At 38.1% G+C, this 127,664-nt stretch overlaps 2 protein-coding genes across 8 annotated transcripts; one reads left to right on the forward strand and one right to left on the reverse strand.

Moving 5' to 3' along the window:
- Positions 1 to 2,520: 2,520 nt before the first annotated feature.
- Positions 2,521 to 78,528, reverse strand: PPP4R4 (protein phosphatase 4 regulatory subunit 4). 4 transcript variants are annotated; one of them, XM_070752952.1, is made up of 26 exons: positions 76,982 to 78,528; positions 76,154 to 76,269; positions 75,943 to 76,016; positions 48,760 to 48,862; positions 45,345 to 45,492; positions 42,383 to 42,456; positions 40,497 to 40,603; positions 37,912 to 38,019; positions 35,997 to 36,118; positions 35,759 to 35,881; positions 32,923 to 33,092; positions 31,449 to 31,568; positions 29,643 to 29,720; positions 27,975 to 28,058; positions 26,142 to 26,324; positions 21,439 to 21,544; positions 20,762 to 20,909; positions 18,690 to 18,834; positions 18,124 to 18,165; positions 17,964 to 18,038; positions 16,804 to 16,879; positions 15,378 to 15,458; positions 13,222 to 13,315; positions 11,866 to 11,933; positions 11,426 to 11,576; positions 2,521 to 3,614 (listed from the first exon to the last, which is right to left on the reverse strand). In XM_070752952.1, exons 2-26 carry the CDS (start codon positions 76,205 to 76,207, stop codon positions 3,590 to 3,592), a joined length of 2,559 nt encoding a protein of 852 aa, XP_070609053.1. In that variant the 5' UTR covers positions 76,208 to 76,269; positions 76,982 to 78,528; the 3' UTR covers positions 2,521 to 3,589. The 4 variants fall into 4 exon arrangements, with proteins under 4 accessions (XP_070609053.1, XP_070609033.1, XP_070609043.1 ...); XM_070752932.1 differs by having other exon boundaries at positions 11,434 to 11,576; positions 76,982 to 77,491; XM_070752942.1 differs by lacking the exon at positions 76,154 to 76,269 and having other exon boundaries at positions 76,982 to 77,541.
- Positions 78,529 to 90,203: 11,675 nt separating this feature from the next.
- Positions 90,204 to 117,662, forward strand: DDX24 (DEAD-box helicase 24). Of its 4 annotated transcripts, XM_070753398.1 has the most exons (10): positions 90,788 to 90,859; positions 91,135 to 91,191; positions 94,351 to 95,060; positions 97,417 to 97,782; positions 100,782 to 100,935; positions 105,497 to 106,012; positions 108,759 to 108,834; positions 109,626 to 109,814; positions 113,773 to 113,902; positions 117,328 to 117,662. In XM_070753398.1, the coding sequence occupies exons 3-10, from the start codon at positions 94,358 to 94,360 to the stop codon at positions 117,558 to 117,560; spliced, it is 2,367 nt and encodes a 788-aa protein (XP_070609499.1). In that variant the 5' UTR covers positions 90,788 to 90,859; positions 91,135 to 91,191; positions 94,351 to 94,357; the 3' UTR covers positions 117,561 to 117,662. The 4 variants fall into 4 exon arrangements, with proteins under 4 accessions (XP_070609507.1, XP_070609478.1, XP_070609488.1 ...); XM_070753406.1 differs by lacking the exons at positions 90,788 to 90,859; positions 91,135 to 91,191 and adding an exon at positions 90,204 to 90,306; XM_070753377.1 differs by lacking the exon at positions 91,135 to 91,191 and having other exon boundaries at positions 90,697 to 90,859.
- Positions 117,663 to 127,664: the final 10,002 nt, after the last annotated feature.

A 127,664-nucleotide genomic window follows, 5' to 3' on the forward strand; every position in this document is an offset into this window, starting at 1 on the left:
CTCTGGATTTTCCTGAAACGTTATGGATCTCCAAGGAAATTTGTGAAGTTGATTCAGCTACATTTGTCATTTCCAATGGAGTTAAACAGGATTGTGTGCTAAACCCAATTCTATTCAATCTGTTCTTTACTTTCATGTCTAGGAGGGACTGTATATGGGTTTCCAATTGGATGGCCCTCTCTTTGACCTTCACCGCTTGAATGCACAAAATGCTTCTATATCAGTGTTTTCAACCTTTCTAATGCCGCGATCCCATAATTCCTCATGTTGTGGTGACCCCCAACCATAAGTCTAGTGCCAATTCTCCCAACAAAGCTTTTGACAGAATTGGCAGGAAGGTCAGAGGGACACCCCCACTGTAAACGCCTGGTTGGTTGGATTGTAGAAATATGTTCCAAGGCGCCAGAATAGAAGCTTTAATTTCTAACACCATGGGAAATTTGTATTTTCCAATGGTCTTAGGCTGTGAAATGGTTGTTCAACCCCAATGAGGTACCGACCCCAAGTTGAGAACTACTGTTCTATAGTCATTCAAGAAATCCACTTTGCCAATGACTGTGCATTCCTGATAGTTAGTGATTTCCAATTGATGCTGAACAATTTCTCACATACTGCTCTGCTGATTATCAGCTGATTAGATTATTAGATAATCAGCTTGATTATCAGTCTGAAAAAGACTGAGCTACTTTAGTAGGCCATGCTAAATTATCTGTACCTATAGAAGCAAAAGTCACTACAGGTAATCCCTGGGTTACAAGCGTTCCCAAATGCTAGGAGATGCGATATGCATCTCCTAGCATTTGCAACCAAGGCCCCAAACTTTGAATCTTGCAACACCATGGCAGTTGTTTGCCCTTACAAACAACTGCAGAGCAGAGGTGGGTTCTACTTATCTTCCCTACCAGCTCGCATCGCAACGGACCCTGTCACAACATGTAAAACACTCGGAAATGACCCTTTGTGAATGCACAGCAGCCTTTGAACATGCGCAGAGGTGTTTTTTCAAAGACACAACTACCAGAGGACCGATTTGGGAGTGTGGACTGCCGGTTATCGCTGCCAATTCGGTGAGCAGTAGTAAATTTCTGCTACCTATTTTAAAGAACCAGTCTGAACTGGCAGCAACGCACCACTGCCGCAGAGGCTCTGCAACATTTGTCCTGCATGTTTTTGGATGAAATGGAGCTTCTGAGGGGTGGATCCAGCCCTCAGAAGCCCCTTCAGGCATCCAGAGGCCTCCTCAGGCATCCAGAGGCCTCCTCAGGCCCATTGCAGGCCAAAATGAAGCCTCTAAGGGTCGAATCTAGCCCTTTGAGACTCTGTTTGGCCCTTGTGGGCCTCCCCCAGCCCATTGCAGGCCAAAATGGAGCCTCCACGGGCTGCACACATCCCCTGGAGGCTCCATTTCAGCCAGCAACCTGTTAGGAGACTGCTTGCTAGATCTTCACCAGGTAAGTGATCCGGCGTGGCAGGTTGGGGTTAGCAATTGTGGATAGCATGAAGTATTTCAGGGGGTCAGGGAAGACTTGGATGGTCTTAGGCAGGTGGCCTGTTCCATCACTAGGCCCCCATGGCCTACAACAATGGGTTTGCAGTGCCCTATTGTGTTAGATTCTACATCTTCAGATTGGGACTACAGAGCCATTTCTGTGTCCACAGATAATTGCACCAATGCTTCTTCTTTGAACCCAAAGGACCACTACACAGACAATCACAAAATTTATAATTATGGGGGACTCAGCAAAGGGCAATACCCACAAAATACTGGAAAGTTTCACTTTGGGGAAACAGTGTAGAAATTGTATCATAAGAGAAGGCTGTATTGGATGTTAGTTCAGAAGGACTGATACTAGGAGAAATCTGGGACAGTGTCTATAGATGAGATGATAAAGAAATATCATGAGGAATTTAGTTGCTACATTTGGATTGCTGAATGCTCTCTGAATGATACTGTGAATGTAATGTGTGTGTGTGTGTATCACATGTTTTTGCTGAAGTTTGCTGAATTTTTAAAATTAAGGGAGACTAGGATAGCGCTATTTCAGCCTTGTTCTGGCCTCATCAGCTAGCACAGAGTACACACACACACACACTATGTATAAAACACTTATTCCAAGGCAAGCCACTGGTTCATGAAACTCAATATCATTTAAATATCATTAAAAGACCAAGTGTTGATACTAAGATCTTGAACACAGAAAACATGCTCTACTCACTAAGCCTTTCCAGCTACTGGTGTTGCTACTTTAGGGTTTAAGTGAATAGCTTTTTTCAAGGGGTTGGTTCACTACTATAAGAGCAGAGAATTTTTGCTTTGCTGCATGTATATTAGACTTATATATTAATCGCTAGTGTAGTAGATACAGAATATTCCTGTCTTTGTTTATTTATTTATTTTTAATTTAAATTAAAAGCTGCAAATTAAATCTCTCCCACCCAAAACATTCCAGTATTTTAATGGCCTAAGTTTTATTGTGCATAAAGCATTCATTATTTCACATTGTAAAAAGTAACCACACATTTATTCATTCACAAATTAGATTATCTTTATCATACACCAACATATTTTTTAAAAAACAGATAGTCTGATATCAATATAGTTTTGCTGATTGCATTTGTGAAGTAGAGAAGCTGACAATAGCTTCATACAGTCTCTCTCAAGTATTGGCATAAACTGAATGTTTTAAATAGAACTGCATTTTGCAGGCAAATTTTGATAGGAATGTTAGCATGAATACAAACAGAATGATGTTGATATAGCTAAAAGCATGATGGCTTGAATTAACTATTAATTAAAAACTAGATTAATCATCTCTAAAATATTGGATAAAGAGAAACTACAACAGGATATACTGGTAAATTAAAACAAAGTATTTGTACAATAAAATTGCAATGTGAAATTTAAGAAATCATTCATATGCTATTTGGAGGTATCGGTTTCTTATTAAAAAGTGAAAAGAAATCCTCTTGACATTTTATACATCAGATAAGCAATATTATCTAAAATTATAGCAGAAGTTTATTTTAAAGGACTACACTTCTCCACGTTTCTCTGTTCATGCTTCCAGATTCCACACTGAAGCTTCTTCAATATTTAAAAGCTTTTTCGTAAGAGAAAGTGTCACTTGTTCTGTTCTTATACGCAGAGCAATTTCACACATATGGCCCTATTTCCATAGCAAAGGCAAATTAGGAGTCCATAAGCTTGTAAATAGCTATATTTTAAAGTAGAGGGCACTTTCATTCCAAACTGAATAACCTGAACTAGTAGAAGGCATAATTGAGAGGGGGGAAGTAGGGAAACCCTGTCTCTTTAGCTGCAGCAGATTTAAAGCACATTGCTAAAGTAACGTTGAATTAAGCACTTCACTTACAACATTGGCATTCTGCACATATTACATTATTTCTATGAAGATATTTTACAACATAGGAATTTATTTAACTGACAGAAGATGTTAACATTATGGTATCAAATCAATCCCTCCTTCCTGGTCCTTAAATTCAAGGTTGTACTCTAGCTTTGTCCAGTCCTGACTTCAGCCACATTGTCTCCGGTGGTCTTTGGTGTGCATGCTTTCTTTCACCAGCTTTAGGAGTTTGATTTTCTGTTTTTCCTTAAGGGGAAACAAAAACACTCTTATCACACAGAGCAGATTAAATTAACAGTGTTCAGAACTGCTAACTTCTTGCAGTCATCATTTACAGCTCCAAAACTGTTGTGTTCTTAATAAACACATTCTATAAAAAAGAATCAACATTATTTCTTCTAACTCCATTTTTAAAAAAGAATCCAAGATGCTTTTTTAAAAGAACAGTCTTCATTCAAAGCACACTCACTTTCCTATCTATTGTGCCACCCAACTCCATTGGCTTCCTTCTCACCCATCTCCCCCCGCCCTTCCATCCATAATTATGCAATTTAAAAAATCTGCATACAGACCTCAGAATATACGTATCTTAACTGTTGGTTTGGAAAACATACATACGTACATATTAAAAAAAATTCTTATAGAATATTTTATTAAAATCAGACTCATTTATTTTATTTGTGATCAACACAGAAAAAAGCCTCGGTGGTGCAGTGGTTAGAGTGCAGTACTGCAAGCTACTTTTGCTGATCACTGGCTGCCAGCAGTTTGGGAGATTGAATCTCAGTAGGTTCAAAGTTGACTCAGCCTTCCATCCTTCCAAGGTTGATAAAATGAGGACCCAGATTGTTGGGTATGCTGACTCTCTATAAACTGCTTAAGAGAAGGCTGTAAAGCACTATGAAGCAGTATATAAGTCTAAATGCTATTGCTAAATGCTAAAAGTCATCTGTAAACATGTGGGTATCACTACGCTGACAATATGTGGTTTTACAACTGCCCTGGGCCTTCCATGACATGCTATTTTTTCATTCCTCAGTGCTCGGATACTTGTGAGTTTGGAAGGGAAGAATCACGTTCAAGCTTAAAAAGACTGAATGGCTGTGGATTTGGCACTTGGCCTCTCCCCATTGTTAAATTTGGATAGGGTATCATTCACCTATGCAATGTTGGTCTGCAATCTGAGGAACCTCTTAGACTTGTGGTTCTTATCTGAAAACCAGATGACAGCCATGGCCAAGGCATCTTCATACAGATATACTTTGTACTAATTTCTGGATTAGAAACCATTTCATGGCCAACTACTGATCGAACTACCACAGCATGCTTGACACAGGTTGTCCTTTAAAAGCATTCAGAAGTTTCAGCTGGTTGAGAAAGCAATAGCATATTATGCAATACTGGTCTTACTACAGAATCCTCATGCAATATTGCTGCCACATGAGTTACAGTGGCTTCTATAGACAATTCAAGGTGCTAATTGTTACCTTTAAAATTCTACATGGCATGGAACCAAGTTACTTGCACGATTGCATCTCTCTTGATAGTTTCTGTCCATCCTACCAAATCCAACTGTATAGGTAGGTATTAAATCCCACTGAAGCAACGTGTTTCAGTGGGTCCTAGGAATCATGCCTTCTCTCTCCTGCTGCCTGTCTTGTGGAATAGTCTGCCCCTGGCCTGAGATATGATTGGCACTAAACCTCGTGGCCTTTCAGAAGGCTGTGGAGATCAGCATTTTGGTAAGGACTGAGACTGGAAGATCTATGGTCTTTTGGCATGAGTTGAGTTTTATATATTAATGATATATTTAGGGCCCTGTACTTACTCTTTATTTAATGGATTTCTAAATCTTGGGTGATCATTTTATGTTTGTGCACCGCTCTGAGTTCCTTTCATAGATGGAAAGCCTTATACATTTGTTAAATATAGAAATAAATGTGAACAACAAAGTAATCTGCTTCCAATAGAAGAGAATAAATATAAGTGTGTGTGAGAGAGAGAGAGAGAGAGTGTGTGTGTGTGTGTGTGTGTGTGTGTGTGTGTGTCTGCGTCACAGTTCCTTTTTGCCTCTAGGCCCAACCCATGGATCCTGGAGCTAGATAAGCAGTTGGTCAAGGGACATGAGCAGCAATTGTGGTATGTGGTGATGCCTCATTAGTCAAAAGAATTTGCTGAGCCTGGCCAGGGAAGTAGTAGTTGGACAGAGCTGGTAGAGGAAACGAGGTGGCAGTATGGGAAGGCGAAAATAGAGGGATGGACCAGTTGCCTCAACCAGATATGCCCTTCCTCTTTCTGGATTGGTTCCAGAGCCTGGAGGGCTGCCTGTAGCCGATTTTCCAGGAGCATCTCCAATGCGAGCTACAAAGCATGCACTGCATCTCTGGGATGCCCTGGTTTCTCTGCTTCTTCCAGTTCTGCTTTGCCCTACCCTGGATGACGCCTTCCATTTGGTCACCATCTAAGGAGCCACCTGTCTCCCCTGCCTTGCCTGGGGATGAAGCATGCCACCATGCCATCCTCCTGTACTATCCACAGTATGTAGGCTATCAATCTTCACACCGGTGGCAGATGATGATGATGATGATGATGCTCCACAGGCACTGCAGGTCTGCCTTCTCCATTGGCCAAGCTCAGAGACCTCCCTTCAGAAGACAAGGCTCTAACAACTAGCTACACTTATCGCACACATCCCAGGACTTGGATGCTAAGCTAATATTGTGAGAAAGATAGAAAAATCAGTTGGAGAAAATAGAAGTGGCGGCAGGGATAGGCAAGACGGCAAAAAGGGGTGGAGATGTGGAAAGAGATAGGTAGAGGGAGTTGAAGCGAAGGCAGTTCATGCAGGGTAAGACTTTTATTCGTTTATTTAAAGAATTTATATGGCTACCCACTCACTTTCAGTGGCTTACAAAAATTAACTGTGTCTGTCTGTCTGTCTGTCTGTCTGTCTGTCTGTCTGTCTGTCTATCACATGGCGACAACAAACCACCAAATGAGCCACTTGATGGGCTCCATCTCACTCTTGGTTTCCCAGACCCATTGACAAAACCAGGTCTTCTCAGCCTTGTGAAAGAATGTCAAAGTGGGACCCAGTGTAATCTCCATGGGGATAATGTTTCAAAGGGAGGGAGTCACTACGGAGAAGGCCCTTCTTTTGGGTCCTACCAGATTTATGTCCTTAGGATAATATGACTGTGGGGTGCTGCAACCATTGTAAAGGCAGGCCAGTTGTCAAGCACTCAAATTTTAATCACATGACAAGCAGGGCACTGCAACAGACAAAGAATGGTCAGAACTACCATTACTGTTGTAATTTTGAACAGACACTGAATGAATCATCATTAAGTGAGGACTACCTACAATTAATTCACATGCTTGAGGTGTCTATTCGAATCCTTCAAACTATGTGTTACATTACTTTTGAAAATGGAGAGGCTTTAAAAATATGACATGAATGATGGCATGACATTTATTTAAAAAAAAAAATCTATGCCTAACCAGGTTTTTTTTTGGGGGGGGGTGGAAATGTTGTCTAATTTAGTTTGTTAGATCCTAGCATTATGAATAAATTATATACAGTTCTTTTTTTTTTAATTCATGTTGTATGAATCTGTTCTTCATGTTGCTTTCATTGCTTTTTTTCTTTCTTCCTGGCATTTTTACATCAACTGAGTCTTGATTCATTGGTTGCAATAGAATTGACCAATTGGTTTCTCATCTGAGCCTGATATCATGGACTGAGAGTGACTGGCCCCAAATCATCCAGCTGGCTTCCATGTGCAACATGGGATTAGAACCCATAATCTTCTGGTTTCTAGCCTGGTGCCTTAACCCCTAGATTAAACTGGCTCTTTTTTCTGTTCCTGCTACTTAATGATTAGAAAGATCACGTTAAAAGACAACTATCTTAAACATAAATAATATTGCCAGAGCAATCATACCTGTTTGTCCTTGTAACATGCGTACTTTAATTTGATGAGTAATTATATGAATGAGTTTCCTGTGTTCTTGTTAAAGATATTTATTTCTGAGTACTAATGTTAAATTAAAGGAGTTATTTAGAACATAGTAGATGTTTTAGTAGTATATGCCCACATGGTAAAGCATTACTTATCCCAACCCACATTAAAATTATTCATCTTAAGCATACTAATGCCTGACTAGCTATATATTTTTATGTTTTGTGAAGGAGTGTAAGAATTTAAGTCATTATGTTGAAATAAAATGTCTAAAGCTCTTCACAATGAGCAGACATACAAAAGATAATAAAACAAAATGCAGTACCACAGTAGCACAACATACTTCTTTTGTAATTCCCCATGTTTGTGATTCATGTTTGCTGTCTATTTGAGTATGACTCATTGAACACAGTCTACTTGCTAGCAATGGGAATGAATACATTCTGTTTCAAAAACTCACTAATGCAGGTCTCCTGTGGGTAAAACCACTTTCTGGATGAACTCCTATGAATAGCAATGCACTACCAATGAAAGTTACAGGCCTACAGTAAACTGAAAATTGATTCAGGTATCTCGGAATTCCCATAGCTTCCAGATGAACACTACTGAAATACGAACTGGGATGCAATCACTTATCTTTCTAGTTTTCAAAACAATGGTATAGGTAGTCCTCGACTTACAACAGTTCATTTAATGATCATTCAAAGTTATAATGGCACTGGAAAAGGTGACTTATGATGGTTTTTCATAGTTACCACCTTTGCAGCATCCCCATGATCATGTGATCAAAAGCCAGATGCTTGGCAACGGCTTCATATTTACCATATTTTTCGGAGTATAAGACGCACCCTTTTCTTCCCTAAAAGAGGCTGATAATTTGGGTGTGTCTTATTCTTTGAATGTAGCTTCTCCCAGCCCTAACTAGCTGCTAACAATCTTCCCAGATCTTACCTTACCTTCATTATTTCTCTCTGTGAAGAATGTTTTACAAGCCCTAAGTCTTTGCAGGGTTTTTTTCATTGCTCTAAATTGCTCCGAATGTTTCTTTCCAGCTCTAAGCAGGTACTAACAATGTTCCCAGCTCTTACCAGCTTGCAAGCTCTTTTATTGTTACTCTCTGCTAAGAATGTTTTCCAAGCCCTAAGACTTTGCAGGGTTTTTCCCATTGCTCTACTTGCTCCGAATGTTTCTTTCTAGATGCTAATAATGTTCCCAGCTCATACTGACTTGCAAGCTCTTTTACTGTTATTCTCATTGAATAGGTTTTTTTTAAAGCCCTAACCAGGGGATAAAATAATGTGTTGAAGCTGACCAGACTAAGGATCAGACTAAGGATGCTAGCCAGATGAATATATGATAAGCAGATTCTTTTCCATATTTTCCTCCCCCAAAACTAAGGTGCGTCTTATACTCCGGTGTGTCTTATACTCTGTAAAATATGGTATGACCTTTTCTGTGTCCCAAGGTCCCGTGATCACCTTTTGCGATCTTCTGACAAGCAAAGTAAATGGGGAAGCCAGATTCACTTTAACAACCAACCAGCTTACCAACTTATCAACTGCAGTGATGCACTTAACAAGAAGTGCTGAGAAAAGTTGGTTAAAAAAGTTGTGCAATGGGGCAAAACTCACTTAACATGTCTCACTTAATAACAGGAATTTTGGGCTCAACTGTGGATGAAAGTCAAGGACCTATATTCACAGTGCTCTTCCATGTGCAAACACCTCTGCCTCCACCAGGCTGCAGAAACAGGGTTCAGATGTTTGCAATTGAAGCCCTATTTCTGCAGCCCAACAGAGGGCCTGAGGTCCACTCAGCAGGCAGCAATTTCAGCCAGATGGTAGCAGTTTGCATGCTTCTCTCTGGCTTCCTCACTGACTTTTTGAGAAAGTTGGCAGAGGTGATTACAAATGGTCACATGTTTGATGATGATAAGAAAATAAGCACTAATAAAATTGAGAATAGATGTGACCTGATACCTTGGAATGGGCAAAATGAGAAAGAAATTGGAATGGAAAGTGGAAAATCTGGAAAGATTGGGGGGAGGGTTGGCAGAAAGAGAGAAAGGAAGAAAGTATTTGACTATAAAAAGGCAATAAAGATACAAAACAATTGGGGATTGGCAAGAGGAATGGAAATTTGAGGATGGATGACTGATTACCAAATATGAATTGATATAAGGATGCAATTAGATAGATTTAGCATTGTTTTAAGAAATGATATATGAATTTATAAAATTGTATTAGAAGTATAGAATTATATGGATAATTTATATTTATAATAGTAAAAGACTGATGTGAGTTAATGATAGTGAAATATTAGGTTTTTTAAATATTATCAAAGTTTGGAAATATTTAAATATATACAGAAATACAAAGGTGGAAAAGTACTATGAATGCACTGAAGTATTGATAGAATTTCACAACGTTATACGTCATATGATTATAATATTATCATAAATGTTCAACTAAAATAATGGATTGATTAATAATTAGGATTTTGTTTTTTGGTTTTTTTAAATTACCGTATTTTTAAATTTTTTAATAGTAATAGTGCTCGGTTCTTTTTTCTTTTCTTTTTTTATTATTATACTTCCTTTTTTTTAGCTTATAAACTTTCTTTTAATTCTAGTTAGGAAGAGGTGGTAAGGATCTTTAGTTATTTTAAAGGAGAATGTATGAGAAGAGGGAGTGGATATAACGACTTATTTGAGTTTGCAAGAGTAAGATGAAATTATTTAATAAGGTTAAAGGAAATCAATGTGGAATTCAATTAGAAGAAAATTTGGATTTATAGATGACAAAATTAGAGGTCAAGATTGGGAGGTACTATGAATACCAAAAATAATTAATTTGGAACTATTAAGTTTTGGGGGGACAATTATACATGCTTTACTAATCAGATACGGTTTTTATTGTAATTCGAAGGTATTTTGAAATGTATTGAAAAAAGTTTGTATGGAGGAAAAAAATAAATATATATATATCCATATATCCCTGCAAAAAATAGCAATCCATATGATCACAGGGCACTGGGAAATTGGTGATTAAGTGTGAACAGGTTGCCAATGCCACAAATGCCATCATGTGATCACAGGAGCGCAGCACAATGTTTTATAGCAATAGCACTTAGATTTATATATTGCTTCACAGTGTTTTATAGCCCTCTATAAGTGATTTACAGTGTCAGCATATTACCCCCAACAATCTGAGTCCTTGGAAGGATGGAAGGCTAAATCAACCTTGAGCCAATGAGGATTAAACTCTTGGCAATCAGTAGAATTGGCCTACAATACAGCATTCTAGCCACTAATCACATCTTATGATGGTCCCTAAATAACTCTTTCTAAGGCAACTGTAATTTCAAAAGTTGTTAAATAACCAGTTGTAAATTGACGATTACCTGTAATATCAAAAAATACAGGGTGCTGATGAATCATATTGCAAAATAACAGTGCCTGTAGTAAACAATGTTTCTGTATTTATCAATACATTCATACATATGAATTTGTACTTCTGTAGACTATCATTTGAAACCATGGCTCAGTTTAAGATTATTCCAGAATGATGATCAGTACAAGTACAAAGTCATATGTGTGATTCACAGAAATAATGAATACTAATTTCACACTTCTCTTACCCACATCTAACAGCATTGACATACAGTGATAACTTGATTGCAGCTATTCCTGATAATAATGATTATTTAATCATCTTACTAATCAGAACTACCATAAGAATTCTACTTCTTTGTACAGTATATTTGGGCTAGTAACATTGTTTTTGAGATTAAATAGCTTACCAAAGCACGCATGGCCTCCCAAATATTAAATTAGAAGTGTTAAACTATAACTTAACTCCTGGGTTGTCTAGTCTTAATTGATAAATTAGAATGAATCTGCAGCCACAACTTCTGTTTTTGGTAAAATAGGGGTTAAAATAATCATAAATAATTATGTCACCATAGCTATGGAACTGATGCCATAAACAGCATTCATTTTTATCCTGAGTAGGAGAAACAACTTAAATGTGCCAACACGAAAAATTTTATTTATTGTAATCTTTAATTCTGCACTAATTTTAATTGATCACTTACAAGCTAACCTTCCGTGAATGGCTCTCTTTATTCCCATTGCTTTTTTGATCAACTGTGTTATTTGTGTTACGAGAAGAAGATGGTAAAGTGGAAGTAGAGTTAAAAGAAGAAGTGCTACTGACATTGGTGGGACGAGTTCGGAAGGAATCATCTGAAAGAAAATATATAACATTTCAGAAAGTCAAGTTATAATGAAGCTAATTTTTTTCAGAGCTACAAATTTTGTTAGTTGTGTGAACTGATTATCAAGCAAGCATGGTGGCTTATATAATTTCTTTCATTTGGGGCAAAACTAAGAGCATTAGACAAAAACAAAAAACAAAATGAAGCCACTAAAAGAATTGTAAAAAAAAATATTTTATTTGAGGGAGATGAGCAGTTAAGAAGTATGAAATATAAACAAAGAAATGCATCAATGAAAAGTAATACAGCTTTCTTACCAGTAAATGAGAACAAAGAATTCTTTGCTATTCCTGACACAGAAGTATAGCCTATTGAAGAACTTTTGCTGAAGGAATAAAAATATATAATAGGAATGTTATGTTTAGTTATTGTTAGTATAGTTTTAAAAATAATTTTCCGTTTTAGAAATTTTAAGACAATTCACAATACTACACAACATGGTAAAATGATAAAGTTAAAGAGGGAACAAACTTCAAGTTCACAATATAAATTAGAAATATAAGCAACTGGTGAGAAAGAAAATTTGCAACCTTCCACAAATAAGTCCCTGCCTTGTGTTATAATTATTAAGGCATTTACTGACAAGGGTAGATATTGTAATGATTAGCACAGTAGGACAATTGAATGCTTTACATAATAGCCAACATGTTAAAGTGTGCCTTAACTTACAGAGGACTTTTCTAAAAGACATAGATGTGTACACTCCTTCAGCTCAGTCACAATCTAATTATATAGTAATAGTCAACTTATTATCACAATTACACCTGGAATTTTGGTTAGAAGTTGTGATCATAACCTTTTTGCTTAACAATTGCAATCCTGACTCTCTCAGTTGTAATCATAAATGACTGCATGGGTTGTTGGAGTGAAATAGCTGCCTGCCAAAAATGAGCAGAGAGCTCCCTGCTGTGCATGAAAAAGAATGCCTGGCCTGTGTTTCTCCAGTTCAGTGCAGGAGTTCCCCACCCTCAATCCAAGCTTCATTTCTGCAGTATTCTGCAGCCCAGCAAATGAATGAATGGAGGGAGGGGGAAATCTGTTAGCAGGCAACAATAGCTTACAATCTTTCCTGCCAATTTCCCCATTTTTTCTGGAAAAGCCAGTAGAGAAAATTGTAAATAGTGATCACATGACAACCTATTGCAGGAGTTCCTCTCCTCTTCCTGCATGAAAGGCAACCACTGAGCTGGGCTGGAGAAAGGAAGCTTAGATCTTCAGGATCCACGCATCTTTTTCTGATCCAGCACGATGGTTCTCCTTCTTTTCGTCTGTGTGCAGGAAGGAACTGCTGCAATGGGCTGGAGTAAGGAAAACTGAAACTTTTTGGCCTCCTCTCCCCTCCACCTGCTAGCTTTCTGCCTTCAGATACAACATGCTTGCTAGCTTTTTAAAAATATAGATGCATTTAGCCCATTCTGTTTTTTATCCACTTAATTTTTAAAGTATGGTACATCACTCAAAGAATTAATTTTCTTTTCAGCCCTTTCTTCTCTAAAGGAACTATAGATTTGAACTGGCCAAGAAAATGTTATACTTCCATAATGGGCAGGTACAATGTAGATTATACACTACAGTCATGAACCTAATATTAGAGCAAGCAAAATATTATATACCTGGGGCATTTGTCAATGTTGGCATATTTTGACTGCAGTGCTTGACTACTGAAAGACTGGCTTCGAACCAATTTAGACTTTTTTACTTCTTTGCCTAAAAGAAAAATATATAATTAACATAGCTCTTTCTTAGCAAATATGTAACTGCAAGTGAAATCCATAATCTGCCAATGAGTAACGCTAATAGGCATAAATAGTTTTTTTAAAAACCACGGTTATGTTCCAAAATCCATTATCCTCACTGAACATAAAAGTCGAGTTATTAATTTTATGGAATTCTGTCAAGATATGTGATTTAATTTCACTGAATGAAAGTTAATCTTACAGGAAATGATTATCAAAATTTGAAGTCCCATTAAAATTGTAAACAAAAAAAATTAAACATAGAAAACAAGGAGAAAAGTATATACAAAACATGGACTAAAAATGAGATCAAAACTACCTGGGGAGAGACCCCCCCCCAAAAAAAGTAGCTTGAAATCAATAATTTCTAAATAGTACCTTCAGACACACATACACACACATTATTTACACTTTTTAGAGGCAAGCAGTAATATATTGAGTGTAGAAAAAGAGTTCAAATCAGAAGGGGAAAAATGGAAGTATGAAACAAGAAAAAACGGTACCTAGTTCACAGCAATATCCATAACTTTCAATAACTTCCTATTTTTGCAAACTATCCTTATTTCCATCATTTTCTCATGCTGCCTTTTGTTCTCTAAACTTCTCAATTCTTTCTTTTTGAGGATCTCATCAGCTCTTGCTTAACAAGATATTCAATTCAATTCCATTTATTCAATTTTTATGCCGCCCTTCTTCTCAGACTCAGGGCGGCTTACAAATGTTAGCAATAGCACTTTTTAACAGAGCCAGCATATTGCCCCCACAATTCGGGTCCTCATTTTACCCACCTCGGAAGGATGGAAGGCTGAGTCAACCTTGAGCTGGTGATGAGATTTGAACCGCTGACCTACAGATCTACAGTCAGCTTCAGTGGCCTGCAGTATAGCACTCTACCTGCTGTGCCACCCCGGCTCATTTCTTAGTTGTCTCCTTTGTCTTGGCTCAATCATTGTTTCTACCACAGATTTGTTTACAATTCATCCCCATTTGTTCTCCCTGTGTTATCAAAACAGCTCAATCGTGTTTTTCATACTGGTCACTCACTTCAGTTAACAGCCCACATTTGTTCATCCCCAGTAATTTGGGGCCATATCTCTTCTTTTACTATAACATGCTTATGCAATATATTCTCATTCCATTCCCCACCTTTTAAAATTTATTTTGCAATAACTACCATATAATTAGGTAGATAAATGCATACTCTTATAGATAACTATTTTGAGGATTTTTAAATATTCAATTCCTCAATGATTTCTAGAAATTCAATATTATCTTATCAGGTGGGGAGTTAAGGCTCAAATGGGCAAATTTATAAAATGCATCCATGTTAAGATATTCATGAACTGGGAGAGCCAATGGTAACAAGGTCAGCCAATGAATAAGCATAGCAACTAAGTCAGCCAATGGGAGCTAACCACTTCTGAGTCTGTGCATAGAAGCGAAAATGGAACTTAAGTTTAAGGTTGGACGTGGCTCCAGGTCCTCTTGACTCTCTTATCCATTCTGTGCTTGTCTGCTCTGCTGAAATGAAACTAACTGCTCTCTGCTACTTGTAACTGCTTGAAGAACAACCTATATTGGTATTGTAAAATTTATTTCATCTATATTCTTATATATAAAGAAGTTAATGAATCCAGCTGAATCAGTCATCTGTGTGTGCTTTTGGTTTTGATTTTTGCAACAAATTTTAATAGTGCAAAATTCAGGATCCATGATTCACATGAAATTGAAGTTTGATAAATTTTATAAAACATTTTATAACAAAAAAAAATTGGCATCAAGTATTTTATGACATAATACAGCATTCGGTATGGTCATCTTCTGATGTTTGGCTGTGCATTTGTTCAATGTGGGTTACTTTCAAGGCAGATACATTTCTGAAAATTTTCCTGAATATTTCCAGTGCAAGTATATCTTCAATGCCTTCCACAGATCACCTGAGACAATATACTGTGATGCTTTTCTGCTTATTCCCTTATGTTCCTTGCAATATGGATTGGATTTTTAAAAATTGTGTAGAAGAAATTTCTTACTTGCTGAAGCGCCTGAAGGGTTTCCAGGAACAGACATTGGGATGGTTTTGGCCAAAGTTGATGACGGTTTACTGTCTCTACCTAAAACAAAAGTTATTATACGCACTGTATAGAGATGAACTACAAGAACAAAACTAACATTCCTACAATTTTAAATTAAACACAATTCATTGAATATTACAAGCATTAATTATCACTTGTATCATCAAGTGCCATATTTTGAGCCTCACCGAAATGTAACATGCTTTTTTTACAGATATTGCAGAAAAATAGGCCATCATTTAATACAGTTAAATTCTTTATCAGAACAATCAGCAATCAAGTCTTTCAACTGAAGAGTTAATCCATAGAGGTGATACATGAAATAAGTTCAATTTTGTTTGTTTCTACACTTAAGAGTGGCATGGTCACCTTGCTGGTAGAGCAAAACTGGAAACAAGTATTTTTTTAATGCTGGCTTTAGGATAATCATAATGCAAAACAGAATGAATGAGCCTCCTTTTTCTCTTTCTTTTAATTCTTGGAGTGATTTTTTTTCAACTTTCTCCCATCATTAATAATGGCTTCAAGGTGCCAGTGGGCAAAAGTAAAATATACTTAATATAATTCCAAGGAAGGGGACAGGATCCTAGGGAGCATGCACACAAGCACCTGTGTTTTAGACCCATGTCCCTCCTGGCTTGTGAAAGATTCCCAGGAATGACAGGCGGGTGGACTCTGGAGGTGATTAATGCTTCTCTAGCACTTTAAGGAGCCTCAGCAAAGGAGGCTGTGGTCTGTCCTCTTCTTAAGAAGCCATCGCTGGACTCCACTCAGTTGGTTTTTATTATTTTAAATGTGGTTTTATATTCTGTAAGCCCCCTTGAGTCGCCAAGGGTGAATAGGTGGCAATATAAATTCAATCAATCAATCAATAAAGTAATGTTATACTTTATTTATTTTCTGTTGTAACTTTTTACTCATTAAGAGAACTGTTATTTTTATAATGTACTTTTATGTTTTGTTCCTTTTTTCTTTTTTCCTGCTATTATTTAAAAAGCAATATAAATTATTAAATTATTATTAAAAAAAAGGTTTTTCCATGATAGATTTTGCTAACTGTGTCATTCCATTTCAAATAATAGCCCTCAATAGTCAATATTTTGGCAACTGATGATATTGTGTTGAAACTTTTCCAAGAAAATAAGAACTTGGTCTTTTCCATATTTTTTGCACTTCCTACTTCAAATATGCTAAGGAGGTCAATCTATAAAAGTGTACACTGCTATCACATGCTCTCATAGTAAGTTAGCAGTAACTATCCCTAGAAGGTTTAAATTAATACAATATCTACCACCTCTAGCTGACCATTTTTTGTTACCTATAAAAATAAACAAACAAGTCTTTGGAAAAAGGAAACAAGCCAACAAAAATCACAGCCACTTACGCTTCTTTTCATAAATGTTATCACTCTTATTTGTAGACCTGCTTTCATTTTGCTGTTTCTCTTTTTCTAATTGTTCCTAGTAGGGAAACAGTATAATAAAAGTGTTAATGGAAAGATGAAATCTGGATTAATAGGTTGCAGCTTTTATACTAGCATATTTTTATGATCTGCCTAGTTTCAAGAAACAGCATGAAATGCTTTATGTTATCAATGATAAAATAATTGTTTATTCAAAGTATATTTTGTTGCAGAAGCTGCCAAACTCCCCTAAAAATAAAGCCATAAATATATAAATAAGCTCTCCTTTGATGCTATCACACTGTTTAGTTGCTTTCTCTCTGAAAAAGAAGACACAGCTGTAAAATTTTAGGAGAGAAGCCAGATTGGGAATTGTTTCTCTGAGTATATGTTCTACTTGTGAGACCAGTAATTTCTCCAAATTAACCTTGATTTAGACCTAAAAGGTTTCTATTTGATACATGGCATAATATCTAAAGTTGTTAAAATAGAATCAACTTAGGAGTGTAATTATACTTTGCAATTGCCTGGTTATTAAAATCATGCCTATTATGAAAAAAGCAAGTCCTCCTATATAGCAAAATAAACTAAGTTCACCAAAGGATGAAGTGAAGAAATATATGAAGGCAGAATGAATGAATCATCTGAATATTGAGGCAAAATATCATGGGATGAGATATTTTTTGGGCTCCACAGTAAACAGTGAAATGTTCTATTACAGAGATGACTATGAATTAATGTTGCTTTTAGGCAAACCACTATGATTTGATTCATTATTTGAAAATAATGTTGACTACATTTAAGGATTACTGAGATGATGTAATGTTAAGTGTTATTAACCTCATACCAGTTATTATTAGTATCATACATCTGGTGATGTACTTCCTAATGCATTTTCTCCTCACAGCAATCTGAAATCTATCTGTTCAAGTTAAGCTACATCCAAGATTCAATGTCTTTTTGTACCAACATTTCCACACATCTTACATGGATACATTTTCCCTCAAGAATCAGATAAATGTATAAGATTTTTTAGAGCATTTTTAATGTAAGTTCATAAAAAATCATTTTAAACCTTAATGAGATTACACTGGTGATTTGTATGATAGTCAAGTGGCATCTTTTTCATGCAATAAACATACCATTTCCAAAAGAAGTTGTTCTTCTCTTTCTTTCTGCTGATCCAATAGGTCATTTTCATAAAACCTCTTCTGAAACTGTTCAAAAGTGAAACCAGAAGATCAGCACTCATACTGTAGGTTTCAGCATAATATTAGTGTTATAATTTCAGTTTATACTTACGGCATCTAAAGAGGTATCCATTCTGTCAAGTTCTAGTACCATCTGTTTAAAAAAAAATATTATTATAGGGCTTTCATAACTGTTTTTAATAGAATCTCAACTTATTTGGATTTCCTACTAGCAATTTTAGAAAGGACATGAGCTCATCCAGAGGATACCAGGCTAGCTTGGGAACTGGGATGCCAACCTATTAGAAGCCTATAACATTCTATCAGCAGAAGTTTACTTATCATAATAGAAGAGTCTTCTAGTAAGTGCACAGGTTTGAACTATATATGATCCAAAAGAAACCCCTTTACCATCTCAGCTACAGCACAAGTTCATTATAACTCTATGTTTCTATAAATTTATAATAAGATCATTTTATTTGATTTATCTCAGCATGAATAGAATTCAAAAACTTTGCAACTCGTACATTGGGTCCACATGTCACACTAAACCAAGATGTTACTTGGATTTAATTGTTGCATTAAGCACACCATGATTTTGTACAATGAAGTCTGTTATCTTAAGAATTATTATAAAAATATAAGAAAAATACTTATGAATAAAAGAACCTCACATACTTTTTTAACAATGTTCAAGACGTCTTTATCTTTTTCTTCACATAGAAGTTTTCTTACACTCATTTCTAGCTGCTGCAGTAAATGTTTGTCTGTGGGAACCTTGAGGGTTGACTTCACTTTTGGTAATAAATAACAAAGCTTCATTCTACATAGGGAAATAATGTTTATATTTAAAAAAAATTGAACATATATATAAAAACAAACAGAAACGTGCAAACTGTGAAGTGATAAATAATATTGAAATAAATAAAGTGTATGCTCTAAAGGCTTAAAAGAAGAGTTAAAGCACCAGTAAAAAATGATAGTTGCTAAAATAAATAGGATTGTTAACCAGGAATTATCTTTATTATCTGAAAGAGATCATTTGTTCATGTTGGCTTGATATTATCTATAGAACTGTGAAGAAAACTGACCCAATTCTGTTATATATAGAAATCTTCATACTGTTGCTACTTTCCTGCATGGACCTTTAGGCAAGGTTATGCAAATCATATTTTCATTTTTCTGCCATTTATTGTACAGTATTTATATTTCTAAACATTTTAGATATTTTTAAATATATATATTTTTATTTTATAGTTTTTAAATTCTATCTTTATTATTTTTATAAATAAGGGGGCAAACATATCTACTTCTTCCTTCTCCTATTTTCCTCAAAACAACTCTGTGACATGAGTTGGACTGAGAGAGTATGGTTGCTTCAAAGTCACCCACCTAGATGAACCAGATGAACTAGGGATGGACAGATTCCTTTAGGATCAAGACATTTTTCCTATTATAGAAGACAAACATACTCTTATGTCAAGTATGATTTTAACTTCCTAATGGCCGCCCCGAGTCTGCGGAGAGGGGCGGCATACAAATCTAATAACTTATTAAATTATTATTATTATAATCTTTCCACCCCAGTTATCAATCATTTTCAACACGTGCTCCAAATATTTGAGTTTCTGCTTGCAGACCTCTGCCTCAATAGAACAACCTATTTTATCTGATTCAGGATTGATCAACTTTTCTTGCTGCCCATGATACTCTCCAAATCTGTAATTCAAATCTGTTTCATGTTTTAATTTGCTCTCCATCAATTGTCTACCTTTCATAGACAAATATTACCATTAGAAAAAACTCTGCTTTTACCATTTTAATTTTTGTTAATATTCTCACTCTGAATTTGTCTCCATTACCATCCTGTAGTTCTCCAGCACACACTTCATCATTACCTTTTCTTGAGCTCAACAAAACAATTCTGTCTACCATCTTTGTTTCATTATCATGAATTTTCTAGCTATGGCATTTAATATTGCTTTGACTTTTTCGTGTTTTGTGCTCTACCTTACAAAGCCTGCTGGACCTAATTTCTTGACCACTGGATTATTGATCAGTTTCTAGATACTTCAGTTTCCTCTTTGACTTTCATAATGAGTTCTTCTAAATCAGTTTTATTTTAGTATACCAAAGTGATATCATTTACATATTTAGTTTCAGCATTATGTTTCCATAGCAGACTTCCTAGGCTACTAACTATATGTGATTCTAAATGAAGCCTTTTCCTCTTTCAAATCACAGGCATTCTTGTCAACTGGAGAAATTTAAGATTTGTACTAAAAAAAACTAAGGCTACTGTGGAGAAACAAGTTTTGCTCTTTTCACAATACTTTTGTTAATTACAATATTTTTATTTTTTTTCTAGAGAATGTCATGGAAACTGTTAAGAAAGATTTCCAGTTGTATAATTGCTCTGCCACAAACCAAGCATTTTATGGGTAATTTAGATATCATTGTCTTTACCTTTGAATTCTCATATTTTCTAAAAGCTTCTTCTGTTTTTTTAACATTAAAAAAATTAAGGAAGGACAGTTGGGATAGCTTTACAGTGCTTTGCAATTAACATTACTAAAAATAAATGTGTGTGTGTGTGTGTACACATACACACACACTGTATATACATACACACACACACAAATCTTCAGAGTTTTAATATATCAATTCTATTCTAGAAACAAGAGCAACCTGAATTAAATGACATTACAAAGCAATCTGGATAAATCAATTTAGTATAACTTGTACAGTACCTCACATTTGCTACTGGATCATGTGTAAGTTCAAGCACAGGAAGAAAGAAGTATTCACAGAAAAATGATTTTGAAAAGAGTTCTATGATGAATTCACAGGTATCTAAAAAACGTAATCTGTTCCAATAGCTTTTTCCTTGGCCCAGTTCTGCAAGGAAATAAATTATCACTGATAGATTATTATTTTGATAGAAGAAATGAACAGAAATCCAGTGCTTATTTATCCCAAAAATACTTGTTATACAGCTAAGAAACAGAAAAATCTACCAGAAGTCATATAGGATGGCTATCTCTTGGTAGGGCACTACTACTGGAGCAGTTCCCCACATTATCATTCCAATTGCTTTCTGCCTATGCTTTCTACCCTACAGAACAGCTCTTAAACATTTATATTTAAAAGTGACATTCTTATTGGCATACTGGAAATGGTGCTGCATCATATAAACTTTTTAAAGATTATTGTGAAGCATCTGAATATGAATTGTCATGCTAAACTTGCATACAAATATTTGAAGCTAATGTAGCTGAAACTATTATCATGGAAGTCATCTATTCTATGGTAAAAATGAGGGCCTTCTCTCTCATCCACAACAGCCTTCCCCTCTTACATACAATAGCCTTGGTTTTCACTAAAATTCCATTAACTTCCTCATGATAAAGAAGACATCAAGACTTACGTTCAATCAATTTCTGGATGACCTCATATCTCTGTTCTTGCTTACGATTATATCGTAAGTATATACACAGTGTTCGAGCAGCTGCTCTTTGTACAGGTAGGACATTCTTCAAGAGAGAAAAAATCTATTTCATTCTACAATATATATATGTGTGCATGTATGTAATAAAGCATACAATTTGTTCATCGATGAGGAAATAATTATTGAAGGTAAAAAGACAAAATAATAAAGCATCAATAAAATGTTGCAGAAATGAGGCTGAGATAAATTCAATTTAAGACTGGTCGTCTTCAAAATTTGAAGTATGAACTTGTATTCTTTCAAAAGTGGTATGAAACCAAGCTAACTGCTCAACAATATTGAGGTCCGGTGATTGTGGTGGCCAGATGAGATGCTGAACTTCATTAGAATGTTCCTCGTGCCATTCTTTAACACTTCTTGCTCTATGGATTGGTGCATTATCATCTTGAAAGATAGCATCCCCCTCTGGAAACAGTTCTTGAACCATAGGATGAATTCGGTCGGCCCAAATTCCTAAATACTGATGGCTACTGATTCTTCCATGAAGGAAATGATTGGCTTGTTGGATTTCCAAGAAATAGCATCCCAGATCATCACTGAACCCCCGCCATATTTTATGGTTGTGAGAAGGCAGTCTGGGTGAAATGATTTTTTGGCTGTCTCCACTGCTCGAGGGACCATTCCTGATGGTTTCTACACTATTCTAAATGCTTTGAAACATTTGTCTTTGAGAGCAGAGGTTTTCTAATTGCAGCTCTTCCATGGAATCCAGATTTGTGAAGCTCCCTTCAAACAGTTTTTGTGGAAACTGGGTTCTGTACGTGTCTATTGAGCTCTGCAGTGATTTTAGGAGCTGTGGTCTTGCGATCCACTCTAACAATTCTCTTTAGAGTCCGACAGTCTCTCTCAGACAACTTCGACTTTTGACTAGACCTGTGCTTGGCTGAGGACGTTTTCCCTTCTCTTTCAAAAGCAGTCATTACTTTTGAGACATTACCTCTTGAAATGCCAAACATTCAGGCATTTTCTGTTACATTAGCGCCTGCCATTCGAGCACCAACAATTTGGCCTCTTTGAAAGTCTGAGAGGTCTGCCATTTCTAGAAAGTTATAACCAATTTCCTTAAATTTCTGTTTTTAAAAAAGGTAGTTTAAAAAACATATCAAATAACAGAATCAAAAAACAAACAAACATTAAAATATGTCAAGTTTTGATTGATTTGAACATGTTCAAACATTATGATGTCAAAAAGTCAAGTATTTCCATTTTTTTGTCCACCACCGGACATGAACAAACTGTGTTTGTGAATCTGAAATATGCAGCAAGCAGTAAAAGGACATGTAGCAGTGGTGAAATCCTCCGCGGGTCACCATTGGTTCACTGCTCGTGCATGCGCAGTGCATGCCAGACACACACTGCATGCACAGGCACAGGCACAGTCTATACCAAATGCACCCTTTTGGGTTTTCTGATTTTTTTTTCATTTTTAAAAGCATTTTAACTATTAGTTCTGGAGATCAGTACTAAAAAATGCTTTAAAAAGTTTTTTTTTAAAAAGTTCCAAAGATAAGCTGTGCGACATGTGATTATCAGAACTTAAAAACTTACTATCAGTTTAAGCAAACCATTTTGAATCAGCATTTTACCCCTGAGATGTACGTATTTTATGCTTGATGTAGCTTCTTTTTAAATCAACATATTTAGATGCAAATTTGAAAGAGGGGGGGTTGACTTTGTTTTGCCACACCGGGCAATTATTAGAGTTTAGATTATAAACAATTAACATTTTTATATTTAATTTTGTAAAATCAATTGGATTTTTCAGTTAGTCAGGGCTAAGCTGGGGGTTGCTTTAGTCCGATCTCACCCTGGGAAAGAGAGACTGAAGTCCAGATCGCTTTAATACTAGAGAGGTTAGTGAAAAAAATAGTGTTGAATTCAGGTTTCTTTCAGTGTGATAACTGGAAAGGTAGGTGAAGTTTCTGTGCACACGCATTGTGTCTCTCTTTTCATTCTGCTTTGAACAGCCAGAGAGTGGGCGGGGCTAGGCTAGCCAGTGATAGAAATGAAGGAAATTTGCACTAGCTACCTTAGAAGGAGGCTGCTCAGAAGGAGGTTTTGCATAATGATACAAACCCTTCTCCCTTCTGTCCTCTTTCTTTCTCTTCTCTCTCTCTCTCTCTCTCACACACACACACACACACACACACTCACGGCAGAGTCTGGCACTCGGATCATGCAGGAAGAGCAGCTTCTCTTGTCCTTCTCAGAAAGCATTTCTACTGATCGGCTGATGGGGGGGGGAGCACTCCCCAACAGCCTTTCATTGCAGCTGAGTGTTTGCCCTTTGAGGCTGCCTGCTTTCCTTCTCCACCTCGGGGGTACTCCCCCCCCCCCAATTGCTTCTCCATGTTGGTGTCATCAGAGGCACACTAACCTCCACCCCGGGCACTGGAAATTAAGCCTTGTGTTTTCTCCGGTGAAACTGCCATTTCCATCATTAACTTTGCTATCTCCACCTTTGTTCTTTTCTGATTGGCAGTTGGATCAATCTCATGGAATACCGCCAATGTCTGTTGCCACCAATTGCGGCTATTACAGCTGTCCCGCCAACTCCCTTCCCCCTCCCCAGGTGCAGCATTCGGTGTACAGGACGCACCCAGTTTTTGACCCTCATTTGGGAGGTAAAAAGGTGTGTCTTATACTCTGAAAAATACAGTATTTCTCCTCCTAATTTGGGAGTGAAGCTAAAATACAGATCATACAGATCCATTGAGGACCTTATACTGCATAAGTCAAAAAGAGAGCTGTGAATATATTTATGAACCCCTCTCATCCTGGACATAAATTGTTTCATAGAAACATAGAAGATTGACGGCAGAAAAGATCTCATGGTCCACCTAGCCTGCCCTTATACTACTTCCTGTATTTTATCTTAGGATGGATATATGTTTATCCCAGGCATATGGATTTACCAACAACGTCTGCTGGAAGTTTGTTCCAAGCATCTACTACTCTTTCAGTAAAATAATATTTTCTCACGTTACTTCTGATCTTTCCCCCCAACTAACCTCAGATTGTGCCCCCTTGTTCTTGTGTTCACTTTCCTATTAAAAACACTTCCCTCCTGAACCTTATTTACCCCTTTAACATATTTAAATGTTTTGATCATGTCCCCCCTTTCCCTTCTGTCCTCCAGACTATACAGATTGAGTTCAATAAGTCTTTCCTGATAAGTTTTATGTTTAAGACCTTCCACCGTTTTTGTAGCCCGTCTTTGGACCCGTTCAATTTTGTCAATATCTTTTTGTAGGTGAGATCTCCAGAACTGAACACAGTATTCCAAATGTGGTCTCAATGTGATTTCAATTCCTACCCTCAAAATGTCACCATAGAGCACTGCACCTCAAGACAACTAGACACAAGAACAGTTATTCCCCCGAACACCCTTACTCTGCTAAACAAATAATTCTCTCACCATTGACAAACTATTCACTATAGCTGCATTAATATTACTATTAGTTTTTCTCATTGTTCCTATCTCCCATTTCCTCCCACTTATTAATTGTATGACTGTAATGTCGCCTGTATCTTTATGATTTATATTAATATTGTTTCCTGATTGCTTATTTGACCCCTATGACAATCATTATATATTGTACCTTATGATTATTGATGAATGTATCTTTTCTTTTATGTACACTGAGAGCATCTGCACCAAAGACAAATTCCTTGCATGTCCAATCACACTTGGCCAATAAAGAATTCTATTCTATTCTATCCTATCCTATCCATATAAAATATACTCACTAAAATTGAATATACATAATCATGAGAGTAAAATGCAATTGATTAGAGTTATTTCCACTGCTAGAGAAACAAATAAATCTTTCAGACCAGGGGGCCTACTTGAACAGCTGCCTTAATAAACCATCTGAATATTAAAAAGGAAGGGACCATAAAGGAGTTGTGCAAAATGCCAAATGAAAGGGGGGGCATTAAAGCAATGTGCTTCTGCAGAACCCACAATTGACAGTCCCTGAAACAGGTAACACAAAGAAACCCTACTCTACTCAATATTACCAGGTAGACAGTTTTATTAGAAGAAGGTGGACTGATAGATATCCAGGTCCTGAACTATAAAGCTCTTTAAAGGTGGCAGTGATCATCTTGAATTGCAATCAGAAGTCAACTGATACAGACACCACATAAATATTTTTTCAACTGAAGTATCAATTTTTTTCATGATTTTCTAAGTTTCTAAATTTGGAAATGGGGATTCCTATAGTCCAGGAAAAAACAGGACAACCTCCGAAAATTAGAAAGAAAGAAAGTAAAGAAATCCAATTCTACATACAAATATGCTTAGAATGTATAAGGGTACATTTTGTTTTTCATAATTAAGTTTCAGTTTTGGAATTTACAATCCTGAGTTATTTGGAAGAATCAGATAGAAACAAGCAAAGCAAAACAGGCAACAGGTATTCAATTTAAATAACACTGGCTTTTCATTAAAAATACAAATTAAACTAAAGAGTTCTGTTTTGTTTGTTGCTGATATATTTGTTACAACTTAGATTTATTTCAGTAGCAATGTATATATTTTAATCTCTTGGAAAATGTTTTACGCTAATGTCATATTCTTAAAAATGAAACAGAGGGAAGTATCATTGAAAACTCACATTTGTCATAATGATTGTCAGCATTCTGTGCAAAAAGCGGTAATAAATCTGATCACTTGAGATGATATGAGGCAAGCAGGCATACTTTTGTAGTAGTTTCTCATGTGTCCTCCATTTTAAAGAGGTTGCTGCCCGCTGTTCAGCTCTTGTTAGTGCTGGAATTAACTCTGGAAAATTTAGAAGCTGAAAGGGGGAAAACATTTTTTAGGTATAAAAAATCTTAGCCTAAGATATATTACACATATTAAATCAGACCCACCAAAATGCAACATAGTTGTGATACAAGTTCCCAACCATTCCAATAGCCACATCACTGAATTCTGTATCCAGGTTTTCAAATTATATTTGAAACTTACATAAAATGCATAAAGTCAAACTCTGATTTAACTAATGTGACTTACTGATCCTAAACTGTAAACTGGGGTTTCCAGTCACTATTATTATCCGTAATATTAGTTTGTTTGTTTGTATTTATATACATCTCTCTCCAAAGACTCAGGGCAGCTTACAACACATAAAAAGAAGAACAATACAATATAATTGTCTAAATCCAATTAATTTAAAAAACTAAATGTACTCATCTATAAAACCCAGTAATATTAAACAATACCAATCATATTCACTCAAACAACAACCATACATAACATTCATCATCCAGGGAGCTAGAGTCTAATCGCCCCAAGCCTGGCAGCATAAATGAGTCTTAAGACTTTTGCGGACGGCAAGGAGGTTGGGGGCAGTACGAATCTATGGGGGGAGCTGATTTCAGAGGGCCAGAGCCCCCCAGAGAAAGCTCTTCCTCTAAGCCCCGCCAAGCGACATTGTCTAGTTGACAGGACCTGGAGAAGGTCGACTCAGTGGGATCTAACCAGTTGCTGGGATTCATGCGGCAGAAGGCGGTCCTGCAGGCAATCTGGCCTGTTGCCATGTAGGGTTTTATAGGACATTACCAATACTTTGAATTGCATCCAGAAACCAATTGGCAACCAATGCAGTCCTCAGAGTGTTGAAGAAACATGGGCATGTCTAGGAAGGGCCATGACCGCTCGCACGGCTACATTTTGCACTATTCGTAGTTTCCGAATGCTCTTGCAGATTCTCTCTGAGGGGTTCAAAAGTCCGCCCCCCCCCCCCCCGAGTGATGGATGGACTGATGGATGTGTCCTTGGGAGGCAGAACCCACAGCCACTCTGTCTTGTCAGGATTAAGTCTGAGTCTGTTAACACCCATCCAAACACTAACAGCCTCCAGACTTTACTCCAGCATATTACTTCCACTGCTTCACGGAGTGGACATAACGCCAGAGCCTCAAAACCTCAGGAACTAGTCGATTCAGATTTTGCTGTATAGCCTTTTCTAGTTCATCATACATTTATTTATAATTATCAAGGGAGTACCATACCAGAACTTGAGATTATTTATTCTGACTCTTGTTACTTCTGTCCCTTCCCACGTTCATTGTTCTAAATCATATTTTGTTTTCTCTAATCCCCACAAAGAGATTAAGGAAACATTAACCTGATCACAGCCTCACAAATTAAAGAAGAATAACAACTTTCCGGTGCTTTCAAGATAAGAAAATAGGCTTAAATAAGACTAAGATTATAAGATTATATAAGACCCCCACCTCTACCCTGAGCATGTCTTTGCTTGCTTCCTCGCCATTTTGGTCAATTTTAATTTAATGTCTCTAAACATTTGTTTTGATATTTTATTTTGGTATTTTTTCTGATTGATTGCAAGTTATCTAAAGGTGGGTGGCATAAAATTTTAATAAATAAATAGTGGATGTTGATTAAAATATGAATTTGCTGGCAAAGTCATCTGCTTTACCTTGTTCTCTGATCCACTGTTTTCTCCTCCAGTAGATAGAAGTTCGAGAATTTCAGGAAGGTTATTTATTAGTGCATCTATCACCTAATTAAAAGACAATATATTACTTACATTTCCAAAACCTATCTACCTAGCTAGCTGATTTGAGTGCAGAACTGCAGACCGAAGAAAGTATCATGAGCCCGCAGAAAGCAAAGTTAATGTCGTATGAAGAAGCAGGGTGCAGACAACAAAGAGTATGAATTTCATGGACAGAGAGATCAGATCAGTTAACAAAGCAATAAAAAGGAAACTATTTGCTTGAGTCCAAATGATAGAAGAGGACCATGAAAACAACTCAGACAGACTCTCTCCTAGATTACATGAATATAGGTAGGAGGGGAAACACAAACATCGTAGTATAGCCAATTGAAACAACATTATTTCTTAGTCTTCCATGGAGCCTATTTCTTGGCCTAGTCTGCTTCCACATAGGGCTGACAAAGGGTATTTTGAACCATCCATTGCTGCAGAAATACTCATTCTTATATGTAAAATACCAGGAAGGAGTGGAGATGTTTCATGTACTATCATAAGAATTTAGGTGTCAGTTCATATCTAAAATGCCTAGCAGCAGTGGCATACAGTTCCAAGTATTAGACCAGATTACCAATCATGACCAGTGTCCTTATTTATCATAGATTCCCACTTAAAACTGGGGGAGAATCTTCTATCCATGAAACATAGGTGCATAAACAAACAATGACCTATCTATTCAGCCCTTCATCTAATCTAGTGGCTCTCAACCTGGGGGGTGGGACTGCTTTGGGGTCGAATGACCATTTCATAGGGGTCACCTAAGACCATGGGAAAAGACAAATTTCCCATGGTGTTAGGAACTAAAGCTTCTATTCTGGTGCCTTGGAACATATTTTTACAATCCAACCAATCAGACGTTTACATAGGGGGGTACCTTTGACCTTCCTGCCAATCAGCTTAAAGCTCTGTTAGAAGAATTGGAGCTAGACTTATGGTTGGAGGTCACCACAACATGAGGAACTGTATTAAGGGGTTGCGGCATTAGAAAGGTGAATCCCTTTCTGATTTAAGCCACACTTCTGCAATATTCATCAGAGTAGATAGATTTAAGAGGAAATACTATAGTACTCCAATATAGTTGTTCTGCTTTCCAGCATTTTAAAAATATTAGAAATTATTTCCTTTTTGTTTTCCTAGTCAGAATATTCCTAGTCCATTTCCTAGTCTGAATATTGCATGCCTTCCTTGCATAATGTTGTCTTCTATTGTTTCACCCCATACATTCTGATTTAACAATATAATTTCTGCGGCAAAATTGAATCTATCATACTAAAGTGAATCTTACTTAGCTCAGACAAATTGAATCTAAGATATAGCAAACTGGAGTGAGATCGAACTGTTATATATGCCTTTGAAGAGTGATTTCTTTTGCAAAATCAACTTTAGACATTTTCTATTTCCCCTAGGAAAGTGTTATAAGAGATACCCCTTATCACTTTCAGATGACTTTACAGTGACATCATTCTCTGTTTTTAATGTCTAGGATCATAAGACAAATAGCTATGATTCATTCTATGTTTTGAGATATCAAGATTTTCTTTCTTGGAATAATTGTGAATTATCAAATATAAACAACAAATAGGTCATTACCTCTACTGATTCATCCTGCAATAAGGCTATCAGTTCTTTATGTATAATATACACATCAGTATTTAAAAGCTTGGCAACCTGGAAAATTACAAAACAATATACAGGTGTTAGTCCTTTTAACCAATATTTTGTGTTTTAAAACAAAGCTTGAATAAGAAACTAAGGTATAGACTAAACTTAAAATGTCAACACCCATACTTTAAGAATATTGAGGTTATGTTCTTTCCTTACTATTTGCAATATAATATTATGTTGACAAAAACAGAAAAAAGAATGTATTAGCGTGTGCTTTGACAATAATCTCTTAGAAATAGTTTGCTAATTTATATAATCCAAATATATTTTGAAAAGAAATTTTGCATACATTTTGCCATGTACTTCCTACTAATGTAAAACACAGTTGATCAGATTCTAATTTTCAGATATATTAAGTATTATTCTGTCTTCTGATATTGACAAAATAGAAGAAAAAAATGAATATTATCCATGGTTTCTAAGAGTCCGAAAGTTCATTAAGAGGAGGAACAGTCTTATCCTTCTTGAAGCTAGTAGTTTGTGGAAAAATTATTATAATAATAATAAGAGTTAGAAGGGAAGCATTCTGTATTATGTTATTAAAGAAGGCATTCTGTATTATTCTATTGTGTAATAAAAAAATCTTTGTTCTCTGGGTAAAGTACTGTATTTAAGTAAGCAGCAAACTACTCAAGACAGACATAGATTACTCTCTCCCATTTTAGATCAATTACAACACTAAATCTGAAACTAAAACCTTCCTTATCAAAATGCTTAACATTAATGTCCATATCATCATGTTGGATTGGTTTATATGGTTTTATTTTTTCCCAATAGATACTTTTCAATAGTAAAGCTGAGGTTCTGCAACATTTTGAGTCCAATATGACTTCTTCATTTTGGAAGGATATTGTTGTGAACCGCCCCGAGTCTTCAGAGAGGGGCGGCATACAAATCTAATAAATTATTATTATTATTATTATTATTATTATTATTATGAGTCAACCTTGAGACTGGTGAGATTCAAACTGCCAAATTGCAGGAAGCCAGCAGTCAGTAGAAATTTATTTATTTATTTATTTTGTCAAGTACGTATTGGTACCATACAAAGATATAACAATGTTTATATACATGATACTAGTAAGAGAGAAACATTAGGGCGGGGGACGGTAAGCAATGCTGGTGCACTTATGCATGCCCCTTACTGACCTCTTAGGAATCGGGAGAGGTCAACAGTGGATAATCTAAGGGTAAAGTTTGGGTGGTTAGGTGATGATACTATAGAGTTAGGTAGTGAGTTCCATGCATCAATTACTTGGTCACTAAAGTCTTATTTCCTGCAGTTAAGTTTGGAGCAGTTTACTTTAAGTTTGTATCTGTTGTGTGTTCGTGTATTATTGTGATTGAAGCTGAAATAGTCGTTGACAGGAAGGACATTGTAGCAGATGATTTTATGGGCTAAGCTTAGGTTGTGTTTAAGGTGACGTAGTTCTAAACTTTCTAAACATAGGATTGTAAGTTTAGTTGTGTAGGGTATTCTGTTGCAAGTGGAGGAGTGGAGGGCTCTTCTAGTAAAGTATCTCTGGAAATAACCTGTAGTACTGCACTCTAATTACTGCGCCACAGTGGTTCATGGTTCTAAAGGGAGGCAATCTTTTAAGAAGTACTTTTAATAGGTTAAAATGTGGTATTCTAGGTAAGTATAAACATGTCATAATAAGATTCAATATTTAAAATATTTATTAATGTTAAGTCAAACAGTGTTTCCATAACATATATTTCCTGACTTACTTCATAGAAGCTACTAGCCATAGTATGCCTAACTGGTACTTCAGGATCATGACAGAAACAGAAGAATGTAGAATACAGTTCCAAATTGAAATTTTTGGGATCCACAAAAATCATCATGGCCTAGAAATATAAAGGATGTAATAGATAATAAATGTTGGCACATATATACCTGCCCCTTCCTCCACTTTCCTATTTCCTCTCCAAAAATAACCAGAGGAAATAGAAATTATAATTTGTCCATTTAGTTGAAGTAAGTGACAATGGCCATCAAATAAGGCAACTCTTCTTTCTTTTAATCTACCCTTTGTTAAACATTATGTTCAGCCCCACTAACCTTACTGTTCTCTGATTTAGCAGAAAAAAATTTTTTTTCAGAGGAAATAATCTCTCTTTAAAATCAGAAATACAGTGGTACCTCGTCTTACGAACTTAATTTGTTCCGTGACAAGGTTCGTAAGGTGAAAAGTTCATAAGATGAAACAATGTTTCCCATAGGAATCAATGTAAAAATTAATAATGCATGCAAGCCCAAAACTCACCCCTTTTGCCTTACGGCCCTGGAAATCCCTGCTCCGGACTTATGTTGTCAGCTGAAGCGCCCGTTCTTGTGCTGCTGGGATTCCCCTCAGGCTCCCCTCCCTGGGAAACCCCAGCTCCGGACTTCCGTTGCCAGCGAAACTCCCATTTTTGCGCTGCCGGCATTCCCCTGAGGTTCCCCTCGCTGGAAAACCTCACCTCCAGACTTCCGTGTTTTTGCAATGCTGCGATTTCCCTGAGGCTTCCCTCGCTGGGATTCAAAGCAGCACCGGCAAAAATGAAGGGAATCCCAGCAGTGCAAAAACAGGCACTTCGCTAGTAACAGAAGTACGGAGCTGGGGTTTCCCAGCGAGGGGAGCCTGTCACGCTGTGTATTGGCAGCCCCCAGAGACATCCAGAGACATTCAGTAGTTAAATAGTTAACTCATGTATGTTAATTTAGCTCCCCCCATTTATGATGTAAATCCTGGCTAGTCACTTCCTCTCTGTTCTGGAAGAGAAGGAAGAACTCCATCTTTGAAGAAAACTTTCTAACTATGTAGACGTGTTTTCTGAGCCTGTGATCAGGCATATTTGATTTTACACTTTTATACAAATAAAGTAACTTCGTTTTGAAGCTTTTCTCTCATCTTATCCATCGACCTCTGCAGTTAGTTTCATTTCAGCTCACGCGAGCTGTGATTTATGATTCTAATCACGTCAGGGCCTTCAGCTGGCAACGGAAGTCCAGAGGCGGGGCATCCCAGTGGCGGTGGCTTGGTTTCAAAAAGTGCAAATAGTTCGGAAGAAGAGGCAAAAAAATCTTAAACACCAGGTTCGTATCGCGAAAAGTTCGTTAGATGAGGCGTTCGTAAGACAAAGTACCACTGTAGTTTCACAAGTCTATCATTCACACGGATTACAGATAGATAGATAAACAAACGAGCATTTCACTCACAGGTACATTGTAAGCACAGTTCTTCCTCACTGATATGTATTTCTTTTCCTGTTCTAGGGTTTGCAGCTGAATCTGGTTGTCATTGTGCCCATTTTCCTGTTCTAATCCCAGTGTACAAAGCTTCTTATAGAACTCCAAAAATCGCAAATGCTGCTCTGGTGTAAAAATTCCTTTAAACAAATAAAATGCTTGTTCAATATTTTATTTGCATAAATTAGTTAAATGACAGCCTAGCAAATCATTGTGCTTACAGTAGCAGACATAATGAATTCAACACTTTAAATCTCTGCCATACCAGGCAGTTCGTTGACAATACAGTACTGGCAAATCTCATTTCCTCGTTCCCTAGTTGCCTCGTGCAACTGTAAACTTAACAGATTCCAAATATAACTTCTGAAAACACTTTCTATGTTAATGTGAAGAAACACAGATTTGATTAAACTAAATATTTTATTTTCTATCTTTGATTTGCAGATCAAAGAACCATAACAAAATAATCACCATGAACTTCTTGAGGCTCCCCTCTCTACACTGATGAAACCCACAATCTGTAGTGCTAACAGCAACCTAATACTTCTCCAAAATATCAAGATAAGAGTGACTGTATTCTATGTGATTTCACTTGCATTTTTCCAAACATACGGGGCTTACATCCTAAAAATATATATGAACTCCTGCTTTAGGGCTTTTCTATAATATACTAGAAATATGTAATTACCAATGTATTATTGATCTCTGAGGGGAAAAACCCTTACAGAGCACATTCTAATTTGCTTTTAGATAAAACCTTAAAGCTAACTATTTCCCCATGTCATGGATTGTTACTTTGATATGCTGAAGAGGTTTACACATGCCAATGATACAATTTACTGTATAGTGTTGGGAGTCCAAGCTTGCTTGTTTGCTTATCAGATTGGGTGTATCTTCATAAAATTTTATCTGGTTTGATAATGAAACATCTGAAAGCAAACAATCAAATTCAGAGAACACCAAAGATTCTATATTCAACTAGCTATGCACATCCTCTTCTGTGGGAGTTATACATTTCCAAAAGATTAACCCATGATCGGCAGGTCATACATGAAAGGAAATAGTAATCCCCTTCAGTGTTTATGAAGAAATCTGATTAAACATATCATCTCATTATTAGTTCTAAAGGTTGCAAAGTATATCGCAAGCTTTTGGGGACAAAGCAGACACCAAGTAGTTGAGTTGTACTGGCTTTTGTGATGTGGCTGGATTCAGGTTTTTTTCTAAATTAACAGGCAACCTGACACATGATCATTCCCAGAGAGACAACATGAAACTATTATGTATTTTGCAGGCAAGTATGGACAAACTGTTCTGTCAGTCAAAACTAGACATCGCTCTGACTGAGGCTCAGATCTGTTTTTTAACATTATTTTCAGTGCTATGGTAACTTTGAACAGTTAAACAAATGGCAGTTAAGTTTTATTTACCAAATTTTATTTGGTATTTAATTATTTGAATGAATTTAAGAGAATGTTGATAAATCATATATTTTCTAAATTATACTAAGTATTTATACTATACAGTGATCCCTCTGTGATCCCTCTATTATCGCGAGGGTTCCGTTCCAAGACCCCTCGCGATAATCGATTTTTCGCGATGTAGGGTTGCGGAAGTAAAAACACCATCTGCGCATGCGCGCCCTTTTTTCTATGGCCACGCATGCGTAGATGGTAGAGTTTGCGTTCCCCGCCGCCCACGCAAAGGGGAAACCCCGATTCGGTTCCTCGCTGCTGCTGCGCTACCGAGCAGATCAGCTGCTGGGCGGCCGAAGGAACCTTCCCTGGGTCTTCCCCCTCTTGCTGGCGGGCGGGCGAGCGGCGGGCATCAGCGAGGAGCCAGGGTTTCCCCTTTGCGTGGGCGGCCGGGAAGACCCAGGGAAGGTTCCTTCGGCCGCCCAGCAGCTGATCTGCTCGATAGCGCAGCAACAGCGAGGAGCCGAATCGGGGTTTCCCCTTTGCGTGCGGGGAAACCCCGATTTGGCTCCTCGCTGCTGCTGCGCTACCAAGCAGATCAGCTGCTGGGCGGCCGAAGGAACCTTCCCTGGGTCTTCCCGGCCGCCCACGCAAAGGGGAAACTCCGGCTCCTCGCTGATGCCCCCGCTCGCCCGCCCGCCAGCAAGAGGGGGAGAGATAGAGAAAGAGAGAGAAGGAAAGAAAGAGATGAGAGAGGGAGGAAGAGAGTGTGAGAGAGGAAGAAGCAAGATAGAGAAAGAGAGAGAGAAAGAAAGATGAGAAAGGAAGGAAGAGAGTGACGTCATCGGGTGGAAAATCGCGATATAGCGTTTCGCGAAGATCAAGATCACGAAACTCGAGGGATCACTGTATACTAAAAACTAGACTAGACTAGAATAGAATAGAATAGAATAACAGAGTTAGAAGGGACTTTGCAAGCCTTCTATCCAACCCCCTGCTAAGGCAGGAAATGTCAGACAAATGGGTATTCAATCTCTTCTTAAAAACTTCTAGTGTTGGAGCATTCACAACTACTGGAGACAAGTTGTTCCACTGATTAATTGCTCTAATTATCAGGTAATTTCTCCTTAGTTCTAGGTTGCTTCTCTCCTTAATTTAAGCAAATGTTGATTAAAAACTCATACCAATACTATCATGTCAAATATTATCTAGAGGAAAAGTGGCAGATTTTGTCACTTAATTTTGTATTTCCTTATTATATTTAATTGAATATCAAGTGATCTTTATTACAGAAGTAAGCATAATCAGGACTGCAGCATTAAATGTTTCCAACCAACCAAATAAACAAATGCAGCACACTTTAAATTGTATTGAGAACTTTTTAGTCATACCATATAGTCCATTACAAAGCTTCCCTAAATGAAAAGATAATGAAACCAGAATAGATTCATCTGCTTTAAAGGACTTTTCACAGAATGATTTCACTAATGGGAGAACAGTTTGACTTCTATCATCTGAAAGACAGAAAAGATATGATTAGAAAGGGATGAATAATCCACATATGATTATTAGCATATTAGAAACAGATCATAACAGGTAAAAAATAGCTGCAGAGCTAATGGATCTTACCTGCATCAAACATATCTAAAAGATTTACCAATGTTTCAAAAGCTGCAAGGCGAACACTGCTGCCTTCATCCCTTGCTAATTCTACTAGTTCTGGAAGCACTACATTTTTTGTTAGTTCCGTTCTACAAAAAAAAAAAAGCAAACATTTAGGAGTTAACTCATAATTGTCAACTACTATAGTATCCATACATTGGAAATGAGAGATGGCTTTCAATATATATATTTCCTTAATCTAATTCTACAGAAAAATATATTTAAACATGACTAGAATTAACGTCAATAATTGGTTTATTAAAATCAATGAGACTAACTACTAAGTAGAGTGGTTATTGCATTTAATTTCTCAGTAGTATACGCAGTAAAAATTTTAGAACAGTGTAATGTAGAGCAAAATTTGTTAGAATTTGAATGCTGAAATGCTTTCAGTAGACATTTGTTCTAATTTGTCATCAGTTGAGTCAAAGAATTGTTGGCATTCCAGTGGGAGCAGTAAACTGCTACACACAAGAGCACAAAAAACCTGCTTATCTACATCTGGTGTCTCCTTTGAAATAACTCCATCCATCCTTTTATGAGAGAATCGTGTGTGTGTGTGTGTGTGTGTGTGTGTTCCAATGTTCACTGAAAACCATGACTTTTGGCATCATCTGGAAAGTCAAGACAATGAACAGGAGGATAGAAAAATGAAATTCTAATTTTGAAAGCTCAAAACATATTATTTTTTATTTACCTGTCTCAAGATGTCAGTGTCACCATTAATTTAGTGAATTCTAGTTTAGGAAAAACGTAAACCAAAGAAGAAATTTTAGCTCTTAACTGCGATGGCATGAAAACTATGAATCTGCTGCCAACCACTCAGATTTCAATCAATGACTGCTGCCTAGGACTCTGAGGATTGATTGGAACCAAACTTCATTTAGTATTGACATAACTTAAAATGGTCACTGGATGATCATAGGTCAAAGGTTATCTGTATTCCATTATATTTGTGCAACATTCCAAGTTTAAAATCATGTTTCCTAAACACATCCAAATTGTTTACAAATATGTTAAAAACATAGAAACTAGAACAGAAGAGTACAGTATGTCACTCAATGCACTCAAGCACTAAACATAATGCAGAACCACTGATATACTGAAATAACTGTTTAACTAACTCTGGATTCACCTAATGCCAGTATAGTCACACTTATTACTTGACCAAGATTAGCTTAGTGATAATTTGAATTTGGATTTTTTTTTCAGGTATTCTAATCTTTATGACACGTTGGGTATGAGAGAAATAGCCCAGGATTCAAAGATGAGTTTGTTAACAATTGCAATTTAAGAAAAGCATACTTGACAGCAATAAGAAAAAAATTCCTTAACATATCTAATATAGCTTGGTTGTTTATAAAAGAAAAGCACTTGTAATTGGAGTACGTACCGTATTTTTCAGAGTATAAGATGCACCGGAATATAAGACACAACTTATTTTTTGGGGGAGGAAAAGAGGGGAGGGAAGTTCTGCCTACCAGGTATTAATCTGGCTAATATCCTTCAGCACATTAGTTTGCTGGTTTTGAGAAGGATAAAAAAAGCTTCTAAACAGCTGATAGAGAGAAGCAATGAAAAAAGCAGGCAAAGCATGGATTTTCACTTCACTCTAGTACCTCGTTAGGGCTGAAAAAAAGGTTAGAAAAAGTACATTCGGAGTATTAGACACATCCAAATTTTTAGCCTCTTATAAATGGGGAAAAGTGCATCGTACACTCTGAAAAATACGGTAATTTGGAAACATATATTGTATGAATTCAACCTAACATACTAAATCTATCCCATTTAAAAACCGTGTAGTCTCTTGCAAATTAATACAAATATTATCTGGAATTATTTTCACTGATTTATAAATTATGAATTATCAAGCTTTTCTCACCCTATTCCTTGAGCAATTAGTTCTAGCTGCCGGCACATGTAGGAACGAACTTCATATTCTACATCCTGGCAAAGAGATTTTACCAGGGGAAGAATTTCTCTTTTAATGCTGAAAAGGAAACAGTTAAATTGTAACAGAAAAAAATGATCTCATAATTTTGTCACGTATATTTCAAAACTGTAATAAAAGAGTAAAAAACTGGTAATTATAATTTATATAATTGTTACAATTTATTTATTTACTTATTTATTGGACTTATATGCCACCCTTCTCTGAGGATTCAGGGCAGCTTACAATACAATGGTATGTATTTACTGTATTTATATTTATTCAATGTCCGAACAACACCATAATACATATAAAAGATAATTTACACTTCTCAAATGTCAAGAACATATAAGCCACTATAACATTGTAACAATATATAATAGTGAAATATTAGAAGCGCAAATGTTAGCAAATAAATAGAACTGCAAACTCTAACTACTTTATTAATATTAAAGATATGTAAGTAGATATATAATTGGGAAATGTATTAAAAATTCTGAATCTCTGAACAGGCAATATAAATGATACAGCGCAGTACTGCATTCTAAAATTCTTTATTTTCAGTTTGTGCATGCGCCACTGGCGCTACTGGTTCTTAGAACAGGGCCGAACCAGGAGCAACCCACCACTGATACAGCGTGAATTTCATCTCTGTTCAGATCAAACAGATCTGAAAAAATCTTCTAGAAAATCAAGGTATTATTAGAGTTAAACTAAATGCTTTAAAGCTCACAATTTACTTTGGAAGCAACAGGAGATTCTTGGGAAGACAAAACATATTTTGAAAACCTGTTTTTATGGGTCATTTTGTTCTCCCTCTTTTGCTTATTTCTTTCTCTCATTTATTCATGGAAGTCTTTTGACTGGCATCAGGATGAAGGCAAGCATTCTTTGGACTTTGCTTTCATAGAATCATCACAGAACAAAATCTGACTAGCTACTTGGCATCATTCTGAAGCCAAATCATATTTTAAACAATGCTTTCTTCTTTTCCTTAGCCACACAGGGGGAAAAGACAGAAGTCAAGAAATCTAGTCGTCTAGTTATATAGGTTATCATTGTTAAAATATTGTGGATGCCTTTATTTCCTGGCTATTCACTAGAGAGTTCTCAAATGGGGCATGGGGTTGTCTCTATAACAAGATAAAAAATAAAATGAATTCATATGCAGCTAAAAAGAAGACAATGGATTCAAGAACCATTCACTGATGTTATTTTTAATATATTCCACACACACATACAGTATCCAATATGCTGTAAGCCTATCAACGTGACAACGCAAGGTCTGAAGAAAATTAAGCAAATCACAATACGCCTATCTTGAACATTCATAAATCTCAATTCTTATATAAACTCTATTCTGAGTTACACTATCATATCCTTTGAAACTAAAAGACAAGTAGACAAATCCAATACCTTTATAAGAGCAAACAAGGTGGTACTTCTGAACAAAAATGAGATTGACTGTTTCTGAAATTGCTTTCATGCTGGAGGGCATGCAATTATTGTATATCCTTCAATATGGTATACCAGTCTTGACAACAAATTTAAAAACAATTCCAAACAAAAGAACATAAAATCTAAAATGGCAACTAGTAGGGCAAAATAAAGAAAGAAATAAGAATAAAATTTGTTGAAATGACACTGTGCAGGACAAAGATGATAATTGAAGTTGTAGGAAATATTTATCCTTTTATAGAGGATACTATTCAGGACCTACAATTGCTATGTAGACTCAATTATTCCCATTTAGATTAAAAAGATGCTGCTCACCAGCGCTTTGAGAATTATGTCTTAGGATCACAGTGTAATATAAAGTTTGTCAATATCCGAAGTACACTGGTACCTCTACATAAGAACGCCTCTACTTAAGAACTTTTCTAGATAAGAACCGGGTGTTCAAGATTTTTTTGCCTCTTCTTAAGAACCATTTTCTACTTAAGAACCCGAGCCCAGAAAAATTTCCTAGGAAATTTGAGAGCGGCACGAAGGCCCGGCCAGTTTCCTGTCATTCCCCCTTTCATCCCAGCGATCTCAGGCTTTTCTGAGCTGCCAGAAGAGCCTTTCAGTGGCACTCCCTCTCTCGCCTGCCTGGGTTTCTCTCTCTGGTGCAGTGTATGGAAGGCAGCCTCACGCCGGATGTATGAGAGGCGCATGCTCCTCCTCGCCGCCTCAGAGTCCCTCTTTTTCTTTTTTTAAGCCTTAAAGTTTTGGATTTTTTTATTCCTTTCACCTCACCTTCTTCCTTCAGCAGAGACTGTTCCCCTCCTCTTCCTTCTCCTCCCAAATTCCAAGCTTTTATTTCTTTCCTAATGGGTTTGCATGCATTATTTGCTTTTATATTGATTCCTATGGGAAAAATTGCTTCTACTTACAAACTTTTCTACTTAAGAACCTGGTCACAGAACAAATTAAGTTCTTAAGTAGAGGTACCACTGTAGTATTATTTCCTATTGTAACATAACGAAGTCACCTTGTTTCCTTTGTAGAAGACCATTTATTCATTAGGACATCTAAAACATACACAAGCTACTCACATATGAGCTTCAAACTTGTTAGCTAATTTCCCCAAGATTTTACAACTAACCAGGCGAGACTGAAGCGTTTGGGAAAGCTGTGCCTTGGAAACAAGAGGATTCAGGATCTATAGGATAGAAAACAGAAGAAGAAATTCAGGTAACAAATGTGGAATTAGATAAATAAAAGTCAAGCAACAAAAATATGCATTAAGATCTACCTCAAATGCTAAAACCTTTATTAATATCATCTTTCAAAATTATCCTTGCAACAAAAGTCAACATATTTGAAATTATAGACTATATTTAATAAACTTTATTTAAAAATTATGTATCAGAAAAATATAACCTATGGCATAATGGCCAAGTTAATAAAACCACTAAGATAAACTCAAACTTTATACTCTCAGATCTAGAACAATGTAAATGTCTTTTAAGCTTTAAATACTTTACATTTAAATTTTAAATACTGTATAACTCAGTTTTCCCCATTCCATATATTCACTAATTCACTAATAACATTCACTAATCTTTGCTGTTAATATATGTTGTCGAACCAAGTTTTTAATACTCCAGGTTTCATTTGGATTAATGTCTCTAGCCAAAAAAAATTCCATTCTGAATTATCAAAGGTTTTTTCCTATGTCTAAAAATATTACAGCTGCCCTCTTTTTATTAATCTTGACAAATGTTTGTTTGTTTGTTTGTTTGTTTGTTTGTAATTTTTTATGCTACCAAACTCCCAAAGGACGCTGGGAGGCTTCCAAGGAATAAAAATAATACATTAGAACAATATAACAACAGAATAAAAACAATATAAAAGCAGTATAAAAACATTATAAACATTAATAAACCCAATCAACACACAATAAATGTGTATAATAAATGTTACTGTACCTTTTATTTTCCTTTTTTTGAATATAATTGTCTGATTTACATATACAGTTTTGGAAATGCACTTCATACATTTGGCTAAGATGTATTTGTAAAAAAAATGGCCTGTATACTTACGATTTTTTGGGGTTATTGTGTATTAATCTTATATACATCTTATTCTCAAGCTTTTGGTATTATTTTTCTTGTTTGACTTTCATTCATCATTTTCGATAAGAGTTCTACTAATACTTCTTCTATCTTTTTGTTACACAAAGTCAACAGAATTTCTGTGCCTGGAGCTTTATATATTTTAATTTTCTTTACTGCTTATTTAATCTCTTGCATTCATATTAATTTGCTTAATATTTGTCTACATTCTTTAGTAAATTCTTTAAGCTGAATTTTCAATAAATGTTTTTGAATGTCTCTTATAATTTTATGCCTGGAATATAATTCCAACAAAATATTCTTTTGTTATCACAAATGTTATATATAATAATTTTTTTCATCATATCTATATCAGCTCTCTTTCTTTCTTTTTTCTGATTTCAGATGCCAGACGTTTCCTTGTTTTATTTGCATTTTCAAAATGATTTTGTTTGCTTTTTTATCTTTTGAAATTCTATCACTTCCAATAAATCTAATTGTTAATTTATTGAACTCTTTCAGTGCTTGTCGATTGAGACTAATTTTATGAATCTATCCTGTCTTTTATTCTCTCTTCTGATTATAATTTCTATAATGTTCTTTTTTCCTGATACGTTGCAAGCCCTATTAAAATTCCTCTCATATAGGTTTTACTTATCTCCCATACAGTTGTCTCTTGTGACATATTTTTACAAACAATAATTCTTATTTCTATAATTCTTTAAGCAACACTATATGATTGGCATTTCTTTAAGTAACACCTATCATTCGTCTCCATTTGAAGATAATTTCTGAAACTAGGATATTACAATTAGAGCATGGTCTGCATACATCACTGAACCAATATTATTTTTCCCACTAATATCGTGGGAAAACAATATTACCTCATGTCTAATAGTTTCTTTTGGAAGAGCTTCTATTGCAGCAAGAAGTGTGTCCAGCCAAGCATTACTGACACCTGTGAAGTACAAATAAACTACAGATATAATTATAATAATAATAATAATAATAATAATAATAATAATAATTAATAATAATTAATAATAATAATAATTTATTAGATTTGTATGCCGCCCCTCTCCGGAGACTTGGAGTAGCTCACAACAACAATAAACAGTGTACAAATCCAATATTAAAAACAATTTAAAAACCCTTATAATTAAAATAATCATACAACTCAATCAAACCATACATAAATCATAATAGCTGGGGGGCATATCAACTTCCCCATGCCTGGCAACATAGGGGGGGTTTCAACAGCTTGCGAAAGGCGGGGAGGGGGGGCAGTTCTAATCTCTGGGGGGTGTTGATTCCAGAGGGCCAGGGCCACCACAGAGAAGGCTCTTCCCTGGGTTCCGCCAGACGGCATTGCTTAGTTGATGGGACCCAGAGAAGGCCAACTTTGTGAGACCTGATCGGCCGCTAGGATTCATGCAGCAGAAGACGGTCCCGAAGGTGTTCTGGTCCAATGCCATGTAAGGCTTTATAGGTCATGACCAACACTTTGAATTGTGACTGGAAGCTGATCAGCAGCCAGTGCAGGCCGCGGAGTGTTGATGAGACATGAGCATATCTAAGAAAGCCCATGATTGCTCTCGTAGCCGCATTCTGCACAATCTGAAGTTTCCGAACACTCTTCAAAGGTAGCCCCATGTAGAGAGCATTGCATAACCTCGAGGTGATGAGGGCATGAGTGACTGAGAGCATAGACTCCCTGTCCAAATAGGGCCGCAACTGGTGCACCAGGCGGACCTGGACAAACGCCCCCCTCGCCACAGCTTAAAGATGGTTCTCTAATGTTAGCTATGGATTGAGGAGTACGCCCAAGTTGTGGACCCTCTCTGAGGGGGTCAATAATTCCCCCAAGGGTAATGGATGGACAGATGGAATTGTCCTTGGGAGGCAAAACCCACAGCCACTCCATCTTGTCAGGGTTCAGTTTGAGCCTGTTGACACCCATCCAGACCCTAACAGCCTCCAGGCACCGGCACATCACTTCCACTGCTTCGCTGACTGGACATGGGGTGGAGAAGTACAACAGGGTATCAGCAGCATACTGATGATACCTCACCCCATGCCCTTGGATTATCTCACCCAGCGGTTTCATGTAGATATTGAATAGCAGGGGGGAGAGGACTGACCCCTAAGGCACCCCTCAAGGGAGAGACCTAGAGGTCGACCTATGACCCTCCACTAACACCGACTGTGACCGACCATAGAGGTAGGAGGAGAACCACTGTAGAACAGTGCCCCCCAGTCCCAGCCCCTCAAGCCGATGCAGAAGGATACCGTGGTTGATGGTATCAAAAGCCACTGAGAGATCAAGAAGCACCAGGACAGAGGATAAACCCCTGTCCCAGGCCCGCCAGAGATCATCCATCAGTGCGACCAAAGCAGTTTCCTTGCTGTAGCCGGGCGTGAATCCTGACTGCTGAGGGTTGGAGACTGGACGATAGTTATTAAGTACGGCTGGGTCCAGAGAAAGCTTCTTGAGGGGCCGCATGAGTGCCTCCTTGTAGGGAGCTGGGAAGGACCCCCCCTCAGAGAAGCATTGATAATCTTTTGGACCCAGCTCCGTGTCACCTCTCTGCTGGCCGAAACCAACCAAAAGGGACATGGATCCAGTAAACAGGTGGCGGAACTCACAACTCCAATGGCCTTGTCCACTTCATCAGGTGTCACCAGGTCAAACTCCTCCCAGACAGATGGACAAGGACAGGCCCCAGTCAACTCGACTGACTCGTTGTCAGCCGACACGGCTATCCAATCGGAGTCATAGTCCATCCGAATCTGAGCAACTTTATCAGTGAAAAATGAGTTAAAGTCCTCGGCACTGCTCCGCAAGGGCTCCCCAACCCCCCTCTGGTTAAGAAGGGAGTGGGTCACCCTGAACAGAGTGGCCTGCCGGGATTCCGCTTATGCAATCAAGGCGGCATGATACACGCATCTTGCCGCCTTGAGCGCCACTTTGTAAGTCTTAATATGAGCTCTTACAAGTGTTCGATCAGACTCAGATTTACTTTTCCTCCAACGCTTCTCCAGACGTCGCTTCTGGCGTTTCAACACCTGCAGTTCCTCGGTAAACCAAGGAACTCTCCGGGGTCTAGAACCACAGAGGTATATAAACACTACAAACCAGTTCTGTAAAATTCTTTTAGACAATGACTTCAATTAATCTTGTGATAACAGTAACACTAACATAAATATATAATGTATATATTATAGAAATTAGTATGTTAAAATATAATAAAAGCCTAGACTGAACTTACCTAAGAGTTTACTGATCGCATTGTTCAGTGACCATATGAAGTTTTGACAGTGCTAAAAAATTAACTTTAAGCCTATGTCCACATTAACAACTTTTGTAGTGTCCTCAGCCTTGTGATTACTATTACAGTCAGTACATATTGTCTTGTGCCTGATCTGTTTTTCTTTTTGTTTCCCCCTTGCAAAGATGAGAGATTGAAGAAGGGATCACAAGTGAGTATGTAGGCACAAAGCCTACTGAATACATTGGGTTGTATGTATAGCACTCTCAAGGTTTTAATCCCTGAGCATTGTTGGGATTGCTAGTACCACCTCATTCCTTTTGATGTGTCTTCCTCATTATGTGACTGATTACTGTCTTGTAATCTCCCCTTTTTAATAATTTTATTAAAAGGGTTTTATTTTTTATTTTAATAAAAAGGGTGAAATAAAGCAAAAGCTAATCAACTACATTATATAGAACTAGCAAACCTATTCTGTAATTACTTATTTTATTCCCACATGTATTGCTTTAAATAGTAAATTATCAGGAAAAAAAGCAGAGCAAACTAAGCAATCAGCAATATGGCATTCTCTGACCTGCATCTCTGTGTTCCAGATTCTGTAGAATAAGTTGTAAGAATGAGTGAGAATAAGTATGGATTGATATTGACTCTTCTTGAAGAATTGTCAAAAGAGAAACAGCTGCTGTTAATTGCATTTCCACACCTGCAACAGGTAGAACTTCCTATATAATCAGAAAAAATAATAACTAAGCAAAAGATATACACACATTAAAAACAAATATAACAAGTAAAGCTTACTATTTGTAAAATGTACCACACCTTAATCATATCTAATTTATAATTATTGTGTTTTATTGTAGTTTTGCTTTCTCACACTTTTAGGACAATTGAACACAGCTGCCTTAACATGCCCATTTCTTCTCAGGCATTCCACCATGACTGACCCAACAAAGGCATTCTTACTTGGCTGGGTCTCCACCGTTGCTCCTCTACCGCTATTGGTCCACCAGCTTTCTTCCTCTGCCTTTCCTCCTCTGCCTCTTCATCCTGGAGGGATACCTTTCCACAGGCTGTGTGGGAGATTTAAATATGCATCTTGGCAGCCAACCACATGCCAATGGGTGGGCAGCCTCAGGCACAGGGAGATGGGGAATATTGTTTTGATGTGCAGGCAAGGAGAAGGAAAAAAGCAGCCTATACAGGAGTGCTTGGGGGGGGGGAGGCAATTTTTTGGTATGTGAAACCCTCCTTGTTTTCACCCCTTCCTGCTCTTTCCTCCAGTGGCACCTGAACAGATTTGAAGGAGGTTATTAAAAAAGGCAAGGGAGAAAAGGGGGAGTTCCCTTGTATTCTTTTAGTTTTGGAATGAACTCATCCCTTCCTTTCACCCAACCTGTGGCAGGACAAGATTCAAATTTCTCACTTCTTGACCACGAAGCAAAAATACTCACTTTTCCTCACCTATTGTATCTCCCCCACTCTGATGTTTTTGGGGCGTGAAGGCCTTAGAGTCTTCACGTTTGTTTCCGTCTGTTTGTATATTGTGCATATGTAAAAGTGAGCCACTTTGGAGTGGAAGGAGGGTAGGATTAGGCTGTAACCCTTCATTCAAAACTAGCCAAACTTTTTTTGCCTGCTCTTTTGTCTTCCTGTGATTGCAAGGTTCTCTCTTTAAGAATAGAATAGAATGGAATGGAATGGAATAGAATAGAATAGAAGAATAGAATTTTATTGGCCACGTTTTATTGGACACACAAGGAATTTGTCTTGGTGCATATGCTCTCAGCATACATAAAGAAAAGTCTGCCACTTGAAGAAATTGTTTCAGCATTGCTGTTTCTCATTAATATTTGGAAGGAAATATTGGCTTTGCAGTATTTTGCAGCTAAGCGGTGAAGCCAGATCAGCTTTATTAACCTTGTTATTATGCCAGGTGTGTGTGTGTGTGTGTGTGTGTGTGCAGCCTCCTGAAAGGCTGAGAAGGGAAAGGCCCTGCCCCCAACTATCCCCCCCCATAAGGGCCACTTTTCCCCCCCTTCCCCTTGAATACACATAAAAGCACCGTTCCCCACCTCCCATCCCCATGCCTTAGGCCGCCCACTTCTCGACATGAGGATTGGCTGCCTGGATGCATATTTAAATGTCCCACACAGCCAAATGGTTGTGGAAAGGTATCCCTCCATGAAATGCCCAGGATGAAGAGGCAGGAGAAGAACACTGGCGGACCAATGGCAGGAGAGAAGTACCAGTGAAGAGCCAGCCAAGAAAGAATGCACTTGTTGGGTCAGCCATTGTGGAATGCCTGATAGGAAGGGCTTGTTAAGGCAGCTGTATTCAGTTGTCCCATTCCAACATTATTTTGATTGTTTGAAGAATATTTTAGCAATGAATAAATCTTTGGATTAGCATAAATTGTTTCAATTCTTTTTCCTGGATCATATTGAGGTGGTGCATTGGTTAGAGTGCAGCACTGCAGGCCAATTCAGGTGACTACTAGCTGAAGTTCAGCAGTTCATACCTCACTGGTTCAAGGTTGACTCAGCCTTCCATCTGTGCGAGGTCAGTAGAATGAGGTTCCAGATTGCTGGGGGCAATATGTTGACTCTGTAAACCACTTAGAGAGGGCTGTAAAAGCACTATGAAGTGGTATATAAGTCTAAGTGCTATTGTTATTGTTATACAATCTGATTATATATTCCAGCTATTTTTTTCTATAATCTAGGAAACAAATATAGTATGGATCTAAAGCTACTTTTATTAATACAGCTACAGTAACCAAATCTCAGGAGAGAATATTTTATCAGCTGGAAACTTGACCAGAGGCTTATTTAGGGATTTGGAACACATAGAATATACATAGAATAAAATATATATTCTATTTATAAATATCTAATTTCCCAGCTTTTTCTTGTTGTTCAAGAATCGAATCAAGTACCCCTCTCTGTGTGAACTCTGAGCAACTACATTGATAGATAAACTGATTTAAATGTAAGTAAATTATTTTTACAATATGTTATGGAATATTACTAGTTTTGGTCAACACAAGAGAGGGATTAAATTTAATAGAAAACTGAATATTATATTTACAGAGTATCTTATCCAAGAGTATTTAGGGGCAAGGGAAGATTGAATTTGATCTGAATAAAGTACAGGTAGTCCTTGACTTACGACTACAACTGAGCCTGAAACTTCTGTTACTAAGTGAGACATTTGTGAAGTGAGTTTTGCCCCATTTTGCAACCTTAGTTACTTTAGTAATTTGTGAATGTGAATCTGGCTTCCCATTGACTTTGATTGTCAGAAGCTTACAAAAAGTGATCACATGACCCAGGGACATATGACACTGGGATACTGCAACGATCATACATATGAGTCAGTTGCCAAGTGTCTGAATTTTGATCACATGATCATGGGGATTGCAATGGTCTCAAGTCACTTTTTTCAGTGCCACTGTAAGTTTGAAGGGTTATTAAACAAACTGTTGTAAATTGAGGACTATACAGGTAGTCTTTGACTTATTATCACAATTAAGCCCAACATTTCTGCAATTAAGCAAGATAGTTGTTAAGAAAATTTTGCCTTACTTTATAACTTTTCTTGCCACAGTTAACCATTATAATTGTTAAATTGTAACACAGCTGTTAAGTGAATCTGGCTTTCCCATTGACAGAAGGTTCCAAAAGATGATGATGTGACCTTGGGAGACTGCAAGAGTCAAAAATATGAGGCAATGAGCAAGAGTCCAGATTTTGATAATGTGACCATGGGAATGCTGTAATAGACATAACTGGGAAAAAAGTCGTAAGTCACTTTTTTCAGGGCTGTTGTAATTTCTAACTATCACTAAATGAATCATTGTAAGTCAACGTCTACCTGTACATAATGTTGCTTTAATAAAATATTCACAGCTATTAAAATCAGTGAGAGTTTTGTTCTTAGTCTAACTGTAATGCATACAATACTTTAATAGGAAATCATGCTGTACCTACTCGAACTTTTGGCAAGACTCTCCTCAGTGTCTCTGTAGGATTCTGTCGCATCAGGACTGGAAGATTTGCAACCACACTTGTCCCCTGGATGTCTTGACCAGAACTTATTTTTCAAAAAAGAACAAAAAAAATTTAAACATTTTCTATTAGATCAAGTTTAATAAAAAGAAAAGAAAAATTGCTAGGAAATGAAAGCTCATATCATAAAAATATATAAACCAGATAAATCATTTTTAAAAATAAAAACACGTGTAAAAATAATTTACACATATTATTAGGAGAACACAATAAAAGGAACTCAGTAAAACATAACCCAGTGATTATGATTTGCTTTAAATGAATTCAAAATATTTCAACTTTTGCTATCAGACCTTCCTCCGCATATCATTTAACTGATTTACATAACATGTTCCTCAGACAACTGAGCTAAATTTTCAGCTTATAACAATGTAGATTTAGTAATCCAAGATCACATGTTTTGGAATATTTATCATTTCAAAATTATTATTGGAATAAGAACCATATTTTGACATCATTATATTTTAGAACATAATAATCTAATGTGAATAGAGTAATAAGAAAATAAGAAGAGCCATGCTGAATCAGACCAAAGCCCATCAAGTCCAGCATTCTGTGTCACACAGTGACCCACCAATTGTACATGGGGATCTTGAGCAGAAAGAGAAGGCAAAACCTTCCCTTTCCCTTGACCCCCAACAAATGGTACTCAAGGGAATCATGCCTGCCTCAACCAACATAGAGGCGGCACATGGACATCCATTCCAATAACCACCACTACACTTGGCATCCATGAATCTGACTAATCCTGCCTTAAAGTGATCCCTTTCTTGGATTGTCTCAGAAAGCTTGGTTTCCATCGGTTGGTAGCTATAATTGGGTTTCTTTGCCCCGATATGCCTAACAACTTGAGAAAAATGATTTTGTATATTTTGTAGCAGTTCTTTGAGTGGTTCCCTGAATTCACACCCATGGGTAATGTGCTTACACAAAGTCGTATTCAAACCTGACACAACTTAAAAGATTTGCCCTCCCATGTATATAATTGATTAGCTGAACCTTTCCAGATTTTAAAAATTAACACAGCATATCTTAAGGAAAAATAAGATCACCCGAGACACAGCAAAGTAGAGGAGTGGGCCGTGAGGATTTATAATTGACCACTCAAAGGACACAGTTAGAAGTAAATATCCAGTTCTTTTTCATCATGATCTCTTCATATACAAGTTTCAGCAGCAAATTATTTATCTGGAGGGGGATCTGGAGAAGGAGAATGAAAGAGATGACAGCCTTTCTAATGGTTGTGTCTTTATGGGAGTGGAGGTCCAGCTTATAGTACAGGTTTAAATTGGGAAATTAATTTTGGTTGGGAGAATATTGGAACGACTACAGTACAAATTGAAATGGAGTAGGGCAGTGTTTCCCAAAGTGTGGTACGCATACTCCCAGGGGTATGGGAAGAGTTTGGTCCTGGTACGCGTTCAGAAAAATTTCTGAAATACATCTTGCCTTTTCCAAATTCATATTTATGTGAAGTTGCTTTTTCAGCATTTGTAGACATTAAGTTGAAAAAAAGGAACAGACTATTGGACATGGAACCACATCTCAGATTAAAATTAACAACCAGGGAACCAAATAATGACGATCTGCCATCTCAGCACAAACAATTTTATCCTTCTCATTGATCCAAATAAATATTATTTATAACATAACTTCTATTTATATTTTATTATGAATAATTTTATTTTTCTTTTATTATTTTGTGTATGTACCAAAAAAAGAAAAAAGAAAAATATTTTGATTGTTATTAAAATGCATCCATTTTTTTTTTTTGATGAGGGGTACTTAGTGTTACCGATATTATAGAAGAGGTACACATATGTCAAAAGTTTGGGGAGTAGAGTGTTTGCTCAGTAATTACAAATATAATGATGGGTGCTATTATAGGTGTCATTCAACAGATGAAATTTCTTGCCTTTAGTTTCTTTAGCATATTACCACTGTTTTCAAACAGCAACAGCATGATGAGTTCCGTATGTATGAGCAAAACCAAAGAAAGATCTGAATTACAAAGAAGTAGGATTACTTATGTGATTAGTATTTCTCTGACATATTGTGTTATGCTGTTATTTTTGTTTAACTGTTCTGATCTTAATATGTATTTAGGTATGTAAGCTGCTTCCAAATCATTTCAACTGGGACATATGAACCAAGCAGAAAAGGAAGGGAAGGAAGATAGGAAGATGATACCAGGCTGATGTTACACTATGGACAGTGAAAATGCCATTTTGGTATACGGCTAAACAGAACTATATATGGTAATTATGTGAAACTAATAGAACCTAAATTTGCCTACTTGCTTGATAAAATGTTGCTTCTGCTTAAAAATGCTGGCAAATGAGATTTCTTCTTCTACAAAAAATGAGCATATGCAGTGGGGGGGAAAGTATTTAGCCAGACACCAGTTGTGCACGTTCTCCCACTGAAAAAGATGAGAGAGGACTTTAATTGACCTCATAAGTAGATCTCAACCATGAGAGACAACATGAGAAAACACATCCGGAAAATCACGTTGTCTGATTTTTAACCAATTTATTTGCAAATTGTAGTGGAAAATAAGTATTTGGTCACCTACAAAGAAGCAAGATTTCTGGCTCTGACAGACCTATAATTTCTTCTTTAAGAGGCTCCTCTGTCCTCCACTCATTACCTGTAGTAATGGCACCTGTTTGAACTTGTTATCAGTATAAAAGTCACCTGTCCCCAACCTCAAACAGTCACACTCCAAACTCCACTATGGTGAAGACCAAAGAGCTGTGGAAGGACACCAGAAACAAAATTGTAGCCCTGCACCAGACTGGGAAGACTGAATCTGCAATAGGCAAGCAGCTTGGTGTGAAGAAATCAACTCTGGAAGCAATAATTAGAAAATAAAAGACATACAAGACTACTGATAATCTCCCTCAATCTGGAGCTCCACGCAAAATCTCATGGGGGGGGGAGGTCAAAATGATCACAAGAACAGTGAGGAGAAATCTCAGAACCACACTGGGGAACCTAGTGAATGACCTGCAGAGAGCTGGGACCAACATAACAAAGGCTACCATCAGTAACACACTATGCCGCCAGGGACTCAGATCCTGCTTAAGCCAGTATATGTCCGGACCCATCTGAAGTTTGCTAGAGAGCATTTGGATGATCCAGAAGAGTATTGGGAGAATATCATATGGTCAGATGAAACCAAAGTAGAATTGTTTGGTAGAAACACAACTCGTTCTGTTTGGAGGAGAAAGAATGCTGAGTTATATCCAAAGAACATCATACCTACCGTGAAGCATGGGGGTGGCAACATCATGCTTTGGGGCTGTTTCTCTGCAAAAAGACCAGGATGACTGATCTGTGTACATGAATGAATGAATGAATGAATGAATGAATGAATGAATGAATGGGGCCATATATTGTGAGATTTTGAGTGCAAACCTCCTTCCATCAGCAAAGGCATTGAAGATGAAACGTGACTGGGTCTTTCAGCATGACAATGATCCCAAGCACACCGCCAGGGCAACGAAGGAGTGGCTTTGTAAGAAGCATGTCAAGGTCCTGGAGTGGCCTAGCCAGTCTCCAGATCTCAACCCTATAGAAAACCTTTGAAGGGAGTTGGAAGTCCGTGTTGCCCAGCGACAGCCCCAAAACATCACTGCTCTAGAGGAATAAGCCAACATACCAGCAATAGTGTGTGACAACCTTGTGAAGACTTACAGAAAACGTTTGACCTCTGTCATTGCCAACAAAGAATATATAACAAAGTACTGAGATGAACTTTAGTTATTGACCAAATACTTATTTTCCACCATAATTTGCAAATAAATTTGTTTAAAATCAGACAATGTGATTTTCTGGATGTGTTTTCTCATGTTGTCTCTCATGGTTGAGGTCCATCTATGATGTCAATTACAGGTATCTCTCATCTTTTTAAGTGGGAGAAATTGCACAATTGGTGTCTGACTAAATACTTTTTTCCCCACTGTATCAAAGAACATAACATGGGTCCAAAACTAATATTCTGCCCTTCTTATCCTAAATTCTGAAAGCAGAAATTGTTTCTGAAAATCCAATTATGATGCCTCACTACTTATTTCATACTTAAAATACTACCAAACAAATATAGACTAATAGTGGTTTACAAAGTTGTCAACAAAACATATGAGATTTATTTGTATGGTACTCAATCCCCAAAAGCTCTAAGTAGCTAAAGCCAACCTCATCATAAAATAAGACACTAATTACAAACAAAACAAAAACCTAGAAGCCAAAACTGTTCAAATTTTTTTTAAAAAAACGCAGAAAATTATAGCAATCATCTACTTGCAGTTTCTTTTCTAATCAAAGCATTCCCTCCTCCTGTTATGCCAGATGGAATTGGCAGTTCTTAGCAGCTTTCCTAAAGCTTAGAAGAAACATAGACAACCAAAACTTTGCAGGAAGGGAATTTCAAAGTATGGGGGTGTCTGTGCTGGTCATTAATCAGATTATCACTTAACTTTTTGTGGTTGTTGTTAAACAAATCCATAGTTTTGAACTGCCATGGTGAATGCCACGGTCATTGAATAAACCCATTGTCCACAATGAGCATTTTATCTAGAAATCGGAAGTAGTGTGGTACAATAGGGGCTGCTTGTCAAACACCCATTTGACCATAGGGAGCATCAAAATGTCAAAACTGGGTCATATGTTCCTGGTTTTGGGTCCTTTGTAACGTCAAACAATTTTAAGCGACAGTTGACGACCACCTGTACTTACAACTATAATTCTGGGCTCCAGTACTGCCATAACTCAATCTGTAGGCGCAATGGAGTCATTTACGAATTATAACTTGTACTTTGAATCACACCTAGAAGCCAAATGGCGGCCAGTGTAACTATAACCAGTTAGGTAACTCACATATACTAGAATATACCTAACAGTGCTCAGGCACCTCCATTCTGTATCAACTATAAATTCCAAATGTTCTTCAAGGTTTATAGCCCATGGTGATGGGGAATGCCTCATAATTGGTACACAAGAGGAAATGTGTAAAAACCCTTCTGCCTACAGCTGCCATTTATTCAGTGAGCAGGAATTGTCAATCAAGAAACCTCCAAATTACAAACTATCAGTAACTAATGAAAGTTACAATAAATTACAGCAGTAGTGATAATGAAAAACAAATCAATTACATAAAGTATAAATCATTCAATATAAAATAAACTAAAGACTATGATAATGAACTATTCAACTATTCAACCAAGCATTCCTTAGAAGTTCCATTTTTAATAGCTTCCACAAAATTAAAAGGAATTAAGCAATAATTAATTCTAAGGTGAGACATTTTCACAAGCATGGAGCAGCTATTAAGAAACAATATCTCTTGGTATGCATTCTTCACATTTACTATACTGTACTTACTATATTTACTATATAAAAATTCTCAATATGAGGTCCCTTCAACCCTGTGATTTTTAAAAGATGTCTATTTTCCTTATATCTTACTTAAACAATATACAAATGTATAAACACGCATGACCTCTTGCAGTTGTGCAACAATTCTAGGCTAATTCACCACTTGAGTCCTCTTCCTTGCCTGTCTGGATCCCAACATTCCCAAAAGTTTTTTAGAGTCCATAGAGTACAAGCAGCACACGTGTTAACATCTCTTTAAACCAAATATGGTGGGAAAATTGAAATAAATTACTGAAACAAGCACATCTGCATTTTTATCCTATATGACTTTTTTAGGTGTTTCCAAAAATTGCAGTCTGGTAGGTATGCTACCTACAAAAAAGAAGTTGATTCTGATTAATTTCATGAATAACGTTAATTAACATTACAAAAGCAAAACAAAAGAAATCAACACCTCCCACTCCCACTAACAGGCACTGCCAACAATATCAGCATTCACAGCTGAACATTGAAACACAGAATCAATACTTCAAGCACAACTACTGTGCCAAACACAACCAAAACAAACACAGGTGGATATTTCAGGTTTTTAAATGTATGCAAAACTCAAACATCTACAAGATAGATGAGAAATAAATAAAATCTATACCCAGTTCATGGAAAGAAACTACCTTCACTAATTAAATTTCCATTTTAAATGCACTCTGAAAGCACTACAGCAAGCACAACTGAATCAAAGGTCCACGGTCCACAGGTCAATTAAGATTCATCCAAAATCAGCATAACAAAGTATAATTGAAAATATAATCATATTGCCTTGCTAAGCTAGTTTTTGAGGGTTCACTCTCTACCTGTGTATTCTACTGATACAACAATTTCACAAAGAGTTTGAAAATGATTTGGTTCAATTTTAAGGACAACCTGAAGCACAAACAAAATTATATCCACAATGAAGAGCTAATTTGGACCATTGAATTGGTCCAACTGCTCAGTAGAGGAATGCAATTTATTTATTTATTTATTTCTTAGATTTGTATGCCACCCCTTTCCGAAGACTCGGAGCGGCTCACAACAAGAATACAAAATACAAATCCAGTGATTAAAACAGGAAAACAGTTTAAAACCTTTGATTTAAAAACACTCATGCAGCCCAAACAAACCATACATAAAATGGAGCAGCCGAGGGGAATCAATTTCCCCATGCCTGGTGGCAAAGGTGGATTTTTAGGAGTTTACAAAAGGCAAGGAGGGTGGGGGCAGTCCTAATCTCTGGGGGGGAGTTGATTTCAGAGAGTCGGGGCCACCACAGAGAAGGCTCTTCTGGGTCCCGCCAGACGGCGTTGTTTTGTCAATGGGACCCGGAGAAGGCCAACTCTGTGGGACCTAATTGGTCGCTGGGATTTGTGCGGCAGAAAGCGGTCCCAAAGGTTTAATGTAATGCATCAAAAGAATTAGTTGTCTGATATTGCAGAAGTGGGTAGATGGGGAACTCATCAAATCTGCAGATGACACCAAACTGACAGGAATAGTCTACTCTCCAGAAGATAGGCTCAAGATACAGAAGAATCTTAACAGACTTGAACATTGAGCACTATCTAACAAAATGAAATTCACTGGTGAAAAAAGTAAGGTTCAACCACCGGATGGATGCAAGACAGTTTGAAAGATTTTATACAAGATATCTGGAAATGAAAAAGGGTTCAGAGAAGCCTAATTTTCTTTCTCCTAGCAACTATAGAAGATCTTTATCTTGATCCACCAGGACATTTCCAATGTTGGTACATTGATTATTTAAAATCAAATTTCAAACTCATCAAAAGTTGCAGATGACACCAAACTGTCAGGAATAGGCAACACTCCAGAAGATAGGTGGAAAATACAGAAGGATCTTGACAAACTTGAACACTAGGAGCTATCTAACAAAATGAAATTTAATGGTGAAAAAAGAAAAGTTCTACATTTAGGCAAGAAAAACAAAATGCATAGGTGCATTATATGTGGTACATTGCTCAAAAGAAGTAACTGTGAGAGGAATCTTGGAGTCCTAGTGGATAACCATTTAAATATGAGCCAGCAGTGTGCAGCAGCTGCCAAAAAAGCCAACACAGTTCTAGGCTGCATTAACAGAGGGATAGAATCAAGATAATGTGAAGTGTTAATAAGGCCTTGGTAAGGCTACACTTGGAATACTGAATTCAGTTTTGGTCACCACAATGTAAAAAGGATGTTGAGACTCTAGAAAGAGTGCAGAGAAGAGCAACAAAAATGATTAGGGAACTGAGGGCCTCCTAAGGTTCCATGACCTGAGCCACAGAAGGATGGTCTAAGGACCAATCCTTCTCAGTTGCAGTTCCTATAGGCTCAGGTGGATTTGCAAGCTGCAGTGGAAGAGCCACCTGAGATGGTGCAGGGCAGCAATGTGGAGATAGCGGTGCCTGAAGTGGCAGCTGAGGCAAAAGTTGAGGCACTTGAGACAAGGCGGCCTGTTCTGGGACCTTCTCAAATTGTTTCTCCAAGGCCCTCAGCTTCCTCTCAGCATCTTTAAGAGCTGCTGTCAATGATGACAAGCCAGAAGCCTTAGCTTCTCTTTAGAAGAATGGCTTTTAGATGTGGCCTTCTTGGGGGCAGCTAAGGTGGATGCCTCTTCCCCTGTGGGGTTGTCATATTTGCCAGCCATAAGTGTTGATTATAGGATGGCAAAGCACTGGAGCCCTGCTCTGGCAACAGAAAGGCCTCGATGAGAGGAAAGGACTCAGAAGACCAGGGAGGAGTATAGCCCTAGAGCAGTGACTTCAAAGGTAATTGCATTGGGTGGTGATAGGGCCGAAGGCAGCACTCACCCATACCACTTTAACAGAGTAGCGAACAGAGGCTCGAGATGAGAAGCAAGATGAAATAAGCCAACCGACTGAGAGTGAACAGCTCACAAAATGGCGATCAGAAGCCTCAGTGTCTTAACTTAACTGACCCAAACAAAGTACTGAGTATATATGCAATCTTATACTTTTCAGAGGTCCAATATTGTTCTATGTACAGTCCTTTTTTATTGATTGAATGTAATATTCTAATTTCCTGAGATGTGGAATTTGGGATTTTCATGAGCTGTACCCCATAATCATCAGAATTATGACAAATCATGGCTTGAACTATCTTGCATGTTATGAGCATCCCTCATATATTAAATTTCACCTTTTAAGTTACATTACTGAAATAAATGAATGTTTGCATGATATTCTAATTTTTTGAGTTTCACGTGTAATATAGGCAACAGAAGAGGATTTGATGTGAGAAATCATTAACTACAGTGGTACCTCTACTTAGGAATGCTTCTACTTAAGAACATTTCTAGATAAGAACTGGGTGTTCAAGATTTTTTTGCCTCTACTTAAGAACCATTTTCTACTTAAGAACCCGAGCCCGGAAAAAATTCCCAGGAAATTTGGGAGTGGCACAAAGACCCAGCCAGTTTCCTGCCATTCCCCCTTTAATCCCAGCCATCTGGGCTGCCCAAGGAGCCTTTTGGTGATGCTTAAGGAGGCTTTGGCAGTCCAGAGTGAACAAAGCATTTTCCTTTCCCTGGGTGCTTGGACAGGGAATAAACCTCTGCCAGCGCCCAGAGAAAATAAATGCTCCCTTTGCTCTGGGCAACCAAGGAGTCACCACAGCGAAGGAAAGGCACCGGCTACAAAGCGAGCAAGAGGAAAGGGGAGCCCTCCAGCATGGGAAGGAAGAGGTAGCAGGTAGCAGCAGCAGCAGGAGCCAGTGTATGGGAGGTAGCCTCACGCCGGGTGTATTGGAGGCGCATGCTCCTCCTCGCCGCCTCACCCTCTCTTTTTTTTTAAGCCTTAAAATTTTGGATTTTTTAAAATTCTCCTAACCTCACCTTTGTCCTTTGGCAGCGACTCTCCTCCTCTGCTTCTTCCTCCTCCTCCTCCCACCCAAATTCCGAGCTTTTATTTCTTTCCTAATGGGTTTGCATGCATTATTTGCTTTTACATTGATTCCTATGGGAGAAATTGCTTCTTCTTAAGAACGTTTCAACTTAAGAACCTGGTCAAGGAACGGATTAAGTTCTTAAGTAGAGGTACCACTGTATATAATACATCAGTTAAATTCAGGAACACAGAAAAACCTCTACTGTCAAAGCACAGAAAATTCAAATTACATTTAACTGAATAAAAATTGAGTTTATGACTTCATTGTTTTAGAAAATTGTGTAGCTATAGATTATGAAGTATTCATTTATTTCAAAAGGAAAGAGGGTAAATAATATCAAACTATCTTCTAAAGCACAAATGGACAATAAGTTTTACTTATCAAAAAAGTGAAATGTTTCTATTTACTCAGAACTACAAACATATGACAGATCTGGGCACCCATTAAATCCCCACTGTAGTACTATAAAGATATCAGTTGAATTCAGATATAACAATAAGGCAAAATGGTAATACAAAACTCTCTTGAGCAAGGCCTGTTAGCCAATTAGCTTTTCTTGCTGGTTGGCACAGCTAAATAAGGAAGCACCTAATACTGGTTTATTGATACACTCAAAGGAACATTTGTGGCTTTTACATTTCTTAATAAACTGAATAAAACTAAGATTAAAACTGAGTTTATCAGAGCATTAAGAAAAAGCAGTAATGTAAAAAAAAGAATTAAATATTGCATTTTCATGTTGATCCAAAAGAATAAATACACAAATTAAAAACATAAAACATTAAATGAAATGAAAATTAAGTAAATCTGGCTTCTATAATTATATACATCTATGAACCAAAAAAAATCTAAATATTGACTGATCATTCATGGTGTTTGGATTAAATCTCTGTCCATTGTACAAAGCTTAAACTAGTGATTTAATAATACTGTGATAAAAAACATTAAAAGTGGCTATTTGACCAGTACAGTCATATAAATCCATGAATACATTTTAAAAACAATTATAATTTACAATAATAAAATGTTTATTAAAAAATTAAGATTTCACAAAGGAATTTGGATATCACCAAAAATACTTAAGGTACTATGTTTAAAACTGGGAATAACAACAATGAAAATGTTAATTTAATGTATAATACATGTAAGAAATTTTTATTCATATTTCTTATTTTTCCATACTCAATATTTCCTCCTTTTGATATAAATAATATGTAACCTCTAATAATGAATTATTCCTAATTGTTGGAAGAGTATAATTTTCAGGTAACACCAACAGATTTGAAAGAGTTCAATGATTTACAAAATTACAAAGGAATGGAAGTCACAAAATAACATCCCCAAAAGATACATATTTTTGTTGGGCGAATGAAACAAAGCAAAGCAAAAACAAGAATAGAAAACCCAAGAAAAGAAGGATATTCGACTAGAGTATCCTTGAAAACACTTTATTCAGAGTAGCCATAAATACAATGTTCCATCTTGAAACAGCGTGCTGCTGATTTCCTTTGGGTACATCCACACATATTTTAACACACAATTCAACTAGAATAAATATACTGTACTGTAGTTCTTCTTAATTATGCACCCAAACCTTTTAATCAATTTAACATATTAAAATTATTTGTAATATAAAAATATTATGTTCATCTATAGATTGATATTAATGCAAAGATCCTCGATTCAAAAGCTTACCACCATCAGCAGCATTTCCCTTCCCCTTTCCCCCCTAAAGCCAATTATATTGTCTTCATGCCAGTATGACAGTTTAAGTAATACTTTCAATGCATATACATCCCAGAAATGAGCACTTTAGTTCTCCTTTTTCTTTCCTGGTTCTAGTATATTTGTTCAGAAGCAATAATTAATCTTCAGTGTGAACACTAAAAATTAAAGTGAACAAAATCACTTTCCTTATACTACTGCTACACTGTATTTTTCCCCTAATGATCAAATACAATTAGTTAAGAATATAAGGCTATTCTGGATTTATTACATCTTTGGAGTAGGAGTGAAAGAAACTTATATACTGACATTGACAAACTGCTACAGAATTGTTTGCTTTTATAAGTTTTGCTTTTAGGATTCCAGATAATGTCAAATATTAATAAACTGTTTCATGATCATGATATTTAGTTTAGGAGTTGAAATGATTTACTTTTTAAGAGAAAATGTCTATACGTTATATCTGTCCATATATTATTTTTTTCCATATGACAATTATTCTCATTCTGAAACATTTCTATTTTATTTTTCTTTGCTTATTGCAGCCAATGTAATTGATCTACAAATCTTAATAGCATATTGTATTTACAACCATTTACAACAGTTGGGCTTCCCTCACCATCTCCTCATTTCCTCAGAATTTCTCATTATTGAATGTGACTTCCAGAAGAAGAACCCGCAAACTGAAAATTAGCTCTGCAAAAAGCAGAACTGATGATCATGGTGAAGAATGAAATGCCAGCAACTAGACTAACTGTTCGAACCCCTCCAGGCAAAGTAGAGGACTATAGATCACCCATTACTGTAGTGTTCCAGGCAGTTGCTCCCCACAAGGAAAAGGGGACATACAAACAATAAACTAAGAGAGTAGGGTATAATTTTTTTATATTGTATTTACAAAAGAGAATCATTGAAGCTCATTTATAAGGGACAAAGAAGACATTTTAAAAATCAAGTTCTTTAACATTATTTGAATGGACTAAATATTATGATTGTTAGAAGGAAAAGAAGAAATATAAAGTTGGTTTATGCGATCAAGGTTATAATAGTGTTAGGGTTATTCCTGTAGCCCTTAATGGAGTTTTGCTGACACTAGGACTATAATGCAAATATATTATTTGTCATTTTTATTTAGAATAGAATAGAATAGAATAGAATAGAATAGAATAGAATTTTATTGGCCAAGTTTTATATGCTCTGGTTAGTAGAGCAATATTACTGGAGAAGAAGCTACATAAGATTAGGTTAACAAATCCTGAAGCCTTTTTGACAATGTTGTTGTAGTGGGCTTTGGCACTTAGGTCATTTATTTATTTATTTATTCAATTTTTATGCCGCCCTTCTCCTTAGACTCAGGGCGGCTTACAACATGTTAGCAATAGCACTTTTGTAACAGAGTTAGGCTATTGCCCCCACAATCCGGGTCCTCATTTTACCCACCTCGGAAGGATGGAAGGCTGAGTCAACCTTGAGCCGGTGATGAGATTTGAACCGCTGACCTTCAGATCTATAAGTCAGCTTCAGTGGCCTGCAGTACAGCACTCTACCTGCTGCGCCACCCCGGCTCATATTTGATATAGGAATTCCAAGATCTTTGACAGAGTGAGGGTAATCTGCAAGATCTTGTTTTTTCAGCTTGTATTTGATGTATTAGATAAGATATTTGTAATTTAAGAAGAGGTGAAAAGTTGCTATATAATTTTTTTATATTTGTGATTATTATTATTATTATTATTATTATTATTATTATTATTATTATTATTTATTAGATTTGTATGCCGCCCCTCTCCGAAGACTCGGGGCGGCTCGCAACACAAAACATTACAAATCCAATGATTAAAACAATTTAAAACCCTTAATATAAAAAACAATCATACATCTCATACAAACCATACATAAAACGGAAACGGCCCAGGGGAATCAATTTCCCCAAGCCTGACGACAGAGGTGGGTTTTAAGGAGTTTATCAAAGGTGAGGAGGGTGGGGGCAATCCTGATCTCCGGGAGGAGTTGATTCCAGTGGGTCAGGGCCGCCACAGAGAAGGCTCTTCCCCTGGGTCCTGCCAGATGACATGGTTTCGTCGACGGGATCTGGAGAAGGCCAACTCTGTTGGACCTAACCGGTCACTGGGATTCATGCGGCAGAAGGCGGTCCCGGAGATATTCTGGTCCAATGCCATGAAGGGCTTTATAGGTCATAACCAACACTTTGAACTGTGACCGGAAGCTGATCATCAACCAATGCAGAGTGTTGGTGTGACATGGGCATACCTGGGGAAGCCCATGATAGCTCTCGCAGCTGCATTCTGCACAATCTGAAATTTATGAACACTTTTCAGAGGTAGCCCCATGTAGAGAGCATTACAGTAGTCGAACCTCGAGGTGATGAGGGCATGTGTGACTGTGAGCAGTGACTCCTGGTTCAGATAGGGCCGCAACTGCTGCACCAGGCAAACCTGGGCAAACGCCCCCCTCGCCACAGCTGAAAGATGGTTCTCTAATGTGAGCTGTGGATCGAGGAGGACGTCCAAGTTGCGGACCCTCTCTGAGGGGGCAATAATTCTCCCCCCCTCCAGGGTTATGGACGGACAGATGGAATTGTCCTTGGGAGGCAAAACCTACAGCCACTCCATCTTATCAGGGTTGAGTTTGAGTCTGTTGACACCCATCTAGACCCTAACAGCCTCCAGGCACCGGCACATCACTTCCATTGCTTCTCTGACTGGACATGGGGTGGAGATGTACAACTGGGTATCATCAGCGTACTGATGATACCTCACACCATGCCCCTGGATGATCTCACCCAGGGGCATGATCTCACCCAAGGTGATGGTTGGGACTCTCTCTCTCTCATATATACATATATATTCTTTACTATATTCTTTTTCTTTTTTCTATTTTTTGTCATTTCTACTTTTACTTCTTTTTCTATTTTTCCTTTTTGTTTGGATTGGTTTTTACTTTTGAAATTGTAATATTTAATAATTACTTTTTAAAAAACAATACTCCATTACTATTACATTACTAAGCATATGGTCTTTGCAGCAAAGAGGGTTTGTTCCACCAATAACATTTATTTAACTTTAAAAAGGGCACAATTACATTGAACCCCAGTAATATATTTTTAATAGCACTTTCTTAGCCATATATCACAAAAATTTATGCATCATACCTGACATAATCTTATCCCACATTTCCTCCTGAAGAATTTTTTTACAAAGCAGATATATAGCTGGTGTCAAGGATATGCATCACAAATAATCCATCTCCTGTTTATATGAAATATGAACGTCCCCAATTTTCATGTTATATTGTATGCACTGCTCACGATAAAGTATTTTTCACTAACCTTACTCAGTGTTTGTCAGCTGAAATATTATGTGTTGTTTTCTCTACCTACTGAAATTTTATAAACTTGTCACAACTCCTCCTTCCCCCTCTCAACCCTTTTCCTTCAAAGTAAATGTGAAATGACTATAAGAGACATGATATATTACAGTTAAATAGCAAAAGATAAAAAGTCATATCGCTTAGATTCCTCTGATTACTAAACCTACAATTTATGGCAAAATACTGAAAAAGAAGTATGAATAGATAAATATTTACTTTGGATTCCCTTTAGTTATTTTGTGTGATATATCAAACAGTTATTCCCTAGAACAAATGAACAATAGTTTCTTTCTCCAATATATTTAATAAAAATGTATAATAGCCAAAGAAGAATATAAACAAAGTCTATATTATTTTTTAAAGAGATTAAGGTCTTTGCTCATCAGATGGTCACCTTCTGAAAAGAAGAAATGAACTTAATCAAATTTGGTATAAGGGAGCTAGGGCAAAAGATTTGAGTTTGAAAATTGCCCAGATCTGAGAATTCTAAAGAACATTCCCACTGAAGAATCCCTACGGGACAGACACCTATACTCAAATTCACAAATGGAACATGAGATAACCAAATAACACATCTATTTATTCTATTATTTTTAGTGCTTACCATATAGGACTGCCCAACACAAACACATGCCTATAGATCAGGGGTGTCAAACTCAAGGCTGGCGGGCCGGATGTGGCCCTCAGAGTGTTTTAATCTGGCCCACAGAGCTGATCTATAAATAGCAAAGGACTAACCCATGGTGCCTTTGCAGCAAAAGTGGGGCGTAGGAAGGCCATGTGTGGCCCCCGCACGAACTGTTTTTTTCCTGGATGGCCTCCTGTAGCACTTCTGCAACTAGGCAAAACAGACCATGCTACATGTGCCTCCCCCCGCACCTTCCATTTTAGCCAGCAAAGTGCTGCAGGAGGCTGTCCAGGCTAAAAAGCGGCTATGCGGGGCAAAGTTCTGCGGAAGATCATCCAGGCTGAAAATGGGCCATGCAGGTGCCACACATGGCCCCCTGCACCCTCTTTTGTCTGCCAGAGGCACTGTGCTTTGGTCCATCCACACCCCATTTTGGCCACCAGGGTGCTGCAAGAGGCATCTGTTTCATCCCCACCATAGCCAGCCTACAATGCTGATCCGGGCCTCAAAGAAGTCCAGTTTGACACCCTTGCTATGGACAGTGTAAAACAATAAATAAAAACGTCAAAATTAAGCAAACAACATTAACTAAAACCAGACATAAACAATCTGCTATTAAGAACTCAAAAGTATTGCATTCTTTAGGACAGGATTCTTATATCCAGATGGGGGTGTATGCACAATTTCTTATTAGTTTCTGGGAGAAAGCTTGATTTTGACAATGGGCCAAATCTGGCTGGGAGACTGCAGAGAAAAAAAATCATCCTGACAAATTTCTCTAATGCATCCCTATGAAAAGAGGCAGTTCAGCATGGTGACTATTCCAGCTTAAGGCCTCTTCCCTACTTTTTGCTGGGTCATGTGACCCAGAGCAACAGATTCAACTTACATATTTCTCAGTGCACACATAACTTATAGCTACAGCAGGTAAAATGGCTCACTGATTATTTTGATTAAATTGTTTAATACTTGGTACTTTGCTAGTCCAATCAAACAATATTCACAAAAAACATCAGGCCTTACTCATACTTCCTTACAGTTTTTTTTAAAAAAACCCTTGAAATTACAGTGATAAAAATGTTTTTAAAAAAACATTGCCTTCCTACATCTTCACCTGTTTATAACCTTACCAGAGATAGTCTTCAACTTAACACCATAATTGACCCCTGGAATTGTGCTTGTAATTCATGCTGATTGTTAAGCAATCATGCCCAATTTTATGGCTTTTTTGTAGTATCATTAAGCAAACACCACTGTCAAACTGCCATCATTTGATGCAGGATACTGCAAGCAGCCATAAATGCTGTCCAATTGATGACCATCCAAAATGCAAACATGCAATGACTGTGGGGGAGGTGGCCATCAGAACATCAAATCCGGGTCATATCTTTTGGGGGGAGGGAGGTATCGATCGTAATGATCACTAAATGACTCGTTGTAAATCAAGGACCAACTGTAATCTTAGTCTGGATAGATCAGCGTTAAGCTACATATCCAACTGTTCACCATAAGTACCCAGATTGTGGGGGCAATATGCTGGCTCTGTTAAAAAGTGCTATTGCTAACATGTTGTAGGCCGCCTTGAGTCTAAGGAGAAGGGCGGCATAAGAAAATCAATCAATCAATCAATCAATCAATCAATCACATACATACATACATACATACATACATACATACATACATACATAGGGATTTGCGCATGCGTCGCTCTAGATAGATGCACCGAGAGAAAGCTCCCTTATGTGAAGAAGGAAAAGTAAAAGTTAACCCTCGATAACCCTCTCTAGCTTGGTGAAAAGTGCATTGAGAGGAAGCGAATTGAACAAAGCTGTTGAAAACTTTATGTGAAGGAGTTAAAAGTTGAAGCAAGTAATAGGTTTTAACGTGTGTAAGTGGAGAAGCGAGAACAAAGGAAAGATGGCGTCTACTTCGGAGTTGGAAGGAAAGATGGATTCGTTGCTTAAAGCATTTGCTGACATGGGACAGCTGCTCCAAGATATGAAAAAGGAATTATCGGTCGTTGGTGCTGGAATGGCAGACTTGAAAGAACAATCCAAAACACAAGATCAAAGAATTGGGAAACTGGAGGTGGGGAAGTCTCGCCAGGAACTCCGCATCATTAACTTGGAGAACAGACAGCGGAGGGCTAATCTTCATCTGAGGGGTTTTCCTAAAGACTTTGCGGAGAGTAAACATATTATTCAAGCAATTCTCCAGTGGTTCAATGAAAACAAGGTTAAATGTGACCTGCAAGAATTTGAAAGAGCGCACTGGGCTTTTGGATCTCGGAACCGAGGGGATTCAAAAGACATTATTGTAAGGTTTGCCTCAGAAAGGAGAGCGGCAGAAATATTCAAAGAGTTGAAGCAGATTTTAAACTTACGCTACAAAGCTATTCCAATACGCGTTTTAAAAGATTTGTCTGCTGAGACCCTCAAGATGAGAAATCAGATGAGAGAAGTGACCTCCCAACTTTATGAAAATGGAATCAGATTTTCATGGCGTTATCCAGCTACAATATTTGTTTTTAAAGATTCCAAGGCTTTCCAGGCGAGATCGTTGGAGGAGGGGAGAAATTTGCTTCACCAGTTGGGGTTAAATCCGGATGGAGCGTCCCAGGCACAGACATCGAAAAACCGGCCAGAAGCAGGAGAGGATGAGTTGTTTATGCTCCAACCAATCCGTGTAGCAGAACAAAGCAAGGCAGAGAAGATCGCAGCACTCCAGAAGGAACTGGATTCTCTCCAGGAGAAAGAGAAGAGGGATGAGCCAAGGGTTACCCGCCAGAAGAAAAAATAAAAAACTGAACTGAGCTGACTTGCTAATATGGTACTATGAGTTTCAACTAACTAATCTCTTTCTTGTGTACTTTTTTGGGGGGGGGTTTCGCTAACTAATAAGGGGAGAGGAGGGAAGGAGGGGGGAATCTTTTGATATGCTGTAAAATGGGGAGGAAGGGGGGAGCTTTCTGGTGGAACGCAAATCCAGGGGTGCCTCTCGATAACGAAAGTTTTTTTCATTGCCTCCCCCTGGGGGGGGGGTCAGGGAAGAGGCACTAGGGTGGGGATTCATGGTAACTAAAAACATTTTTCCGGTAGGCTCTGTTTTGCAGGAGGGGGAAATGTATTTAAAATTATGTAAATGGGTGATATAGGGTTATTATCGTTGAATGTAAATGGTCTTTCATCACAGAAAAAACGTTTTAGAATCATGAAGCTGGCTAGGGACAGTAAAGTTGATGTTTTACTTTTATCAGAAACTCATAAAGGAAGGGAAAAAACAGATAGATTAGTTACAAATAGTGAGTGCCAACAAGTTTATGAGTCGAGAGGGACAACCAAATCAAGAGGAGTAGCCATCTTGTTTAACCGAAGAGTGTACTTTCAATTAATTAATATTAAAAGGGACAAAGATGGCAGAATGTTATTTATTAAGGGGAAAATAAAAAATAAGTTAGTAACCTTAGTGGTAATTTATGCTCCTAATGTAAATGCAAAACAATTTATAATAAATGTAAAACGGAAACTAGATAATTTTGCGGAAGATATAGTGATTTTAGCAGGCGATTTCAACTTGGAATTAACAGCAGGGAGGGGGGGGGAAGAAAAAGTTACACTTAAATAAAATCAATATGACGGATTTACATGAAAACATAGTAAACAGAGACACCTTCTACTCTGCAAGACATAATAAATTTAGTTGTATTGATTATATGTTAATTAATAAGACAGATGAGGCAAAGCTTAAGAAAGTGGAAGTGAAAAGTATCTGGTTATCAGACCACGCCCCTCTCTTAGCAGTGATTGAGATAGAGGTCCGCAGGAAACAAAGAATTTGGAGATATAACCCTCTGGTTTCAGCTAATGAGGAGAATAGAATTAAATTACAAAGGGAACTGAATGGATTCTTTTGTATTAATGCAACAGGTGAGATTAAACAAACAATAGTCTGGGATACACATAAGGCTGTTATGAGGGGTAATTGTATTAGTACTGAAGCTTTTATTAGGAAATCCTGGGAAGCTAAAAGGAACAACTTATTAAGAGAAATAGATTTAATCCAAGAAACCTTAAAAATTACAAGAAATAGAGAATGGAATTCACTATTATTACTTAAGAAAAAGAAATTACAATTACTTGATGAAGAAAGATGGAATAAAATGAAGATGATTATAAAACATAGAATTAGGGGATGGGGTAATAAATCAATGAAGCAAATGGTACATTATCTGAAAAAAAGAAAAGAGAAATCCCACATCTCTGCTTTAAAAGATAAGGATGGTGTAATTAAACATAGTAATGTAGAAATGGAAAAAATAATGAGAGATTTTTATGGGAACTTATACAAAAAAGAGTATGTTATTTCGCAAACCACAGAGGTTAAAAAGAAATTAAAGGAAGAGGATAGACAAATGCTAAATGCAAAAATTACAAATGATGAGATATCTAGAGTTATTAAAGGGTTGAAACCTGCTAAAGCCCCAGGTCCAGATGGTTTTACTGCTGAATATTATAAAATGTATATGAATGAATTATTACCGCATATGGAAAAATTGTTTAACAATGTAATGGAGACTTTTGAAACTCCACAGACGTGGAAAATGTCAGAAATTATAGCTGTCCCAAAACCAGATCGTGATTTAACTGACCCAAGTTCTTATCGCCCTATCAGCTTATTAAATCAGGATTATAAAATATTTATGAAAATATTGGCAAACAGGGTGGAGAATATTTTACCAAAAGTAATTGGAGAAGATCAATATGGATTTGTTAAAGGAAGGAAGATTTATGAACCAATAAGGAATGTGGTCAATGTTTTACACCATGCTACCAATACCAAAAGAAAACTAAGTATTCTAAAATTAGATGTCTACAAAGCTTTTGATAAAGTTAACCATGATTACCTATTTCAACTATGTAAAGATTTAAATATGGGAGATTCATTTTGCAGAATTATAGAAACAATATATAAGGATAATATAGCTCAAATCAGAGTAAATGGTAACAGAACAGAAACGATTAAAATTCAGAATGGAACTAAGCAGGGTTGCCCACTATCCCCAATGTTATTTGCATTAGCAATTGAGACCTTAGCAAACAAAATTAGAAACGATAAGGAATGGAGAGGTTATCAAATAGGGAAATTTGAATTGAAATTAAATTTGTTTGCAGATGACGCTATAGTGATGTCTGAAACCCCAATTGAAATGATGAAAAGAATAATGATATTGCTCCAGGAATTTAAAGATCAATCTGGACTTAAGGTTAATATAGAGAAATCAGAGATAATATGTTTAAATACTGGCCCTAAAGAGCAAATCGAGATTCAAAAAATATCAGGATTGAAATTAGGTTGTAAAAAAATGAAATATTTGGGAATTTGGTTGTTCAAGAATCCAATAAAAATAGTGACGGCCAATTATAACCTAATATGGAAAAAAATCCAGAAGCAGATAAAAAATTGGAAGGGTAAAAAGTTAGGAAGAATTGCCAAGATCAGGGCCCTTAAGATGATGATAATACCAAAAATGATGTATTTGTTTCAGGTTCTACCGGGTAGTTTTCCTGAGGCAAAACTAAGAGAATGGGACAACAGATTAAATTTTTGGATTGAAGGAGACAAAAAACCTAGAATAAGGAAGCATTGGTAGTTTGCACAAGAGAAAGAGGGGGGTTGGGGCAGCCCGTGCCTAGTATTATATAGAAATACATTTCAAATGGAAAGGTTAATGGAGCTACAGTTATGGGGGGGGGGGGAAATGGGTAGAGTTAGAAAAGGAAATCAATAACATAAATAATAAAGAATTATTATTTAAAAATTGGAGTAGAACAGAAATTAGTAACTTAAGTGATCCTCTTAAAGCATGTTTAGAAATATGGTTTAAATGGCAGAGGAAAAGTGGAATAAGGGTATCCAGGCTATCAACGCTATATGTATTGAATATAGGGGATGATGTAGAATTATCAAAGTATTAAATAGTAAAGGGATAACGAGAATTGAACAATTATATGAGAAAGATGGAAGAGTCAGTAGAACTCGATTGGAATGGTGGATTGGTAAACAGAAATGATTGCAGATTAATGCAATAAGCATTTAAATAAAAGTGAGAATAAAAGTGAGAATAAAGAAGCTTTCTTACGAGAAGAAAATTGCTTAGAAAAAATAATAAGAGAAAAGATAAATGAGAGTAAAGCACAAGCCGGTAATATATACAGAATGCTATTGCAGATGGAAGAGGAAGTAACAAAAAGTTTGACAAGATGCTGGCAAGATGATTTACAAATAGATGAAAGGGAAATGAAAGAAATAATAGAAAATATATATAAGATTAAAAATACAAGAGTTAGAGAGATGAGAAGGAAAATTTTACATAAATGGTACTATACACCAGTACAAATTGCACACTTCCAGGGGAAAGAGGAGGGTAAATGTTGGCATGGGTGCCAGGAAAAGGGAATTTTTATGCATATGCTCTGGGAGTGTGCAGAAATTCAGAAATTCTGGAATGTAGTGCAGAACGAAATTAATAAAATGTTAAACATTAACTGGATAATTACAAAAGAAATAGCAATTTTAATTAAATACAGGGAACTAGGAGAATTCAAGGAAATTAAAGCCGCAGCATTGGAAAGTGCCCAAGCGGTGATGGTATTAGGTTGGAAAGACTCTACAAAATGGACATTACAAAATTGGTACTGGTACATGGTGGACCACATACATTTTGAAATCATGGAAATAAGATTAAACAATTTCGATGAGAACAAATTGGAGAAGTTGATGGTGCGATGGAATAAGGTAAAAGATTATATGTTAAGTAGAATCTGTGATGTAAATATGAAAAATAAATTGCAATCACTCTTTTAGTAATACTTGATGCAAGATAGAGCCAAGGAATAATAGATAAACAATTAAATTTTATCTGAATCCTCTTGTATGGGTGGTGGGAGTGATGGGGGGGGGGTGTTGTTGTTAGGTGATGGGCACATGCACTGTGCACTGTTATATGTTTGTTTTATGTTAACTTTTAAAAATCAATAAAAACTTTATTTAAAAAACATACATACATACATACATACATACATACATACATACATAATCCTACCCTAATTCTAATCGTGTCCCCAAACCAATGCTTTATATTACCTTTCAATCACATAAGCCATTTTGTTGTATCTCTTGGTCTCTTCACCAAATCTATGTGCAATTATTCAACATCCTTTCATCCTTTGTCTTGCTTCTCCCAATAAAAAAACAAAAAGTCTTATAGTATATATTGTATCTTATGTACTGAATGATTTTCTTCATCTACTCATTTTGCACGTGGATTTGATTCTTTAGACCATTGCATATAATACAAAATATTAAAAAAGTATTTGAATAGGCAACAGAGATAAGGCCTACAGTTTATAACAAACAACTCAAAAAAGAGAATTGTGCAGGGAAGCTATGCCTGCAACATGTTAGCTTAAAAATACAAGTGGTTGGGGATGATAAAGTTCATGATATTCAAAAACAAGTTTCATATTTCAGGGGGGGGAAATCATTTTTAGTAGGAGTAGGTCACTTTAAGCATTGGTTCACCATAATTTAAAGCTCTATGTTACATAGTTTAGAGACATAGTACTGTACTATGCTTTCTTTTCTTCTTTTATGGTGTCTTTGCCTTGAATGATTTGCAGAGAGGGGGAAATCTTCCAAAAATCAATCACAATGGAACATGTGAGGTTATCTGGATTAAGATTTTCAGGGTAATACCCATTAAGAAGTCTTTCATTTCATTTCATTCTGCCAAAAAATGGAGCTGCATAATGTATTCCCATTATAGCTTACAATCAAATAGTTTTTAAAAAATCTCAGCTCAGTTATCTGTGTCTTAAATCAGCTCAAATCAAATATTACTCCTTTCAAATCTCAAATTCAAATTGACTACAGATCTTAAGATTTGGATCTTAAGTATTGGATCTGAACTAATTCAATTAAGCCTAGCATATAATTAGATGGGGGGGGGGAACCATACAATTTCAGGTTCATATGGTATCCCTTCTTTTTAGCAGAGAAATGTAAGTTCCACTTTTGCAGATTTTTTGACTCCCTAAATTACATATTGCACCTTAAAAGAAAGTTTTCAATTATTAAAAGCAAAACTTCCTTTGCTGGCTTGCTTAGAAAGGTAGACTTTGATAACATATGAATGAAGTAAAAGGAAACTACATTTGGATTTACAGTATTTTTTTTTATCCTGGCCATGTAGAAGCAGCAGCACACACTCCTGGTTCTAATACTATGTTGTAACACTTCCAAAATCTTTGCGCACTAACAGCTAATATACTCAGCAGAAGCTTTTGTAGACTGAAGTCCTCTCTGTAAGGAAATCTGACCTAATTGGAATAATTGTTCTGAAATATCTTAATATCTTCATATTCTTCTTACAATACTTTTAGTCACTCTTATAAAGAAATCCATAACATTACATAGTCACAAATTCAAGATCCTATCATTGCATAGGAGCATTTATGTCCAATCTGTCACTAAGTATCATTTAACAAGAGCAAAGGTATTTTTTTACAGGGATCCAGAATTTATGGAACACTCTCTAAGAAATGTATTTGATTTATTTCTAATCTCTTCTCAGAAGCTGATTTACTATATTTATATTTCAACAAGTGACAATATTTGGGCAGTCTTGCCTGATCACAAAAGATAAATAAGGTTTGCTATAATTAGTAATGGGATGGAAACTCCAGGAATGCTGGCCTGACTGAAAAGTAAAAACAAACTAAACCAAAAGAGCAAGCACACAAAAATCCCCCAGTATGAGTGCAATAACATGGGGGGAACCCCCAAAGCATCTTTGCATTCTTTTTGTTTAATTATACTGTCTTTTTATCCTTTCTATCACTACTTTCTACTTGTGTTATGTTAATACAGACTATAATCTATACTTGTTTACACACACACACACACACACACACACACACATATATATATATCACCATTGCTCTGAAAATGCGATTGTTCCTTATTAGTATGATTAATAATTGTGACATTTTAATTGGAATTCTTTGTAACTTTAAAGATTGAAAATTTATCTACAACTAATAACAGAATACATTTTGTGCAGTTTCTCTAATTTCTGACTCCATCAAGGATAATTCTAGTTAAAGTGATATTTTATTTTTTTAAACAGGATATTTTAATCTAATAACGATATTATTTATTTAGTGGTCTGAGTATGAATAAAAATTGTTTCCAATATATACAAAAACAGGTTATTTACATTGGATCACTTCACATTCCTTTCAGGAGTACACTTAAACTGGAAACATAGTAGCAAGCCTTGAATTTACATACCTTAGATTTATATACATAATCAAGTAGGCCTCATTGCTGTAATATCTATAATAAAGCATGATTTGTTTGTGCACACAATCACGAGATCAGAGGTTAAGATGCAAAAACTCTATGGCATGAACAAGGCACACTATAAAATGTACATTGGAGGGGCAAGGCACACTACATACAATATACTGTATTTTAGACCAAACCAACCCACAATTTAGAGGAGATGATATTACAGCACAGAATAGGCTCCAGACAAATCAGTAACTTCCTGGTTACTGGTAATATAGGGCCACAAATGCGATAACAGAATAACAAAAATATGGATATTACTTGCTCTTCATTTTGTGACTCTGTACTAAAGTTTAAACTCCAACAGGTGGTTATTTAGAGTTTAACATGGAAATGACATCATATAAGGAAACTTAAGCTGATGTCATGCTATTATGTTAATAGGCTGTAAAAATAAACAAACAGCTGTACAGTGATACCTCTACCTACAAATGCCTCTACTTACGAACTTTTCTAGATAAGAACCGGGTGTTCAAACATTTTTTGCCTCTCCTCAAGAATTATTTTCCACTTACAAACTCGAGCCTCTGAAATTAGTAACCGGAAAAGGCAGGGAGCAGCCTCCATGGGGCCTCTCAAGGAATCTCCTGGGAGGAAACAGGGCCGGAAAAGGTGGGGAGAAGCCTCTGTGGGGCTTCTCTAGGAATCTCCTGAGAGGAAACAGGGCCTCCACCCTCCCTGTGGTTTCCCCAATCGCACACATTATTTGCTTTTACATTTTCCTATGAGTAAAAATGGTTCTTCTTACAAACTTTTCTGCTTAAGAACCTGGTCACGTAACGAATTAAGTTTGTAAGTAAAGGTACCACTGTATTTCATTCAAATAATTATCTTTGAAGTTAATGTTTTTAATATTTTTAATATTTATGATTTTAATTGTAAGCTGCCCAGTGTCGCTCTTCAGAGTGAATGGGTAGCATATAAATTAAATAAATAATTTCTACTTTGCATCAGAACTTATAACAAGTCTGCAAGAAGTACTCTCTAAGCCCAGGAATGTATAAAAAACACCTAAAGAGACTCTGAGACCAGGATCACTTCCAAGAAATAGGCAATGCACAGTAGACTTATTTTCTAAACTGTAAAAAAGAAAAGCTTGTACCTACCAACATATTGGTAACACAAGAGTTTTTAGATGACATTTTACAGAGCATTGTATTGTATTATCTGTTTTTAACAAGGCCTGAATGAACTTGCTTTTCATTCATACTCAAGAATGCAATTTGTTCAAAGAGTAACTACTATAATTATATATTTTTAAACAAATCAATCAATAAAAAACCATAAAGATCAATCCTAGTGATCCTTATTCACATCAGTTATCATTACCTCATATAATTAAATTCTTCAATTTTATTAAAAGCATCTAAGGTTTACATGCATCCAGTGAATGTAAACCCTTGCAAGCTAACAAATTTATTCTTATGAGAAATAAAGTAGCACGAACCTGCCTTGCATCTTTATAGCAACCACATACTAAGAAAAAGGTGGGTGTTATCAAATGAGTCACCAATGACTATGAGTATGGCCTCTCTGTTACTTTGCCGAGCAAGCAGACATTGTTCCAACCTATGCCTACTTAATGAAAATATTGGAAATAGATTTTGTAGGATCAGAAAAAACATAACTTTTTAAAAAATAAAATATTGGTTTGCTGCTAGAATAGGTTGCTAGATTGTTTGTCTATGTTTAGAATAGATGATAATAAAGGGCTAAAATTCTATTCTAACCACCTCAATAAATTCCTTGTAATTATTCAACATCTGAACAAATATATTAAAACTGAAAAAGGACATGATGAATCCAAACAAGTATTCTGCAATAACATTTTGCTTACAATAAGATATTATTTAAAAGAACCAATGAAAGATGAAGGTATTTAATAGATAGGACAGTTATAAAATATATAAAAGGTTGGAAAAAGTGGTAGCTTAAGATGTATTAGCAAATACTTATTTCCAAATAAACAGGGCTCACTAAAAGCACTAAATATAACTGATCAAGTTTAAAGAAACCTTACAGCTGGCATTAGTTTCAGTTAATACTGTGTAGTCTATATCAAAATCATTCAGCATTGCACCTTCTCCAGAAAGGCAAAAAACTGACTTTTAGGCAAATAGTGCTGAAGGCAATTAAATGGTGCTAAAGTATGCATTTTAAAGGGCAAAAGCAACTATGCATTTTATAAGGAAATACAGATAAAAAAATTAAATTATGATTAAAACCTGATACAGATTTAAATATTTCTCATCCTAAAAAACATACCCTTTAAAAGTTTCCATAACTATATAGTTTTTGAAGGAGACAAAACCTGAGTTACTGCATAATTATAGTAAAAACTGTTCTATAAATATAAAGTAAATCAGTATCAGTCTTATGGATGTCATCATTCAGTTTTGTAACTTTCAAGCAAGAGCAAGGTTACAGTATAAGGCCCAAAAATAGCCTAGCAACCATTCTTGTTTTAAGACTATATTGCCATGTAGATTTAATGGAGTCTTATAGTCACGCATTATTTTAATCTTTCTTTTACAGTATCATTACAACTCAGAAATTTAAAAAAATGAAATCACCAAGAACGTGGAGAAGGAAACATTTTAATAAAAGATACTAAAATGATAGTATCTAAACTATACCTGAGTAGATACACAGCCCTCTCAATATCATTGAGTTCTTCATCAACTGTCAGTCTCTCTATTTCTTCTGGTGTCTGTCAGATATGATACAGAAATTAACATTATTGACATCTCAGCTCCACACTTCAATTTGTTAACAACTATCTCCACTTTCAAATGTGAACATTCAATGCCACAAATATATTTATACTACAATCCCACACACACTTACCTGCAAGTAAGTCCCGATGAATTCAAAGGGGCTTACTTCTGAGTAGGCATGCATAGGATTGTACTATTCATCACCAGGACCACTTTTATTTATTCCAGAGTAAGTATGAATTCTGCCTGAAACACAAGAAATTAAATAAAAATAATTGTAATTAAAAGAAATACTAGTGGAAGATAATGTGCTAGCTTCAAATTAGTCATGTACTTGACTTCTATGAGTCAGATTGCTGACTATTTTCTCCAATGTTATCTATTTTAATAGGCAACTGCTCTCCAGGGCCTCAAGGAAGGGTCTTTGCTCTGCTATTTGATAAACTACAAATGGCAAGAAAAGAACCAGAGACAAATGTGAGCTACCACTTGTCCTCCTCCTAAATTTTTGAACCAGAATGACAGCCAGTAATTTGTAAGCCACTTTCTCTGGAACAATCTCCTGGAAGACTATGACAGGTTTCAGATATAGTTTTAAGGCCTTTAATTTTAATTCTCATAAACTGATAGCATCCAAAAAATGAGGTAATTAACATTTTAAATCAGTCACAGTAACAAAAGATAAAAATCATATAACCATAAAAGTTGCTGAAATCAAGGCAGTTGCTATCTAGGATTTCTCTCCCCCCACATCTCAAATGCCATTTCTGAAAGCATTACCACTGCTGAGATTCATTACCTTATCTATGCAAAGGATCATTCAAATTTAAAATATGCTAAGCCTGCAGAAAAATATGTCATCACATTGCTTAAGAGGTTCGAGTCTGAAATAACTGCGATTTATCTATTTTTTCTTTTTTTAAAAAACACCGATAGATTCATACAGCATATACAATACCTTTAAGCTCCTGCGCACCGGCCTTTCAATGATAGTAAGTTCCTGCAGATCTTCTATATAACCAAACAGATTGTTTTGGCTAAAATCCATTTTGTATGAGAAGATGATTATCGGATGCATGTACTAGGTTGACGCTCCAATCCTTGGCAAAATCAGGGTTTTTTTCAAGTGGGCACACTTCACATTGCACTGAGGCCCGAAAAAGAGCAAAAAAAAAAATCCCTAAAAATAAAAGCAAAAATCCCGGAGGACCTCTTTCGTCTAAAAAAGATGTACTAGCGAAGGTGGGCGATAGAAGAAGCTGCTTCGCTCCAGCTGCTCCCTCCTCCTCGTAGGAAGCTGAGCCCCCACCAGGCGGGAAGATCCTCAGCAAACACAATGCGGCAGCACCACAGCTCTCCGCCGATGCTCGTTCGGCTCCGAAAGCATCCCTCGCTCCTCGGGTCCAGGTTTTCGGCAAGGAAACTTTCTCACCCGCTGCTTCTTCACTTTCGCCTCAGTTCCTCCGCCGTTTCCAGGGAGAAGGAGACACCAACATTTCTCCACCTCCGCACACGCGCGCGCGCATACACACGCCCTCTTTTTTCCCCCCTTTTGCTCTCGTCGGACGGCGGGGGTGGGGTGAGAAGAATAAAGAGGAGGGGAAGGCTCTGGTCCGAGGTGGGAAGTTTTCTTTTCTCCTGGTTATGATGTCCGAGGCAGCTTTAGGCGTTCAAGTCCAATTCAAAAACGGTGGTGGTGGTGGTGGTGGTGGAGGAGGAGGCGGCGGCGGCCGGCAAGATCCTACTGGAAGCCAAAAATAGAGATGGAGAGGACATGCGAGGCAAAGAGCAATAGCGTATCCTTTGGGGGGGAAAACCTTTAAATCTTAAGAAAACGGGGGGTTCTTTTGAAAAGGGAAGTGCGTACGGCTAGCCAGTCATGTTACGGTGTGGTGGATCGAAAAGGAGGGGGGTGAATGAAAGAAGCTTTTGGTTATGAGGAGAGAAGCTATTGGTAGATGCCCAGGAGTGGGGGGAAAGAGGATGTCTGAGGGGGGGAAAAACAAGGGACGAATCTTCTAAGGGGAGAATTTGATTGAGGACAGACGTCTTATCGGGTGTGTGGCGCGAAGATAAGCTTTCCAGAGGCTTCTCTGCGATAGTTTGTGCTAAAAGTAGCTCCTCTGTGTGTGTGTAATGTGTCTGTGTGTACTAGGTTCTACTCCTCTTCGCCCCCAAGACGGCCCGCTGTCCTCCCCGGGAAGGCGAGGGGACAACGGGCGGGACGGGCTTGCGAGCCAAGCTGTTCACCGACAGGCTGAGCCCCAGCTGAGGCAAAGAGGAAGAGTGAGAGAGAGCTTTAGCAATGGGGCCACTTAGGGCCCGCTGTAGTGGTCCCGCTTCATGGGCCCTGGAAGCTTGTTCTCGCTCCGCGGCCAAAACGAGCGGGCCCTCTGGGCAGACTCCTTGCTCCCCCCCTCCCCGCCCCCCGCACGACTCGTGAGGCCCAAAGCCGCCGTGCGGAGATCGGAAAGAGTAGGAGCCGCCTTCGCCTCTGCTGGTAGTGGCTGCGCAGAGCCCGTCGCCAGGGTAACCAGCAGCTACCGGGGCCGCGGCGGGGCAAAAAGGCTTCTCCGAATGTGAACGCCTTTATAGTGGTCGCTGTCCCCCCACCTCCCGCGCGCTTATTCCAACCCTGGGGTCATTTTTGCACTCCTGTTCTTCAGTAACAGCACATTCTAAATGTGTAAGCAACATACAGACACTGAAATTGTAGCTCTTTCAAATCTGCCTCGTTGGTGGACAGCACATTTTCTGAGACTTCTCCTTGCATGTGGTTCAAATTATAGCTTTCCCACCCATCATACAGTTCCACTGGAGATGTAGATTTCAGTATTGTTAAAGAGGTAAAAAAATCTGGACCCTTTAAGTCAGGAAAAATGTTTCTCTTTTATGTGGATTGATAATAGCATATGGCATATCATGCATGAACTTGCAATTATATATTAACATTTCATCTTGATTAGAAACACAGTAAAATATGAATGTTAAAAAGATCTATATTGGAGTACAGTGTCTAGGTTATCTAACCATTGAAACAGTATTGTTTTTGTAAGAAAAAAAATCAGGATTAGTATATGCCCTCATCTTGCAGCTGGTCACAATGTGATATACAGTTTGATTAAGACCCTTAATGATGACCTTGGTTAACAAACTCTATTCAGTTAAACTTACCAGATAAATCAGTCATTTTTTTTTTTTAGACTAATCTGTTTTGTGTTTGGCTGCTGTGAGAATAACCTGGAGAATGTAATATTGTACATAAAGCTGTTTGGAGTTAAAATATGGTTTGATAATATATATGTTATCTAATCTCAGTTAAGCCCACCCTCTCCAATGCTGATGGTATCTTTCATAAAGATTGTCTGTCATTACTGTATTTTAGAAGTTCGGTTATTTTCGGGATAAGAACACTGTATTTCTTTTCCTCTTGCATGTTGTTCTAGAAGCCAAGATTGAGGTATAAATTAAATAAAGTGGTTTGTTATTTGATTTCATCTTTGTTCATATTACCCTTTCATAATGAGAAGTCACTAAGATACAAGGAAGCAAAAACATTTCTGCAAATGGTAATAATGAAACTATGAAGCAACAGTTTCTTAGTAACAAACTGAAAGCTATATTAAGTAGTATTCATATTTTTAATCAAATATTGTGAAATTGACCGTTCAGCATCAGTATTCTTGTTATTTACTTAAAGGAGATGTTCTTATGGATCAAAACTCAAAATTGCTTTTAGTTGTGTTGCTTTTCAAGATAAATAATCTACTCTTTTCAAGAAAAACTGGCACCCTTATGCAACATATTCACAGTAGGAATTTCAGTTAAGCTAATGGGGGATCCTTTTAATCCTCAAAATTTCTTTTTTTCAAGAGCACAAATTGTTTTGTTGTTTCACCAAATTATTTGGCCAAAACTTCTGTATGGATTTAAATATTATCACCCCCATGTTCCAAAAGGAATATAGCAATTTGAAGGAATATATTATATTTAGAAGATACAGGAGCTCTTTAATCATCCTTCTTTACCACCTGTTTACAAATCCCTCAACTATGGAAATTTTCATCTCAAATTCAATAACCAGAGACTATGCACCAACCAGAAAGAGGGCAGATAAGGGGTGATGAGTGTCAAAAACACTGACCTGGATGAAACCCAGAATATCGAAGAATATATCCGTGAGATGGCACCCAAAGAAGAACTGCTGAGAGAAAGCCTGAGCAGGAGCAAACATAAAGAGAAGATTAAGCAGACAAAATTCCATGACTAAACCAGAGCCTGCCTAGGATGTGCCATCAAAAGATAGCTGAAGTGGCATATATTGGAAAGGGCTGGACTAAAAGATATTATGGAGACACTCATCATAGCAGCAAAATTATAGCACTAGGTGCCTGTTTCATAGGAGCAGAGGTCTACCACACTAGATAGGACTTGAGGTACAGAGTATGTAGAGCCTCACTGTCTGGCACATAGTGGGAGGCTGTATGATATAGGCAAGAAAAGCATACATTAATGGCACAATCAAGTAGCTGGCATTATGTACAGTAACGTCCTCACAATATTGTATATTGACTAGAGCCAGGTCATATCCAGATGGGAGATTACATAGAAGGTAATGGGAAACAGGAGAGGCTAAGATCCTGTGAGACAGGCAGGTACTAACTAGGCAATCATCCAGACCAGAGGTCTTCAAACTTGGCAACTTTAAGACTTTTGGACTTCAACTCCAAGAATTCATAGCTGGCTGGAGAATTATGGGAGTTAAAGTCCACAAATCTTAAAGTTACCAAGTTTGAAGACCTTTGATCCAGACCTTGTGGTAGTAGATAAGGACCAGAAGACAGCAGTGGAGGTAGATTTAGCAGTGCCAAGTGACAGCAACATTAGGAAGCAGGATTATGAGAAGCTGGAGAAGAACTAAAATCTGAAGAAGGAACTAAAAATGTTGTGAAAAATAAAGGTCAATAAAGGTGGCTTGGGGCTGTGCCTTCTCAATTGAAAGAGTGACTCCAACACAGCCACATTAGAACTCTTTGAGCAGTAGAGAGCAATGATAGGAACAGCCAAGATACTGAATACGCCTCTGATAGATGCCCAGAGATTGAGAAGACACATGCTAGAATAATAAAGGAATTTTTATAAGTATATCCTTTATAAAGGGCAGCACTACAGAAAAAGCAGATTTGTGTCTTGGCAACTCTTCTAGACTCACAGTTCTTGCTAGAACAGCAGGTAGAGCCTATGGCAAAAAGCTTTGGCTAATGCACCAGTTGCACCCCTACATGGAGCAGGATGATCTTGCTGTGATGATTCATGCTCTCATCAACACCTGCTGTAGACAGTAAGGAAGATGACCTTGATGGAAATATGCAAGAATTGTAATCTAGGAAAAAGAGGCTGAACCATTTTTGAGACCACAACAAAGAGTTAACATTTGGAAGCAGCTCAGGGAGACGCTTCTCTAATTCACTGAATTATAAGGAAGAAGAGGAGGAGGTTTATGTAGCAAGATTTATATCTGCTTGACTAATGTAACACTATATGGGGTTGCTTTAAGTCCACTCAGGTACATTAGGTTCATAGTGCAATGGCCCATATGCTGACTTTCACCAATAAGAGCACATTACTCCAATGCTGCAGAGTTTATATTAATAATCAATAAGGCTTTGAGTGCCCTTTAAAGTGCTGATTCTAATCTACAATCTCAAGCGGGTCTTACATAGTTTGCTGCTTATCTGCAGCAATGCATTCTCTAGATAAAATCAGTCCCATCTGTCCAGAAAAAAATTAGGATGGACCCAATTGATGGAGGAAGGAGAGGGGAGGGGGGATCAATGATGCTGCTTTTCAGTGTTGGATTGGAGTAGCTTCATAATGGACAATGCTTAGGTTCGATCCTGATCCTCTTCCAGAAGCTGTTCAAAACTTAGCTTTTCCAGAGTGCACTTATACATTGACCCCATTGATACTTGGTTTGGTTAATTTAACATTTCTTACTGTTAAGTTTTTGTTTTTTTCTTAATGTATAATTATTTGTATTTATATACCCATGAGAGTCTTTGGGGAATCAGTGATCTATAAATGTAATTTGTCATTATCATAATGTACTTTAAAGAGAAGTTGAAATCAAGCATATTCTCCCCAATTGATTATTCACAATTGGCATCAGTATAATAATCAAACTCCATATAATCACCAGTTAGCACAACCACTGCACCGTAAACATGCCTGAAAAGTTCTTTCACTACCTCCAGGCCATCCTACTTTGAGGTAAGCTGCTGCAAATGGAAAAGGGCAGAGCAAGGGTTCACTCTCCGTTTACCCTAACATGGGTATTTGCAGCATGCTCCCTCTGCTTGCTTGCATTGGTGGGCAGATTTTACTCAGAGTAGGTAGTTTCAGAGAAACCTAGGCTCAAAGTCTGTAATGCATCACCTGCAATAGATATCACAATTTCCAGGTGGACTTCTAGAGTAGCTTCACATAGAATCAATTTTAGTTATCTAAGCATGATGAGACTAGGTAAATCTAATCAATGCATTTCATTGGACTCAGCAAGCAGGTGCACCATTTTGCAATTTTTAACTATTTACAATAGAAATGACTAAATATTGATGTTATTCTGTCACAGAAGAAATTAACTTGATGGTGCAAAAGCAAAACCCAAGAACAACTTGAATTTATTTCTAGATACTACAGGTAAATTTTAATGTCACTTGTCACAACCTGGTAACTTCAGAGGTTTGGAATTACTGTAATACATTTCTTACACAGCCAGGAATTTGTCCAGCACATCTGGATGATTCCATTCTTGGAAAACTATCACAACTCTCTAATTGGGCAGGTAAATGTCAATAATCTCTAAAATAGAATAGAATAGAATTCTTTATTGGCCAAGTGTGATTAGACACACAAGGAATTTGTCTTGATGCATATGCTCTCAGTGGCAGGTATGTCAAACTAGCAACCCACAGTCCAGATGCATCACACGCAGGCCACATCCACCCAAACTCCATGAAGGGAAAAAGCATCACAAAATGTCACATGACAGCAACATGACACCCATGCTCTATGGGTATGTACATATCTGCAATGAATTGTGTCATTATGATGTAGCATTATGTGATTCAAATTTTTTGAAGAAACATCCTAGTTGGTGTATATCAAATTTATGGCCCTTAAAACCCACCAGTTATTACATGTATTAAGTCCTAGCATAAAACCAGAAACATTCTAAATACATTCAATGAAATACAAATGACTCCAGAGTGAAGACAATCGTGGTCAAGTCCAGTGAGAGTTGATAACCTGATGACAGGCATTACAATGAGCAGCCAGAAATAAAGACCATTTTATATTATAGATAATATTACAACTTTGCAACCATGATTAAAACCAGAATTATGCACTTGATTCATGGCAGGTATAAAGAGGTTCATCATGTTACCTGACCAATTTTATGACCGCATTCTGGTTTTGCCCCATGTGGTGGTTAAATAGCAGAAAGAGCCATAAAGAAGGCAGGACTCTGTTAAAGGGGAGCAGGCAGATTCTCTCCATTTGTACAAGGAAACTGAGGAAGCTCAAATCTTTATATTAAATATAAACATTACTATTGGACATTCCCAAGACAAAAATGATTAATTTCTCTGAACATTCTGATATACAAGAAGCAACATTGTTACGTTAATTTCCTCTTAATCATAGAGACATAGAACAGGCAATGTAGGGGAACTTTATTTGAGATACTGTACAGGCAAATAAGGCGTAATGGAAACAAACATAAGTGGTAATTGCTATACATTCTTCTATTCTATAGGAAAATTAGGAGGTTGCCTCTTCAAAGTGCAAACTTGTAATATTGGAAAGAGCCATTTTTCAACTTATTGGCAAAAGAATACAAGAGTTTTTCAAATCTCTCAAGGCATTCTATTGAATTGGTATGACAAAAGGAAAGGTCTGCCTTTAAGAGGTGCCAATGCCTTTACTCTGTGTTTCTGTTAATCTAGTCCTAAGAAAGTTAATTAATAGAGAGATGAAATCCAAATATCAAACAAACAAGAAATGTAGGGAAGCTTTCTCTCCTCGCCTTCATCTATTTTGTATCTATCTACAGCAAACCATGGATAGCACAATCCAAAATTTGTAAGAGAAGATGTATTAGAGAACGAAGGAAGAAAATATATAACAAAACCCAACCATAGTAATGCATATATGTATACCTAGCAAATCGTGAACCATATTAAAGGAATAACACACACACATACACACACTATAATCAAACATGAGGCAGAGGCAAGTAAAACATACGTACTGATAACTCCCTTGCACCTACATCTGGTTTCTATCATGACATTACTTATTCCGTCATTATTCTAGCAGGGTTAGCTGCAGAACCTATATCTCCCCCCCCCACCTGAGAAATAAAACATGTGCCAATGTAGGAAAAAGTGGCATTTGAGCCATTACACTACAGTGATGAAATGCTTTGTCAAAAGCAATTCATCTCTTTATGGATTTAAGTGGGCTGTAAAGACTACTTCAGCTTCAACCGCAACAATACAAGAACACGCAACAGATTCAAACTTAATATTAACCGCTACAAACTTGACTGTAAAAAATATGACTTTAACAATCGAGTTATCGAAGTGTGAAACTCATTACCAGACTCAATAGTATCAACCCCTAACCCCCAAAATTTCTCCCTTAGACTATCCATGATTGACCTCTCCAGGTGCCTAAGAGGTCAGTAAGGGGCGTACATAAGTGCAACTAATGTGCCTTTTGTCCCCTGTCCAATTGTCTTTCCTTTATCTCATATATCATATATATTTTCTTCCTTTCATATATCTTTTCCTCTATTTTTATATTTTTCTTTATATATATTACCTCATGTCTATTCTCTACTATATGTATTGTATATTGGACAAAATAAACAAACAAACAAACAAACAAATAAATAAATAAATAAATTTCTTTCATGCAGTTGACAGTAATTGATAGCTTGTTTTAGCCAGAAGAAAATTGTTCTCTTGAGTAGACATTTATGGCTGCTGGTTTTTTTTAATTCATCTTTAGGATATTGATTTTATTTTTTAAATTATTTTTATCTGAGTCATTATCAGTCAGTGGCTTGACTACATTCAAACCAAAGAAATAATAAACCAGAATCATGGATAGTTCATCATTTTTATTTTGCCATCACAAATTTCAAATTTTCCCATTTGCACATACTGTATGCTATTTATATACTGCACACACTGCAACCATGTCTGTAACAACTTAATCTGTAGCATATGATAATACATTTTGGGAATGGCCATGGTCCAGTGATAGAACACATGGCTTACAGTTCCTTATTCAAATGATTCCTAGGTTTAATTCTGGCATCTTTGGATTGGCCAGCAACAGGTTTATGTATTAAAAATTCTTACGCTGCACACATAAGGCTTCTTGTGGCTCACAGAGTTTCATTTACTGCAGTTGTCAAAAATTATCAGCATTCTCCAACTTTCTAAGAAAAAACATGAAAATTGTGCAATTTCTAAAATAGGTTTATCACAATTTAGAAAACAAATTTAAAAAAGAATAAAACTTATAATTCCCTCAAAAAAAAAACCCCAAACAGGGAAAACAACAAAATCTGGATGTGGGTAAATCTCCCTTTGCCTCATCATCACCAAGGGTGGGTTCCAAATTTTTTTATTACCACTCTGCGGATGTGGCTTATTTGGTGGGCGTGGCTTGATGGTCATGTAACTTGGTTGCAGTGGTTTGGCAGTCATGTGACTGGGTGGGAGAGGCTTTGAGGTCGTAACAGAGTGGGGTTGCTGGTGATCATGTGACTAGGTGGGCGTGGCCAAGTTGACATCACTCACATTAAGGGTTAGGGTGCCTGACTTTTCCTAACCTACAAGGCCTTAAAGAGATGCAATTTCTCTATTTACTACTACTGAACATCCAAAATGCTGCTGCTTTTCAATGTTTCTGGTACAGAATGCAACAGCTACAACAGTTGTGTATTTCCAAAAGAATATGTTACACCTCTGCTCCAAGGTTGCATTGTTTACCAGTCTGTTTTAGATCTAATTTGAGGTGCTGATTTTGACCTTTAAAGCCCTGCGTGGCAAAGGACCTGGTTATTTAAGGGACTGTCTCCCCTCCCGCTTACATCTGCCAGAGCTAGCTGAGAGGGCATATTGTGAGTCCTGTCAGTTAGAGAGCTTCACTTTGCAGGTCCAAGGCAATAGGGTAGGGCCTTTTCAGCTGTTGCCCCAGCTTTATGGAACATTCTTTGCTCTGAAGTGAGGATGGCCTCGTTACGTTTAATTTTCTATTAGCCCCGTAAGACTTGGTTGTGTCATTAAGCCTGAAGATCCTAGGGAATTGGTGAAATGATGAGATGGCGCCAATGTCATTAACATGTGCTCTTTACTCAATATGTTTTTGTTTTATGCCTTTTCTAATTCTTCATTTTTAATAAAAAATACTGTGTTTGTACATACTGCATTGTTTTTAGCTTTGTTATATACTGTCCAGAGTCACTTGTCTGGGAGATGGGCAGCCATTTAGCATGACAAAAGAAATAATCAATTTTATTATTGCAGTAATTCTGGCCGCACCTTCCTTTTGCCAAAAATCTCGTTTGCAGTCTCTGCCTGTGTATCACATTGTAAGAGAAGCTGTTTCAGCCATCTGTCTGTCTTCATACATAACTCATAAACTACCGTCATCTTTTCTTTGCCAAGATCCATTCTCAAAAGCCTTCAATCACAGAAGAGAAAATGACATGCTTTGTCTCTTTACAGTGCCTTGCCTCCAATAGCCATTTTGAACATTCTCTCTCCTGCCTGCTACTCCAAGCAAAGTACTTCTCGCAATTTTAAAAAAAAATGAAGGAGAAAGCAAATAAATAAGCATCAGGGGTGGGTTCTGAACCCTTTTGCTGCCAGTTCACTCAGGGTCATGCTATGCACGCGTGCCTGCAATAAAAAAATAGCTTCTGTGCATGTGCAAAGCTAATGTTTGCTTCTGCGCATGTGTAGAAGCAAAATCCCAAGATGGTGGCGCCCACAGAAACACCGACAGAACCAGCTCTGTGACATCATCGCCGAACTACTAACAGTTCTAAAGAACGAGTTAGAACCAGTAGGAACTCTCTGCTAAGCATAAGGAAAGGAAATCACTTGAGGTAGCATTTAAATTCATATTGATAACTGACTTGCTGGGCCAGAATAGCAAAAATGTAAAGGAGAAATGTTATGTGCTGCAGTGTGCAGTATGCAACCTTTCAATAATTCAAACTACCCTGTTTCCCCGAAAATAAGTCACCCCCGAAAGTAAGACATAGGAGAGGTTTCATAGAATTGCCTAATATAAGGCATCCCTCGAAAGTAAGACGTAGGAGACCTTTTGTTTCACAGCATTCCTGAACAGAATATATATAACACTGCTGTCCATAAATTGCATCCCCAAACGCTGCATCAATTAGTTTTAAAACACATCCAATACTCATCCAACATGCGGCTGCGTGTTTGGATGCATTTTTGCTGCAGCAGGATACAGGATACAATTAATTGGAAAAAAAAAATAAGACATCCCCTGAAAGTAAGACGTAGCACATCTTTGGGAGCAAAAATTAATATAAGATGCTGTCTTATTTTCGGGGGGAAATGGTAGGTGTTGTTAGCAACAGTTTTATCTCAGGATGATTGAGCACAAATGGAAGGCAGGCATTTACTTTCTCCCGAGTATAGCTGGGCCAAAAAGGGCATTTTAGTAACTGCTTTGAACTATAGCATAGATTGCACAAACGGGGTTGAAATCCTAAAGATGGAAGAATTGGTAGTAAGATAAGGAAAGTGGGGTGCCTCGGGCAAGTTAGGGAAGCCTGGTGCAGATTGCACACAATTTTCTCTTCGCTCAGGGCTTGAAAAACTTACTTGAACTTTGTGGCAAGGAGGATTTTCAACTCCTGAGCAGAGGCAATGCAGTAAAAAACATGAGATACTTCAGGCGGATGAAGGACCTGGTGCAGCCACATTTGAGCATCTCTTTGTGTTCAGACTGAAAACTTGCAAAGATTTCAGCAGAGAGGATTTTCAGCTTCTGAGTGCAGCCTCCCAGAGTCTCCCTCACCCTTCTATGGCACTCCATGCTCCTTACCTAGAGCCCTATCTAGTAGTGGGTTTTAAAACCCTTTGCTACCAGTTTGCACACATACTCACGCAGAAGCTAGCACTACGGATTGTTAGAACTGGGCCAAACCGGGAGCAACCCACCGCTGGCCCCATCTACTTAACAACCCACATACCGGTAATTGCTTAAAGAACCCACAAAGGAATGTCAGGATTGTGGTTGTTGAACAACGCAATCATGTGGGTACTCAACTTGATATCTCACTTAACAACCACTATGCTTGGTGACAGATTCCAGTCCCAATAGTGCATATAAGTTGATGACTATCTGTACGAGCCGTCTCCAATAAAAGTGATAAGAAAGTGGACAAATCCACAAGTGTGCCTTTGAAAGCTCCAAACTGCAGCTTTAGCAAGGCTGATTCTCCTAGCTCCCAGAGCTCTGAAACCTGGTAGAGACTACTAAATATATGGTCATAATCTATACAGGTAGTCCTTGACTTACAACAGTTCATTTAGTGACTGTTCACGATTACAACAGCACTGAAAAAGTCACTTATGACCATTTTTCATGACCTTTGCAGTACCGTCCATGCTGATGTGATCAAAATTCATATTCTTGGCAACTGGTTCATATTTATGACCACTGCAGCATCCCAGGGTCATGTGATTACATTTTCAACTTTCTGTCAAGCAAAGTCAAAAAGTAAGCCAGATTTATTTAACAGCCAGGTTACCAACTTATCAACTGCAGTGATTCACGTAACACCTGTGGCAAGAAGTGTCAAAATGGGGCAACTCATTTAATATCTCACTTAACAACAAAAATTTTGGCCTCAATTGTGGTTGTAAATTGAGGATTATCTTCATGGAGCCTTCAGCCGTCCCAAGTGCTTCTTTATTCCAAGAGGAGTCCAAGCAGCTGATTCCTTTACTAGTTTCCTTTCCACCATGGTTGTTAACTCCACTTCTTACAGAGCTCTTTAGTTTGCCTTTGATTCCCCAGGGATCCTTTCTTCAGCTATTATCAACATGTGAACAGAAAGTATTTTACCTTCTTTTGCTTTTTATGTTTCAGGATGTTTTGTATCCTATGATAAACATATACCGGTATTTGAGGCATCAGCTCAATTTAATATTTAATCCATTAAATCCATACTTTCACTACAAAATCAAATAGAATACTTCTGAGTCAACTGTATTGTAATTTAAGTAACATTTTTCCAGGAGTTTGCGATCTAAATTGCAATGGGAACTAATTCTGGTTTTGCTAGTTGAAAAAGGCTTTTCCATTTTTCTGGCAATGTCTGTTGTAAAATTGGCTTTTAAACTACTGGAAGACAGTTGTGGTTTCTTTTTAAATAAATCTTACTTAAATTGTTTTATTAGATACACTTAAGCCAAATGTTCTTCTTGCAGATGCTATTTCATTTCCAATCATAGAATTAGGGAAGTATTGTGTTTACATTTAAATAACGATGCCCTCAAATTCACTCTCAATTTTGGTCACAGATTCCTGGCATTATAAGCAAATAGGTTGCCACTGCATTCTTCCATGATTTTTTAAAAAATTCTATTTTTGATTAAGGATTTCCAGATGCTCCTTCATAATCCTTTAGAGTTTAGCCTACGTTAGCTAAACACCAAGCATCAGATAGCATAAATTATTCTTAATTATGAACATGCAAAGATCCAGATGGACAAAAGATGCTAGCATAAACCTTCCTTACATCTACTAATTGTTTTAGCTTAGATATAGGCTATAGGCCTAGTCACATGAACACAGTCGATATAGTTACAATTAGTAGCCATCACCCGATAATGTCAAATTTTCCTCCTTCATGTTGTAGTAGTACAATAAAGGGATGTGTAGCAAACACATCTCATTTACTTGCCAAACATCTTGTCCCTTCCAGTCCCAAATACAAATTAACCTCAACGAAAAACCCATTTTACTCAGGGAAATTTAAAGAGAGAAAGCAGAAAGGCAGGAAGAGATAGAAAGTGGAGAGGGTGGAGATGGAAGGGGGAGAGAAAGTTAAAGAAAGTAGATGGGTGAGGAGAAGAGGAAGGGGAAGGAAGGTTGAGTGAAAATGGAAGTTCAGACTGGCAGACTTTTAAAGACTTAGATTGAAGCCGAAGCAAGGTATTTTTGGTGATTCTTTATTATGCTTGGTTTATGGTGATGGTAACTATTTGATGTATGGAGGAGAAAAATAAAAATAAACCTGAAAAAGAAATCCCATTTCTGCTTTGGTCGTAATATCCATCGCGTTAACAGCAGTTATAAGGGTTGTAAATTTTTAAAAAGACACAAACTCATCCAACTCGGATTTTTCCTTCCTTCTCATTTCGCGTTTTAAAAATCAACGAATGTCTCATTGATTGCTCATATTACCAATGCAGGGACTGGCGATGATAAGTGGGGAAAATAATAGTTAACAGTAATAATGATGACGATAACGATAATAATTAAAAAACCAAGATGCTGCAGCCTTTATTGCAAAGGAAAATAATCACCTTTTAATCAGGCCGTGGAACCTGTGGGCGCCGGATAATGACGTCAGTGTGTCATGGACGCTCCCGAGAAGCCTCCACGTGGTACATTTTCCGGGTAGCGTCGGAGTAGACTTCGGCAGAGGCTGCGATAGAGAGTTTTTTTTTCCTGATGGTATAAATTCGTTTTGAGCGGCTTTTAGGTCTGTAAACAATCTGAAGTACCTTCTGAACGGGTAAAAGAACACGGGAGAGTGGGTTGTTTAACCGATCTGAGGGATAAGGGAAAAAAGCAGCTACAAATGTGACGGGTGGCGGCGGATTAGAGTACTGTACTGTAATAGAATTGTCCTAAGTTTTTCCTTTTCCTGATCATGTTACTAAAGCTGTTTTCCCCGTGTCAAGAAGCCTCGTTGTAAAGGCTTCATCCCTAAACATATTTATTTATTTGTTTATTTATTTATTATTTATTTATTAGATTTGTATGCAGCTCCTCTCCGTAGACTACTTAAATACCGATCTTTCAGAAGCCTCGGTATGAAATTCACGCTTTGCCTTATGAATGCCAATCTCGTATACTATACTATCAGTAGGCATTTTCGGAAGTTGTTTATTATTATTATTATTATTATTATTATTATTATTATTATTATTATTTAATTAATTAGATTTGTACGCCGCCCCTCTCCGAAGACTTGGAGCGGCTCACAACAGCGATAAACAATGTGACAAATCCAATACTTAAAAACAATCACCCAGGGCCGGGGTGTGCAAAGTTGGCACTTGTGGACTTCAACTCCCAGAATTCCTGAGCCAATCATGCCAACTCAGAAATTCTGGGAGTTGAAGTCCACATGTCATAGAAGAGGCAACTTTGCCTACCCCTGACCCAGGGAGATTTACAGGTGATCAAAATGATAACGGGTTTTTTGGGGGGTGGGAGATTCTAAATTTGATTGAGGCAACTTAACTTGAAATTTATAAAGATCTGCATGATGTGAAGAAAATGGACCTGGAGAAATTTCTTTACACAATATGTGCAGCACCATGCAATCAGTAACATCCACTAATATGGAAAGTATTAAAAGAAGATTGAATAAGTCTAATGGGGGAAAGTTAAAGGCTATAATTTAATTTTTATCAGTTTCAAGTAAGCAACAGGAGAGGGGGGAGGTGTCTCCATCTTCTGCTCCAGAGGACTCCAGAGGCATTTTTTAAATTATTATTGTGACAAACAAATCCTGGAGTAAAGTAGATTAATTTTTTACATTAGAACTTTGAAGTTGTAAAATATCTAAAGAATATAGTTCTGATTGGTATGACAGTTAAGGAAGGATATTGATGTACAGTATTCCCAAAAAGTATAACCTTAAAACAAATCAGAATAAATTCCATTGTTTGGAGTGGCAAGAATTAGACCTATCGCCTTTATTTTTCAGGTGTCAGAGTTTGTTTTATTCATAACATGTTGGAAATGCAGGCAATTATGAATGCAGCAATTTCATATGTTAAAAGCCACTTCCTGATGAGGACATTATCAGTGTGGGAGACCTAAATTCAATTCTTCACTCAGCCATGATGTTTAATAAATGTTGGTGTACATACATACACCATCTTAGAACGCTGTTGTGAAAATAAAGTTGGAATGGCAATGCATGATACTGGGTGTTCTGGGGAGAATAGGCAGAATAAAAATAAAAATGAATAATATATTAAACATTAAGAAGTTAATGAGCCCTCGGAGAGAGATGGCCTATAATTCCAATCAACCAACCAATCAATACTGAATGCACATATACTAAGTATGATGAGGTTTGGTAAATTATATAACTGCACTCATTTTCGCTTATGGCAGTGGTTCTCAACCTGGGGATCAGGACCCCTTTGGGGGTCAAACGTTTCACAGGGGTTGCCTAAGACCATGGGAAAAGACAAATTTTTCATGGTGTTAGGAACTAAAACTTCTATTCTGGCACCTTGGAATATATGTTTTCAATCTGACCAATCAGGTGTTTATATTGGAGGTATCCCTCTGACCTTCCTGCCAATCAGCTTAAAGATCTGTGGGGAGAATTGACGCTAGTCTTATGGTTGGGGGTCACCACAACATGAGGAACAGTATTATGGGGTCATGGCATTAGAAAGGTTGAGAACCACTGGCTTATGGCTTAGTTTTGTGAAGTCAGTCAGTTATGCATCAGTAAACCATAGTTAGGCAAATCATTGTTTTGCATGCTAGAAAAAGTTTTACAGTTTCAACAATCTAAATAATTATTTTATCTAGCTATAAAATTAATATTGTTATAGTTGATATAAATCCCTTTTTAATTTTCACTAATATTTGATTGGTATTTTGTATACTGGTATATTTAAACCTGTCTCTGAATCCTTATAAGGAAATATATTCCAAACATATTTCTTCCCACTTCTATCTGTGTAATTGATATGCATTCTTTAAAATTGATATGCATTCTTTTCTTTTTTCTGTTTTTTCAATCTCAGTTCATTGCTTATCACCAACTTTTAAATCCTTAAACCTGGGTACAATTTCCTGTAATTATATAAGTTGTATGTGAATAATGCCTGCAATTAAAAATCTACAAACCAAGACTGAATTTGAGGAGATTGCTGTACAGAACAAAATATGCAGAACCAAATGTTCAAAAACAAAGAAGAGAACATAGGCATATGAAGGCCATATTGAGGCCTGTTGAAGTAGGAGTATTCATAGGACAGATTTTTTTCTTCTTCCTAAGAGAATTATTAACAATAAAGCTCCAGTAGTTATGTTTTTAAAAAACTGGACTTTCAGCATTGTTAAAGATAAACTATTAATTTCTGCTCATAATATGTACAGGTCCTCCTTGAATTACAACTATTCATTTAGTGACTGTTACCATTACAGCAGCACTGAAAAAAATAACTTATGACTAGTTTTCACACCTACAATTGTTACAACATCCCCATGGTCATGTGATCGAAATTCAGACAGGTGACAACTGCCAGTGTATGACAGATGAGGATCCTGGGATCATGTGATTCATTCAATAACTGGCATAACATGGGGCAAAATTCACTTAAGAATGCCTGGCTTAGAAACAGAAATTTTGGGCTCAATTGTGATCAAAGGTGAAGATGGCTTGTGTATATTCTTGGAAAAGGAAAGACCCATTAGATTCTTGCTTCTCTAAGTCTGAGGTCTTCAAACTTGGCAACTTGTGGACTTCAACTCCCAGAATTCTCCAGCTTAGCTGGCTGGAGAATTCTGGGAGTTGAAGTCCCCACAAGTCTTAAAGTTGCCAAGTTTGAAGACCTCTGCTTTAGGTTGTTTTGCAGCTCTCATCAGTTTACAAGTTTGACATTTAATATTAGCATTCTGAAATCATTTGATTTAGAGAAGTGATTTGCAAAGTTTTACTGACAAGGATTATTGTCCAAGAGCAATGATACAAAATAAAATCTAGATTTTTTTTTAAATTTATCCTGTCCCAGGGGATGGGTTGTCTTTATTGCGGGGGGACGGGGACATCCTGTGTTAAGTCTGTTTTAGAATTGATACTATGGTTTCTGATTTACCATTTCAAATATGAACATTCCATATTGATGGTGCAGTAATTCAATCATCTTTAGCTGTCTGGCTCGGTTATAAACTCTTATCCTTACTTTCAGTGTTTCTCTTTTCCTTTGTTTAAAGATCCATTATGAAGCCTAAAAGAAACAAGTTTAAAGCATCATCTAAACCAAAACAAAAAGGCATCAAAGTTACAGGACAATGGAAACCCATTGAGATTGACCCAAATCTCTTTGCAGATGAAGAGCTTGGAGGCATAATATGCTTTGAAGAACTTACCAATTACAAACTGGTGTCTTCCTTGAAAGGGGGAGAAGAAAAAGCTGCAAAAAGAAAATGTAATGATGAAGAACTTGAAAAAGTATGTCCAGCTACTCCCTCCAAAAAGAGGAAAAAAGGGAAAAATTTAGATTGTGGAGAAAGGAAACAAGGGGAACTTGAAGTAGAGGAAAAAGCAATTGAACAGGATGCCGGTTGCGAAAAAGCCCTTGTTAAGTATGAGCAAGATGATTGTGAACCAACAGAGGTGACAAGCCTGGAAAGAAAACCCGCAAAGAAAAAGAAGAGAGGGAAAAAGAAAAAAACATCTTCTCCCCAAAATGTTCTTGAACCAACTGGAGCTTCCAAAAAAGCTATTAACTGGGCAGCCAAAGTTTTATCCACAAAACCAGATCACAAAACGGATGTTTCTGCATGGAAGAGCCTCTTTGTTCCTAAACCTGTCCTTTCAGCATTGAGTGAATTGGGGTTCAGTACACCAACTCCCATCCAAGCACTAACTCTACCATCTGCAATTCGAGACAGCATGGATATCCTTGGTGCTGCTGAAACAGGTATGCCTCCAGACCATAAACCATTGGAATAGGAATAGTAAAAATACTGTATCTGTATGTACTCGATTCTACCGTTCTAGATTTTGTATTTGGTGAATTGACACAAATGCTCAGCAAAAGTGTGAAGACTCCTTCCTTTTTTGTTTGGGAATGTAGAGTTAACTTTGAAAATATTCTAACAGGGCTCGCAGAAATTGAAGAGGGTGAAATCCATGGTAAGGACTACAGTGATCTACTTTATCCATTTCCATCACTGACAAAATAGGTGCAGCGTGTAACCTTATTCAAATACAGTGGTCCCTCGATCATCGCGAGGGTTCTGTTCCAGGACCCCAAGCGATGATCGATTTTTCGCGAAGTAGCGGTGCGGAAGTAAAAACACCATCTGCGCATGCGCAGATGGTGTTTTTACTTCCACCGCTGCCCGCCCGCCGCCCGCCCACCCCGTTGCTCGCGCCTGGGGTTTCCCCGCGCACGTGCCGCCCGCCCGCCCACGCTGTTGCTGGGGCTGCTTCCCAGCTGGGGAGCGGAGCTGGGGTGTCCCCAAGCGCGCGCGCGTTGCTGGGGCCGCTTCCCAGCTGGGGAGCGGAGCTGGGGTTTCCCCAAGCGCGCGCGCACCGCCCGCCCACGCTGTTGCTGGGGCCGCTTCCCAGCTGGGGAGCGGAGCTGGGGTTTCCCCAAGCGCGCACGCACCGCCCGCCCGCCCACGCTGTTGCTGGGGCCGCTTCCCAGCTGGGGAGCAGAGCTGGGGTTTCCCCAAGTGCGCGCGCGTTGCTGGGGCCGCTCCCCAGCTGGGGAGCGGAGCTGGGGTTTCCCCAAGCAAGCGCGCACCGCCCGCCCGCCCACGCTGTTGCTGGGGCCGCTTCCCAGCTGGGGAACAGAGCTGGGGTGTCCCCGCGCGTGCCGCCTGCCCGCCCACGCCGTTGCTCGCGCTGCCGCTGGGGTCTTACCGGGGCAAGAGGGGGAAGACCCAGGGAAGCCGCCCAGCTTCCCAGCTGGGGAACTCCACCATCTACGCATGCGTGGCCATAGAAAAAAAGGCACGCATGCGCAGATGGTGGAGTTTACTTCCGGGTTGAAAACTCGCGAAATAGCCCTTTCGCGATGCTCGAGGACGCGAAACTCGAGGGATCACTGTAACACAATTTAGCCATCAGAACAAAACCTGGGCTGCTTGGGAACAAAAACTGTTTTAGTTTTGTTTTTGTGCATAATTCTATCTGTTGTTAGCATGTTTATACAGCACAATTGTTTGTGCTGCATTGGCACATACTGGTCCCATAACATAAAACCATTTTTTTTCTGGCTTAACCTGGAAAGGCTGTTACATCCTTAGGATGCAAGGTAGTTTCTCTGATGTGCTTCATTGTTGATCCAAAGGAAGTTTCTAAAATTCTGAAATAATAATTACTAATCAATACAAATTGATCAAAATGACATTATTCTATTTCCTGCTATGACTGATAAGTTGTCTAAGGACTTAAGTAAAATTAATAGTCTCCTTTCATTCATGCTGCCTTTCACAGCCTAGGGATCTACAGCGTGAAATTGTTCATTCAATGAAACATTGTTCATTCAAATCTTTTTAACCTTGAGAGAAATAATTAAATGGCCATTATTCAAGAAATGCCATGTACAGTGATACTTTGTCTTACGAACTTAATTGGTTCCAGGACGAGGTTCGTAAGGTGAAAAGTTCATAAGACAAAACAATGTTTCCCATAGGAATCAATGGAAAAGCAATTAATGCATGAAAGCCCAAAATTCACCCCTTTTGCCAGCCGAAGCGCCCGTTTTCGTGCTGGTGGGATTCCCCTAAGGCTCCTCTCCGTGGGAAACCCCACTTCTGGACTTCCGCGTTTTTGCGATGCTGCAGGGGAATCCCACCAGCGCGAAAATGGGCGCTTCGGCTGGCAACGGAAATCCGGAAGCCGGGCATCCCAGCGGCGGCGGTGGGTTCGTAAGGTGAAAATAGTTTGGAAGAAGAGGCAAAAAAAAATCTTAAATCCCAGGTTCGTATCTCGAAAAGTTCGTATGGCGAGGGGTTCGTAAGACGAGGTATCACTGTACTTTATTAATGTATTTAATTAATTGAATATTACTTTACATCCTGTTCTTTTCCTGACTTCATCTACTTTTTGAGCACAGCCCCCAAAACATGGCATCTCACAGACTGGCCACTGGTCACTCAAAAGTAGACCCTTCCTTTTATAATGTCTTCAATAACTAAAAAGATCAGTAAGATCCCTTGAGTGAACAGTCTAGTAGCAAGTGTGGTTCAGAGGGAGAATTTGTCTGTAAAGGCATAACATTGACTTCCCGTATGTCCTAACATTGGTGTTTGTGTGCGTTTTAGGGAGTGGAAAGACTCTTGCTTTTGCCATTCCGATGATCCATTCCATTCTACAGTGGTACAGCTCAAAAACCATGACGAGCAGCACATTTGAAGAAACAGCAGACAGTGAAGATGAAACAGCAAAGCAGCACACAAGTGAAGAAACAATACTAAATGCAGATACGGATGAAACGAATGCTTCTGCAATTGGCAATGAGTTTGGGGCAGTAAACTCCATGGAATTATTGCAAGATCCAGGATTTGTTGTAGGTTGCCCAAAACAGAATTCTGTTAAAAATAATCCTATTCTGGGATTGGTCTTGACTCCTACAAGGGAACTGGCTGTTCAAGTAAAGCATCATATTGATGCAGTGGCTAAGTTCACAGGTACATTTCTTCCTAGTGTTGCATTGTATATAATGTAAGAGTATTGCTTCTGGTTTCCTATCCTAATATTTAATTTTCCTGCAGAATGGTTTTTCCCTTCCCTCCAGGAAAAGTATAGAATATAATACGGAATGCAGGATCCAGGCTGCTTGGTGGTGGTTGTTGTTATTGTTATTGGTGGTGGTGGTGTTATTGCTATGAACATATGCTGGACATTTGCTCAGTTTGCTCAGTTTAGACTCTAGAAATATAGCACATTAAAGTTTTCAATATTAGCTGAGATATTGATATCTTGCTGGCTTCTTTTCCTTACTCTGACTAGCAAAAAACAAAGCCTCTTCAGAATACAGAAGATTGTTATTAATGTTTTCATGAAATTATTGACATAGGGATGCAGTCTACATTCTGTATAAAGCCCATTTGCAAGTAATGAAACAGATTAGTTTTTATTGTTGCTGCTGCTCTTAAAGACGGAATGTAAAAGAATGGATTTAAATTACAAGAAAGTTAACTTAAATGTCAGGAGGACCTTTCTGCAAGCTATATTTGCTCCTCTTTGTGAGGAATTTTAAACGGAAGTTGGCTGAGCAGTTATTGGACATAGTTGAGTATATTTTCTGCATTAACAGGAGTTGAGTTTATGTGGCTTTTTAGTTTATTTCTATCTCTGATTACCTAAGATTTGTTTAAAAAGTCTTTGCTCTTGTTCCTATGACAGAGTATAGTAGCTTGATCCTTGTTAAATCAGAGAGAAGCATAGTTAACTGTCATGCCCGGTCAACATATTTTTCCAATTAGTCCATAATTGCCTACAGGTCGGCATGCAAAGCACCCTGGCCTACAATTGAGCTATTATGTCCTTGATTTATTTATGAGTAGTATAATTAGAAGTATTTCCAAGGGAATGCTAGTGGCAATCCCTATAGTTCTGCCTGTTAATGCAGTATCTAAAACATCTTGTCTTGCTCCATGAAATATTGTATGTTTTTAATCACATATTCAGAAACATGTAGCAATATATTGACAGTGCCATATTTTTCAACTCTGATCGACGATGGTCTAAATCAGTGTTTTTCAACCAGTGTGCCGTGGCACACTAGTGTGCCGCGAGACATGGTCAGGTGTGCCGCGAAGCTCAGAGAGAAAGAAAGCAAGAGAGAGAGAAAGAAAGACAGAAAGAAAGCAAGAGAGAGAGAAAGCAAGAGAGAGAGAAAGAGAGAGAAAGAAAACAAGAGAGAAAGAAAGCAAGAGAGAAAGAGAAGAAGAGAAAGAAAGAGAGGGAGAACGAGAGAGAGAAAGAAAACAAGAGAGAAAGAAAGCAAGAGAGAAAGAGAAGAAGAGAAAGAAAGAGAGGGAGAAAGAGAGAGAAAGAAAGCAAGAGAGAGAGAGAGGGAAGGAGAGAGAGAGAAAGACATAGAGGGACGTAGGGAGGGAGAGAGAAAGAGAGCAAAAAAGAGAGGAAGGAAGAGAAAGAAAGAGGGAGAGAGGGAGAGAGAGAGAAAGAGGAAGGAAGGGAGAAAAAGAGGGAGGGAGAAAGGAATAGAGCGAAAGGGAGGAAGAGAGAGAGAGAATTTTTTTGTCCAAACTTTTTTTAGGGCCCCCCCCCCCCCGGTTCAATGTGCCCCAGGGTTTTGTAAATGTAAAAAATGTGCCGCGGCTCAAAAAAGGTTGAAAATCACTGGTCTAAATGACTTGAGAACAATCACACTTTCTGACAAATAATCTTTTAAACATGCACATTATATTGCAGCTTTTTACTGAATGTTTGGATAAATTCACAGAATTTAATTCATACAAAGATTAACAATTAGCATAGAGTCTGCAAAAGTAAATTCATTTTTACTGTAGATATCAACTTGAATACGAGCCGTAACAATGTTTATTTATTTTTTATCACACTGCATAGGCCTATCAATCTCACAGAAGTGACTCATGTTGTTTATATAGATTTTTTTAAAAAAAACTATTGACAACATTCTTCATCAAAGGCTCTTGAATAACTTTAATGACCATGGGATTAGATGAATTTCTTTGAATTGCTAAATGGTTAAAAATAAGGAAGCAAAGAGTAGGGGTAAATAATCAGCTTTATCAATGGAGGAAGTTAAAAGCTGACTTTCTACAGCCCTGTGTGGAGATTTCCATTTTTTAACTTTTTCTTAAACAGTCTTGATTTAGAAGCAAAAAGTGAATTTACAAAGTTTGCAGGTAAGACCAAAACATTTTCTAGAAAGATCTGTTTAGAAGAGATACGTCGCTACAGAGCACTGCACACCAAGACAACTAGACACAAGAACAGTTTTTTTCTGAACGCCATCACTCTACTAAACAAATAATTCCCTCAACACTGTCAGACTTTCTACTAAATCTGCACTTCTATTCTACTAGTTTTTCTCATCATTCCTATCACTCATTTCCTCCCATGTTGACTGTATGACTGTAACTTGTTGCTTATATCCTAAGATTTTTATTAATACTGCTTCTTCATTGCTTATTTGACCCCTGTGACAATCATTAAGTGTTGTACCACATGATTCTTGACAAATGTATATTTTATTTTATGTACGCTGAGAGCATATGCACCAAGACAAATTCCTTGTGTGTCCAATCACACTTGGCCAATAAAATTCTATTCTATTCTGTTCTATTCTATTCTATACTGCAGATCGTCAAACTATGACAAAGGCAACTCAGTTTAACTGGAAAGTAATATATATTGGCACAGAATCCCCTAATTTCAATTGTAGGGCGAGGAGACCTTGATTTTTTCCATCATGGGGAAGTTAAGGATACCTAATGCTTTTGCAAAAGACAAGGTGACATCCCCAGTTTATGTGCTCCATACCCTTAAGACACTGGACTGGCTGCAAGAAAGTTACTTTTCCATCACCCAGTGCCTTCTCACAAGGTCACTGTCTTTGTTAGAAAAACCCTGGGGTCGAATGTAACATAGCAAGAGCAGTGATTCATACATTTAAATATTTATTTCTTTCCTTCAGATATTAAAACAGCCATTCTTGTTGGAGGAATGGCTCCTCAAAAGCAGCAGAGGATGTTAAGGAGGAAGCCAGAGATTGTCATTGCAACCCCAGGGCGCTTGTGGGAGCTAATCCAGGAGAAGCAGCCCCATCTCTCCAACCTGCGGCAGCTCAGGTATTACAGGGGTCTCTTCAAGGCTGAAACTCTTGGCGTACTTGCAGACTCAAACTCAACCCAGATAAGACGGAGTGGCTGTGGGTTCTGCCTCCCAAGGACAATTCCATCTGTCCGTCCATAACCCTGGGGGGGAGAGTCATTACCCCCCTCAGAGAGGATCTGCAACTTGGGCGTCCTCCTCGATCCACAGCTCACATTAGAGAAACATCTTTCAGCTGTGGCGAGGGGGGCGTTTGCCCAGGTTCGCCTGGTGCATCAGTTGCGACCCTATCTGGACCAGGAGTCACTGCTCACAGTCACTCATGCCCTCATCACCTCGAGGTTCGACTACTGTAATGCTCTCTACATGGGGCTACCTTTGAAAAGTGTTCAGAAACTTCAGATCGTGCAGAATGCAGCTGCGAGAGCAATTATGGGCTTCTCTAAGTATGCCCATGTTACACCAACACTCCGCAGTCTGCATTGGTTGCGATCAATTTCCAGTCACAATTCAAAGTGTTGGTTATGACCTATAAAACCCTTCATGGCATCGGACCAGAATATCTCCGGGACCGCCTTCTGCTGCACGAATCCCAGCGACCGGTTAGGTCCCACAGAGTTGGCCTTCTCCGGGTCCCGTCTACTAAGCAATGTTGTTTGGCGGGACCGACCCTCTGGAACCAGCTCCCCCCAGATATCAGAGGCCCCACCCTCCTTGCCTTTCACAAGCTCCTTAAAACCCACCTCTGTTGTCAGGCATGGGGGAATTGAAATTTCCCTTCCCCCTAGGCTTATAGAATTTATACATGGTATGCTTGTATGTATGAGTGGTTCTTTAAATTGGGGTTTTTTAAATTGTTTTAATGTTAGATTTGTTTACATTGTCTTCTTATATCGTTGTTAGCCGCCCCGAGTCTTCGGAGAGGGGCAGCATACAAATACAAATATTTACGGGTCTTAAGAAAATATGATTTCTGCAGAATCATTGAGACTCTTTCCTGTGATTCAAACTTGTCCCGTTAATCATTGAAATGATTTTTAAAGTACGTGTGAAATAATATTGCAATCAAACTCGTTCAGAGATTTTCAAACTTGGTAACTTAAATGATTTGTGGAATTCAATACCCAGAATTCTCTAGCCAGCATAGCATTGCTGGCTGGAGAATTCTGGAAGTTAAAGTCCACAAGTTTTAAAGTTGTGAAGTCCTCCGAACTAGGAGATTGGTCTCTGAGATTTCATAGCATTTGTACCATTAACAGCTGCAGAAGTAGGTTTGTGTTTTCAAAAATTCTTAGTTGTTTTATTCTTGATTATGAAAATTTGCATTTGCCTTTTTTGAATGTTGGGAGAGTTTAGGTTAAATTATTTTTAATCCTTCAAGCTTTCTGACATCAAGGACATCTTCACAGAGTTATTCTTATTGATTGTAGTTGTCAACAATCCCAATAGCAATCTGAGAAATAAATCAAAGTCCAAACCTTGGCCTTCTTCCAAGTTCCGATTTATTAACATCGCCATGTGGAAACAGAACTGTAGCCAAACCGATACTAACTTTTCCTACATTTCTCCACCCAGATTAAGGTTCATCCTGCATCCCCACACCCACAAGTTCATCACACAAGAACAAGGGGACACAATCTGAAGTTAGTTGGGGGAAAGATCAAAAGCAACATGAGAAAATATTATTTTACTGAAAGAGTAGTAGATCCTTGGAACAAACTTCCAGCAGACGTGGTTGATCAATCCACAGTAACTGAATTTAAACATGCCTGGGATAAACATATATCCATCCTAAGATAAAATACAGAAAATAGTATAAGGGCAGACTAGATGGATCATGAGGTCTTTTTCTGCCATCAGTCTTCTATGTTGACCACTCCAGTTCCTTCAATGTCCAGGATCCACCCCCGTATTTCCCACTTGTGCAGAACAAAAGATGGCCTTGAATCTTCTGGATTCTTCTTCTGTGTTGTGGCTAGCAACTTTCGCCTCTCATGCAACCAACCCTCTCCAATTCCCATAGACTACTCTAATTGTGGCAAGCCAAAGCCTCTCTCTACTCCAAAGAAGGCTTGGGCCCGATAATAGTAATCGGAAAATTGCTCAGAAAAAGCAGCAATCCCTCTGATAATCAGACCCTAAACACTTTGAGCCCGTCACACCTTAAATTATCTCAGTAAGCACTTGACAACTATATGATGTTGTGATCATATTTAACGTTTTAATGTATTTTATATTTATATCATATTTAAATCCTAAATATAAGGGCTGCCCAGAATAAACTGGCCAAAATTGTTTTTAGAATGAGATGGGCAGCATATAAATTTAATAGACAAATAAATATGCTTGTTAACAGTTGCTACATTGTGCATCCGTTGCAACTTCCAATTGCTTTTTAAGAGAAACCCACACTGGATGCCTTATAGTAATCGGCAGGTAGTAATTAAAGTATGGATCTACTCAGAAAGTATTAACTGATAAGCTAATCTTAATGGTATCAATGGTTTTTATTATTGATCATGCTAGTTAGTTCAGCAACCACAGGTTCATCAGTCCTGTCCTAGGGTCTTAAATATTTTTCTGTCCTGCTAGTAAATGTAATTTTTAAAATATTTATTTATTTATTGGATTTATATGCCGCCCCTCTCTGAGGACTCAGGGCAGCTCACAACATATCAGAAGCAATATATCATATACATATCTAAAAATTCAATTGATATAGCTGAAAAACTTTTTAAAAACACTAATAAGATTTAAAATCATTTATTACCATTCACACAGCAAAGCGTACTACACTTGTCGGCCAGGGGGCTAGGGTCTAATGCCCCAAGCCTGGCAGCATAAATAGGTCTTTAAGCTTTTACGGAAGGCGAGGAGGATGGGGGCAGTGCGAATCTCCAGGGGCAGCTCATTCCAGAGGGCCGGGCCCCCCACAGAGGAGGCTCTTCCCCTAGGTCCCGCCAAACGGCATTGTCTAGTTGACAGGACCTGGAGAAGGCCTACTCTGCGGGACCTAACCGGTCGCTGGGACTCATGCGGCAGAAAGCGGTCCTGGAGGTAATCCGGCTCAATGCCATGTAGAACGATGCCATATAATTGGAATTAACAATGAGTTATACCATGGGTCTGATAATTGTTTAGCATAATATATGAACTGAGCCGGTGCGGTTTATAGCACAGTACCGTATATTGCATAAATTTAGTCCATTAACAGATGTGCTGAACAGCCACGTGGGTCACTTCATGACTATGGTAATTTGCTTAACGACCATGGGAAACAAGGTCATAAAATTAGATGTGACTCACTTAATGAACTCGTTCAGCAACGGAAGTTCTGGACTTAATTGTAGTCATAAGACAAGGACTACCTGCACATCGTTGTATTATATACCTGTGCTTTTCTTGGATGGTCTGTTAATTTGTTTTACACCTACAAAATTGATAACCTATTTATAATCTGGCAGCTGCTGATAGATGCAAAGAAGATAGATGCAAAGAAGACAGTCTTGGCAATTCGGGTTTCTTCCTGTGTAGGATTCAGAGATTTCTGGCAACGTTTCGATGAGGTTCCACTTGTCATCTTCAGGCTGGTGCTTCTGTCCTTGTTCTAGAACTAAATTAATTTCCAAAACAGAACACTACAGCAAAAGAATAATCATGGAAGCCATTGAGATATAAAAACATCCCCAAAATATGAACAAGCACGATGATACCTCCCGCCTACCAGACATCTGGAAACCAGCCCTCATTAACAAACGTATCCGAGCCATACAAACTGAAACCAGACTCAGAACACACATTGCAAAACAACTAAGTAGCCTACAAGCTCCAACTACTCAGGATATCATCCACAAACATTAACTAAACAGCATACCTCAGTTACATCAACGACCCCAGGTGCTACCCCATTGACTCACCAGGAAGTTTCTACACAGCAGGCAATTGCTGAGCCATCAAACCACACCCAGCCACCAGTATTTATAGAAGGAAGGCAGCTCAGGTCTCCCTGTGTTCGCCCTAGAACAAGGACAGAAGCACCAGCCTGAAGATGACGAGTGAGACCTCGTTGAAACGTTGCCAGAAATCTCTGAATCCTACACGGGAAGAAACCCGAATATGCCAAGACCGTCATATTTGTACCCATGAAAATCTACAAAAACAAATATATATATATGGTCTTGGGTTGGGCCAAGAGGCAAAAAAGGAGCTGTGATGTTCCTTCAATACACCAGGGTGATTCGACACAAAAATATGTAACCCTTCCCTGGTGCAGAGCTGAAGGGATTGGATACTGTAGCCTAGAGGTTAATTCTCTGCCTTATATGTATGTACGTATGTATGTATGTATAAATAAATAAATAAATAAATAAATAAATAAATAATAAAATCATACCATCTGATGGAAAGATGTTGTTTACAGAGTATTTTAAATAATCAGTGCACTAACATTGGAAATCCAGATGGATCAAGGACCTGCTGTAGCTGCTATGGGAAAGGAAATTAGGCTTTTCTGAACCCTGTTTCATTTGCAGATATCTAGTATAAAATCTTTCAAACTGTCTTGCATCCATCCGACAGATGCCTGGTGATTGATGAAGCAGACCGGATGGTGGAGAAGGGACATTTCTTAGAGCTGTCTCAGTTGCTGGAATTGTTGAGCGACACACAGTATAACCCAAAACGTCAGATATTTGTCTTCTCTGCCACCCTGACTTTGATCCATCAAGCTCCCAATAGAGTTCTGCAGAAGAAAAATGCTGTTAAAATCGACAGGAAGACCAAGCTGGAAATGTTGATGCAAAAAGTGGGCATCAAGGGAAAGCCCAAAGTGATCGATCTGACCAGAAAAGAGGCAACTGTGGAGACTCTCACAGAGACGAGAATCCACTGTGATACAGAAGAGAAAGATTACTATCTCTATTATTTTCTGCTCCAGCATCCAGGCAGAACCATGGTTTTTGCAAACAGCATAGATTGTATCAAGCGACTCACTGCACTCTTGACCATCATGAACTGCAATCCACTGCCTCTTCATGCAAACATGCACCAGAAGCAAAGATTAAAAAATCTGGAGAGATTTGCCGAACGGAACAGGTCAGCATCTAACTCTTATTTTAGATTTTTATCCCAGTTTTCTTTTCGTATACGGCTCAAGGTCATGAACATACCAATATTCCTTCTCCGCTCGTCCTGTTTTCCCCACAACAGCCATTTGAGGTAAATTGGATTGTGGGAGAGAGACTGGGCCAAAATCCCCCAGCTGGCTTTCATGCGTAAGACAAATCTACAACTTACAGTCTTGTGGTTTCTAGGTCTTAACCACTATACCAAAGTGGCTGTCTAAATGTAAGTTAAACTAATAATTCAATAAATAATAAATACTCTAATTAGTTACCACATTTTTCGGACTGTGAGATGCACAGGTATATTTAAACTTAATATTAACCGCTCCAAACTTGACTGTAAAAAATATGACTTCAGTAACCGAGTTGTCGAAGCGTGGAACTCATTACCGGACTCCATAGTGTCATCCCCAAACCCCGAACACTTTACCCTTAGATTATCTACGGTTGACCTATCCAGATTCCTAAGAAGTCAGTAAGGGGCGAGTACAAGTGCACTAGAGTGCCTTCCGTCTCCTGTCCTATTGCTCTCCTATATCTCCTATACCTTTCTTCTATTCCTATATCTCTTCTATTCTTTCATTGATATGTTCTATTACTATATCTTCTTTTCTATTCTTTCTTAGATATATTTTACTATGAGTATCTCCTCTATAACCTTCATCATGTATTTTACTATGTGTATATAGATATAGACCCACTAAAACCCTCATTGTGTATTGGACAAAATAAATAAATAAACAAACAAATAAATAAATAAGACACACTAAGATTTTGAAGAGGTAAGTTAAAAAAAAAGTTTTGCCCTTCCCCAGCCATCTGCAGACTTTCCAAACCCTTTGAGCACCTGTTTTCACATGGGATGGGACTTTGGGAGCCAAAAATGACTGCATTTGGTTTATAAGATGCACCAACATTTCCACCCTCCTTTAGGGCCCTTTTTTGCACAAATGGGAGTGGTTTTGCCATCCCCCTTCCCCCAGGAGCACTCTGCAGACCACCTGTTTTCACATGGGAGGGGACTTGCACCAGCTCTGCCATAGGGCAGCATCAGTTTCTCTCCCTAAAGGCGGCAAAGAAAGGGGCCAATTGCAGGCCCACTTTCCTCCCCGCCCCCTGACTTTCCTCCTCCTCCTTGCCGCCGCCAGACGTTCAGCAGCAGAGTGGACGGGAGATTTGGGGGCTTATTATATAGATCGGTAAAATCCGTCCCGCGGGTCGTAGTTGGGGACCGCTGCTTTAGAGTCACCAGGAATTTAGATTTACTCAATGAAGGCTAGAGCTTACGAAAGCTGTATTATATACTGTAGTATGAAGGAATTATATCCATTAATCACAATTGACTGATTTATTTGTTTTTGTGTGTGTGCTTCTACTAAGATAGCAATCTGTTTCAAACCATTGTGTAAACTGACAGGGAACCGTCCATTTTGCCTCACCTGTGCCAGGATTTGTCATTTGAAATTCATCTTCAGAGCCTAGAATAGTGTAAATATTAGGATATATAGTTTTGAGCAAATACATTTTATTTTCACAAGCATTTTGGTTAAGAAATTTGACAGCAGAACTTGGCTTATTTGTTAAACACAAGCCTTCCTGTTCATCTAACAAACTCCCAACTTTTTGAATGTGATACTAGTAGGGGGACCAGGATCCAGGTTTCCAGCTCACTCTAGGGTTTGCTTTTTATTTGTTGTTTATTTACTATTTTCATATTTCCCATTTCTAGCCTTTGTCCTGTCCTGATATACAAGCAAGCCTGTGCCCAGCGAGTTTTCCAATTAGATAATTTCTCTGTTTCTATCACATCTTTGTATGATTATCTGCTCTTATTGAAAGTTGTCACTGTTTGGAGGTTAATGGATAATGTACATATTTAGTTTTGTCTTTATTATGAAATGGGTCAGGGGGGGGGGAAAGAAATAGGTCACCTTTTCCTAATATGGTCACATCTAGATGCATTGAGTTCTAAATAGGCGTAGATGCTAGGGAGAATGGGAGTTGTAATGTTGAACACCTAGCAAAGATCCAACTGCTGGGCCATGAGTGGTTGAGGGAGGGCAAGGTACAAGAGACCTCATTTTAACTTTTTTCTTTTTTACTATAATTGTGATTCAAAAAATCAGCACCTGTTAGAAATCAGCAGGTGTATTGAAGTATGAAAACTAAGGAAATAAGTTCTAATGTCAAATTTTAGAAGAATCCAGATGAACTTTTTAAAAAACAGTTCATATATTATAAGATTAACTTATGTTTGTCTTGGTCCATTATGTTCTTAACTCAATGATGGGCAAACTTTTCGGCACCGAGTGCCCAAATTGAAACATGCATGTATGCTCATGCCAGAACACCAGAAACCCAAAGTCACCCCACCCACCCTCAAAAAACCCTGAGCTTGAAAACAGCCTAGAAAATGGCCTATTTTGGGGGCATTTTCAGGCTCTCCGGTGCTTGCAAAGACCAACTGAATGGTGTGCAATGCACACTGGAAATCAGAGGAGCAGCTGGCAACTGTGCGAGTGCCGATAGAGAGGTCTCTGTGTGCCACCTCAAGCATATGTGCCATAGGTTCGCCGTCACAGCTCTAACTTAATCTCTTTAAACTTCATTATTCGCAGATTCTATTTTTCTGGGTTAACCCACCTGGCCATCTGGTAGAGTGTGGATGAGAACACTGTTCTGTTTAATAAACTGCTGCTGTCCTTCTGTAATTTCAGCTGTCCCCTGTTGACAACAGATGTAGCTGCTCGTGGTCTTGATATTCCTTATGTGCAGCATGTCATACATTACCAGGTACCAAAACAGAACGTGCATATTTCCAGCTATTGCTTGCAAGTGATGTTTTATGCGTTTTTTAAATAAAAGGCCAGAAGGATTTTATGGTCTCTTTGTGAGCTTTAACATGGCAAATTTGATTCCTAAGCTAGACTATCGCTTGACAGAGGAGAAATATGTATATCTGTGAGAGTTGAGGCATTGCCATGTAGAAAGAGAAGCAGTGAAGTTTTATGTTGCTGTCCATAACATTTTCTCTTCACGTATAAGCCAAGGTGGCACAGCGGCTAGAGTGCAGTACTGCAGGCCACTAAAGCTGACTGCTAGATCTGTAGGTCAGCAGTTCAAATCTCATCACTGGCTCAAGGTTGACTCAGCCTTCCATCCTTCCGAGGGGGCTAAATGAGGATTGTGGGGGCAATATTGTTTTATTATTGTTGTGAGCCGCCCCGAGTCTTCGGAGAGGGGCGGCATACACATCTAATTAATAATAATAATAATAATAATAATAATAATAATAATAATAATAATAATAATATCTCAATTCCCCCATGCCTGACGACAGAGATGTTGTAAGCCGCCCTGAGTCTAACGAGAAGGGCAGCATAAAAAAAAATCAAACAAACAAACAAATAAATTATTGGTTCAAGTGTCTCCAGGTGGTAGACTTTGCCACTGTGAATTTCCTTGCCCCTTCCCATCCAATGTAATCCATCCAACCCTGATAGAATGTGTTCTATAAAATTGGTCTTTTTGTATAAGTTTTGTCCTGTCTCCGTGGAACTGTTGTATCTCTTGTGCTGTTCCAGGTTCCTCGTACTGCCGAGCTTTATATTCACAGAAGTGGCAGGACTGCTAGAGCTGCCAACGAGGGCCTGAGCTTGCTACTGATCGGACCCCAAGACTTGATTAATTTTAAAAAGATTTATAAAACGCTGAAGAAGGATGAAGAGCTTCCTTTCTTTCCAATTGAGGCAAAATGCATGACAGCGATCAAGGTAAAATTTAAACTTTATTTCAGAATTATCTTTGCTTTTAACTTTTCTTGCTCATGGAGATCTTAAAACAAAAGGTAATTTCAATTCAATTTGGGAACTTAATTGGAGAATGTGTGTATAGGAACAATTATGTAGGTTTCGCATTAGTTTTTGTGAATTCTTCCATGAAGTGACTATGGCCTAAGGTCCCGAATCTGCTCCTAAAGTACCGTGTTTTCCCGAAAATAAGACACTGTCTTATATTAACTTTTACTCCAAAAGTTGTGCTATGTCTTATTTTCGGGGGGTGCCTTATATTTCTCAAATAAGACAAATTCACAGGCAGGAAAGCTGACACCCCCAAAGAAAATGTACCGTACGGTACACTGATTACAGTACGGTACCTGTCAGTATGGCACACACACACACAAACGACGGCACTTATATGGTACAACAGTATACTCCCGCTATTGCAGCTTCCGGCCAGCAGAGGAACTACAGTCTACGCACTGTAGTGGAGACTGTAATGGCGATGAGACAGCAGCAGACTGTGTCTGCTGTACTGGACGGTACAAAGCGATGGAAGGGGCCAGCAGGGGACGCCACATTATTACGGTACCGCTATGAACAGCTTTGAATGGTACCGTATGTTTTTCCACCGTACCATATGTAAACTTGACTATGCCTTATTTTTGGGGGGTGCCTTATATTAGCAAATTCTGCAAAACCTCTGACATGCCTTACTTTCGGAGTACATCTTATTTTCGGGGAAACAGGGTAATAGGTGAGAATCTGGACTCAGACCATTGGAGTCACTTTTTGTTATACAAATCTGTTAAAATACTACACCAAAAATGCCTTTAATAATAATAATAATAATAATTTATTAGATTTGTATGCTGCCCCTCTCCGAGGACTTGGGGCGGCTCACAACATAATACACAATGTACAAATCCAATATTAAAAACAGAATAAACCCCTTATCATAAAAAAACATACATAAATCATAGTAGCTAAGGGGCATGTCAACTTCTCCGTGCCTGGCGACATAGGTGCGTTTTTAGGAGCTTGCGAAAGGCAAGGAGAGTGGGGGCAGTTCTAATCTCCAGGGGAAATTGATTCCAGAGGGACGCCACAGAGAAAGCTCTTCCCCTTGATCCTGCCAGACGGCATTGCTTAGTCGACGGGACCCGGAGAAGGCCAACTCTGTGGGATCTAATCGATCGCTGGGATTCGTGTGGCAGAAGGCGGTCCTGAAGGTATTCTGGTCCGATGCCATGTAGGGCTTTATAGGTCATAACCAACACTTTGAATTGTGACCGGAAACTGATCGGCAACCAGACCAGGCTGCGGAGTGTTGCTGAAACATGGGCATATCTGGGGAAGCCCATGATTGCTCTCGCAGCCGCATTCTGCACAATCTGGAGTTTCCGAACATTTTTAAAAGATAGCCCCATGTAGAGAGTGTTAAAATAGTCGAACCTCGAGGTGATGAGGGCATGAGTGACTGTGAACAGTGACTCCCGGTCCAGGTAGGGCCGCAATTGGTGCACCAGGCGAACCTGGGCAAACTCCCTCCTCGCCACAGCTGAAAGATGGTGCTCTAATGTTAGCTGTGGATCGAGGAGGACGCCCAAGTTGCAAACCCTCTCTGAGGGGGTCAATAATTCTCCCCCCCCCCAGGGTAATGGACGGACAGATGGAATTGTCCATGGGAGGCAGAACCCACAGCCAATCTGTCTTGTCAGGGTTGAATCTGAGCCTGTTGACACCCATCCAGACCCCAACAGCCTCCAGGCACCGGCACATCACTTCCACTGCTTTGCCTTTGTCTTCTTGGCCATCATCTCATTATGCTACAGTTAGTCCTCGATTTAACCACCATAATTGAGCCCAAAATTTCTGTTTATAAGCAAAGCATTTGTTAAATGAGTTGCACCCCATTTTACGACCTTTTTTTGCCATTAAGCAAAGTACTGCAGTTCTTAAACGAATCTTACAAATGTTAAGCGAATTGGCTTCTCTCGTTGAAATGAGAGAAGCCTCCTGGGAAGGTTGCACATAGTGATGACATGACCCTGAGATATACAACAGTCATGAATGTCATGTCAGTTGCCAAGCACCCAAATTTTGATCACATGACCATGGGGGTGCTGCAACAGTTGTACATGTGAAAAACGGTGATAAGTAACTTTTTTCAGTGCTGTTATGAATTTTGAATAGTCACTAAACGAATAGTTATGAATAGAGCACTACCTCTACAGACTCCTATTCAGTTTGTATTCAGCTTCTAGATCAAGATTTTTTCAGAGATACAATTACCATCACAAATATTTTACAACTTTTACTGCACATTTGATTAACATTCTTAAGTGGAAAAAAATGCATATACCTGTATGCCATTTTATCTTGACCCCGCCACTATAGTTTAATCTTTCTGTTCTGTAATATTAGTTACCCCATCAATTTTGTGTCCCCTGCAAATCTGATAAGCCATTTATCTGTGTCTTTTTTTAACCAGTTAAAAAGTGGAACAATAGAGACCATGGGGTTAAATCTACTAAAAGCCACTATTTTTGGACAATCATTCCATTGTACAACCATTTCAGACCAATGATTGTCCAATCTCTTCTTTAAAACTTTCAGGGTTGGAGCATTCACAACCTTTGGATTAATTGTTTTAACTGCCAGGAAATTTATCCTTATTTTGAGAAACAACCTCAAACTAAGGAGAAATTTCCTGGCGGTTAGAACAATTAATCAGAGTACCTTGTTTCTGTTGATTCCAGTTACGTATTGCAGCAAATAGTCACTGAAGATTTATGTTCAGCATGGATTGATGTAATTATCAGGTTAAAACTTTCTAAGCTAGAAATTGTCATTGTCTTTTGTTAATCAAATCAAGATATAAAGAAACCTTTTAGTCTATTCTGCATTGATTGGCAGTCAGCTTCATTAGGTCTAAATCTCCCTGATTTTTATATACTTTTACAACTATAACCATTTAATTACCTTTTGAAACAAAAATGTATAATTTAGACATCATTGAATGATATTTTATAGAGTTCTGATATATATGAACCAGCAAGTCTGATATGCCTTAATTTTACAACTAAAATCCATTATAAGGCATACTATAAAGCATTATATAAGACTATATATGTCTTATAATAGATCTGTAGTTGTAAAATTAAGATTTATCAAACTGTCCCATATTTCATTTTGCTAGTTCTTTTACCCACAATCAGTGTTCCCTCTAATTTTTTTTTGGGGTGGGCGGAAAAGTATAGTGTCTGAGCGGCAGTCCCTTCGGGACTGGGCGGCACAGAAATAATAAATATATAAAGAAAGAAAGAAACAAATAAATAAATAAACAAACAAACAAATAAATAAAAAACCCACCCTGTTTTGCCTCAGAGAATTTCAAAATAAAATACTGTACTGTGTGTCTATAACAGTGAGCTCATAATAGGGCAACTCTATCAATATCAATGCCACTTAAATAGTTGAGCTAGTTTCAAACTAGATTTTGATTTTCTTTCTCTCTTCCTTACTCCCATTCTTTTTCTTTTTCTTTTCCTTCCTCTCTTTTTTCTATCTGTTTCTCTCTCTTCCTCTCTCTCTCCTTCCCTCTCGGCTTCTGGGCAGGTTTGGAAAACTCTGAGTTGATGATGATTTTTAAGTGAGCGATTGCTCACTGCTCAGCTTAGAGGGAACTATGCCCACAATGTAGGTCATTACAGTATACAATTGGGACCTACAAAGCTAAGCAAACTACTATTTTACCCTTTTTATATTACAGTGCAGAAAAATTACACATTATACTGGTTGTGCTGTCTAACTTTTCCATTCTGCCATTTCAGTCACCTTTAGTGGACTTTATGATGCTCTTCTCATGCGCCCGATTTCTGTCTCTGTATTATTCACAAATGTACATAACTCCATAGCTTAGTTTTCCCTTTTTTTTTCTTCATTTCAGGAGCGTGTGAATTTGGCAAGACAGATTGAGAAGATTGAGTATTTCAATAGCCGAGCCAAGCACCAAAACTCATGGCTCCAGCAAGCTGCAGAAGCACTTGAACTTGATCTAGACGATGATGAGCTAACAGGCAAGTTGGAATGAGTGTGCAGGCTGTGGAGGTATCAAAAAAGATGTTTGCTCTCTTAGCCAGGATGCAGTCACAAGAGATGGTCACATGCCCGAAAGTCCTGGTTGCCTCATTATATCATCTCACAGATTATGCAAAATCTGTGATAGCATTTGCTCTTGTTCTAGAGGGTGCCCATGTGGTCATGGTCTCTCTTGATCTAAAATAAATGTAGCCAAGGATGAAGTTTTCAGCTGCAGACTTCCTTCTGACTTAGTAAGAGCAATTTAGGTATTCATCAGATGAACAGTTCTTTGGCGATTGTATCCTGGAGTCAAGATGTTGCAATTAGTGCAACCATAATTGTCCTCAGAGAGGGCAGCATACAAATCTAATATATAGAAACATAGAAGACTGACGGCAGAAAAAGACCTCATGGTCCATCTAGTCTGCCCTTATACTATTTTCTGTATTTTATCTTACAATGGATATATGTTTATCCCAGGCATGTTTAAATTCAATTACTGTGGATTTATTAACCACGTCTGCTGGAAGTTTGTTCCAAGGATCTACTACTCTTACAGTAAAATAATATTTTCTCACGTTGGTTTTGATCTTTCCCCAAACTAACTTCAAATTGTGTCCCCTTGTTCTTGTGTTCACTTTCCTATTAAAAACACTTCCCTCCTGGACCTTATTTAACCCTTTAATATATTTAAATGTTTCGATCATGTCCCCCCTTTTCCTTCTGTCCTCCAGACTATACAGATTGAGTTCATTAAGTCTTTCCTGATACGTTTTATGCTTAAGACCTTCCACCATTCTTGTAGCCTGTCTTTGGACCCGTTCAATTTTGTCAATATCTTTTTTGTAGGTGAGGTCTCCAGAACTGAACACAGTATTCCAAATGTGGTCTCACCAGCACTCTATATAGCGGGATCATAATGTCCCTCTTCCTGCTTGTTATACCTCTAGCTATGCAGCCAAGCATCCTACTTGCTTTCCCTACTGCCTGACTGCACTGTTCACCCGTTTTGAGACTGTCAGAAATCACTACCCCTAAATCCTTCTCTTCTGAAGTTTTTGCTAACACAGAACTGCCAATACAATACTCAGATTGAGGATTCCTTTTCCCCAAGTGCATTATTTTATTTATTTATTTGTTTGTTTATTTGTTTATTTATCTATCGATTGATTGATTGATTGATTGATTGATTGATTGGATTTGTATGCCGCCCCTCTCTGCAGACTCGGGGCGGCTAACAACAGTAATATAACAGTATATGACAATAATCCAATACTAAAAACAGTTAAAAACCCATTATATAAAAACCAATCATACATACAGACATACCATGCATAAAATTGTAAAGGCCTAGGGGGAAAGTGTATCTCAGTTCCCCCATGCCTGGCGGCAGAGGTGGGTTTTAAGCAGCTTTACATTTGGAAACATTAAACTGCAGTTTCCATTGCTTTGACCATTTATCTAGTAAAGCTAAATCATTTACCATATTACAGACGCCTCCAGGAATATCAACCCTATTGCACACTTTAGAGTCATCGGCAAATAGGCAAACCTTCCCTACCAATTATTATTATTATTATTTTTGTTGCAATTGTTTGATTATATCATGCAGTTAGGCAGGACCCACATTTTCTTCCCCTTCCCCTTTTCCTTTAAAAAGAGATTTGGGGTGGGGAAAGCTTTGCGAGAATACAGTGCCATGCTATTTTAGAACTTAACCTATAATGGTCATACATTTCCTAACTTAAAACAACAAGAAGTGGCATCACTGCATTTGAGACAGCAGCTCCCGCAGTACTGGCAAAATTATTATTGTGACACAAGGGCAGAAATTGCTCACCTTTTTCTTATAATGGGAAGGCAGCCGGTATTGAATTGCACAAGACTCCTTCTCCCTAATTTAGAAGCCCTTTCGAGCACTTAACTCATATCACCAACATTAAAGGAGAATATTTGTAGCTCCAGGTTGAAATGAGGGGTCTTTGGTGTTCTCTGACCTTGGTTGTTTTTTTTTAAGATGTTTCATTACCTAATCTAGTTTGGGTAATAAAACATTTGCAAGAAAACAACCAAGCTCCAAGAGCATCAAGGACCCCCCAGCACCAATACTCAATAGCAAAACTACCCATATTCAGTAGTGCAATATTTCATCTTTTTTTCTCCAAAAATGAGGGTGCTAACAGGCAGGAGGTTTCGGGGAGGCAAACTACTTCGATTTGTATTGTTAATACATAAAGAGAAAAATAAATGGATGGGAATTGTTACCAAAATCTTAGCTAACGTGCTAGCAAATTGCAGCACCATAATATACAGCAATAGTAATAGCACTTAAATCTATATACTGCTTCCCAGTGCTTTACAACCCTCTCTAGCAGTTTACAAAGTCAGCATATTGCCCCCAACAATCTGAGTCCTCATTTTAACCACGTTGCAAGGATGGAAGGCTAAGTCCACCTTGAACCAGTGAGAACTGAACTGCCAAACAGCTAGCAGTCAGCAGAAGTAGCCTGCAGTACTGCATTCTAACCACTGTGCCATCATGGCTCTTTAGACCAGTGTTTCCCAACCTTGGCAACTTGAAGATATCTGGACTTCAACTCCCATTCGCATTCGCTGGCTGGGGAATTCTGGGAGTTGAAGTCCAGATATCTTCAAGTTGCCAAGGTTGGGAAACACTGCTTTAGACCACTTTATGAGGTTTTGTGGATGGAAATGAAGACACTTTGCCGCTTAGAGGCCTACCATTCCATTGATACTGATATTACCACCAATCATCTGGAAAGGTGGAAGTCTCAGCTCTTGTCGAAGCGGAGTGGTGTTTCTTCCCAGCCCCCTGCCCCAGCCCCATCTATCGAACATGATGCGCTGCCTTTTAAGATAAACAGATTTCATTCTGGATTCTTCCCAAATGAATAGATGCAAAGGACATGTGGATGTTAATGGAGCTTATTGACTTGTACAAGTTCGTCTGCCATAACACCCAACATTGTCTTCTGTGGTTGGCACCAGCACACCAGATCTGAGACAGTGTTGTTTTCCAGTTCCACTATCAGAGATCTTTGTGAAAGAGAAGCTTGATTGAGTCAGAGGCATGAAAAATATGTGTCCTGCCATTGTACATGTTTTGGGCACCCTAGAGTTAATACTGTAGAAAAATAGCTAGAAGTAACATCAGACACAGCCTACTGATTGTTTTAAATAGGAATGGGGAACATTGAAACTGGGATGTCAAATTAGATCATTATACACCTGAGTCCTGAGTTACAGCCTTGCCAATTTATATGGGTTATATATAACTAGAAAGGACGCTCTGTGTTTCTACTTAAGGGCTGGGATATTTTTAATCATTCAAATTATGGCTTCAGTAATGAACTTGGCCTTTTCTTTTTATGTGGTGTTCTGTTTTTGTTTTAAATTATAGGAGGCCGGTCCACGGAGGCAGAAGAGAGCGAGAAGCACAGGATGTTGAAGGGGATGAAGAAGCATCTTAAGCACTTGCTCAGTCAGCCAGTATTTAAAAGTGTTATGAAAACCAAATACCCAACCCAGTCGGGGAAGTTAGTTTTATCTGACCACATAGGTCAGCATTCTCAGACAGCCTTGAGCGCTATATCAAAAGTGCAAGTGAAGAAGGTAAAGAAGAAGCAACAATAGACACAAGTTAAACAATTGACAGGACATATGAAGATGAAAATTTTCTTTCCCCCTTTTGTAGACATGACATGCGCATATCTATCTTGAATAAATGATTATGATGATGATAATAATAATAATAATAATAATAATAATAATAATAATAATTTATTAGATTTGTATGCCGCCCCTCTCCAAAGACTCGGGGCGGCTCACAACAAGCGATAAAACAATATTGTACAGGCACAAATCTAATATTAAGAAAAAACTAAAAAACCCTATCAATTAAAAACTAAACAGCACATACATACCAAACATAAATTATAATAAGCTTTGGGGAAAGGTGTCTCAAATCCCCCATGCCTGGCGGTATAGATGGGTCTTAAGTAGTTTACGGAAGACGAGGAGGGTGGGAGCAGTTCTAATCTCCGGGGGGAGTTGATTCCAGAGGGCCGGGGCCGCCACAGAGAAGGCTCTTCCCCTGGGGCCCGCCAGACGACATTGTTTAGTCGACGGGACCCGGAGAAGGCCAACTCTGTGGGACCTTATCGGCCGCTGGGATTCGTGCGGTAGTAGGCGGTTCCAGAGGTATTCTGGTCCAATGCCATGTAGGGCTTTAAAGGTCATGATAATCTGCTACTGTTATTTCCATACCATCTGGGAATACATAAAACAGGAGTTGGTAACTTTTTCATGTGCTGGGCGCCATCAAAAGATCTAGTGCAGTAGCCCAAGGATATGTATAAACATTCACATAAATGCTCAGATCTTCCACGATTGTAAAAGGTTATCTTTCAAGATCTCGGGCAAGAAGACCGAAATCTCTCGAGATATTAGCATACTTGATTGAAGCTTTCGGCATTTTAAAACACTTCATTGAAAAAATAATGGGACTTATCAGTGCTGAACTAGAGGACTCGCAATTACCATGTTTTTGATCCTTGGTATAAGGATTTTGCCACCTGATTTTTACCTATGCAACTAATGCTCAGATAATTGTGTATTTAACACACACAAAAGAAAACATTAACTAATAATATTTACATGTGATGAATTTTAGAAAACATTAACTAATAATATTTACATGTGATGAATTTTGATATAAAAGCAATGATGATGGTAAACACAAAATATAGTCCAGCCTTTCACAGTTTGCTGTTCTTCAGTTACACTAGGAAAGGGAGAAAATTCTCCCGAATTTCAATCAAAATTGTCCATGCTTATGGAGAATTCTTAAAAGTTGCATTCCAAACATGCTTATAGGTTATTAAACTATGGGAAGCTAAGATAATCTTCCTATGGATAATCTTCCATCTGTTTTTGTGCACTGTTTGTGGAAGTAATATTAAACCTTGATTCTCCAAAGAAGTGATATCTGTGATGCCATAATCAAATATATCAATTGGATATTTTACTTATTAAAGGTGGCCTCATAAACAAAAGTAGTGAAATGAAGCATTTCCGAATATGGGTAAATCTAGAAAATAACTACATTTACAACAGCAGTAGTACTATTATCTTCTACACTAGTCTTGGAAATGCAGAGTGAATAAGTTCTTTAGATAGGTTGTGTTGTGGTTAGCTCTGGCCCAGCTCCTGCCCCAAGGACTGTGGATGTGGGGGAGACATCCACATGCCGCAGGCCTGTTGTGCTCCCGGTGGAATCTGATGATGAAGGCTCCTCTGACCAAGAAGACATGAGTGACAGGGAGGAGGAGAGTGTGGCAGACAGCTCAGAAGGAGATCAATTACCTAGCTCCTCCTTGGATTCAGAACAAGAGTTAATGATACAGCCACGCATGCGGAGAGCGATGCATAGGCAACAACAACCGAGAGATTATTATCAAAGAAAATGAGGCCACCTGTGGTTGGGTGGGGCTGTGGTAATTAGTGAGGCTGCTATAAATAGCAGCTTGTGGGTTTGGCCATTGTGGAGGATTATCTGATCGTTGTGTTTCATGACTGCTTTACTGACTTTGACTTTTTGTGTGCTGATTTTTCCCTGCTTTGAAACTAAACCAGAGCAAAGTGTGTTTCACTTTGTGAAAGAAGAAGGACTGTGAATTGCCTCACAGCTGCAAGCTAAGTATGACAGAACTGATAAGGGACTTGTACCAATTACCAGTTTGGTTGGAGACGAGTGCTCTTTGCTATACCAAAAGAGGGCTTAATTTAAGGGAATTTTCATTATAAAGAACTTTGTTTTGAATTTTCAAACGTGTGTGTGTACCTATGAATTTTTGGGAGGATTCTACCAGAGAGCCCAACAGAACAGGTTGAGGCACAGATTAGGACAAAATATATTACATTTTCTGGTAATGGAGGCACAATGGCTCAACAGTTAAAGATGCTGACTTTGTCAGCTGACAATCCAGGTTCAAGACCCATGCGCTGCTCGATGGGATGAGCGCCCATTACTTGTCCAGCTCTTGCCAGCCTAGCAGTTTAAAGCATCCAGATATGAGTAGATAAATAGGTACCACTTCAGTGGGAAGTTGACAATGTTCTGTGTACCTCACTGTATAGTCATTCTGGCCACATGTCTACAAAAATGTCTTTGGAGAATCCTGGCTTCCTCGGCTAAGAAACGGAAATGAGCACCACTTCTTAGAGTAAGACATGACTGGGCAGAGGAAACATCATTAGGTTGTTACTTTGTAAGGTACTACAATTCAATAAATGTATATTACTTTATAAACCATGGCTGTTGCTTTGTGGTATGCCATAGAGCTCAATACTCTGCATTCCTTTTTAACACCAAGATGGAGCCACTGGGTGAGATCATCCCAACACCACAAAATGAGGTGGAATCAATGTCCTGATATACAGTGTTCCCTCGATTTTCGCGGGTTCGAACTTCGCGAATAGCCTATACCACAGTTTTTCAAAAAATATTAATTAAATAAATACTTTGCGGTTTTTCCCCTATACCACGGTTTTCCTCGTCCGATGACATCACACGTCATCACCAAACTAATATTTTTTGCAAATAAATAACAAAAAAAAATTATTGTTAATAAATAATTATGTTTATAAATATCAGGATCACTTATTGTCTTATTCAATAGTGAGTACCAGTAATAATGGTGAGTAAATGGTTGTTAATGGAATGGGAAATGGTAACTTAGGGGTTTAAAGTGTTAAGGGATGGCTTGTGATACTGTCCATAGCCAAAAATGTTGTATTTACTTCCGCATCTCTACTTTGCGGAAATTCGACTTTTGCGGGCAGTCTCGGAACGCATCCCCTGTGGAAATCGAGGGAACACTGTACTCAACTTTACATGTTCATCCCAGATACCCCCAAGTGTTGTGGGTGCCTGGAGACTGGATATCTGGATGTGGCACAACAGGCTTTAGGTAAACTCTGGTAAAATAAGAGTAGCTGTGAATATGTGGAGCCTTATGATCTGAAGATTTATCATCTTTGGTCCTGGATGGGTTTGCACTACCCCAGATTGATGCTGTGTGTGTAGGTTCTAGACTCACAATGCTTGCCTCGGCTCCTTCCCTCTGGAACATCTTGCCACTGGAGGTGAGATCCACCTTTGGCCTTCTGGAAGAGTCTTAAAACCTAGTTCTGCCAGTGTCAAGTGAACAAAAAAAGTATCTGAGAAAATAAATGAACTTCCACGTCTTATTTCTTTAGCATAGAGTCACATTTATTAACAAAGCCAATTTGGATTCAGCATGCTTCATTCCAACTTAAGGTCCCTTAAGATTACATCCAGGTCAAAAGCTCATTTCCCATCCCCACACCCACAAAGGTAATCATGGACAAATCCAATGCAGGGATTTCTAATTCCTTCCTGTGTTCAGTTACTTTGGATTCTGCGTGAAGGAATGTGTTCTACGTGGCATATTCTCTCACTCTCTCACTTTATTTATTTTTCTACCATACTATGTCAGGCCAGCCTTTGAATTCACATATTAACCTTGGGCCTGACAGCCAGTTGGCGTGGGCCTCAATAGGGAAGCATTATGTTGGCTGTACCTGGCTCATTGAGTGTAGAAGAAGAGGCAAAGCTTAGAGGTAGAATGGAGTCAGCCTAGAAGCATGAGGAGTTGTCAAACATTCACAAGTCCAGCCTACCTTGATTCCACTGACTTATGCCAATTTAGTGCTGTTAGTTGACCATATTCCTGTATATAGGCCTGAATAATAAATTTTAATTGGAACTTGATGGTCCTGATTCTTTGTGCCTGGCAGTGGGAGGCAAAGCCTACCCACCCAGTCTGTGCTGTTAGTTTATAGCATTTATATTTATGCTTTTATGCCATTGTAAGTCCCCAAATGTCATTTTGGGTACTGAGATGGGCAGTATGTAAATTTAATGAATAGAACAGAATAGAATAAATTAGAATTCTTTATTGACCCACAAGGAATTTGGCTTTGGTGCATATGCTCTCAGTGTACATAAAAGAAAATATACATTTTTCAGGAATCAAAATAGCCAAGTTTAAAATAAATCAAAGTTAGCATGTTGTATAAATACAGCTTATAGATCTTAAGTGACTTGGTTAACTTAAGAGTGTTGGGTGAACACAATGTATACAAAGTTAACATTGCCCTTATGTAAACAGCCACCAGGGAGCCCCCGAGGTTGCAAATAACTTACAGAGGTGCTATTTTCTAGGCCGCTTATACTTTCTAATTAATATTGTTACTGTTATAAAACTACTAATAGTACCGAAGGGTTTATAAGAGCAGTAGAACAGCAAAAACACAAGCACAGCAATAACAGCTATAACAGCCATTTAATTTGTGGCAGTGAATGGAATTAGAATGTTACAACTCAATATTTTTCCTGAAGCCTATTTCTTTACATGTAACAGTAGTTCCATCAACTTACACTAAGGAATGAAAAATATATTCCCAAACAGATGTCCTAAATGTCCCTTGTAAGGTGCTTTTGATTATTCGTGAATGGTAAGCTTCATCTGAAAATTTTTGAGAAAGTAGTGCATTTCCCCTACAATCTAGTCTGGTAGGATAGCAGCCTTTCATCTAATATTTTTAAGACAGTGTTTCCCAGACTTAATTTAACCCAGTACTTCTCAATCTTGACAACTCTCAGATTTCTGGACATCAACTCCTGTCACCTAATCCATTTCACCTTCCCCTCCTCCTCCCTCCAGTGGCTCTCAGGATGGCATGTACCAACCAACCAATCAACCATTTTCTGGTGTCTTGCTTTCCCTCCCCCTTCAGCTATCAACCATGTCCATGAGGCCCCCCCCTTGCCTTTAACATTTCAAATTCTTTCACTTCCCCTGTTCGTTTGTGTTGTGGTTGGCTCTGGACCAGCTCCTGCCCCAAGGAATGTGGAGGTGGATGTGGGGAAAACATCCACACGCCACAGGCCTGTTTTGCTTCCGATAGAATCTGCTGACGAAGTCTCCTCTGACGAAGGAAGCGTGAGTAGCAGGGAAGGGGGGAGTTTGGCAGACAGCCCAGGAGGAGATCAATCATCCTTATCATCCCTGGATTCTGAACAAGAACTTAGGACAGATCCACGCATGCGTAGAGTGATGCATAGGAGAGAACAATTGAAGGATTATTACAGGAGATAAGTGAGGCCACCTGTGGTTGGGTGGGGCTGTTGTAATTAGTGCTACAGATAAAAAGAACAGCGTGCTGATTTAGCCTCGTGGAAGTTTATTTGATTCATAGTTTCATCAAGATCGTGGTTTTTGCTGTTTCCCTGTTCAAGGCTGTGTGTGGACTTTCTGGACTTTGGAACTGGACTCAATTTTCCCAGTTACTGGGTGAGAAATTGGATTGCATTTAACCTGTGCCTTGTGTGTACCAGAAAATCCCTTTGACATTTAAAAAGGGAGCTTTTTCTGCTTTTCTGTTGATAAAGACTTTTGGTTTTCTTTCTATCGTGTGGTGTGTGTCTTTCTGGACTAATTACCCTGTAATTACGGGCGGTTGGCACATGCCAACAGAACAGTTTGTTTGTTTGTTTATTAGACTTCTATGCTGCCCTTCTCAAAGTGACACAGGGCAGCGTACAACATTGTAAATGCAGACAATATATGTGAAGAAATCTAATTATTTTAAAAAAGAATTATACAAATTTAATAAAAATTCTAAAAAAAAACCATGTACTGTCATACACATTCATTCAATTCACAATATCGGCCAGAGACAATCTTGTCGCTCATGACCCTCATACCTGCCGGCAAAGGTGGGTCTTCAGAGTTTTACAAAAGACCAGAAGGGAGGGGCAGTACATATCACTGGAGGGAGTTCTTTCCAGAGGGCTTGGGCCACCACAGAGAAGGCCCTTAGGCCCTGCCAGATGACATTGTCTGGCCAACGGGACCTGAAGAAGGCCGACTTTGTGGGGCCTAAACGGCCGCAGGGGTGCATAAGGCAAGAGAAGGTCCCATAGGTATTCTGCCAGCGTGTGCCAACCGCCCTTAATTACAGGTTAATTAGTCCAAGCAGACACACACGATAGAAGGCAAATAAATGTCCTTTATCAACAGAAGAAAAGAAAAAACTCCCTTTTAAACTTCAAAGGGATTTCTTGTAGCAACAAGGCACAGTTGAGCTACAATACAAGAACAAAGTCCAGTAATAAATCCAATTACTAACTCAGTAACTGTGAAATTGGGTCACAGCTACTGTTGTCCAAACAGTGATAAACACTCACAATGAAGTATACGCCAGAGTCCAGGAATCCAAACACAGTCTTGCATACAACAATTCACAGTCTTGAAGAACTACGATTAGATAATCTTCCACAACGGCCAAGCCAGCACGCTGCTATTTTATCAACAGCTCTAATTACTGGAGCCCCACTCAACCACAGGTGGCCTCTCTTATCTCCTGTAATATGTCTTAAGTTGTTCTCTCCTATGCATAGCTTTACGTATGCATGGGTCTGTCATACGTTCCTCATCTGAATCCAATGAATCCAACGAAGATAAGGAAGATTGATTTCCTCCTGGGCTGTCAGCCAAGCCCCCCTCTTCCATCACACCAACACTTCCTTCATCATCGGATAATTCACTAGTTAACTCTATCAGGAGCAAAACAAGCCTGTGACATGTGGATGTTTCCCCCACATCCACCTCCACATTCCTTGGGGCAGGAGCTGGCCCAGAGCTAACCACAACACATAGGTAGTCTGGTCCTAAGCCATGTTACGACCACAATGTCCCAATTCAGCCTATTCCATTAGCTCTCCAGCCTCCCCTTTTCCCCAAAGCCCTTCTTTTACAAATGTCTCAGTTTAGTCTATCCTACTGACTGGTCAATTATATAGACTTCCCAGAACGTTCTCTGGTTCCAGTTAGCTATCCCTATTTCCCTCTCCTGTCCCCCTCCCAACTTCCTCCCGTGAATGACTTCTATGCAGAAGAAAATAGCTTCCATAAGCAGTCCACAATACCTCAAAATATTCCTTCAATTCAGGCACAGATTACTACAAACCAGTTGTCCTGTCCCCAGAATGGTACAGCCACAGGAGATTCTGCATAACCTTACTGTATATCTACTGTAGTATCAGCCTAAATCAACCTACCATAATCACTTATTATGAACCATAATCTAACCCACTATCTGTTCTGCCGGCGTGTTTCAACCGCCTGTAATTACAGGGTAATTAGTCCAGGAAGACACATACCACACGATAAAAGGAAAATCCAAAAGTTTTTATAAACAGAAAAACAGAAACAGCTCCCTTTTTAAATGTCAAAGGGATTTTCTGGTACACACAAGGCACAGGTTAAATGCAATCCAATTGCTTACCCAATAACTGGGAAATTGAGTCCAATTCTAAAGTCCAGAGAGTCCACACATAATCTTGAACAGCACAAAAACCACGATCTTGATGAAACTATGAATCAGATAAACTACCACAAGGCTAAAACACCAGGCTGCACTTTTATCTGTAGCACTAATTACAGCAGCCCCACCCAACCACAGGTGGCCCCATTTTCTCTTGTAATAATCCTTCAGTTGTTGTCTCCTATGCATCACTCTACGCATGCATGGATGTGTCATTAATTCTTGATCAGAATCCAGGGATGATACAGATGATTGATCTCCTCTTGGGCTGTCTGCCAAACTCCCCTCTTCCCTGTCACTCACGCTTCCTTGGTCAGAGGAGGCTTCGTCAGCAGATTCCATCGGGAGCAAAACAGGCCTGCGGCATGTGGATGTTTCCCCCACATCCACCTGCACATTCCTTGGCACAGGAGCTGGGCCACAGCTAACCACAACACTATCCATTACAGATTCTTAGATACATATGTTTTTCAACATCCCAATGATCGGTCCGAAACTATCCGAACAGCTTCCATATCTAAAGGAGAAGCAAAACCAGCTTCCTGCTCCTAGTCCAACTCCTTAAAACATGATGCCATCAGCAGCGGTGGGTTGCTCCCAATTCGGTTCGGTGAAGCAGTAGCAGTGGCAGCGGGAGGCTCCGCCCAACCTCCTGGGACGCTTCTGCACATGCAGAAGCATTGCACACGAGCGTGTGCACACACCAGTAGCAATAGGATTTAGAACCCACTTCTGGCCACAGCGATTGTGTGCTCTACATATCAATGTATTTTTATATCAGTGATGAATCAACACTAGATGGCATCAAAGCATTACATTTCTAATATCATGAAAAAACTGATGTTGGACAAACACATTTAATCCTCCCTTCTATTTTCCTCACAATGACAACCTGGTGAGGTGAGTGGGACTGAGAGGGAGAGTATAAGTGAGTGATTAGCCTAAGGTAACCCAGCTGCCTTTCAATTTTGTAATTGTGTAATTATATCAATGTTTTAATAACATGTTATAATTATATATAATTGCATATCAAATTTCTGTTTGAACTCTCAATTTATTATTACCAGACCATCTGGTGATTGGGAGGATTTGATCCAAGATTTTCAGAGTTTCAGGTCCAATAGAGGATTTGAACACAGGCCTACGTTCTGACCCTCTCATTGTATCTCTTCTCTTTGTGAATTCCTATATTTTCCTTCAGTTTAAAAAAAAGGAAGGAAAACCCACTGACCCCCACAATGTAAATTGGCTTCTAGATTTATGTTTCTAATAGCAGGTTTCCCTGATCTCTTCTATTTATTATCAGAAAAACAGAAAACAGAATCTTAACAGTTTTTCCCATCGAGTAACTTGTGAGATTAGGTCAACACATTTAAAACCTCAGCTGCATTTGAAAAACTTTCGATTGATATCTTTTTTTAATATATTTAATAAGGCCTTTCTGGCTTGTCTACCTTATTAATAAATACAAGGATTTATGGCATCATGAGCTTTATTAATATTAATTTGCACTTCTGGTTTGGATTTGTGTCTCTATAGGACAATTTGAAAGAATCTTGCTTTAAGACCTTGCCCTATCATACCCTTAATATATCCACAATTAATTCTTCTGGGCTCCCCAAGGTTGCCTTCTTCTCATTCCAGGCCATGAGTCAGACAGGCTTAACTGGGTTAATGTTACAGTGGTAGTTTCCCCCTATTCTGACAAAGTATCCCTTACCTTAAAGCAGTGTTTCTCAACCTCAGCATCTTTAAGATGTGTGGGCTTCGATTCCCAGAATTATTCAGCCATTCTACTGACTGTCTATATATCTTGAAGAAACACTTCATTAAAGGAATATCATGAAATTTTCCTGACTTGAAAGATAGATAATGAAACCAAGAGAAAGATAAGTAAATATAGAACATTAATCTCACCAGTTTGCTGCAAGCCTATAAGCATGTATTGTTTTTTAAAAACATTCCTCAAATAGACATTTGACCTCACTGCTTTACATTGTTTCAGTCATTGATCCTGAACATCTCACTGATATATTATTTCATTTCATTACTGAGAAACAATATAGACATTTGCAAAGTTATTCCACTAATTTTGAGTTGGTATTTAAAAAATTGTTATCATTAAAAAAAATCAAAAGTTTGTATTTGTGGTTTATAGATGATCCAGACGTTTCTTATAATCAGTTATGGAGTGAAGCCTATGTGTGAAGACGGGAGAATTCTAAATGGCCATGGATTATAATTTCATATATAATCTGATTTTTAGGCTGCTTAATTCAAAGTTTTAAATTTGTATTTAAACCAAAAGAGCTCACTTCAGAG

The sequence above is a fragment of the Erythrolamprus reginae genome, chromosome 1 (assembly GCF_031021105.1).
Source record: "Erythrolamprus reginae isolate rEryReg1 chromosome 1, rEryReg1.hap1, whole genome shotgun sequence".
Taxonomy (NCBI): Eukaryota; Metazoa; Chordata; class Lepidosauria; order Squamata; family Dipsadidae; genus Erythrolamprus; species Erythrolamprus reginae.

Bases quoted from the DNA above. Each gene is read 5' to 3' on its own strand.
- DDX24 (XM_070753406.1), top strand. From the start codon at position 94,358: ATGAAGCCTAAAAGAAACAAGTTTAAAGCATCATCTAAACCAAAACAA. The intron at 97,783-100,781 runs GTACATTTCTTC...TCTTTCCTTCAG, and splicing joins TGCAGTGGCTAAGTTCACAG to ATATTAAAACAGCCATTCTT. The intron at 108,835-109,625 runs GTACCAAAACAG...GTGCTGTTCCAG, and splicing joins AGCATGTCATACATTACCAG to GTTCCTCGTACTGCCGAGCT.
- PPP4R4 (XM_070752923.1), bottom strand. From the start codon at position 77,101: ATGCATCCGATAATCATCTTCTCATACAAAATGGATTTTAGCCAAAAC. The intron at 40,604-42,382 runs GTAATATTGTTT...TCTATCCTATAG, and splicing joins AAGAAACTATTAGACATGAG to ATCCTGAATCCTCTTGTTTC. The intron at 3,615-11,433 runs GTTAGCTTGTAA...TTTCCCCTTAAG, and splicing joins AAGAGAGCCATTCACGGAAG to GAAAAACAGAAAATCAAACT.